This window comes from Parasteatoda tepidariorum, chromosome 5, assembly GCF_043381705.1.
Source record: "Parasteatoda tepidariorum isolate YZ-2023 chromosome 5, CAS_Ptep_4.0, whole genome shotgun sequence".
Lineage (NCBI taxonomy): Eukaryota > Metazoa > Arthropoda > Arachnida > Araneae > Theridiidae > Parasteatoda > Parasteatoda tepidariorum.
In genome coordinates this window covers 5,433,034-5,549,599 of record NC_092208.1, presented here as the reverse complement: position 1 = coordinate 5,549,599, position 116,566 = coordinate 5,433,034, and the positions used below count along the sequence as shown (strand labels likewise).

The window sequence follows — 116,566 nt, the reverse complement described above, 5'->3', positions numbered from 1 at the left end:
ACTGCTGAACGCAGAATATTAATTTCGGACGAATAATGGAAGAATCGTCTGCCGAAGACAAAACTTAATTCGTTTACATCCATCTTTCTTGTTTTCTGCCCTGGAAAGGGTTTATTCGATTAACAAAATAATAATGAAGATAAAAAAATTTGTGAAGGGTCCGATTAAAAGAAAATTCATTTTGTGAAGGGTCCGTTTTTAAGTTAAAATATTTTGTGAAGGGTCCGTTTTTATGAAAAGATATTTTGTGAAGGATCCGTTAACGGACCCAAGTTTCTTCTAAACAGACCCCTGATCTTCATTGAGTAATTATAAAATTTTTCTTTCTTCCTTTTTCAATTCCTTCTATTAGTTAACACTCTCCCTATATCTTGTTCAAATCCTCAATCGTTAATAAAATAATCTTTATTCATTAGTTTATTTATTATTAGTATTAGTTATTATTAGTTTATTCATTATTTTATTTTATTTTTATTCATATCTATTTAATAAAAAGTAACTAAAACAAATTTTTTCTTTATTAACCTAAGCAGAAACTGACTTAATATTTTTTCATGTTACTCGCTTAGTTGTTTTCAAAGCCAATATTGATATACAAAACAATAAGGCATAATTAGAACTTTTTACATTGATGGACAGATATGATTTTACAAGCATATAAGGTTTTAACAATAGATGGGTAAATAAAAAAAATCACCTATGGGTCTATAGCAGGAATTTCGAAGTTGGCGAATTCTGGCTTCAAATCCTCTTCGATGACTCACAGAATCAGATCTGAATACCATTCTTAGAATTTCACCTTCGAACGTCAGGACTGTTAAAAAGAACTTTTATTGAAGGATTTTTTTCGTTAATACGAACGAATATTGATAAATAACGAATTATTGGTAAAAGTATAGTACATTGGGGAGTGTTTATAATACCTGTAGGTGGAGGTGGTCTCACTCCGCAATACCTGTTCCCGTTCTTCTCCAATTGAATGAAATCTGCAGAACAGTCAGAATCTGGTTCTAGATCAAAGTCCAAAAACTCCACTTGAGCTTGACACACTCCACTGTCTAACTTCTTGACCGTATAGACACACAAGGCGTCTCCTGGATAATCGTCTGGATAGCCCGGACTGTGGATAATGGATCTTTCTTCCGTTACGGTCACATCGCAGGAAGCTGAAAACATAATTGTTGAAAATATTAAGAGTTTCTCTCTCTTCTGTTTGTGCTGAAATTCAGGCAGTGATAGCCAATTTTATACCTTTGAAATCTTCCGAAATTGTAATAAGTTCGTTCGAGAGAGATAATCGAAAATGAATTTTTATCACACGATTAGTAGTGAGCCGCGATGGCTCAGGGAATAGAGTGCTCGCCTTCCAATGAGGTGAACCGGGATCGAATCCCAGAGATGGCTGGGATACGAATTCAGCATCCGGCTTGCACCGACCACAGTGTTTACTTAAAATATCCTCATTGGTAGATGTATCATGGGTTAGAGTCCTCCTGTAATCAGGCTAACCATAGGAGGTTTTTGTGGTTTTCTTCAACCGTGTAAATCAAATGCGGTTTAGTTCTATCAAAAAGTCCTCCACGAAGGCGAATTTCTCCCAATACTTGATCCAGGAGTTCCCTTGTTTTCTGAATTAGGTTCAAAATTACAAAGAAACGGAGTAGAACATTAGTAGTCGTAAACCCAACGTTGGATTGGCTGTTCAACGACTGTTATTAAATTAAAATAAAAAAAAACAATCATTAGTAAGCTTTGTTGCAAGCTTAGAGCTCCATTTGATCAGAAACGAGTTTAACTTGAAGTATATTATGCGTTATTATTATTTAAAACTAAAACTAAACTCATCTGCTCTACAGCCGATGGAGGGCCATGGCCTACTAATCAGAAGTGGCCTACTAATCAGCCGAACGCGGATCATCGAGTGTTCCACGTTCACACACACAAATATGAATTGTTGTGTTTCTCAGCTAAGTTCTCACCTTGTTTCGAAAGTTGCCTTATGAAGCATCCCTACTAATTTGTTATCGTTCCTTTCAAACATTCTGTAATTTATGAATGTTACACTAGATCATACGCCGATTTCTGGCCTTGTGGTTACTGTACTAGACTACGGGGCCATTTGCTGAAGGTTGGAAACCACTGTCGGAATTGATGTAACTTTCTCTCTCTGTGTGTGTTCTATGTCCTTTCTTCTGTGTGAATGGGACCCACTTTATAAACGGGTTTGTGGTGGTATGACATGGGCGACGATACTCCACCGCCGTGGTTTAGCCACAGGTGCCCCACTGTGTACCGATATGAGAGTATAGTTCGTTCAGCAGGAGTTGGCACTTGGCTCCGCCTTCATCACGTGGTATCCGACGATNTAGTCGTAAACCCAACGTTGGATCGGCTGTTCGACGGTTATAAAATTAAAATATAAAAACAATCAGTAGTAAGCTTTGTTACAAGCTTAGAGCTCCATTTGATCAAAAACGAGTTTAACTTGAAGTATATTATGCGTTATTATTATTTAAAACTGAAACTAAACTCAGCTGCTCGATAGCCGATGGAGGGCCATGGCCTACTGTGCCAATCCTAGTTTTCTTGGCCTTGGAGGGTGCAGGAGCAGATATTCTGGTTGTATCGTCAGCCGAACGCGGATCACCGAGTGTTCCACGTTCACACACACAAATATGAATTGTTGTGTTTCTCAGCTAATAGTTCTCACCTTGTTTCGAAAGTTGCCTTATGAAGCATCCCTACTAAGTTGTTATCGTTCCTTTCAAACATTCTGTAATTTATGAATGTTACACTAGATCATACGCCGATTTCTGGCCTTGTGGTTACTGTACTAGACTACGGGGCCATTTGTTGAAGGTTGGAAACCACTGTCGGAATTGATGTAACTTTCTCTCTCTGTGTGTGTTCTATGTCCTTTCTTCTGTGTGAATGGGACCCACGTTATAAACGGGTTTGTGGTGGTATGACATGGGCGACGATACTCCACCGCCGTGGTTTAGCCACAGGTGCCCCACTGGGTACCGATAAGAGAGTATAGTTCGTTCAGCAGGAGTTGGCACTTGGCTCCGCCTTCATCACGTGGTATCCGACGATACTATTTCGCTATTTTAGGGAGAAGGATGGGAACAATCCTCAACAAGGGTCTATTTGTCGATCGTATGACAAAAATATTTATTTCACAATATTTATGTGTATTTTTTAACATTAAATATTACATAAATTTGATGTTATTTCTCTCTTTTGGGTTAATAGTTTGTCCTTTTTGAGACATTTACTGGGAAAACAGCAGTTTTTAAATTTAAAATATATTTAATTAGCTAGAGTAACGAAAGGTATAATAGTAGATGATAAAGCGAAGTAAGTGTTCGAAAAAGAATTCACTGTTTGCGTTTGGAGCACATTAAGGGTTGTCGCGATTTTAAGCGCGGAGATGTTTCTCGTCTTACTCCCGAGGGGAATTGAACTCGTTGACAGAGGAGGTGGAGCCAAGTATCAACTCCTGGTGAACGGACTGTAGCAAATCTGGCATTTCTCTGAGGCCGATGGGAAATAAATCAAAGTCCCGGCCATTAAAAAAAAAAACACTAGATCATACTTACGTGGTGGCGGTAATATGCTACAGGAATTCGGAATCTGTCTCACAACAATGTCAAAGCCTCGTCCGGCACCAATGGAATCCGTCACAAAGGTGAATGTCATGACGTCACTACCGATGGCCGAATAATCTAAAGCTTCTGGAAAGAAAAAAAAAATATTTAGATTTATCGTACCGCTAAAAAAAGGAATGTCGTTAATGTGCACGCTAATCAGCAGAGTAACAGATTTGTACCGCTAAAGTGCGAAATCAAGAATGACCGCTTTTTTACTTAGATAAAGTGCACTTTCATGGTTTCTGAGTTTGTATGTCTCATTTTCTTGTAATAATATTTTCATATAACTATAATTAATGTATCTACCATAATTCTCATTTAACTGTAAACCGTTTGATTCCTTGCAATATAAATTATTTCATTGATTGATTCTATAAGCTGATTGTTTGTGTTAACTTGATTCTTTAGACATCGTCAATTAAATAAATAGTATTATGTTGATTTAAGCGTTTCAGCAAAGATGACACTTTAACGAATGACTAATAAACAGATTACATAGATAATGAAACTGCTTTTTGCACTTTAAACCGATGCACTTTAAACACATTATCTAGATTATTTGCAGACCATGTTTGTGGTACATCAGCGGTAACATATATAGCGGTAACTATATAGCGGTAACATATATAGCTGTAACTATATAGCGGTAACATACATAGCTGTAACCATATAGCTGTAACATACATAGCGGTAACTATATATCGGTAACATATATAGTGGTAACATATATATGGGTAACATGTATAGCGGTAACAAATATAGTGGTATCACAGAGCAGGGATGGTTCAGGGGTTAGAGCTTTCGCCTTAAAATGAGGCGAACTGGGTTCGAATCTGGCGATGGCCGGTCGATACGAATTCTGCATTCTCACCGACCACAGTGCTGACGTGAAATATTCTCAGTGGTAGACACATCATTGGTTAAAGTCCCCTTGCCATCAGGATAGCCGTGGGAGGTTCTCGTGGTCTTCCTCTCCATGTAATGCAAATGAAGGTTAGTTCCATTAAAAAGTCCGCCATGAAGGCAAATTTCTCTCAATATTTGATTCAGGAGTTTCCTTGTCTTCTGGATTGGGTTAAAAATTACAAATCTATGGAGTTTAACATTAGAAGTCGTAAACCCAAAAATTGGGTCAGTTCTTCAATGACGGTTATAAAATAAAATAAAAAATGGTGGTAACATACATAGCAGTAACATATATATCGGTAACATATATAGTGGTAACATATATATGGGTAACATATATAGCGGTAACATACATAGCGGTTAGCAACATGTACCTATTCAAGTAAACGATACCAATTGATACAAGTCTATGGACACAAAAGAAGGAAAATAAAAGTGTTTTCGAGCCATATTCAGATTTAATAAAAAGGTACTTACTTGGCGATGACTGGCTGCCACAGAGTCTTGTCCTGTCTGGCATCTCCAGATAATCTTCACTGCAACCGGGACTGACTGCCACATCGAAGACTCTGAAATCCAGTTCAACTGTGCAAGTACTCGGTTCCGACCTCCTGATCTTGTACTGGCATCTCAATCCCGAAGTGTAATATCTGGGATATCCTGGACTGGTGATGCGTCCGGCAGAACTCGTTATTTCTCCTCCACAATCTGCAAAAGACAACAACATTTTGAAAACAGGGTTAATTTTGAAAAATAGTTGAGATCGAAGTTGTGAAAAGTTACAATCACTGGTTACTCATGGGTTAAATGCTTTTTTCCTTTTCTGGATTGACTCCGATAAAAGCCATAACATTTCAAATCATGGGTTGCAAAAACTGTTTCCATTGATGTTTTTTCTCTTTCAAAACATGCCTATATACGTGTTTCAAGACCTCACAAAATACTCTTCCTTCATCAGTATTCATATTTATATTAAAATCACAGTCAAGGCAGTAATTATAAGTTAATAATAAAAAGAATATAAAAAATAATTTAAATTATGATTATGTCAATACATTAAAAATGTCTGCTAGTGAAAAAAAAATTCTAAGAAAATTATCAAACATAGCAACGTATGTGCACTGTTTACCACTACTCTTGATCACAGTTGAAAAGTGTGATGGCGTCCAAATAAGGTGGGCAAGCCATCAAACCCGAAACAACACTCATTTTGCCAATGGGTCATAGCTCATATTTTTCGTGAAAATTATGGTGAGTTTTCCGATTCCGAGCTTGTTCTAGGACTTGAGTCATGTTCATTGTTATTTTTAATTTCTGTATTCAATAATTATGAGTCATCAGAATTGTGAAATTCCAGGCTCCATTCGAGAAAAGGTAATAGGAAAAATGCATCGGGTTATTGGAAAACAGTTAAAATTCAGCTGAACCAAAGAGTTTTAGAGGAATCCATGCCACGAAGATTAGAAGCAGTCATTAAAAATCAAATCACCATTAATGCAAAATATTATTATTTGTTTCTCAAGGTATCCTAATACTTTTTTGGTAAAAAAATATTTTTCTATCTGAAATACTGTTAAAGCAAGGGGACTTTTTATTTCCTTTTACTTTACTTTTTACTATGATTAAGGGAAATAAAATCATATTTCAGATTAGATTGGTTGATTTGTTCTGTAAGAATTTCAAATAAGCGTAGTGTGCTAATACTTTCTTTTGTCAACTATATATATGTTTTGATTCATAGTTTGAGATCACACTACTAAAAGGAATAATACCTAGAAATTATGAGTTTATCTCTACAAATTGAGCAAAAATAACCCTTGCATCTTTTTACTAAATGAATGAACATCATTCAAACTAATATTTAATATTTTTTAACCCAAAATATTAAAAAAAATCTGTATATTAAAAATTACTATCAATATTTAACAGATGTGAACGTGACGTGAAACTTCAGCACGAAAAATTTTGATTAGTTCGCTGAAACTTGAAAACGTTCATACGATAGAAAGAAATTTACACACAAAATTAATTTATTCGAATTAATTCGCGTTAAAAAATTTTTGATCATTAAAATTTTATATAATTAATGAATGTTTAATTTAATAAAGAATGGTAAAACGTACGAAAAACAAATTTTTATAATGTTAAAATATGTGATTCTGTAATGACAAAATTCAAAATTTGAGCGAAATTTGCTGAATTGAGATGGAAAAATTCGAACAACCATGTTTTGAAACTTATATTTCTCCAAAATTATTTGCAAGATTTTGTTCAAATTGGAAATTTCGTCATTTTAAATTAAGTAAAATATCATTCATATTCAATTGTAGCTCAAAATAAAATAATAACTTGTACACCTTACAATTGAGAATTTCAACGACCTTTATTAAATAATTGTAAAAATTTATTTATCTAAATATGCTCATAGAAACAACAAATGAATAAAAAATGAGAATATGATGTCTCAATTTTGAGACTAAGCCTACTCTCATTTAAGCAACAAATGATTATACAAAATGAGTATACATATTGTGTCATTTTTGAGACCATGCCTACTCTCATTTAAACAACAAATTACTCAAAATGAGTAGGGGAGAGTGGGGTCAATTGTAACGTTTTTTACTTAACTATTTTTAACTAACAAAAAATCCCATATATTATTATTATTAATTGACAGACGAGTAAAGTAGACTATCCTCCACTAGAAAAAAAATAAATACCTTATTTTAAATGTTATTATATTAGTTATTAACAATTTTTGACAGTCGTGCACTTGTTACAATTGTCCCCACTTACGGGGTCAATTGTAACAGTTCATAAATTCAACTAAAACATAGTTAATTATACATATTATCATAGTTGTGATATATTTTTTTATTGATCAAAATAGTAGTGATATTTTAGGAGTAAAAATAATAATGAGCAGAGACCTAAAGGGTTAAACTTTTAACTTTAAGGGGTTAAAAATTTTAATTTATGCTGTGAAAGGTGACAAATAAAATAATGCACATGCAACATAATATAAATGATATAGGAAACTATTGGTGGTTCTTAAAGAGTTAAGTAATGGTTTGTAAACATAAGATTATTTATTTTCAGCTGTTACAATCGTCCCTTTACTTATTGTTACAATTGTCCCCAAGACGCCATTTCAGCTTCATTTGTTAAAAACAATGCTAGTTAATTAGCAAAACTAATCTTTTTTTTATTGAAATGTTAATTAAGGTGTCCACTTACATATTCGGTTACTAATTTTTATTTGTTTAAACAAAATTACTTTGTTACAATATAATATTCTAATACCAAAAAAAGTACTTACGTAGCGTGAAAATATCTTTTGTGATGTAACTCTTTCAAAAGTACATAAAAATGGTTGCCAGCAGGGGTGTACATGTAGATTTATTAAATACACCTTGTGCGCCACCTAGGAACCAAATCTAGAACCCGATACTCGAAATTTTTGCTCTGTTACAATCGTGCCCTGTTACAATTGACCCTACTCTCCCCTATACATGATGGGTCATTTTGAAACAATGCATTTTATTCAAAAATGTATGATTACTGTTTCAAAATAAGTTCTTCGCCTATACCCAGTAATAAGTACATGGCGTTTTCAAATTCAGTTATATTTGTTTGGGAAGTACGGTGATATCTTTATTTAACGAAGTCGCTAAATCTCAATAATAAGGTCGTTAAATGGAAAATTTGCTAAATAGAAAATCACCGTTTGAAATACTTGAACAACGCAAAACAGGTTTTAAATACATAAACACTAGACATAATTAAAATAGCAATTGATACACCTTCATCTCGTAAACTAGTATCTACTATTTATTTTATAAATTTTAACCATCAAAGTAATCTGCATGGAAAGCAAGAATATAGAGCAAAACATTATCAAGTGTTACACTATCATGCTACATACATTCTCAACTAAAAAAAAAAAGGTAAATTTATGTATACAATTATTGCTGCATTTATTATAAATGTAATTTTAAACATACATTACCGCATGCGTTCTTAAGTTTAATTACTACTGATAATATCCGTTTTGCCTGAGATATTTGTTTGAAATGCAAACAAAAAGGGAAAGGAATTGGTGGCTGCAAAAATCAATTCAAGGCCAAATCAAATCAAAAATCAATTTCCTCCATAAAATGCGTTAAAATTTGAAATGTTCTGAAATATTTTGGGAAATAGAGATCTAAAAGAAAAGTTCATTAAATAGAAAATTCACTTCGCTATTTGGAAATTATTTTACGAAGAAATTTCCAAATGTTCTTGGTTCTTCGAAAAAAAAAATCGCAAAATAGAGAAATTCGTAAAATGGAAGTTCGTTAAATAGAAGTCCGACTGTATTTTAACTATGTCACATGATCTAAAATAAAAAATATTTGCTCAATTTTGAGAATTTTTTTGACATTGTGACATAATTCAGACAATTTGGAGTAAGAATTTGCTACAATTACAGATAGCCTTGTCTCCAGCTAGTTACCTATTAGCGCTTGAGCTTTTAAAATTTTTAAACTTAGGAACGGTCGTAGTAGAAGCTATATTCTTTGTAAAGTTCTACAATGAAATTGTTATGCATAAGTATTTCAAAGTAGTAAAATTCTTAAAGTGCTTGGTTGGACGTGAGATCGCAAGTGACTATGGGACATCGAAGTAAACAAAAAAGAATATCAGCATTTGTAAGCGAATAGTATACTGGCTCTAAAATAAACATCCAACGAGTTGAAAAATTCGGTCACTTTGGCTATATTATTCCTAAATGTACAGGCTTGTGTGTCTTTTTCGAATGAAAACAAAACAATTTACATATCATAGAAAGAACCCACTTTAAGTGCTTGGTCCCACAGACACGGTTCTTAGTAGAACACCGAAGTCAAGCATCACTGGCTGCCGTGCGTAAACGGGTGGGTGACCACTTGGATCAACCTGCGTAGGGACCGAAGGTATGCGGTATTGGTCCTCGTTAAACTGTTCTGCCGTCAAGTGCTCGACTTCACTCGCAGGTCGTCGGGCTGCCAAAGCGGATGAGTCATTCTCTCTGCAGAGGATCAAAATTGCGATGGCATGTCTTCGGATCATCCTCAGGGGTGTTTCCCAGACCGTCGCCAATAGCCCATCGTGTTTCCCAAACCTTCCACAATAGAGGTGTAGCTCTAGTGTGATGAAATCAAAGTACCTATCTGCCTCAATAAACAATAAATAATATCTGTTTTTTCTAGATGACAAAGGCTTACAAGCCGTACTTATGTAATTTATCACACAAGCGAATATGCTAGTATCGGGTTCGAATCCTGCCGTCACTTTGGATGTTTTTTCGTGCTGTGTTTCTCTGTAATGTGCTATCTGTCTTAATTGAGCACACAAGAAAATATATGCTTACCTATAAAATAAATAAACAAACGTTTCTACACTCTTCATAATTATGGTCCTAAGTAAGAGCCGTGGATGCTCAGAAGATAGAGCGTTCGCCTTCCTATTAGGTGACCCAGGTTCGAATCTCAGCGATGGCTGTTCGCTACCAATTCCACACCCGGCTTGCACCAACCACAGTACTGGCGTAAAAAATATCCTCATTGGTAGATGGATCATGAGTTAGAGTCCCTTTGTAATCAGGCTAACCATGGGAGCTTTTCGTGGTTTTTCACTCCATGTACTTTCTGAACATGATGATCCTTTATAGAAAGTGCCATCTGATCCATGTACTTTAAATGCGGTATAATTCTATCAAAAATTCCTCCTTGAAGGCAAATTTCTCCCAATACTTGATCGAGGAGCTCCGTTGTTTTCTGGATTAAGTTTAAAATTGCAAAGCTACGGAGTTGAACAATAGCAGTTGTGAGCCCAAAAATGGGTCGGCTGTTCAATGACAGTTATTAAATTATAAAATATGGTCCTAGATAAGACCAGATTTAGTATTATTATTAAACGCTTTTTAGCTTCTCTCTTATAAGTTTTTGTTGTTGTTGTTCATTTACGTCGCACTAGAGCTTCACAATGGGCTATTGGCGACGGTCTGGGAAACATCCCTGAGGATGATCCGAAGACATGCCATTACAATTTTGATCCTCTGCGGAGGGGATGGCACCCCCGCTTCGGTAGCCCGACGACCTGCACGCGAAGTCGAGCACTTTACGGTAGAACAGTTNGATATTAAAGTGTTATTTTAACTTACGAGTCCCAGATGTTTATAACAACTGCGTAAGAAGACTTTCACTGATAACATACTAATTATTAAACTTTAATTATTCGATTTTGAAATTGGGTATACTTTTGCGGATAACAGAGGATATTAAAGTGTTATTTTAACTTACGAGTCCCAGATGTTTATAACAACTGCGTAAGAAGACTTTCACTGATAACATACTAATTATTAAACTTTAATTATTCGATTTTGAAATTGGGTATACTTTTGCGGATAACAGAGGATATTAAAGTGTTATTTTAACTTACGAGTCCCAGATGTTTATAACAACTGCGTAAGAAGACTTTCACTGATAACATACTAATTATTAAACTTTAATTATTCGATTTTGAAATTGGGTATACTTTTGCGGATAACAGAGGATATTAAAGTGTTATTTTAACTTACGAGTCCCAGATGTTTATAACAACTGCGTAAGAAGACTTTCACTGATAACATACTAATTATTAAACTTTAATTATTCGATTTTGAAATTGGGTATACTTTTGCGGATAACAGAGGATATTAAAGTGTTATTTTAACTTACGAGTCCCAGATGTTTATAACAACTGCGTAAGAAGACTTTCACTGATAACATACTAATTATTAAACTTTAATTATTCGATTTTGAAATTGGGTATACTTTTGCGGATAACAGAGGATATTAAAGTGTTATTTTAACTTACGAGTCCCAGATGTTTATAACAACTGCGTAAGAAGACTTTCACTGATAACATACTAATTATTAAACTTTAATTATTCGATTTTGAAATTGGGTATACTTTTGCGGATAACAGAGGATATTAAAGTGTTATTTTAACTTACGAGTCCCAGATGTTTATAACAACTGCGTAAGAAGACTTTCACTGATAACATACGGATTATTTGACTTCAACTATTCAATTTTGAAATTGGGTTTACTTTTGCGGGCGATGCTGTAACATCGGACGGTATTAAAGTGTTATTTTAACTTACGAGTCCCAGATGCTTATAACAACTGCGTAAGAAGACTTTCACTGATAACATTCTAATTATTTAACTTTAATTATTCGATTTTGAAATTGGGTATACTTATGCGGATAACATCGGATGATATTGAAGTGTTATTTTAACTTACGAGTCCCATATGTTTATTATAACAACTGCGTAAGAAGACTTTCACTGATAACATACGGATTATTTGACTTCAATTATTCAATTTTGAAATTGGGTATACTTTTACGAATAACAGAGGATATTAAAGTGTTATTTTAACTTACGAGTCCCAGATGTTGTGCCGCATAAGCGTGTGCGATCGGGCATCATGAGGAAATCCTTGGAGCACTGATTACTAGAGAACTCTACATCGAATGTCTGGAAAGTGAGCTCTACCGAACAAACAGTTGGATCTGCTCTGTGGATGTTGAAAGAACATCTCTGGTTATTTGGATAGGGGGAAGGATATCCGGGGGATGTGAATCTTCCTGTGTACGTCCCCACCTCTTGATCGCACGGACCTGTGTCAGAAAAAGAGTCAAACATCATCATAAAATTGGTAATACGTATACATCCCAAGTCAAAATTTTTGATGGTTTTCTATTGATGGACCAACATAATCTTGATGGTAACCAACAATAGCTCCATCATGAATCATTTTATTCTTGATGGTAACCAACATAAGAAACCATCACTCCAATGTACGAATTCAGACTGATGCATGATGGTCCAACATAAGAATAGCAACTTGTTTTGTTAGTTTTTTCATGTTAAACCATCAGAAATTCTCATCATAGTTTCTTAGAAATCAAATGTTGGAGCGATCATGTACAACCATCGTTCCAATATAGGAATTCAGACTGATTTATGATGGTCCAACGTATAGAAACCAAATTGTTTTGACGCGGTATATTCCTGAGAACTAACAAGAACTCCACTCAAACCATCATAGAAATGTGTAGTTGGAGTCATCATGGACCATCACTGATGGTTGGTCCATGAAAATAAAACTTCTCTTGATGGTTAACCATCATAGTATTAAAGTAATATTTTTCGTCACGGAATGATGGAAGTTTGTTCGCACATCAAAAACCGTGAAAGTATAAGGAAAAGTACTGGATGATGGTGACCATCAAATATGGTCCATCATAAATCGCACTGTAACTAACATAAACCATCAAAATGTTTTGATGGAACCATCAAGACTTTAGACTTGGGCAGGGTTTCGCAGAGACCAGTTAAATAAGAAAGTAGAACAAAAAGTATACACATTTGGGGTTGCAAATTAATGTTTACGAAATCTAACAAGTGAGAGCCGCAATGTCTAAGGAGATAGGGCGTTCGTCTTCAAATGAGGTGAACCGGGTTCCAATCTCAGCGATGGCTCGTCGATACGAATTCCACATCCGTCTTGCACTGACCACAGTGCTGACGTGAAGATATCCTCAGTGGTAGACGGATCATGGGTAGAGTCCCCTTGTTGCCAGGCTAACCGTGGCAGGTTCTTGAAGTTTTTCTCTCCATGCGACGCAAATGCGGGCTAGTTCCATCAAAAAGTCCTCCACGAAGGGAAATTTCTCCCAATACTAGATCCAAAAGTTCCCTTGTCTTCTAGGTTGGATTAAAATTACAAGGCTAGAGAGTAGTCGTAACTCGCGGCACCTAGACTCGTGCATCCATCTTGTTGGGTCCCAGAGGCCAAATTACTGTGTGTTGGTCACCTTTGCCCTGTGACATTGCTGTGTTGTCATCTTTTCGTCGCCAAACCACACCTCCTTTGTGTTAATATTTAAGCGTGCGCTTCGGTATGTCCCTGGTTGACCCCCTGGAGGGTTGAGTCGGAATTAATCTAGTTATTCGTAATCGTAAACCCAAAAATTGGGTCGGCTGTTCAACAAAGGTTATGTAAAAAAAATATAATAAATGATGATACGGGAAAAAGCGAGGAAAAAAGCCGAAGGGTAAATTTGAATGAAATAGAAAACGGAGGTAAACTTAAAGACGATTTAACTAATTAAGTCACCAATTTAATCTGTTTTGATGTTTATAATGTCTGCCGTCATCGATAGTTTTCATCAGTTTCTAAAATTATTACAATAAAGCCTGCATCAGATTACAATAGCTTTTTTTCCTGGGATAAATATTAGTTTGCGATCTCTATTGTTTTCCTTTTTGATAAGGATGAACAATGAAATATTAACACGTTGAATGCCATGGGGGTCACCGGTGACCGGCGAGGCCAAGATTATTAGAAACACATAATTCGAGTAAATTTTTAATTTTTTTATCATTATTATTTTACTAAACTGGTTTGAAGAAATTAATGCAATATAGAACGCACAAAAATAGTTTTATTTATATACACAGAGATGCCAACTTGCTCCGGGCAGCGAATAAATATTTTCCAGAGGTAGTTTATTAATTGTGATTCTTAGTTTTTGTAGATTTTTGTCCACCATTATTTCTAAACAATTCGTAGGCTTATATAATTCACCATTTTTTTTTTCAGATGTGTCACGCCTTTCAAAAAACTAGCAAAATCTGTCTAATACTTGCAAATTTAGTTTGTAATTATTTACCGTTGTATGCCAGACGGGCAATCCATGCACATACCTGCCTACTCCTCCGGTTTTTCCGGAAGATTTTAATTTTGTATTTAAAGTGGTACCGAAACTCATGTCATGTCATTAAAAGTTTTGAATTATAATAATAATTATAAATGAATTTGACCACCCCTACGTTTAAATAATTGCAACAAATATATAAAAGCATACTAATCTGAACGATAGCGAATTTTAATCTAGTCAAAATATAAACATGTTTTTGAGTAAGGTTGTTTTTCGGCAATTGTTTTATTACCACTTGAAAAATTCATTCTCAGAAAGAGTGAAAGTTGGCAGGTATGCATGTAAAATTAGCGCGGCATTCAACGTGTTAAGCTTGAATTTTGCGTAACAACCTCTATAGGATATAATAAAAAAAAATTACCTTGAAATCCGGGTCCTTCACATGTATTAAATAGCTGCGTCACGTGGATGTCAAATCCCAATCCTTGCCCGTAACTGTCACTTACAAAATACAGATTGACGTAATCACTATCCTTCGGCATTTCCATCAATTCTAAAAGAAATAATAATAGGGTATTTCTAGAAACCTTTAATGAAATAAGAAACTTTTAAATGAATGGACTCACGTTTTCCAGTGATGCTTCCACACAATCGATTCAGACTGGGAAGTGTGAGGTAGTCTTTACTGCACCGAGGACCGCTGTATTCCAGTTCGAACCTCCTGAAGTCGAGTTCAACGCTGCACACAGAGGGATCCACTTTCCTAAGGGTGTACCTGCACCTCTCACTGGAACCGTAAGAATTCGGGAACCTCGGGGATGTGAAGTGACCAGTGACTGATGTCACCTCCTGGTCGCACTGCTCACCAGGACCTAAGAGATAAATGCACTGCATCTAAATAAAAACTCGGGGCAGATTCACCAAAAGCGCCAAATAAATTGGAAGCAGGTAGCTGTTTTCATGTATTATATCAGTTGTTGTCAATAACAACATCAATTACAATTATTAGATCATATTAGATATGGATTTGATCTCACTTTTACATGCTTAGATTTCATCGGAATATGAAATAGATAGAATTTAAATTTGGTCAGCACGAATCCGAAATTTGATGCCATATAATAATAATTACGAAAATGTCAAATTATAGTAATTTACGACGACCCAAAGTAAAATTTGCGACGAGAAAAAGTGCAGTTACAGGTAATATTCCTAATTATCAGAATTTTTATTGATGTAATATTTTTAATTGCCTACAGATGAAAGTTCTTAAACTTTTTTTTTATTCTTAACTGAATCTGGAAGGTTTTTTTTTTTGTTTTCTTTGTTTAGTTTGATAATGTTCTGAAATTTTATAAAAGCCTATTTTTATGAGCCAAAAACATAGAGGACTTCACTTAATGAGCCAAACAACCACATAGAGGGGTCAGCTGAAAAGCCCTTGTCAGACACAATCTCGTGTTCGAGCTAAGCCCATCTTATCTCTAATATATATAAACACTGGTGTAAAAAATGAAGAGACTGGGTCGATTATCTCTTGAACTACTGGACCGATTTCAATGAAATTTGATATGTACGTACATTGAGACAATACAAAACAAATAACCATTCATCAATTCTAATACAATATACGCAGATCGTGCTTAACACTTGTTGGAGATGCAAGGTATGAAACAGAGGTTGCAGAATAGACAAAGGGTTAATAGGGGGTATGGTCCCCTATACAGGCCTTGCAGCTTGGTTTCATACTTGCAATAAGGCAGTTTATCATTTCTTGTGGCGATTTCATACCTTCCGACTGCAACGAGTGTTAAGTATGATCATGCGCGTGTATTACAGTTGCTGAACGATTAATTGGTCTACTATATTAATGTGTGTACACATCGAATTTCATTGAAATCGGTCCAGTAGTTCTAGAGATAATCGACCCAGTCTGCAAATTATCCTAATTTTTTACACCAGTGTGATTTCTTATTAAAGTATCCGACTAGTTTCGCAACTTTTTTTTTATAAAATATTCATATAAATAAAATATTCATATATATAAAATATTCATTCGCCGTAATTAAAAGTCTCTGAACTACCATTCCAAAATTATCCTAATTCAACCACACCAAATTATCAAAATAAATTTGAACTGTCTTATTGTTAAACAGGCGTTTGTGAATAGTTTTTGTCCCAATTCGTGGACTCTAATAAAGCAACATAAAGGGAGGTTCCAAGAGAACACCGCGCATAATACCTGTTACGGGAGGTCTTTGAGGGGGTGGAGTAGAAGAACATGAGTCTGGAACCTGTAGAATTTCTATGTCGAAACCTTTTCCCGATCCATAACCGTCACTGATGAAGTTGAATGTCAAAAGATCACTCCCTCTCAGGAAATCCACAATTTCTGCAACAAAATACATAAAAAGTCAATAATTCCTGCTAATAAGGTTTCTTTATTCATCTACCAATACTTAAGTTAATTACTACGCATGGAAAACTTAGAAATGGAAGTTTTGTTTTTGATATACTTAAGGTGTTTGATAGAAGAACATATTTTGTTTATTTATTATTAGTAGTATTTTTTTTGCATTAACTTGCAAATGCATGTAAATACCAGAAAACTGCTTAATTAAAGGGAATACATCTTTTTAAATGAAAACACTCATCTCGGTAAAATTCTTGAAAAATAAACTAAATACTTCTAATGATTAATTGGGATATTCATCCATTTTTTCCACCTAGGCGAATTTCCTTCTCCTCCCCCCCCCTTCCTTACCTGCCGAATATTGAAGGCCCTGTTATTAGTTTTTGAGTGATCATCTTGAACGAATCTTGAATGCTCTGAGTGCGTACTAGGCATAATTATTTATTGCCTTCTAATTATAACTGCCTTGTAATTCTTTATTGTCAGATCATCGCCAAACAAGACCTCAGCCAAAAATGTAGCAGAAGAGTGTTCCTATTTCTGTTTGGATGCTGGTGTCTGTTTCTGTTGGATCGTAAAACCAGTTCATTAAAGTGATTTTTCGCTTAGCTGACATAGTTATTTTCGATTACCTGACAAGACATTTAAAAAAAAATTATCAGCAAGTAAGACTCTTTACTTCAACCTCACACTTAATTGCTGTCTTGTCACCTCTTCGTAAGCCGAAACGAAGGGGTGTTGCACCAGCCCTCCTTAACTCCCCTTATCATTATCTCACCCATCAAAGATTCAGTCACTTAGAGAGGTGGGGGCTGAAATCCAGGTTCATCTAAAAGTGGATGAATCTCCCAAAATGTCCTCTATAGAATTACAAAAAAAAGGGGGGGAAAACAGAACAAGCTAAACAATCTTTTGATTCAGTGATTGAACCTTCACGTAAGAGGACTTTTTAATGATTTCAAAGGGTGGCCTCAAATATACAAACTTATCGGTGCAGGGTGACGATATTTTAAGATATAAAATCAGACACATAAGCGTAATTTATTTGAATTTGGATACATGAAACATACATTTTTTTTTCGATGGATTTCAGTTCCTGGTCCCAACATGGGAAATATAGTCCCAACAGTTTGGTCAAAAGAGCTGACGAACTTTTCTGGAACTTTTAAGAAATTATTCGGAAAAATCACTGAGTGAATTTTTACTTACTCCTGGACGGATATCCCACGCATATCCTTGACAAATCAGGAAATTCCAAATAGTCTCCTCTGCAAGGTCCCCCAGTGTGTCGACCAAAGTCTAACAATCGAATTTCCAAGAGTATTTTGCAGATTCTGGAATCGGCTCTCCTGATGGTGAAGGCACATCGGAGGTTGGAAGGATATCCTCGAGGATATCCCGGAGAAGTGAGGCTGCTGGTGAATGTGTCGATGTACTGATTGCAAGCATTTGGATTTCCTGAAAAAAAATAATTGGAGATTTGATAATTTTGTACTGATTGCAAGCACTTTTGGATATCTTACAAGAATAACTGGAGACTTTATAATTTTGCATTGAGTGAAAGCAATTTTGGATGTCTTACAAAAATAATTGGAGATTTTATAATTTTGTACTGATTGCATGCATTTGGATTTCCTGAAAAATTGGAGATTTTATAATTTCCTACTGATTACACGCATTTAGATTTCCTCAAGAAATTGCTGAAAATATTTTATAATTCCAAGATTATGTACTCGTTGGATAGATCTTATAATTTTGCATTGATTATAAGCTGTGGGATTTCGTTAAAAAGGACATATTTTATAATTACAAGATGATATATTTGTAGGGTATATTTCAAATTTTGAACTGATTTCAAGCATTTCCTGAAACATTTAATATAATTCAAAGATTGGATAAAATTGCTGGATACATTTTATAATTTTGTTCTGATAGAATACTAAAATTTGTTCGGTATGCTGTAGTACATCAATGTTCTTTCAAGGTCAAGTGCCGCAGCCCAGTATGCATTTAACCGGTACTTCTAACACTGACGTTTCTCATAATCTATCTTTAGCAGATATTACAACATCGAATTAATATAATATCAATGAATAAATTAATATCAAATCGAAAATAACAAATAATTCGGACATTCATCAAAGCGACTATGTGATTGTTACCATTCACCGGTGAAAGGTATATATAAGGTATTATCCTTGACAAATCAGGAAANATAAATATATACACGCAGAAATTAATTCTTACTTGGGATTGTAGAAGCGCCGCACGAACTTGGAATCTGCTTTAACTGTATCATGAATCCTTTACGAGTTGTTTCCTTGTCTGTTTTAAACCTTAAAGTCATCGTGTATTGTCCTGACCGAAATTGAAGTTGCTCTGCAAAAACACAATTATTACAATTAGGCAATTCTTGTTGTAATGAAGAAGGAATAAATTTATTAACTTTTAAATAAAATGTTTGACAATGTTAGAACTTTTAAATAAAATGTTGAAGTGTTGACCTAAGCTTCTTATTAAAGTAAAGCTTCTTATTAAAAATTAGATATTGTAAAAGTATGCAATTAAATTATTTAATATAATGTGTATTAAAAATAATGAGTTATAATGTTTTTTTTAAACATTTTCTTGTTATTAAAGATTATAATTATTATTATATTAATATTAAAGATTATCATTCAAAGAATTTTTAAAAATTAAAATTATTATTTTTATATTCATTATACAAAATTTTGTTAAAACTAATAATTTATTTTATTATAATTATTTATCAAAAAAAATTCTAAATTATATTTAATTTCATTTAAATTTTATAATTGATATGCATACTATCATGTTTTTAATGATCCGTGATGTAATAATGTTGCATAATATTGCTAATGCGAGGTTTTGCTTGTATGGATCGTTTTAGGTTTTATTCACAAGAGTGAAGTTTGGTGCATTTGCATCGTTGTATGTGCAATAATTTATGTCTCCGACAGTGCACTGTTTCTAGTCTTTTTTTTTTTCCTTTTTACTATTTGGAAAAAAATGTTTTATGTTAAGAGCTAATAGTGTCTAGTATTGTTAATATTATAAAAAGTATTCTTACAATTAAGCAGTCCTTTAAAAATGGCATAACTTTTAACTTACTTTTTGTTCCGGATGCCAGAGTACCACAAAGTACTCCTTGCTGTCCGTCCCTCAGGTCCAAATAGTCAGACAGGCAGTGGTCACTCTCCTCCAGATCGAAGTCATTGAGGGTCATTTCCACTTTACATGTGTCCGGTGTCAGTCTCTGTACCACATAGTCGCACGTCCTGTGATTGTCATAATCTGAAGGATAATTTGGAGTAAATATCCATCCCTCTTGACCACGGACAAGAGCATCACACTCGGACATGCCGACCTCATGATGATGATCTGAAATAACAACAAAACAGAACGTTTTTAAATATAAAAGAAATCCAAATATCTGTTTTAAAAGTTTTTTTATATACTTGAATAGAGCAGTGATGGTTCAGGGGATAGAGCGTTCGCCTTCAAATGAAGTGAACCGGGTTCGAATCACAGTGATGGCTGGTCGATACGAACTTCACATCTGGCTTGTACAAACCACAATGCTAACGTGAAATATCCTCAGTGGTAGAAGGATCATTGGTATGAGTCCCTTTGCCGTTAGGCTAACAGAGGGAAGTTATCGTGGTCTTCTTCTAAATGTAACGCAAATGCGGGTTATCTCCATCAAAAAGTCCTCCACGTATCTAAATTTCTCCCAGTACTTGATCCTGGAGTTCACTTGTCTTCAGGATTAGGTTCAAAAGCCTACGGAGTTGAACATTGGTAGTCGTAAACCCAAGAATTGGGTCGACTGTTCAACGACGATTATAATATGAAACATAGAAAAGTTTAAAAAACTTCCATACTAACTTCATTTAATATGGATGTTAACTTTTAAAAAAATCTTGGTTATTTGTAATTAAAATTTTTCTTAAATTCAGTTGTTTCTTCTCTGTTTTAGTAGTTTTTTAGATTATTCGTATTCTACACATTTTTTAAATAAATTGTCACATAATTTTTGGAAATATTTTCGAATAATTGAATCGAATAATTTTCGAATAATCTATGAATACAATTAAAAAAGTTTGCAGGAATTGATTTACCTCCTGAATGTGGTCTTCCACTGCCCTGAAAAGAAAAATAAATATTGTTAATAACTCGATTCATTTGTGAATTCATTCACTCATTTTACAATTTATTTTTCATCCATACTAGAATGTGTCTTCGATAAAAATAGGAAATTTTAACATTTACATTAAACTATTTACTTTTTAAGAAGATTATTAACAATAAAAAAAACTAAATTTACCAAAAAAACTACATTAAGCAGGAAAAAAACTGCATTAACTAAAAAAATCTAAATTAACTAAAAGAAACTAAATTAGATAATTGTTTATGAGAAGGGTACAAATATTGACATCTTAGAGAAATCTGATATTGGGCGTTCATTGTTATAAAATTAATAAAATTAATATTTATCCTTATTGCTAAAGCTAAAAAGTTTAGTGTATTTAAATTGAATTGTAAATAAAAAAAAACTCTCTCTCTCAATATATATATATTTATNACCGATGGATGTTGAAAATCACATAGTCGCTTTAGTAAATGTACGAAATATATACTAGGCCTAATTAAGTACCACTGCCAAGTATTCATTTATTCGGTATTCCGAACTTTGATGCTTCTCCTAATCAACCCTCAGCAGATATTAAAATATCGAATAAATGTAATAATATCAACGATTAAATTAATATTAAATCGGTATAATAAGTATTTGGACATTGATTAAAGCGACTATGTGATTGTTGACATTCACCAGTGAAAGTCGACATTCCTATGATTTCGGTCATTCAAGGTAACAAGCTATATATATATATATTCCCGCAATCCAACTGACTATAGTTAAATAACTTATTTTTCAATACTGCGTGTGTAGGATATGTGACATCTAATTCTGCTAATTCTGTTAAATAATTTTTTTTCATGAAATTGCAAAATGTTATAGATTTAAGAGCGTCAGTAAAAAAGATTTAATAATAATGATAAAATGTAAGCAATATATTATATCATTCAATATCGAAAATACACAAAAAATTCTTCTATTGTAAAGTGAAACTACATATCTTATAAAAATTTCAAAATCAAGCTACACAAAAACTTTTGTGTATATCTAAAAAAAAAATTGTTTTAAAGAGATTTTTATAAATCATTTCAAATATAAATTTAAAGAATTTATAAATATATATTTCATAAATTTCACATTTAATTTATGAATAGAAATTCTCTTAAATTTTTTGTTTAGTGCTTGTTAGTTCTAATCAATGAAATAGATGCTATATGCAGAACTATGTTTATGGTGTAGTTAGGTACTACACCACAACCATATTTATTTCTAGATTTTTCCGCACTGATATAAAAATCAGAAAATAGTGCATTCGAAAAATAGTTAACTGGAATTAAACTATTTCTTAAACACCGAATCAATATAACATGTATTTCATGCTGTGTACTTATAATTTTTAATTTCATTGCACATTTCTCCCAATGCTAATCAGTATTTAATATTTTAGTATTAAAAATATGAAAAAGCTCCCAATAACAAAAGTAAAGTACATAAAATAGTGCGAAATTTTAAAATTAATAGTTAAAGCATACTACTATTTGTTTCCTTTATTTATTTGCTCATATTATTATATTTGTTTAGCTAAACAATGTTTATTTCAGACAATCACGTTTGTTGCTTTCCATTAATTTCCCAATGCTTGAGAAATTTTCATGTCAAAACTCTTACAACATAATTCATAAATAAGTCAAATATAATTATTTTCAAACAAACGTCTTTCTTTGAACTTTATATTTCATTATCATTGTGATTAGATTTTTCAAGTCATGTATAATTTAATAATGCGTAAAGAATGAAGAACAGCAAATGGGAATTATGATGGTGTAAGCCAATAATTACATAATCAGCTGTATTATTTACGAAGTTATGAAGTTTATAAACATGATATTTTTTTAACCACGTTTTGACACAATCAATTATCTTTATTAATGAAAAACGCTTTTAATGATTTAAATAAAATAGATTAATTTAGAATGATTTACGACAAAAAATTTAAAACTGATGGTAACACAAAATCTGCAACAATAGGTCTCACTTATATCAAAATGAACTTCTAATTATTTCAATGTACACTTCCAGACGATAATTGTATTAGATAAACATAACATTTTTTCCAATCAAGCTCAATGAATAAAATCTTAATGCATACTTATTTAACACAATTGGTTAAAAAAAATTCCTTAATTGTTTTTATTAGCCAGGGCTCCATCTTAAAGAAGGTGGTATTGTTTGACCAACCACAGACCAGGAAACCTATGCGTTAAACGAGCAACCACTCATCGTTGCGTGAAATAAGCATTCATCTAAGGTCATGAAATATGCATTCATTCTAATTAAACTTTCACCCGGTCAGCTTGTAGCTCACAACATCCGCCAAGAAGAATCCTTCAGTAAGAGAAAGCCTTTTTATTCAAGGAGGAGCTTCTATACTTGCATCGATCCGTGCAATGGTGATGAAAAGAGCCAAGGATGAAACAGACAATGAAATGTGGTGAAGGAAAATGAAACAGAATGGAAGGCACCCATGGATGAAAGTGACAAGGTTCTAAAATTGTTAGGTGCAGCGGTCGGAATGTCGTCGAATACTCAAGCGGTTACAAAGTCGTTGAAGGTAACACAAAACCGCTATCTTGCGTAAATGAGTTAACCAGTGTTTCATTTACATAAATGCTATTTTCATTTTAACTTTTTTTATTTCTTTGAGTATGATGTAAGAAGCGAAAATTGCTTGTAGACATGTTACCGGCAAAGTGTGAAATGCCGCCATTCTATAGAATATCTAGGCATTTTATTTTATTTTATAACCGTCGTTGAACAGACGACCCAATTTTGGGTTTACGACTACTAATGTTCAACTCCGTAGCCTTGTAAGTTTGAACCAATCCAGAAGACAAGGGAACGGTACCCCCCAGGATCAGTACCTCCAGAGGTATGATATGTTATGGGGAACATGGAGGACTTTGTGGCACGACGGATTTAATGAGCATCAGTCATTATTTACTTCGGCCGACGGGGATCAAACCCACGAACTCTTGGACATGGGCCCAGTGCCCTACCTACCAGGCTATCCCGGCCCACATTCCTGGGCATTGTATAAAATGCCGGATGTTTTTTAGGCAAGGTATGAAATATGAAAAGTATTACATACTTTCCCTAGGCATTGTATATGATACCTAGGCATTCTATAGAATGCCAAATGCTATTTAGGCAAGAGTATCAAAAAAAAAACATCCTGATGAGGTTATTATGTAAATGATGTGCATTCCTCAAAAATAAAAATTTTATTCTGAAAAAATAATGAGAATCCCATTAAAATAAATTTATTCTAAATGCGTAAAGAAAAATGAAATTTGTACGAAACAAAATTTATGCCTTTCTTATTAAGAGAAATCGTGATATACGAAACGAATATGAGATGTATTTTATACTTTGCCGATTTCTCATCTGGCATTCTATAGAATGCCTAGGAAATGTGTGAAATATAAATCGTTCCATACATTACCGGCAAGTTTTAAGCATTATATACAATGCCTAGGCATTCTATAGAGTGTTCGATTTCAAACTTTGCCGGTAAGTTCTTTATTTGTTTTTTTTTTCCTGCCCATCTCTTCAAAGTTACAATTAGGATATTTACGCTAACTAAACTGTACTAAAAAAATGTTAAAAAGCTTGAGTTCCGAAAAGTGTCCAAGTTGGGACAGTCAAATTGTAGCATAATCATACACCATAGTTATAGCCCATAAATATAATTATACCACAAATAAAATAAATAATAATTGAAATATTATTAAAAAATAAATCGTACCAATACATTCTAAATCATATTACTACGTTAAATTTGTTTTATAGTTAGACACTAATATTTGAACGATTCAAACTTGGAATAGAATTGTATCATTATTAACCATTATTACATATACATTATTAACCATTTCTCAAAAATACGAGAAGTCTCTCGTAGCATCTGCATAGTTTGTCTAAAGTAAGAACTCCCCTAGCTATTCGCCTGGTTCTGTGACGGTGACTATGGTAACGAGGCATAACTATTTCAAGTAGGGGTGTAGAGTCACTGATGTTTAGGACAGGTTTTGGCTCAGGTTGGCGAGAGAAAGGAATATTTTTCTTCGATCTGCTGTGTTAACCCTAGAGTGAAGAGGAGCTACCCTCTCGGAAATGCGCTATTCTTGTTTCCATAGCAGAAGACGATCTCAGACTTTGCAACAGGGGGAGTTCTTACCGTAGACAAGCTATAAACATTCGATTTTTCAACATCTTTTAATACAGAGTATTCCAATACGTAATACCCGCCTTCAATAAATATTTAGAACCTTTGTCAAAAATGGAATAAAAATATATACACGTTACAGGCCGTAAAAATATTTAATCGAGGAAAAAATTACGTCAAGAATCAATAATGAAGATGAAGGAAACATCAAAACCTGTTTGATTGTAAAAATCCAATGAAGCAAAAAATATTGAAGTTTTATAGAGTAGTTATACTGGTTTCGGAGTTCCTAATTTTATCTTCCTCGATAGTAATGTGTTTGATTTTGATAACTTTTTTTTATTAAGTATGAATTTATGATCTCTAATGTGATCTCTAATACTCTTAACCATTTAAATGAATAGATCAAAAGTCGATGACAATCGAAGATGCAGTTGTTGCTTCTTTAACACATAAAACATTATAAACTTTAACACATCATATAAAAAAATTTTTTTTGAACAATGAATTATTTCAACTAGCCACCAATGTTGCCAAATTGGGTTACAAGTAGACGATTGAGCTACTTTTAAAAGTCCCAACTATTCAAAATCGAATTTGGGCTACCCGCGACTTTTTGGAATAATTTTTCCCCTTCCTATTATAAAATGATTCTAAAAAGTCTGTTACTTTATCTTTTAAAAACAAAGAATTTTTTTTATCGAAAACGCATTCGTTTTAGTTATGGATCATTGAATTGTTTAGCTGCTCAGAGTCTAGAATCTTTCCATATCTATGTTTCAAATAGTAGACTCGTGAAATCGCTAAGATATATAAATGGAAAAATGCAAATGCACAGCGGGTATGATCTAAGAAAAATCTGAAACTCCAACCATTATTAATCGTTTATCTTCTGGAAAAATAAATCACGTGACCTTTTATCTGAGTTAAAACGAAATATTGAATTTGACAAAACTTTTAACGTAATGCATTGAAGTTTAACTTCTTTTTTACCAGCGTTTTCTTCTCGAACGCTCATAAATGTGAAGTTAATGAAAAAGATGTCTAAAATTAGGTATACCTTTTATTTCAAACTTTAACGGTTCTTTGAGTTGAATTCGTTAAACGAGTTCTTTCAGTCATCTGCTCACGTACTACACGGATGGGCAGAACAATCAAGCACAAAACAAAAGAGTCTGGATTAGAATTTCTATAAAAGCATATTGCGTGGAAGGGAGCAAACGAGAAAATAAAAGAGCAAAACAAAAACAATATTGTGCGGAAATGAATTGAATAAAAAAAGGAACAATCTTTACGTAATCGCTCTTTTAAGAATCTCTCTTGTTAATTCTTCGAGTAACAATGGCGTTGTTGTAGTCAAAAAATAACTCTCTGACATACTTTTTTTTTAATAATAAATTTATTGTATAAACAAGTTTTTTAGAATTTATAAAAATCAGAGTTTAAAAAAAATAGTTAAAAGTGAATTACAATTTAATTTAATTTCAGGTGGAAAAGAAGTACTTGCTTAGTCTTCCTGCTTGAGGCGATGCTTTCATATTTATAAAGACTAGCAAGTTTGTCTCTTAAATAAATTTCAAAATAATATTTCTACGTCAAGTATAGTACAAAATGATATTTCTAATAAAAACATTTCTTTATTTTTTGTAGCTCGGATAATAAACAAATTCCAGTTTCTTATAACAATTACCAGTTTATGGAATAAGGGTTATTAGTAACGTGGTTTCATAAATTAATACACTGCTGTATTATAAAGATTAAGAACCATTGCCCGGTTGACACCTGACCGGTATTCACTACACTGATTTTTTTTCAGATTAATAGCCATTACCCAGCATACACTTGTCGAGTATCTCCTATATTGAGGTTTTTTCCAAATAAACCATTATTATAATTATAGCATCGTTTTTTAAGAATAACTAAATAAGTATCCCAAATTTTCCTTCACATAAAAGTGATTTATTGAATAAATTGTAAATATTATTTAGTGACATTTCTTTTTTGAGGAGAACAGTTGTAGAAGTCTCAAGACCTAAATGGTTCAACGTTTTCACGAAATGGAACCGGGAACCCAAACGGTCCTGAACAGTTTGTTGTTGTTTTCGTAAGTCATTAAGGCAAGGGATTTGATTGTTCTTGTTTTCTAGTTGCGCCTAGAATTCGACTTCTGCTGCACCCATACGTCACACCCGTTTATAGGGCGGACCCATTCATGCATCCATTCATTCATCCATCCACAGATCGTAATTTTGACCCTGAACCAGAGAATGATCAATCTCCAATTCAGTACTTCAGTACCCCAGAGGTATAATTTAATGTGGGAACGTGGAGGACTATGCGACCTGACAGATTTAACGTGCTCCAGTCACCATTTACTACACAGGGAGTCTTCGGCTAGCAGGATTCAAACTCCCGTTCTCAGGAATGTGAGTCCAGAGCCCTGCCAACCAGGCTATCCCGGCCCCCTTAAACAATTTAAATTCCATAAGCTTCAAAATCTTGCTTGCATAAAATAAATTAATCAATATTGCGTTCAAGTTAAATGAAGTTTTTGATCCATATTTGCGTTAATAAATCATATTTATCTGGTACCAGAGTTAACTTGCATGTAACTTTATGTTTAGGTGACGTATTATTCAAAAAAAGTTGTAATTGATCCCTTAAATTGGATCAAATATTGTTTTTTTTTTTTTTTTACGAAAGAGAAGAGACCTCTTAATGATGTAATTTATGATGCAAATTTAACACAACTTACGCGTTTTTAAGATGCATTTATTTTAAAATTTCTTGTACTCAGAACTTCTTTATCAATCAATCAAATTAAACAAATGACAAAAATAAATTAATTAATTAAAATAAATAACGAATAAATAAAATTAATAAAAAATAAATAAAATAAAAAGAATAAATGAAAAAAATAAAAAAATAAATAAAATAAAAATATAATAAACACATTCTGGAGCATGTATTTTTGACTTTAATTTCAATAACTCAAACTAATTTGCACGTAAACTGAAATAACTTCAAATTTGTTTTAATTCTCAACCCTAAATATTTGACTGAATAAACGGAGTTATTTATGATTGAAACGAAATTACAATGAAGTTGCGAAGCTATTGTGTCTTTGCATTCACATAATTAATCAGTCATTCATTTTATATGTTAGTCTCAAAAGTAAGAGTTTTGACCTATCTACACTTATTGCATTGAAAAAAATTTAAAGTAAGAACTAATATTTTTTTTTCATTTATTACTTTTGACGGGACGAAGAAAACCTCGATGCGTATAATTAGCCAACAAAATCAAAGAACTTTAATTTAAATCTAACTAACGAACAGTGAGAAAAGAAAGTTCCTCAAAAAAATCTTATATCATTTAGTTTCTATCAATGGAACTTCTCTAAAAAATAAATAATATTAGTTCACTAGTTTTGATAAAATTTAGTAGCTTTTAAAAACTAAGTACTACAAGCAATATTTCTTTTCTTATTATTCAATTCCTTCATTTATTCAATTATTATTCAATTTCTTATTAATCACATATTTTAAAGATAACATCAGTGACGATTTCTAACTTATAGCTCTATTTGAGCAAAAAAATAGTTTATTGCTCACATTTAAATTTTTAATTATTTTATATTGGCTGTGTCACATAAATTTAATAAAGAACATTAAATTTTTTTAAACTTCAAGTGAATGACACTTGATGTTAATACAGTTTTTTCAAATTTTAATTCGTTGATTAAATTTAATTAATTAATTTTAATTTTATATGGGTGAAAAAAAATTTAATTATTTAATAAAAAGTAACTAAAATAAAATTTTTCTTTGTTGACCTAAGAAGGAATTGACTATAATTTTTTTTTTTACTTGTTTTATCTTTAAATTGGTTTTTCTTTTCTTTTTCACACCTCAGGTATAAATATAGTTAATTTAATAAGATAAAATTGGCTATTCTGGTTAAGTATTGCTCATTTAAAATATTGCTTCTTAAAATTGGTGAATACTTAATTTTCTTTTTAAATTGAAACATTTTGTCATTAAGAAATCATCAAAAATTGCTATTTTAAAGATTTTTAAAAATTTTTTTATTTATTTCAATCTAATTTGAAGCGTTCCTTAAATTATTTAATTTATGTCTAAATTATTTAGCCGATTATAGTAAGTAGTTTCAGTTTAACGTGTGCCTTTACTGATGGAAAACTTTAACGACGAAAACAATGAAAATTATGAAAATATAACCATGATAACCGAAGCTGACGTCATTAGGGGGTACCAGCTCCGGATGTGATAAAAACACAAAACCTTTTCTATGGAGAGAGCACGACAAATGTTTAAAAATTGCTCACTCTCTGTACCCTAAAGGTTTTGCAAAAAATTCTGGAAGAAAGAAAAGAAATGCAAAAATAAAACACAAAATTAAATTACATAAACTAATTACAAAAGGAAAACATTGTTGAATAAACCTACTTAAATATTCCTATTTCAAACCAAAGCACACAACTTTTAATAGGCAATTGGTGTGTTAAAGGTGAACTAAATTTCTTCGCATAAGTTAGAATGTTAATTAACGTGAAGTAAATTAAATACAGCGTCGTATAGCACATCAGATTTGTTGAAATATAATTCTTTCTCGTCAAAGTATCTTACTTGAATTACATTTATTATTTGTCTATGCATTTTATTGTAACCGCGATATATTTTTGTTTTGTGTACCTGGCAACTTCTATGAATAATTAGTTTATGTTCCACATGGCTTCAGACCTGTCTTTGCTGTTAAGTCTCTATGTAAATATATGGTGAAAGAATCAACNCAATAGAATAAAAGAATAAAAAGTTAAAATTAATCCTAGGTACATGCGGGGAAAGGAGCAATCGACAATGTCAACCTTCATATATGAAAAGGTACCCCATCATAGAATCGAGTTAACATGTCTTATATATTAGTGAATTTGAATTATAATTCTGTAGTGGTAGATACACTACAGTACTATACTTTTTCTTATATGCAAGACGTAAATTTAAATCCTTAATTTGCTTTTAAGGCTCTTAAATTAGAGATTATTTTCTTATTTTTCTTGGCCAGAATTTAATTCCTCAAAAACTGCAGGATTTACTGCAAATACAATGATTGATACAGTTATGTTTTTGAAAACTGAGCCAGTCAATGTTTACTTTTACTATTACTTTTCTTACACAACGAGAATTAATCTTAATGAACGAACTTAAAAGAGTTAGATCCAATTTCAAGTGAAAATGTTAATTATCTAGAATAATTTATCTAGACGTTCTTTATCATACGAGCTTAATTTTTTGGTAATTAACTTAAACATTTCACACCCTTTGAATTAAAACGAAAAACTAAATAATATTAATGTAATTTAAGATTATAATAATTAACTCTTACATGTTAACTCTTTAAGGTGTTAGGACGTTAACTCTTTAATCATAGACTTTTTGTTCGTGATTCCATCAGTTTGGACTATAAAACATAATGGATTAGTAGTGTTTTAATAGCGGTTTAATAATTTAGGGAATAATCGAAAAGTTGTGCTCTTCTGGTTAAAATTAATTAATTTCAATTCGTACTATTAATTCACACTCCCCCTATTATCTTGTTCACATTTTCAATCGTTAATAAAATAGTTTTTATTCCTCAACTCAAGTACAAATAGATTTTTTATAAACTTATAGCACTAGATGTTAATACAGTTTTTTCAAATATTAATTCATTTATTGAATTTAATTAATTAATTTTTGTTTTATATGGGAGGGAAATTTTTTAATTATTTAATAAAAAGTAACTAAAATGAAAAAAAATTTCTTTGTTGATCTAAGTAGGAATTGACTTTTAATTTTTTGTTTTGTTTTGATATTACTTGTTTTTACATTGTAAATAAGAGGAGGCTCATGAACAATCTTTAGGATGCGTGCGCACGCTAAAGGTATTAAGCGTTAAATCCCAAATGGTAAGCTTACTAATATGTTTGATAAAACTGATTAATAAAACTTTTCAAAAATATTGGCATGGCTCAGCGGAGGCAGATTAAGTTTGCTTAATTTAATCGCTTAATTTAATTTATTAATTGGTTCATTAATTAAAAAATTAAGACAGATTAAGATTAATTGAATGAAACACAGCGATCGATAGTTAAAATTTATTTTGCTCCCCGTTAGCAGAGATTTCCGCGCTGATGCAAATTCTACTTTCGTAGAAATATATCAGAGCTCCTTTGGCATTGGGTTAACCATGAGAGGTTTTCGTGGTTTTTATCTCCATTTTGTTCAAATACTGATTTGTTTCACTTAAAAGAATTCTTCTTGAAGGTGAATGTGGCTTTTTTCTTTGAAAAGGTGTTCTCTTGTCCTTTAGATTCAAGTTTTTTTTTAAAAAAAATAAAAGATGTATATTTATTGAGTAAATTGGTGTTCAACGGCGAAAATTCATGAAATGGTAACATAAATTATGAAAAATGATAATCGCGTAGTTAATCATGAACGCGTAATTTACCACGAGGAAAAAAACCAAAATTGTATTATAAACATTTTTATAAATTAAATCGTGTTATTGTTTCATTATTTTTAAAGAAAAATTGAGAATTATTTGCATTTCTAAAACTACACCGAGATATTTTTTTAATGAAAACTAATAAAAATACTTGCATTTAATTTCGGAAATACCTTTAGATGCGACGAAGTTACATAACATTTAGACCACAATATTTAAAAAAAAAAATCATTTTTTAAAATAAAAAATTACCGAATTCTCGCCAATTTTAAAGAGATACATAGCTTTAAAACATCTACTCAGTTAAAGTTGATGTATTTTCAGAATAACAAAGCTGGAATAGAAATTGATACCAATTTTATTTCAATTTAAGGTCACTGAAACTTTATTCTAAACTTAATTACATTTATTTATTTTATCTTTTTAAACAAAATTATGTTCAATAAAAAACATTAAAAATCATCCGTGAAAGCAAGCAAATGCTACTCACAAAAATCATTTAAATCTTCCCTTTTAAAAGAGTTAGAATCAAATAAATAAACAATCAAGAATCAATCAAATATATGTATATATATATAGTGGAGAATATTGAGATGAAAGTTTTTGATAATATTATGATCTATATTTTCAGTATTCTGAACTAAAAGAAAAAATTAATTCGATCAAAAAGTCATCCTCGAAAGCAAATTTGTCCCAATACTTGATCCTGGAGTTCCCTTGTCTTCTGGATTGGGTTCAAAATTTCAAGGCTACGGATACGGAGTTGAACATTAGTAGTCGTAAGCCCGAAAAAAAAACATTGTCGTAGGAGCCGAGGTGGCTAAAATGATAGAGCACTAGCCTCCCAATGAGGTCCCCTGGGTTCGAATCCCAGCGATGAATGGTCGATATGAATCCCTCACTCAGCGCTTGCATCAACCACAGTGCTGACATAAAATATAGTCAGTGGTAATAGTATCATGCGTTGGAATTCTCTCGCCATCAGGCTAACCGTGGATGGGTTTCGTGGCTCCACTCTTCATGCAACGCAAATGTTGATTTTGTTCCATCAAAAAGGCTTCCGAGAATGCTAGTGCTTCCCAATGCGTGATCTTGAAGTTCCCTCATATTCTGGGTGAGGTTTAAAATTACAAGGCTATTGAGTTGAACATAGTAAAATCGACTGTTCAATACGAGTTAAATATGATAAATTATTATTGTGGTGTAATTGCCGCCACCTTTGATGTTAAGATACAATGAACTCTAACAGTGGGAAGGAAATTGAATTTTGTGGATTAGAATAGAGGGAGCTGTGCTAACTTAAAAATTTGTACATTTTTTTGTCACATTTTTCAAATTTTTTAAAATTGTGTGACTAATTTAAATAATTTTGGTTACTTACTACATTTTCCTAATAATATGTTTTTCCTAAAAATTATTGCTTTTAAAAAAAAAGAGCTCAGTTAGACACCATAAATCTACTATGTGCAATTACAACAGTCCCTGGCCATATTATTAGACTCACTATGAAATTCTATGTAAAATCTTAATTATCAGGTGATACTCTATACAGCTTTACTGTTCTGACGCGATGAAACCGGTTTGCACTTGTTTACGTTCGTGTATCAATTGGTTAACATTGTAATGCAATACGTTAAAAATAAATACAAATGGGAAATATATAAAAAAATCTCCTAAATAAAAACCCATTACATGTATGTTTGAATATAAAAGTATTGCATGAAACTCGTGCAAAACATGTCATTATTAAAACACTACTGCGCGTTTAAAAAATTAATCAAATTTTTTAATAAATATACTAATATAATATTTGATATAATAAATAGTCTATATTTGTATAATATATCGTATAATCTATCCTATCGTCGAATTTATATTATATATTATGTCTAATTTAACCAATGGATACACGAATGTAAACAAGTGCAAACCGGTTTCATTCACATAAAAACAATAAAGCTGTATAGTATCATCTGATAATTAAGATTTTACAAAGAATCTTATAGTGCGTCTAATAATNTTTAATTTCGGAAATACCTTTAGATGCGACGAAGTTACATAACATTTAGACCACAATATTTAAAAAAAAAAATCATTTTTTAAAATAAAAAATTACCGAATTCTCGCCAATTTTAAAGAGATACATAGCGGTAAAACATCTACTCAGTTAAAGTTGATGGATTTTCAGAATAACAAAGCTGAAATAGAAATTGATATCGATTTTTTTCCAATTTAAGGTCACCTAAATTTTATTCTATAAATATAAACTAAATTACAATTATTTATTTTATCTTTTTAAACAAAATTATGTTCAATGAAAAACATTAAAAATCGTCCGTGAAAGCAAGCAAATGCTACTTAAAAAGCGGTGCTAACTTAAAAATTTGCAAATTTTTTTGTGTATTTTTCAAAATTTTTTAAAATTGTGTGACTATATAATTTTGGTCACTTACTACATTTTTCTAATCATATGTTTTTCCTAAAAATTATTGTTTTTAAAAAAAGAGCTCAGTTAGACACCATAAATCAATGCGCAATTACAACAGTCCCTGGCCATATTATTAGACTCACTCTAAGATTCTATGTAAAATCTTAATTATCAGGTGATTACTATACAGCTTTATTGTTTTTACGCGATTGAAACCGGTTTGCACTTGTTTACGTTAGTGTATCAATTGGTTAACATTGTAACGCTATACGTTAAAAAATAAATACAAATAAAAAGTAAATAAAAAATCTCCTGAATAAAAACCCATTACATGTATGTTTGAATATAAAAGTGTGCCTATAAACTCGTGCAAATCATGTGATTATTAAAAAACTACTGTGCGTTTAATAAATTAATCAAATTGTTATATTATACTAATATAATATTTGATATAATAAATACTCTATATTTGTATAATATATCGTATAATCTATCCTATCGTCGAATTTATATTATACATTATGTCTAATGTAACCAATTGATACACGAACGTAAACAAGTGCAAACCGGTTTCATTCACATAAAAACAGTAAAGCTGTATAGTATTATCTGATAATTAAGATTTTACATAGAATCTTATAGTGCTTCTAATAATATGGTCAGGTACTGTATAAATCTATGTTCCTTCTGCCTTGTTTATTTTGAACTGAAACTTTTCGGAAACAAACAGGTCTAGTTTTAAAAATAAAATTTATGAAATTTTTTAAAAACTCTTAGAAATTATAAATTTAGAAAAATCGTTCCAAATAGTGAAGTAAAGATGAATAGACCTATAGAATAATTTCTTCTACGTGAGTCAAAAGTTTTTTAGAGTCAGGTTTTTAAGTTTAATTCTATTATTAGAAGGAAAAAAAATTAGAGTGATATATTTATTTACCGGGAACTATACATAATAATTGCTACATATAATTTGAAATTCGAACAATTCGTCGATATCTTTAATTGCGTTGACCGAAGAACAAAAGCGTAATTATCTCGATTACTCTATAGAGCAGTGAGAAAACAACCCTGAACCTGAAAAACTACTTTTTTTTAGTAAAATTAAGACTGCCGACCCAACACCAAAACTTATTGTGAATTTAAATTGCTTTGCTTTTTGGTTTCTCATTTAAATTAATTTTTAAATTAGATCTTTCAACTTCTATTGTTAAATCCTTTGTTTTATAATATAATCTGTTCTGCGTGAAATGTATGGATTATTTTGAAGAAAAGTCTCTTTTATTTTAAAAAATTTTGTATTTTAAATTGATAAAAGTATTATTTTTTGTCATTTCTATTGTAATTATATCCATGATATACATTTTCATTTTTTTATTTATTAAAGCTGTATTTTAAAACTATAATCATTCTTGATAAAAAATAATAGAAAGACATTGCTAAAAAGAATTTTAAGTACTTTTTTATTTGAATAAATAACTATTATTCTCTTTTAGGCACTTAGAATGATTGCCCCTCCCCCAAGACAAAAAAAAAAGTGAAAAACTTTCTTGAAAAATCTTTAAAAATTTGTTGAATGTAATTGTGCCAAAAAAGAGAAGCAGAGGTATATGGATATCTGAGTCAAATTCCTTGTTTAGATAATCTTGTAGAAAAGTTACAATCGCTAGTATATAACTGGTAAAATATATGTAAGTAAAAATCCAAATGCATATTTTACTCTTTTTTTGAAGAAATAACTGTTCTTTTAAAAGAACGCTAAGTACGAACTGGCTAATGATTGTTGAAATTTATAATTATACTTATATCCAATTAATAATCTATCATCTATTTATTATTTCGCTTATTAGCAAAATGCAATTGAAAAAAGAAATAACAAAATAGTAACAATAACAGAGATAGTTTCTAAGAACGATGCATTGAGAAAAAAAATATTTTAAGAATAATAAGTTGCATTGGATTATTCGTTTAACTTTTCAATTTAAAATGAAATAAATAATTCAACAATATTTCCTTGATAATCTACGCTGGTGTAATAAATTAAGAGAATTTTCAGACTGGGTCGATTATCTCTAGAACTAGAAGACCGATTTTTAACGTAACTTGATCTGTACATACATTGATACAATACAAAACAAATTATGATTCAACAATTGTAATACACACGCATGATCGTGAGTAACACTCGTTGGAGTCGGAAGGTACGAAACAGCGGTTGCACAATAGGAGTATGGTCCCCTCTTACTGAGATACAAGTCTTGCAGCCGGATGTCATACTTGAAATAAGGCAGTTTATCATTTCCTGTGGCAATTTCATACCTTCAGACTCCAACGAGTGTTACGCACGATCATGCATGTGTATTACAATTGTTGAATCATAATTTGTTTTGTATTGTATCAATGTATGTACATATCAAGTTACGTTAAAAATCGGTCTAATATTTCTTGAGATAATCGACCACGTCTGCAAATTCTCTTAATTTATTACACCTGTATAGTTTCAACGCTCATGACAGTTTTTTTTCTTCCATATTTTTATTATTTTTTGTTTAAGTTTTTGTTTTAACAAAGACCCTAATTCAACTTATTTTATCCATTTTCGGTTCGCACATAAACCAAATCTAAAGCTAGACTAGAAACCTCTGCATACCTCCGAATTCAACTGTTTAACACAAAACCAAATTTTAAAACTACTGTTGATGAAAAGTTTCAATCTTAGGTTTAATAAACTCTCAAATGCGAATAAATGTAATGTTTGAAGTTCCGTCAAAAAAAAAGAAGCTTCATCATTTAGGTTATCATAGCCAAAGAGATTTGAGAATCCCGCCAGCTTAAATCATTTACTTACCGGATATTGCTGCCTCCTTGTTTCACTGCGTTCGATTTCGGCACCACCTAAAATTATTAATCCCGAAGTAGCATTCCTTTGAGATCCTTCAAAATTAATCACTCCTAGTGCACTGTCACATAAAGCACAAAGCACAGACCACGCCAAAATTGGCAGCATTATTTTCAGTTACGAAATTCTGCACTTCTTATAGTCGTCTGCTACAATCCACTATTTCTTTCAGTTCCAAAACAAACGCAAACGATCTTTAAAAATGGAATTTCGTACAGCCTCAATTTAACAAACCTTTTTAGTTCTTCAAACGATCTTTATCTTAGAGTCAACAATCCGCTTTTGCAGTAGGCCATCAATTGCTTTAATTACAAGAGCGCCAAGTAGTTTTCCGATAAGTTTTGTTCCATGGAGAGCACGATACGGATTCGAAATAAGTTTCAGAGAAGAAGAACCAGGAGGAGAGTCATTTGCGTGCCGCACTCGAACTTAAGAAAAAGTAATCAAACTGATAAGGAAAGCATTTAACAGAGGTTATAAAAGGTGCAGGAGTGCGTGACGATAAGAAAAAAAGAAGATGTGGGGCGATTTGAAAAGAGAAACGAGAATCAAGGTGAGCGTCTTGAAGAATTCTCTTTTTCGGTTTGGCAACACGTCATTTCCGGCCATCAGTGATGCGCGATGTTGGGAATTCTTTTACACACCATCCCAGAAAGTAAATTTGGAGACCGGCCCCGCCCTTTACTCATAGGCCACCTTCTCCAAACAACGATTTTTTTCTTCTAAATTCTGTAGAAACAAATACTTTTGCAAATGCACCCACTTTTGCTATAAAGCAAAGAACGATACTTAAAATAATTCACTTTTCTTGCTCCAACATGCTTTTTAAACAAACTTCAAGTAAACACTTTATTGTGAAATGTCTAACAACCTTGGATGATTTTTAATATTTTTCTATCTTTCATTGAAAAATGAAATATTACGCAGCCGGGATGGAGAGTGGTCGCCTTAAAAGAGGGGACTCAAGTTCGAATCCCAGAGATGACTGATAGATATTTATACTACCCCCTAATCTTAGATCAAATCAAAGTGCTGATATTAAATATTCCTAATAAACGGATTATTGGTAAAAGTCCTTTTACCTTTTATCTAACCATCGTAAGTTTTTTCGTGGTTTTCCTCCCCGTGTAACACAAATGCAGGATTTTGTGATAATGTTATGCGTGATTGAGCTAGAATTCATATAAAAGGTAAAAAAGAAATTATTTTACAGTTGCCGGATGGTCTTAAAATACTATTTAAATAAATGTAATTATTTAATCTAATTGTTTTAATTTATAAATCATAACATCCTTTAAGTAAGTACCAAATCCCTAAAGACAAGATTGTCACAATGCTTGATACAAGATTTCTAAATTTTTCTGGGTTGGTTTCAAAATTACAAGTCTACGAAGTTGAATATTAAAATTGTGCAAATCCCTAATGAATCCCTAATGAATAACCAAAAAAAAATTGAAATTATTTTTATCAAAGGCTCTGAGAACAGTTTCTAAGATTGCTAGTCATTTATAAATAGGTTTCACATTTAATAGCTATTTTAGAACAAATACTTCAAACGGACAGTTTACAGACTTGCATCTGACCCATTCTAGTTCGAATCTTAGCTATTTCAGCTGGGTTTGTATTTTTACACTGCTGTCAAACGTTAATAAAATATAGAGGTTGAATTTTAAGATTCAAGCGAGAAAAAACTCTATTGAAATCTGTTTGAAACACTGTTGAGGAAAGCGGATTGAAAAACATCAAAACCAGTTTGATTTCTAGTTGGAACGTAGAAATATTTCAAATAAATATCTTTCAATTACTTTTTTTTTCCTTTAGAAATAAAACAGATGTTTTTAGCTTCGCTTTCCTCACTAGTGAAGTAATTCATTACATTCCGATAATTTTTTTTTTCGAATTAAAAATTAAAAAGCTCTTTTGTGTACGTTTTTTTTATTTAGTTTTTAGCAAATATTTTAAATATGCACTCGAAGAATGGTCACTACAAAGCACTCTTAATATTTAACTCGATTTGATTAAGTAATTAACGGATCATGAGTTGCAGTTACATTCCGCCGGACTAACTGTGCGATTAATAGTGACCAACCTACCCCCGGAGAAGTTTTCGGATTGAACCGTTGTCACGTGAGAACCAATCACTACAAAATTACAGTAGCGTAAAATTAAAACTAAGATTGATACACATTGGAAAAATATCACAATATCGATGACGTGTAAATTTAAAACAATAAATCAGGTATTTTAAACCATGTGGGAAAGTAAAAAATACGTGGTGGATAAATAAACGCAAAATGTGCCCGTGCTAGAACATATAGTTCAGCATCTCCAGCGAGTTTTATAAAATTTAAAATCAATCATAATAATTCCAAAAGAGATTTATAGTTAAAGCCAATATAAAATTTCGGAGCCAGGCATCAAAGTGTATGGCTATCACAAAAGCGGTCACCAATGACCGAAAGTTCTCCGTGGAAGGGAAAGACACCGGAACAGCAACCAGTCCGAGTGTCCGGCTTAAGAAAAAAAGATCAAAGGGATCTTGATGAGAACCAGAATTCTTAAAAACAAGTCAAAAGCACTTAAAACATCTGGAAGAGTAAAATTAACCAAAAATAAAAGTGTCAAAAATACAGTAAAAAAAGGTATAAAAAGTAACATCAGGTAAAACACCATCGTCTTACAGTCGGACTAACTGTAAAACGATTTCGTTGAATAACGTAATCTCAGTGATCCGAAGTAACGCAATACCAGTAGTGAAACTACTGTAGTCACTACGTTTTTTCGTAGTGTGTAGTGTAGCGTGCTACTTTTTTAAAAAAGTAGTGCTGTACAAAAAAGCAGTAGTTTGTAGCGATTCCTGGCAACTACTTTTAACGCTAGTTTAGTAAGAAAACACTGCTCCAAAGCAACTTCGAATTTGATGTGTACAAATCTTAGCAGGTTCGTCAGTGGATGCAATAAAAATGATACTTTGGCTGCAGTTGTACTAATATTTAAACGAGTCATAATCGATACATATCGATATTATTATAGTAGATACTAGTATAAAGTCTAAAAACGTAAAAAAATAATTGGCTAGCAAAAGCATGAATAAAATAAACTAAACACATTAAGACATAATAATAAAAAGAAGCAGACGATAAAATTAGAACAACAGAAAGTTGTTGATATTTTGGAGAGTAGTTTTGGATCCCGTTACGGATCTTTCTATGTTTTTTTTGTAAGTTTATTATTAACTCGATACGAATAATTTAATGTCGTTACTATATTTGTTGTGGTGTTAAATAAATGTGTTTTTAATAAAACAAAGAACTGTTTTAATATAGCTTGATACGTTACACTAGTCATAATCGATGCAAAAATCAATATTTAATCACTTCAGTCAGACTTTCACATGCTAATGCACACTCTTGAAACATTGATGTTACTTAAAGGGAAGGGAACGTGTTTCCAATGTGCTTAATTTCTTAGAGAAATTAAAAGAGCAATAAGCAATTAAACAATAAAAAAATTGCAAATGTTTGACGATTTCGCAATTCTTAAATTAAATATTCGCTGTCAAAACAGGCATAAAATGTTGAATGTTAAAAGAACAAATTTCTTTATTTTATAACCGTTGTTAAACAGCCGACTAAATTTTGGCTTACGACTACTAATGTTCAACTAAGTAGCCTTTTAATTTTAAACACAATCCAGAAGACAACGGAACTTCTGGATGAAGTATTGGGAGAAATTTTGTCTTCGTGGAGGACTTTTTGATGGAACTAATCCGCATTTGCGTTACATGGAGAGGAAGACCACGAGGACGTTCCACGGTTAGAAAAGGGAACTCTAACCCATGATTCGTCTACCACTAAGGATATTTCACGTCAGCATTGTGGTCGGTGCAAGCCGGATGCGGAGCTCGTATCGACTAGCATCGATTTGATTCCTTTGATTGGAAAGCACCCTCAACCATCGCTGGTCAAAATGGACAAATTTAAAAAAAAAAAAATTTTTGGGATAACAAACAGCCTCATGTAAACATGAATAAATATTTATAAATAACAAAGTTCCATCAAAGTTTGGTTCTTTTAAGTAATGAAGTAGTCACTACATTTCGAAAGTAGTTTGTAGTCATTACATTAAAAAAAATAATGTAGTTACAGTTAACTACACTTGTAGCAAAGTAGTTTTAGTAAACTACAAAAAAAATTAGTTTTTCCGACCACTGTAAGTTTCATTCTATATTTTACAACAGCTTAATATATACTGATACTAGATTCTTAATTCCGTTGTTTTTTGAGTTGAGTTCGGAATCACAATATTATTAAATTTTCCATTAAAAGCCATACATAGGGTAAATATAACTTCTGAGAAGCGTTAGCGATAAAATTTAAAGTAAATGACATTTATAAAATATAAAGTAAATGTATGTTGTAGTATGTATGTAAATGTATGTTTTAGTATGTTGTAGTTCATTTACGTCGCACTAGAGCTGCACAATTGGTTATTTGCGCCGTGGTCTGGGAAACATCCCTGAGGATGATTCGAAGACATGCCATCACAATTTTGATCCCCCGCTTCAATAACTCGACGACCTGCACGCGAAGTTGAGCACTTAACGGTAGCACAGTTTATCGAGGACTAATACCGCACAACCTCGGTCCCTAAGAAGACTGATTCAAACGGTCACCCATCCGCACACTGACCGCAGCCAGTGATCCTTGACTTCGGTGATCTGCTGAGAACCGTGTCTTAACGATTAGTCCACTGCGGGACAAATGACAATTATAAAATATAAAGTAAATGAAAATTATAAAATATTAAGTAAATGACAATTATTAAATATAAAGTAAATGAAAATATGAAATATTAAGTAAATGACAATTATTAAATATAAAGTAAATGACAATTATAAACTTTAAATAAAGATTAATAATTTGGCACAGCCCAATGCATTGCATTTTTTAAACTGATATATGTCACTGCATATTTAAAAAAAAATTTTTTTTTTCAAGTGTGAGTTTGTTTCAAAGTTTTAATTTAAAACAATTTAGAAACATTTGATTTTAAGATTATATTCAAATGATTCATACAAATTTCGTTTCATAAAAGCTTCGATTTCACTCTATTGTTAAAAAAAAAATAGCAAGGAAGGAAAATAAAAGAATATTAGAGCATTAAAAAAAAGGCATTTCAAATTATTTTGTTTCGAGAAGTGCAATGCTCTGTATGGTATCCTAAAAATGAACACATTCTATTCAGAAAAAAATATGCCACATCGAAGTTGAATTCTCAAATGTAATTCTTTTTGCTCATTTATTCAAGAATTATTTTAAACTTACTGAAAAAAAAAATTTCTTGAAAGAAAAAACCGCATTTTAATTTGAAATATTGTTCTGATATTTTAATAAATGTAATTAGATAAGGTTATTTTATTTTATACTATATTTTATTTTATAACCGTTCAATATATGCTTGTTATGTTAGTTCGAGAATCTCAAGTTCATTAGTGGGAATAAAATAAAATAAAAAATATTTTCGAAAAATTTATTGAATTAAAATACAAATCCTAAGAATATTGAAATTCTTATCAATTATTATTCTCTGCAGTTCAATTAGCAATAAACAGTAAATCTTAAATTTAAACAATGTCTGCGAATGAAAATAAAGAACTTAAGTCTTAAGACATTAACAAAATAATTATGATAGTATATTAGCTTTGCCACTAAAAGTTTTGAGTTTTTAACTAATATTAATAATGTGACAGTTTTGTTCATTGTATTTACTCAACTGTGCATGCAACATGAGTTTTTTTTCCCTCCAAATGGAACAATAATAACTGATATTTCGGAGGAAACGCCATTTCCATTTTAATAAGGAAAGAATCCTTCAAATAAAAAAAAAAAACAAAAACCATTAAGATGTTTTGCAAGAAAGTATAAGAAGTGATTTAATCTTAAATGATATCCAATTTTCGTTCGATTTACATGATTAATATCTTTTGATGGAATAATAGTTAAAAGTTAATGACATTTAAATTAAATTTGGAACAATTTTGATTTCCTTTACCGGTTTATAAATGTTTAATTATTTTAAATGCGCGTTAGAAAGCTGCAAAAAAATTAAAAAGCTTTCAAAATTTTAAAATTTTTTATTTTTATGTCATTAACTAGAAGACGCGAGAAAAATCAATTCATAATCATGTGATTCACTTATTATTTTTTTTATTTTATTTAGAAACCTCTTTTTTAATCTGGCACCTTGCCTAGTTTTGTCTTTTAAAAAAATTAAAAAAATTTTGAAAAATGTGCTTTTCTGTGGGACTAGGAATTTTTACACGTTCTTTAGGTAATGACGTATAAATGTTACCATTAATAACCGAATTCAAGAGAATGTAGACTTTCACCGGTGAATGTCAACAATCAGATAGTCGCTTTGGTGAATGTCCGAAATATTTGTTATTTCCGATTTGATGTTAATTTATTCGTTCATATTATTATATTTATTCGATATTTGTATGTTTAAATCTGTTGAGGATAGATTTGGAGAAACATTAATGTTCGGAGTACCGGTTAAATGCATACTAGGCAGTGGCACTTGACCTTAAAAAAACGATGATGCAAGGCATACCGGACAAATATATACCGGGCAGTGGAACTAAACCCTTCAGAAAACATTGATGTAGGGTTTACCGGCGAATGCATATCGGGCAGTGGCACTTAACTAGACCTAGTATAAATTTCGAACATTTACCAAAGCGATCGATTATCAACATTCACAGATGGAAGTCAACAAAGACCTATTTCAAAATTTATTCAAAGTAACATAAATATTTGTTTGTTTTTCATGCGGTGATTTATACTGTGCTCTCATCAAAATAAAAGTATTAAATTTTTATTACACTCTTTACTATTCAAAAGCCTATTATATCATATGCAAAATTAACCAGTACTAACCATTAATTTATAAAATTAAACATACAAATATATTTTTAGACCGAACAAATCATTTAGTAAACGGAACCTCTCTGACGTGATGTGTGTCGTTTGAAAAAGTGTTTCAAAATATCTAACTCATCTATTTTTATCGTTTTGATCTCACGTGTATTTCTCGAGATATCTCCCTTTTTGCGATTACTGAGCTATCTCTGAAATAAAAGGTAAAAACCTGCATCAAATTCGAATACTAGGCCGGGATAGGCTGGTCAGTAGGGTGCTGGACCCATGTCCGAGAGTGTTTGTGGGTTCGAATCCCGCAGGCAGAAGACTGCCCGTGTAGCAAATGGTGACTGATTCACGTTAAATCTGTCGAGTCGCAAAGTCCTCCATGTTCCCATTACAAATCAATACTATACTTCTGGGGGTACTGGATTGGAGATTGATTTTTCTCTGATTCAGGTAAAAATTACGATCTGAGGATGAATGAATCGGTTCACCATATAAACAGGTTTGACGTATGGGTGTGGCAGAAGTCGAATTCTTGTCCATAGATGGCGCCACTGGAAAACAAGAACAATTACACCCCTCTGTTGGTCAATGGTCGATGAATGCATTTTTTGAAAATATATCACACTATTTTTAGGCAAGTAGATACTTTATTTACGTCGCCCTAGATCTGCACAATTAGCTATTGGCGGCGGTCTGGGGAACATCCCTGAGAATGATCCGACGACGATTTGGAACCTCTGCAGAGGGGATGGCTCCCCTCCTGTGGTAGCTGACGACCTGCGCACAAAATCGAGCACTTTACGGTAGAACAGTTAAACGTGGACTGATACCACGTTCCCCTTGCCCCTTGGCAGGCTGAACACTATTTTTAGATTTTTAATCCAATGCCTACTTTTCGAGAAGTTTCCATGCCTTTTAGACATTTTGTATACTATCAAGTTTAGTTTTTAGTGATTTTCGAGAAAAAAAAGAATTTGAAAAAAGACTAGATTTGTAATTTTTCTTAGATTATTCCAATAAAAGTCTGACTCATATAGCTGATTTTGAGTTTCCCAGTGTTTCTAAATACAATTGTAAGATAAGAATTCAAGATGATAATCTCACTTCAATTAAAAGATTAAAGGTAAACTACTCTTTTGTTTGAATACGTCAGGAAATGAAAGTAAGATTAAAGACTTACTGTTAACTTGTTCAACACAGAAAATAATCCTGTACAAAATAAACAATATCTATCGGATTTTCAGAATTTTATGCCGTAAGACATATTTATTGTTGACTATTTATTGAGTATTGCATTTTAGACTTATCTTCCGGCTTAATATGCGTTTATAATTATTATTGTTTTGTTTATCTTGCTTTAGAGTTCAGAAAGGAAATGTTTTAAATTGTATCTGTTTGTGTTCTACGAATATGAAATATAACTTGCGCTACAACGTGAATTTGAATTACAAAGTGTGTTTCATTGAGAATTCGAAATAATATAAATGAAAATACAACGTTACAACGTGAATTTGAATTACAAACTGTATTTCATTGGGAATTCGAAATAATATAAATGAAAATACGACGTTACAACGGGAATTTGAATTACAAACTGTGTTTCATTGAGAATTCGAAATAATATAAATGAAAATACAACGTGAATTTGAATTGCAAAGTGTGTTTCATTGAGAGTTCGAATTAATATAAATGAAAATACAACGTGAATGTGAAATATTTGACATGGATTATAACGTAAGTAATAAATACAACATATTTTACATGGTGTATACGAAATACAACCGACGTTAGAACGTAAATACACAATGAGCTTTAGCATGTGGAGGCGTTGTAGTGAATAATTAATATTTTGTATGTGTTTACTAGCAAAAAAGGTTGTGGATTTAATTGCAAAATATCTGAAATTATTCGGTCGGAAAACTTTCAGCTTTATTTGAGAAAAATGAAAAAAGTCATAAAGGTTTGAAACATTAAGTTAATGATCAAGAACTATAAAAATCTAAAACTATGGAGTTTTTAGGAAGGAAAAAAAAAGATTTTTACACACTTGTATTTAGGTAGTTCGTTCACCAGAAGTTGGCACTTCGCTCCACCTTCTTGGACGAAGAGTTTATTTCGGCGCGGGAGTAAAGGCGGGTTGACACGATCAAAGTACTTTGATCAAAGTAGGCGCGCGCAATCAAAGNACCCACCTTAATTAGAAAAACGTTTCCGAGCTTTAAATCGTGCCAAATTTATGAAATATTTAATGTAAAAAAAATGCACATTAAAGATTGCGAAATAAATATTTTTGCCAAATAGCAACCTTGTTCAGGATTGTTCACATCCTTCTCCCAAAAATAGCGAAATAGTATCGTCGGATACCACATGATGAAGGCGGAGCCAAGTGCCAACTCCTGGCAAACGAGCAAAACTGAAATATTTTTTAAATGTAAAATATTAATTCCAAATATAACTATTTAAGAAATTTTTCACTTTTAATAAATCATTGCAAATAAAGACTACTCTTAAGACATTGATAAATTTTAAAGAAAAAAAAAGCCACTTATGAGCTTCCTTTTTTAAAAAATCATTTACGTATTCCACGACCCCGTATGGCTGTAGTGACTCTCCTCTACTTTATTGTTTTTCCTTAGCTCTTTGCATCAAACATCGCTTCGATTATGCTTACTTGAATATGTATTATCATCACGAATTCAAGTATGCATAAAATTCTAAGTAAGCATTAAATTCAAGTAAGTATTTCATTCTACTTTGTAAAGAATCTTAAAACATTTGTTCTTTATAATGCTTTTCCTCTTCACTTTCAACATGTTTCCTCAAATGATTCTTTTATTCAAACAAACAACCCATTTTTGCAATAATTATTATGACCAAATTTATTTACAGATAGTTAAAATATAAAGTACGCACAATTTTACCTCATTTTTTTATATATATCTATATATAACTGTCGTTGAACAGCCGATCAAATTTTGGGTTTACTACTACTAATGTTCAACTCCGCAACCTTGTAATTTTGAACCAATCCAGATGACAAGGAAACTCCTGGATCAGTACCCCCAGAGGCAATGATTTGTCATTGGAACATGGAGGACTTTTTGACCCGACAGGTTTAACATGCATCAGTCACCATTAAATACACGGGGAGTCTTCGGCCGGCGGGAATCAAACCAACGACCTCTTAGACATGGTCCCAGTGCCCAACCAGCCAATTAAAACTGAAATCAAGTTAGTGGAATATTTCCTAATAGCTACTCAGAAAGCCTCGGTAGCGCAGTAGGCAGCGCGTCAGTCTCATAATAGCTACTCAGAGCCGCGATGGCTCAGGGGATAGAGCGTTCGCCTTCCAATGAGGCGAGCCGGGTTCGAATCCCAGTCGATACGAATTCCACATCCAGCTTGCACCGACCACAGTGCTGACGTGAAATATCCTCAGTGGTAGACGGATAATGGGTTAGAGTCCCTTTGCCGTCAATCTAACCGTGGGAGGATCTCGTGGTTTTCCTCTCCATGTAACGCAAATGCTGGTTTGTTCCATCAAAAAGTCCTTCACGAAGGCAAATTTCTCCCAATACTCGATCCAGGAGTTCCCTTGTCTTCTGAATCGGGTTTTAAATGACAAGACTGTGGAGTTGAGCATTAGTAGTCGTAAACCCGAAAATTGGGTCGTCTGTTCAACGACGGATATAAAACAATAGCTACTCAATCGGTGTGGTGGGTTTAAATTTTACTCGCCACGACTTGGATCAGAGTTCGATTCCCCGTCTAAAAGGCAGGTTGTCTGCCTGAATTTTATTTGATTGTATTCATGTGATTCCGAATCCTTTTACTGGTGTATTCCTAGATTCCTAGATGATTCCTAGAGTTTCAAAGCTAGAGAAACACCACCTACGGTTAGGTGGTTGGGGAAGGTAGTGCGGAGACTCGGTGATCATTACCACCTACTGTTCTTCAATCTAAACTGCTATAGTGCATTTTGCACATACGCCAGTGTTCTTTCTCTTACTCTACATCAGTGTTTCCCAAATGGTGTTCTCCGGAACCCTAGGGTTCCGTTAAGAGGAACAGGGGTTCCGCGAGTTAGTACTTTTTTATAGCCAGTGATGAGTTTCAAAACCTCAGATTGTATTTAGATACAATCAATAATTTATTTAATATTTCGGTTTCCTTTATGGAATTAATTCTAAAAAAAAGCCAATAAAATAGAAATGGCATTTCTTAAACAACATATAATATTTCCAATAACACTATAATTAATAAATTATGAAAAGGAAAGACATTCACAAAATATTGCATTAGTATTTCTCATCACGCTTTTCCGATCAATATATTTATCCTCTTTTTAATAAAGAAATGCCGACCGGCCTGTGTAGGGGCAGTGAACTGTCCTTGCACCAGAAAGGTTCTGGGTTCGAATCCCGGGCAAGGTATGGATGTTTCTTTCTCTCTATCTTTTTTCTATGTCCTTTCTCCTTTGTGTGTGAATGTAACCAGCCCTATAAACGGGTTGTGGTAGTGCGACGTGGGCGATGCTGCTCCACCGCCGTGGCTTCGCCACAGGTGCCCACTGGGTAACGAAAAGAGAGTTAGCAGTTCTGGCACTTTCTGTGGCCAATGAACAATATTGCCTAGTGCCGGCCATTAAAAAAATAAATAAAAAAAAGAGAGAGAAATATGCTTCCTTAATAACCATTTTCAACGTTTGTTGCAGTTTTTCTAAGATTTCGTTTCGAAGTAAACCATAATTCGGCTTATTTTAACTTATTTATATTATTTATTCCAACTTATTTATTTTCAACTTATACACGATCAATGAAATTCTTAATTAGACTAAATATAGCGCAAGAACTGAGAATTTAACAATACCTTAAAAAACGTTAGTTATAAAATCAGGGGTTCCGTAGAAAAAAGGTTAATAATTTAGGGTTCCGCAGCCGACAAATAGTGGGAACAACTGCTCTAGACCAAGCTGTTGTCATTTACCTTATGATAATGGTGTAGTGAAGTTTGAAGTTCGGGAAAAAATCCTAAAATTTTCACGCCATAAAATTAAAATGGCGATAACGCTTCACGTAAGGCATATTAGGAATAATTTTTATGATAAAAATTCGTGATTTACTGTCGGAGAAATTTAAGCTTTTTGAAAGTTTCGTGCATTATCTTAAAGGTGAAGAGAAAGGAAAAGATTTAATTCTAAATTGAACATTTCCTTCACACGCTACCTTATGACACGAAAGTTGACACAAAAGAAACTGCATTTTCATTGACTTAAAAAAAAATTATTTTCAAACAATGGACTAAAATTTCTATTTTAAGACAGGAAAGACGACGAAAAATAGTTTTGTGCAAATGTTTAGTAACCTCTTCATATTCAATTCCTACTATTAGTTAACACTTTTCCTCTATCTTGTTCAAATTTTCAATCCTTCATAAAATACTTTTTTATTCATCCACTCAACTTCAAATAACATTTTTTTTAAAATTTGTAGTGGATGACACTTGATGTTAATACAGTTTGTTTCAAATATTAATTCATTCATTAAATAGGGATGAGCGAAAAACGAAATACAATTTTCTGATTAGTTAAGCGTTGGTCATTCTTTTAAGTTTTACTACAAGAGATTTTGTTTTTCACATATTTTAAAATAAGCATCAGTGATCATTTCTAACTTATAGCTCTATTGGAACAAGAAAAATAGTTTATTGCGCGCATTTAAATATATAATTATTATATATTCGCTGTATCAGATAAATTCATTAAAGAACATTACGTGGTAGCACGTAAGGTCCACTTCACCAAATTTGTACTTTTGTAGTTATCTGATACCACGTGCCTTTTTTTAAAAAATTCCTATAGCTAGGAGGCTTCGCCCCCTGCTCGCTAGCGCTCGCCAACCCCCGGAACTGCTTTCGCAGTTCATTTCGGAATGCTTCGCAATCCGATGCTCGCTTTGCTCGCTCATTGTATGCGTTCTTAACGTCTAGCTTTTGTATACTTTTTTGAACACTGAAGTTCCGAAAACTTTTCACTGTAGAAAAGTCTAAACCTGTGCATTTCAATATTAATTGCAAACAGTTCACATATTTTTCTTAATCACACTATTCTAAATTTCAGTTGTTGAGAAAAGTAACTGTTGTAAGTTTTGTTTTAAAGTCTTTCCCACCAGAGGGCTAAAACCATGTGTTGTAAAACAATATGAAATANCATACGTACGTATTAGCATTTTATATAATATAGATTAGTTCACACTCTCCCTATATCTTGTTCAAATTTTCAATTGTTACTAAATTACTTTTTATTCATTCATTCAAATTCAAATAAATTTTTTTTAATTTGTAGAGGATGATACTTAAAGTTAAAACAGTTTTTTCAGGTATTAATTCATTAATTAAATTTAATTCATTAATTTTAGCTTTATATGGGAGAAATGAATTGTAATTATTTAATAAAAAACAACTAAAATAAAAAATTTCTTTGTTGACCTAAGTAGGAATTGACTTTATTTTTTTTTTTTTAATGTTACTTGCTTTTACATTTTATATTCCAGTGAATCTAATTAATTAGACATGCATGGAGTCTATTTAGTCTATTTTATAGAACAAGTATTACAGCTGCACATGTAATTTTTTTTTATTAAAACAAGATGGGGGAGATGAAACATTTCCGAAAGTTGGATAAATTTTGTGCTTTGAGTTTTGAAAAAAAAATGAGGGTGGCATTTAACTAATCTTGTTCCTACCAACCAACGCATCAACAAACAAACTAAATAAATTAAATTAAAAAAATAGGCTGTCCAAAATTTCCATATAATCGGCTAATCAAAGCGACTCTCAATAGCCTTGAAATTAGACACATTTTTTAATATGAGAAGAAAGATCTCTTAAAACTTATTGAGGCCAGATTTAAAAAAAAGACGAAAACTTATAATTCTTTTTAAAGAAATCATTTTGGTGAAATAAGTTTTCCTTTTTATAATTTATTCCTCATTTTTGTCTGCTGCTAACATAATTTTAGCATCCAGATTATCTACCAGATGATGCATGACTAGAAAATCGATGCGGTGTTTTAATTTCCTTTTATGATTCAAGCTCGAATCCTTCATGAAAAATATACTACATATATATGCTCTCAACATAACTTTTATTTAATTTACGTAATCTTCTTTTTCTTCTTCTTGGAGTTCATGTAACCAATTAAGGATAATATCCCAGAGAGCAAAATAAGGTTTATTTCAACTCTGAAAAAACCTTTTTATGTAAACCTAAAAAGGTTTGTTATGTGGTTTACGTGTAAACCTTCTAACCTTAAAACGAGATCTGTGACCATCTGCTCTATTCTATATGACCTTCTGCTTTATTATAATTCAAAACCTTAGAAAACAACCTTCTATATAAAAACCTTAAATCGAGGTTGACTTTGAGTTTTCTAGCTTCAAAAAATCATTTCATAAAGCTAATCTCAAGGTAAAAATAATCTTAAATATAGGAAATTATATGGGGTTATTTTTTTGCAAAGTCTTGTATGATCAGATAATATCCACCTTGTCACGAAATTTTAAGGGACAATGCAATTTGATCCTATCGTTAGTGTGACGTCAGTTAAAACGTCATTATGGACCTAAGTGACAATAATTTTTTTAAAAAAAAACTTTAAAAATAATTTTTAATCCTTTTAGGAGAAAAGGTTTGAAACTGCAATATTTTTGCTTTATTGAAAAAAAGGTTTTTAGAACAAACATTTTCGTGACAATGAAAAGAAAATTCCGACACAAGGTTGATGTAAGGTTACAAATGCTTTCTGAGTATTAATTCTGCACAACTTAAGCTTTGCTTGAAGAACCTGAAGAAAATTAAAGGCCAGGAGCACTCCTTCAAGTAACGATCAAACGAGATTTCGAAAATTTTAAAAACGAATTCCAGCAAAAGAGCTAAAGCAGGGAATATGAGTTTGAAGCTCTGTCAAAAAGATGGCCTAGAATGATAGATTTTTTATGCAAATGAAGCAATCACTCAACCCAATTTAGTTGAGCTCTTCAAAGCAGTGAAGAGTTCGAAAAAGTCAGCCTCGAAATGATTTTTTCCATTCGTTCTCTCATGGTGGTACTTACTAGGTCTTGACCATAGAGCCTAAATTATACAAAAACATGATACAATTCAAACTGAACCTTGGATGGAAGCGTCTCAACGTAAAGTCCCTTCGAGTACCTACGTGGAGTACCTTCGAACACTTAGTTGCTAGATGTGTAACCGAATTGGTTATCAGGCTAAAGATTTCAGTCAAGAATATATGTGTTAGCTGAGGCCGATCAGGCCACCAGAAAGAGCAAGTGAAAGCAAAAAAGTTCTTGGCGTGAGCTATCTCGAAGCAAACGCCAAATTTGGCAAGAAGATTAACGTGTGTCAGAAAATGCCAACTATGAAACGCATCCAACAAAGAACTGTCTTCATAGAGTTGCCGAAGTTATCCATCAGCTTCATGATTTTGTAAGCTACTCCTATATCTATTTCTCTTGTAATTTTTAATGTTTGTTTGTAATTTTAAATAAAATTTGAAGGTTCGTGAGACCTTCCAGGTGGAAATCTGCTGAAATGACGATGTTCGGCGGCTGTCTTCTTGCTGTTGGCCCAGTCTTCAAAGGTAATCTACCAGCGAGAACCGTCCTGTGGGTTTCGGCTTAGAATTTCTGTTCACTCCGATCCACCTCTTCTCGATTTTCGATGCTCATCTTGTTCGTAATACAGGGCCTGTTTTCTGTTGCTCGATGTGTCTAGGAAACTGGCGAATGGTCTCCTTGACCTCGAGGTGCTGTAACGAAATTCTTCTATTCTGTAACTGAAATTTAACTTGAAATATTTAATCTGGAACACCGAAAATTGCCTCCTCCATAGAGCATCTGGCATAGGAAACAATATTTCATATTTTTAAATGCCGCCAAAAATTTTTAGTTTGTTTCTCTGCTTTTTCCTGCATCGCTTCAAATAGTCTATCCCTGCTTATATCATTGTCTAACTTAAAATCAACAAAAGGGTGCTATATATTTATGCCATACTCTGTAAGTTTTCTCTTATGTTGTGGATCTGATCTGTAGTTGATCTTTTTTAGAAACCACATTGATATTTTCCTATATTTAAGCGATTTATACCTTTTACTTGTAAAAGGTGTGAATCGTTTTGCCAAATATCTGAAATTATTTTATTAAAATATGAAAAAGTGACGGATTTCGGATGGCTCCCTCTATTTAATTAAGGTTTCAAAAAAGATTAGTAATTTCAGAAAAGATTAGTAATTAAGATTAGTAAAGAAATTTAGTAAATTTGATTTGTTCATAAAAATTCGCGATCGCAACACTCTAATACGCCATCTGGGGAGAGACCGGTTTCATGCTATTAGCCCTTCTCCCTTCCCTCTCCTCCTCTTTTCAGTTGTATAGGAATGTACTACGATATTTTCCCTTTTCTTAATATTTTTCCTTTTTATTTAATNAAGATATACTTTGGAGTAAGGAGGAGAAAAATGTAAGGTAGCAGAATTCTCTAATATAATTTTATTTAGTATTTCTGTATTGCTAAGTAAATAATGCATGGAATGACATAAAACTACTGTTCTATGTTTTACTGCTTCACAACAATACAGAAAATTAAGTAAAATTGTATCGTCGAATTATTCTACTACCATCCATATTTTCCTCTTGCTTACTCCAAAAAAATAAAAAGCAGAATAATATCAGAAAATACAAAATCTAATATTATATAGCATCAAAACTAACGCAAAAGAATATTATGGCGAACGCTAGATAATATTAGTTTGCATTGAATCTAATATTATAAAAGGCTGAGCAAACAGCGACCTTTTATATCTTTCTAATATTACAAGTTGTGTAATATAACGTTAGATTTTGCCGCTTTTCTGATATTATCTAATGTTATGTGCTACTTGGGAAAGGTGTGAATCGTTTTGCCAAATATCTGAAATTATTTTATTTAAATGTGAAAAAGTGACGGATTTCGGATGGCTCCCGCTATTTAATCAAGGTTTCAAAAAAGAAATTGGTTGCAAGAGAAGCCTTAACTTAATCAAACGTCATTTAAGCAAGTACATTTAGTAAGTTTGATTTGTTCGGAAAAATATCCAAACGGCAGTAGAAGATGTATTCGTGTGCTATGTTAAGTAAGTTAGGTCCAAGCGAAACATTATTCTTTAACGAATGCAGTTAGGTTATAATTTTCGTTGCAAGAAAAGAAGTGAAGACATTTTCGCGGTTTTTTGTTTATGATTTACCGCGTGATCCAACGAATACGGCGTAATCATAACTAATAACATTGAAATTATTTTTCAATTACGTTGCCGATTCTGTTGTTAAATTTAACCAAGATATGCTCTAAGGAATCAGTTTTTACCACAGGTTAATCGAAGAACTCAATCTATTTGATTTGGGAAACATCTTTTATTTCATTGAGACATTGCTGTTTGGAGTAAACAATCTTTGTATCCTTATATAATTTTTATAACATTATGGCTAATTCAGGAACTCATTTCGTACTAGATCAAAATACTGTTGTTCTATTGCCTGCAGAAATTAGCTCACTGTTGGCAGGCATACCTCAATATAAAGCAGAAAGCAATAATATCTCTATAAGTAATTTATCTTCTGATTCAGCTACGATTGCAACGTCTGAACCTATTGGACGAACCGAGACAACTTATTGCGTTGAACAACCTGCTAACCTGGTATATTCGAATCAGATTCTTACTCCTATCAGTCCTAATATATTGACGCCAGAGAATAGCCCTGTTGTTTCAACAACCTGCAATTCTACACCAAAAGGAGCTAGAAGCAAGTTTCTGACGCAGTTTGACGAATCTCCCCTCACTCCTGTTTCAAGTCGCCAAGCTTCAAAAATTGTCAACACTGATGCAAAACCCAATTTTCCAGCTACAAATCTTTGCAATCAGTCGCCAGTTGTAAGCAACGATGTTAAACCTTTTGGAACTTTAGTATTTTTCGATCTTGAAACTACAGGCTTGGGTCACATGATTGGAAAATCGAATGTCCAGATAACTGAGATCTCTATGGTTGCAGTGGATCGAAAAGAGTTTTGGGTCAGCAAGAACAGTGAGTTGAAGGAAATTAGAATAATGCATAAGCTGTCCATGTGCGTGAGACCTAGAAGCGCTGTTTCTCCGGGCGCTGCTAAAATTACTGGTAAGAATGCAGCAATGCTATATTAATGATAAAATTGAAATATTAGCTTTAGCACATATGTAAAAAAATTATTGCATGCTAACTCCTGCATTACCAATCTTTTCTTATTGTTTATGAATGGTTGATCGTGTACAGCTAGGCGCAGATGGCACTAGGGATTAAAATTCGTTGTAAAACTTCGGAGTTACTAGTTCCAACTGATTTTTACGCCTAAGCCCTGTGGCTGTATTTTTTCGAGCTATCTGTGACAAAAATCTCCATCACTAATTTTTTTTTGAAAAATACTTTTAATAGTAATAAACCTTTATGTTAGTAATTCGAAATAACAATAAAGCTGTGTTTACAAGAAAGGAACTAAATAATTTTTTAATAATTGAACGTGTAATAATTTTTTATTCTAATATTATGGGAGATATTCTCGCATTTTGTTGGGGGAGGGGACGCACAAATTATTTCCTTCTTTGCATTTTGTAAATTATTAGAATAAAAAAATAATCACAAATCTGTTGTAGTATTTGACCAAAAAAAATATATAGACGAAGAAGTAACATGAATCTGGCTCCTCAAATGCTTGATTCGTTTTGAGATTCGGTTGTAAAAAAATAATATGGTATTAAAAAAAAATTGGATTTAAAAACTATGGAGAAATCAATTGCTATAACTTGCTAAAATTCGCTAGAGTTATTGCCTTAAAAAGTGTATACTCAAATGCACAATTTGAATTTTCCACATTGTTTAAGATATATGGGGATATTTAAAAACCATGTGAAAATCAATGTCAATAACTGCAGAGAATACAATCAAAACATATTGATTTGCAATGCCATCCGCCAAAATTGAGCTCACTAAAAAGTGATTATCTAAATACACAATTCAAATATTACGTGTAAATTTCTGTTGAAAAGGAGAGTAATTATTTTTCTTTTCAAACAAAAAATCTTTCTGCAAGAACTCGGTGATGTTATGCGACAATGTTGCAACGATTCTGTTACGAGGAGCCTAAGCTTGAAAAAGGGTTCCATCAAATATTATACCCTGTAGTGCAATATAACGCTTTCTTTCAATTAAAATTTTAACGAGACAAACAACATATGAATTTGGAAGACTGCAAGCATACTATGCCCTGCAAGATGTAACCCAAACTGTAACTAACTGTGATATTTTACTCAAGTATAGCCAAATAAAGAATAGCACTCAAAACATGGCAAACTTTACCCTTTATTTATGTTGTGTTATTAATTTTCTTAAATTTGTTTTAGGTTCTCAACTAGTTAGAATTTGTAAATTACAGGAAACTCTTATGAATTGTAAAATTACCCGTAAATTTAAACATGAATCACATTGACACGATTTCCTAGAATATTAAGCCTGTTCACATATTGCTTGGTAAGCATGACAAGATGCCCCAGAAGTTTTCTAAATTTCTTCCGGTTTTAGGAAACTTATTGTTTAAATTCACTCAACCTTCTATAAGAAAATTTTTTCTTCTTACTACATAAAGTTAAAATCGAAATTTATTTTTATATCAAGTCTTAACTTATTTTTATCCTTCAGCTATTAATGTCAGATATTTCTCTAATTAAATTTAATTTGTCTTGCATAAAACTGCAACACACTATTATTTTGGGAGGAGACTCATCTTATAGATGTCAGGGGTGATTGTATTCCGGGTGTACCCTGGATGAATTTCGGGTTTTCCATATCATTCTTCTAGGTCTGAAAATTAGAAGCAGAACATGTGATATTTCTTAAAAAATCGTGAGTGTCACATCATATCTCAAGACCATTGATCAAAAACTTACAATCAGATTTTGAAATATCCTGTTAATGAGATGTTTACATACATGCGATTCTTCTGCTGATTTGGTTTAATGGATTTTTGCCATTTTAAATAATTGGAACTGCGTCAGAATCTGTAATTATCACGATTATTATTCACGCCAGTTTAATATTAAACATTAATTTATATTTACCTAATTAAAAATTTAGGCATTGCAATTTGTGTTCTCTCAATTGTATCTCATGATTCCTATTTATGTGATTTATAAATCCAATGTTTTTAAAATCTAATATTACAATCCATATTTACACGTTTTTAAAATCCTATATTGCGATTTGTATTCACGCGGTTGTAATATCAAACATCAATTTTTGCATTGATACTTGATTTAGAAACTACGTACTGTGATTCGTATATACGTGATTTAAAAATTTGATATTGCAATTCGTATTTTCGGGTTTTTTATATCCAATATCTCGATTCATAATCACATGAATTTAAAATCCAATACCATAATTTTTGTAAGAAGTAAGTATTTTCTAGAATTAGGCATGAATATAAAGTGTTGGTGAGGCTATAAAGGTGTGATACTCTTCATTAGTCATTTATTTAATTATAAATGTTAGTTCTAAAGATTATGTTAATAATGAAACATGTATGGTATATAAATTGCTATCTTGTTATCGATTTTTTGCAGAGAATATTTTCAGGGTGTTTCACTTTGTGTCACTATCTCCCCTAAGATGTGTCGTAATATAAATTTTTCGTCCCCTATAATTTTTTATATATATATTTATTTCTTTTGCTTTTTAAATATAGATAGTAGGGTTTCAGCTGAATCAAGAATTCTTTAGCAATAAAGCCATACGCCTCAATGCTCATAAATTACTCAAATCAACACAAAAATACCAATCTTCATCTCAACTAGATTCTTTTTTCTTATAAAAAAAAAGTGTCTAGTTTTATTTTAGCACTTTTTGATAGTTCTTTTTTTAGCATTTAGATAAATATGCTACCATACCCGATACCCTGAAAAATACAGGTGACTAAAATTCACTGTTAGCAACTATTTTCGACCTGCAGCGACTATGGCAACTTTTTTTTTGCCTGGAAAGGTTTAAAAAAGCATTTATTTTTAGGAAAAGGAGACTTTTCTGTGCTCCTAGCGATGTTTTTTTTTAAGCATAAATTGGGTTGACAACCTGCGGCCCGTAGTAGATTCTGAACACAATGAATTTCCTTTCTTAAAAAATAAAAATTTTGAATTCCAAATTTGAGTTATCACATTTTATGCGCTCAATTTGCACAGATTCCATTGTAAATCTATTTTGTTTCTCGATCGCCTTTTCAACGGTTATTGCTACGAAATTCTGCATGATTTTAAGAAGCCCAATTTTTTATATGATATTATGATGCATGAATTTCAAATTTGAATAATCACTTTTCATCTCTCTCTCTATATATATTTGCCAAATCAATTAGGTAAACTGAAATTTTTTTAGATAAAGTATGTTCTTTTTAATGAAAAAATAATTTTTTGAATGATTTCTAGTAATTAAAGTATTTAATTTTCAGCAAATGTAAAAATTTTTTTTATGCATAAATTTAGTGCTAGAACACTAACGTTTATATAAAAATTGTCATATTTGCCACCAACTTGACTAAATGGATCATGTTATATAAAAAGTCATTTAATAAAATTTTAGCCATATTTTTGTTCTTATTTAATTAAGGCAACTATTTGCATGGTTTAGGGAGGCTACTAAAACCAACTATATTGTTCTGTTTTTTTTTTTCTCAGGCAACTTTGAAAATAGAATAAAAGTATTTTTTGGATTAATCTTTTGGAACTTTTTTTGCAGGGCTGGACAATTTCAATCTGATCGACCAGTATCCATTTGATAGAAATGCTGCCACAACCATAATTTCCTTCCTCTCGCATCTCCCCAAGCCAGTTGGCCTCTTGGCTCACAATGGTAATACCTTTGATTTCCCCCTTCTCAAATCTGAATTTAAACGACTCTCGATGGAATTGCCGTCTGATCTGCTCGTTGCCGACACCCTGGTCGCATTTCGCACCATCGGAATCGTGGAGTGCCCTCCCGATAGGAAAGTCTGCAAATCTGTTAAGTACGGAAGGAATGGTAGACTCTCCCATTCTCTGGAAAATCTGCATCTCTTTTTCTTCAACAAGAAACCAGCGAATGGACACAGTTCGGAAGGAGATTGTCTTGCATTGGCAAAGGTGTGCCATAAACTGAAAGAAAATGCTTTACCTTGGCTAGAGGCTAATGCTAAAACATTGGACACCATAATCCCTATGTGGTAAACTTGCAAATGTTTTGTATATGTGTTTCATTTAATTTTTATCTCTGATTTTATTGAGAGCGGAAACTATATCGACTAAAAATCTGTGTTACTGAGTGATGCTTTCAAGGATTTGTTTTGTGTTTGTCTGCTTAATGCGATGGTTTTTATATTCCTCCCTGCAATCTACTGTGTAGCTTTAAGAAGAACTCCTCCAGATTAAAAGTCTGTGGCTGTTTGCTGCTATAGTAACAAGCAAGAGCACATTTCTAATGGTAGGTAGGGAGGTACTTTATTTACGTCGCACAATTGGCAACGATCTGGGAAACATCCCCGAGAATGTTCCCAGACCATGCCATCACAATTTTGATCCTCTACAGAGGGGATGACTCTCCTGCTTTGGCAAACCAACAGCCTTACAATTTTTCATATCCTTGTAAACCTTAAAACCTCATTATTTTGCTTTGCGTTCTTCCTCCAAAAATAGCTATTAACTCTAACTTGTGTGTTTTCTGATCATCTTGTTTTATAACATATTATGTATGCATTTTGTGGTACGTAAAACAATATGAAATCTGTTCGTTGTTAAATAACTTGATTATCAAGTTATTTTGTCCATTGTCAATGATATTATTTTGTCCATTGTATAAATATTGTTTTGACATTTTTAATGTTTTTTCGACTTGATACTTTGATTTTTAAGTTTGACTTTGATTAATTACTTTTCAAATTTTGTACATGTAGTGACATCAAAATTTCTTTTAAATCTTAGTAATTAATTGCTTTTTTCATTGATTATGAATTAATTATACATTGTTTTGCAGCAGAAAGATTTTAGAAATTTTGCATCTCGCATTTATAATTAATAAATTGTGTTGTATTTTTTTTTTTTTAACAATTGTGTTTCCTTTATTTTGGCAGATATTTTAATTCATATCTGAAAAGTGATATAAAACTTTCGAGAATTAATTTCTAATATTTGAGAGGTTAAATTTCTCGAAATGTGTATTTTAAAAATTACTTGAAATAAAACAAATAACTATTAGGTTCTGTTAGATTTCTTAAAAGCATAAATCTTGCCTTTTTTTTTTCAAATAAGAAAAATTTTGTCTTTAATAGTTTTTCCTCTACTTCACAACAAAATTTCTGTTTTATTTTTTATGTATTTAGCTCAGAATATGAAATTAAACATACAATTTTCTAAGAAATTCAGATTTTTTTATAGTATTTCCTTTAAGCTATTGGCTCAAAAGCAATTGGGGGGAGGGACAAGATTTTTTTTTTTCTTCGGAGACTTTTTCATTTTTTATTCTAGAGTCCTTATTGAGACTGCATGATTTGCTCCTAATAAGAAAATTAAATATTAGTCACTTGTTTTGTTGCAATGCAACGATTTTTTGGGAATGTTTTAGATTGCTAGGTTATAATTTTTATTTCATAACGACAAAAAGATTGTCAACATAAAAATTTATTCAATTAAAAGATTCCCAAGTTTTTTAGTGCATTAACACAAATTTATTTTCTGAGTTTTTTGCATTAAAAAGTCAAATTTTTGCTCTGTAACCATTGCAACTTAATCTATAATATTGTTTTTTAAATTCCTATTCAACTTTTGGTTATTTATAAAATTTAAATATTTTTTGCTAAACAGATAGTTAAAGTATTGTTGTGTAAAGTTAATTTTTAATAATAGTTTTGTATTCATTATTTTAACTGCAAATTTTGACTGAAAACTATTTTATATGAAACTTAGTATGAAAGCAAATATTATTTACTGTTTAATAATTGCAAAATGATTAAGTTGCATACCATTGTGGTTTAATTTAGTAATCAAGTTAAGTTAAAATGTTACGTAATAATTGATGTTACATATTGTAATATTCGAACATAATGTCTAATTTTTTTGGAAAAATCTCGATGTAAGTGTTTGAATTGTGATGCTCGACAGTAATCAATAGATCAATTCTTTTCTATTTAATGCATACTTATTTTTGTCTTACTTTTAAAAATAAAATTGTTGTATTCACTTTTATAGTCAACTATTTTATTTACTTTTTAGAATTTACTTTTATTTATTATTTTATTTACTTTTTTCTACCTTTTAGAACATATTCAGTTCTGAATTTGTTATCCCGAAAACTTGCTATCTTGAAATTTTTTTAGCGTTCTCTTAACTTTGAGATATTGAGAGTATGCTGTATTATGAAAGTCATAAATAAAATAAGTTATTAAGACAATAAAAACAGTAAACGAACTGTTTCAGTAATAATTGGCTGGAGTTTTTTTTTAAAATTTTAATTCGAGTTTCTCAATGTGCTTTTTTTTTTAGTTCATTTTGAATGTTTCAAAAAATCAACTTCAAATATAGTTTTAAATTAATCCCCCAAGGTAGGTATGTAAAGGAACATTTTTTAAAAACAAATTATTTTTGTGACACTGTTTTTCAAACTGTAACAATTAGATAGATAGGTACTCGATTCAAGTCGCATTAGAGTTGTATAATGATCTCTAAAGATGATTCAAAGATTTGCAATTTTGATCTTTTGCAGAGGGGGTGGCTCTCCTGCTTTAGTAGCTCGATGACCTACTTGCTTAGTTGTGCACTTAATGGTAGAACAGTTTAACAAGGACTGATACCGTGCACCCTCCGTCCCTATTCAGGCTGATTAAAGTGGTCACCTACCCTCTTACTGACCGCAGCCAGTGATGCTTGACTTAGGTCTTCTTCGCGATCAGGCCACGGAGTTGAACATTAGTAATCGTAAAAAATTTTATTTTATATTTATATATGCAAATAAATGCTATATTTTTACAATGAAAAAAGTATGATTTCTTATTCAATTAAAAAAATATATATAAACAAAACAATTGAAAAGGAAATATAAAANTTAAAGTGGTCACCTACCCTCTTACTGACCGCAGCCAGTGATGCTTGACTTAGGTCTTCTTCGCGATCAGGCCACGGAGTTGAACATTAGTAATCGTAACAAATTTAAATATGCAAATAAATGCTATATTTTTGCAATGAAAAAAGTATGATTTCTTATTCAATTAAAAAAATATATATAAACAAAACAATTGAAATGGAAATATAAAATATTAAACAATAAAAAATATATATTTCTTTGTCTTCTACAATTTTTCATTATTAAATTTTTAACACTATTTACATGTAAATTTTCTATTACAACATGATTCATGCCTTTTAGTGTTACAGTTTACAATTGGTGTTTTTAGTATAAAACTGCCACTAGTCAGGGCATTAGAATGTATATGAGAACTGCAGTTTTGAGATTGTTTCAAAAAAGTCTACCCAGATACAAAAATTTAATTGAAGTAACCAGTTCAATATGTAATCTGTAAATGCATTCAATATTATCTAATCTCAGGTGACTAGATGTATCACAGAAGCTTCAAATTTTGTGTCACTTTGTTTACAACTTCCTCTGGGCCTGCATAAAAGAAAAAAATAAATAAGTAAATTGATAATATTTCAAATTAGAAAAATCAAATAGGTTAGAAATTCAAGGGAGTGATATTTAGTTTTAAAACACAGGATGTCTCAAACCAGCCCACATTAGAGAAATGTAATAACGAAGTTTTTACTATTGAAGTTTTTTGAGCTTTGAGTAAAGTTTTGATACATCACGCATAATAATGCAATTCAAAAGTGAAAATAATAAAAGCACTTATATTTAACAAAGTAAAAAATATGTATATAAATCTAAATCAAAAGCTTTCATTAAATCATTATTTATAATTATTTATAATTACTTAAACTATAAACACTCAACATACTGCAGTACTGGCAATAATAAAAGCACTTATAGGGCTAAAGAGAATAGAAGGGCTGGTTCACTCCTTTGAAGAAACTCGCCACGCCAATCCTCCGATTTTCTCTAGTGACGTCACTTTGGCGCAAAGCTCGCACTTTTCTATAATGACTTTCCCCAGTTTTTGCCATGAATTTACAAAATTTTAAAACTATTAACGAAATGCCAGTTTGCTTAATTGCAACTTGCAAAAATTCTGATAGAAAAACAAAAGGAAAAAATATAATTTTCCGCGTGTTCCCTAAAGTAAATGATCAACTATGTAAAGAATGGATTCCAAAATGACACAGTTAATATAAAACAGCAATACGTTTTTTCTATCGTTAGGAACTTTTATAAAAATTTGTTATCTAAATAAAAACCGCCTCGTTACTTCAAAAAGAAAGGCATGTGAAAAAAATTTTAAAAAATGGATTAAGTCAAAGAAAATTAAAACATAAGTAAAAAGTATAAATAAAATATAAAGTGTACAGTTGAAATTCTTCTAATTTCATAACTTATTTTTTTAATGTAGTTATTCTGAATATTTATGATTCTTTTAAAAATTACATTCTCTTGATTTTAAATATCTATAAATTATAGCATCTTAAATTTAAATATCTATAAACAATTGTAAAATTTCTAATGTCATTATGAACCTAAATTATTATTTTGTTTCAGTAATTAGCGTTTAAGGTTGATGTTTCGCAATGATTAAGTATGAACAAATTGCTATTAACGGCATATTTTAAAATCGGGGATTCGAAATTTAACTCAGCTTATTGTTATAAAAGAATATGTAGATAAAAAAGTGTCGATATATGCTTTCATTTTTCTAAATAATTAAAGTTAAAACTGAACTTTTTAAAATAAAGTAGTTATAGTGTCATTTTCGCCGACTAGTAAAATATTTTTATAAGTTTAAAATGCTATTTTTTTAATATAATGGCCAAGAAAGTTTTTTTAAACTATGTTTATGAATGGAAAATGGAAATAATGTGTTAATTACGTAAAGTTTGAAAGCTAATCACCAGAAAAAGTCTAACTTATTTTTACAAAGAGAAAGATGCAAAGTTATCATAATATCTTTGCCTGCAATCTTCGAGATCTGTGGACACAGTGACGTCATGAGGAGGGAAATCGTAGCTTCAGCTCTAAGAGCGGAGTGAACTAGCCCTTCTATTCTCTTTAGCCCTGGGCAATAGCACCAACTGTTGTTTAATAAGATAAGTATTTTTGCCAATATTTTATCACCAATATTTTTTTAATAAATTTCTTCAATGAATACGTAGGAATTTGAGAAGATAAGGATAAACAGGAGACTTGGTAGGTATGGTGTCTGATAAATCTGATACTTTCAAAGCCTTGACCCCCAAAGGTCATTTTTTTTGTTGTTGCAAATATTACATAAAAAATAATAGATATGTAAAAAAAAGATCTAAATTACTTCTTTCATAAAGATTTATACAGTCGAACCCCGCTATAGTGAACCGTCTACGGACTCAGTAATGTGTCCACTATAATCGATGGTTCACTATATCCAAATTTTTTGAAGAATATTTTTTGCATAAGATAGTTGAATGATTGAAAATTGGGTTTGCAAATTTTACATAAGTCACTTAAAAATTATGAACTAATTAACAGATAATAAAGCAAAAATTGATGAAAAAAGTACTTACGGTTTTTTAACATTTTTAAAGCACCTTGGTTTTTGAGATTTACCTATCACAGTTAGTTTTCGCTTTTCCGAGCCATTTATGTTAGCACAAACAAGAACTGTAATTCTCACTTTGGAGAGTTTCCCATTAGTGCATTTTTCTACTTTGAATTTAACGTCTGATGGGGAATCAATTTGTAAAATAGTCCAGCTTCGTCAGCATTAAAAATGTCTTTCTCTTCATAATTCTGTATGATACTCGGCCACACTTCAGTTTTCCACATCCGTTGCATCAACACTCGCTTCTTCTCCAATAATCTTACCTGAAGAAATATTTTTCCGTTTTTTGAATCTATCCAGCCATCCACTGGAGCACACAAAATCCCTTTCCTCTAATTTTTCAGCAAACTCATTCGCTTTAATTTGAAGCATATGTCCGGTCACAGGAAGATTTTGATCCCGCTGAGTGGTGAACCATTTTAACAAAGCTTCTGCTACGTTTTCTCTTTTTTTTGATGAAACCATATTTTTGTCGTATGCGGCAAGAATTGCACTTCGATTTTTCCAAATGTTTGAAACTGTAGATTTTGCCAAGGAAAATTCCTTACACAATGCCGATTGATTGATTCCATCTTCAATACGCTTTACAATTTTAACTTTGTTCTCTTTCGAAAACGCTTTTCTCTTTAGAGAATTTACCATTTTCACTGCTTTTGAAATAAAAATCTTGTCTCAAATAGATAATGTAAGAATATGAAAAGAGCAGCTGTAGAATGAGTTAAATTGTTCCCCTTCTCAAGGGGTGACTTGAAAATAATATGTTTTGAACAGATAAGAAAATTCCAAAATTTCAGCAGGTGGCCAAGTTAACTAGTTGTAGAGCAAGCTTGGGGAAAAGAGACAAAGCGAGGCTTGTCAGGGAGGGGGGAGTATAAGATTCTGTTTGACATTTATTACAGTATAGTTAAAAGTGATAAGCATAAAGGAGTGAAATATGATGCATTTTATAGGAATGCATTCCTTTTCAGTCCCAACACCTACAAGTCTAAAGATGGAGGACTGAAAAAGATATTTAAAGAAATGAAATTTGAGTCCACTATAACCGAGTTTCCAAGTTCTAAGCTGTTCACTGTAAGCGTTAAGAATAACATTATTTAAATAGGAGTACGGACGGGACCGCTAAAAAAGTTCACTACATCCGAGTGTTCACTATATCCCAGGTTTACTATAGCGGGGTTCGACTGTACTAAAAAAAAAAACATTGTTTTCTTCAAAATCAATATACATGTTCATTTTTAACTTTTAAGACATTTATAAAAATAAAAAGAAGAAAATATTTCAAAAACTAACATATTTGCAATTTTGAATAATTCAATAAAATAATACATTACAAAACTGTATTATTTACAATTGACCACTGAAATTGATACACTCAAAAGACTTTGTATCAATATTATTTGAAATATAAGCTCAAAGAAATGTTTGCAGACATAATAGAATTCCACACCAGAGGAAAGAAAATATAACTTTGTAAAATAAGTTTTAAAAAAAAGTTTTTGACATTCAAAAACTATTCTAAATAATGATATTTGTGATTGTTATATAGCTTGAAGTGAATGAGCATTTATGTATACAGAGTTCTCTTAATGAGAATAAACAATATAAAGAAATAAAATTAAATTCCTACTTGGGTAAACAAAGAAAATTTTTACTTTAGTTACTTTTTATTAAATAATTACAATTTTTTCCCCTCATATAAAACATTAATTAGTCAAATTTAATGAATGAATTAATATTTGAAAATACTATTAACATCAAGTGTCATCCAATACAAGTGTAAAAAAATGCATTTGAACTTAAATGGAATAAAAAGTATTTTATTAACAATCGAAAATTTGAACAAGATATATAAATATATATATGGAGAGTGTGTAACTAATAGTAAGAATTGAAAAAATAAGGCACGTGGTATCAGACAACTATAAAAGTATACATTTGGTGACGTGGTCCACACGTGTCACCCTATTTTTTTAGTTCAAATAGAGCTATAAGTTAAAAATGATCACTAATGTTATCTTTAAAATGTGTGAAAAACTGAAGTCAAATGGAAAACAATGACCAACGCTTAACCCATCAGAAAATTCCATTTCGTTTTTCGTTCATCCAGGGTGCGTAGCCAAATCTTTGAATCAAAAATAAGCACTTTTTAAAAACTTTTCAAGCACTTTACAAAAATTTTCAAGCACTCAAAAAATTCATATTCAATCAATGATATTATTGAAAAACAAAAACTTTTTATAAACAGTTTTAGCGTTAAAAAAAACCCAGAAAGAAACGGGCATAAATCGAAACAATCAGTACTTTCCCACATCACCGAATGAATTCAACTTGACCCTGAACTTAGAACAAAGGTACCCATACCCCCTACGTCAAACAAAGTGTTAGAAGTAAAATAAAATAAACAAGAACAAAATTAAAAAGAAAAACATTTCATAAGGATCTGATATTCTCTATCCGAATTGGAGCACTCGGGTTTCGGTTTCAAGTGTGCGCGCATGCGCAAGTCATAACGTGGGTACGACATGAAGTCCGCAAGAATGATTACGTACCAAACTCCCCATTTTTCGTGAAATGCATGGGATCCACCAGATATCACTGAAGGGAGAAAAAAAAATATTCGAAAAAAAGCACTTTTTAAAAACGCCAGCTGAAAAAAGCACCTTTAAAAGCTTTTAAAAACGAAATCCCCAAAAAAGCACCTTTAAGTACTTTTTACAAACGCTACGCACCCTGGTTCATCCCTATTTAATGAAAGAATTAATATTTAAAAAAACTGTATTAACATCAAGTGTTATCCACTAAAAGTTTTAAAAAAAAGTGTATTTGAACTTGAGTGGAAGAATAAAAAGTATTTTATTAATGATTGAAAATTTGAACAAGATATAGGGAGAGTGTGAACTAATAATAGGAATTGAAAAAAGGAATAGGTGCTTCCTCGTAGAAAAGGGCAATCACCACTATTAAAATTCATCCAAATGTGTAATGTTACGTTATATAATTTATCCTCAATCATTTTTAACCCTCTAAGCACTGAGCCCTTGGGTAGAACTGAACAGAGATTTCTCAGCTATGCACTACTCTGCCTTTGAAGAACAGGGAAACTGGTTTTTCGATACATGAAAGCTTGCAGCTAAAAGTTTGAATAACGTCTAAACTAAAGTTAAATTACCCTTTCATACTATTTTATGGTTATATTTCAAAAAGTAATTCTCGTTCATTATTCAAAATAACAGAAAAATTTGAAGCTTTTGAAAAATAATTAAAAGCAAACTAAAAAAAAACTATCTCTGCGTACCTGCCAAAATTGGAGAAATAAAATAACAGAGATTTTACTAGCAACATTTTTTACGCTACGAGTAAAGTTTTAATACATCATGCATAATCATGTAAGTCATAAAGAGAAATTCAAAATTTAAAATAATATAGGGACTTACATTTAGCGAAATAAAATATGTATAGAAATCTTAACCTAAAGAAGATTTTTTTAAACCGTTATTTATATTTACTTAAACTATTAACACTCAACATACTGCAGTACTGGCAATAGCACCATCTGTTGAAAAATAAGATAAGTATTTTTGCCATCAGCAGATATTTTATCCCATTTTTTTTTAAAATTTCTTCAACAAATACGGAGAAATTTGAAAATATACAGGTAAACAGGAGATAAGTTGTAAAATACAGGAGTCTTTGTTAAAAAACAGGAGATTTCGCAGGTATGTCTCTGTATATAAATTTTTCCAAAAAAAGGTAACAAAAAAGGATTAATTTATAAACAATATGAGAGTTTTTTTTCTCATATATTTTAAATTGAAAATTTATGAGAAAATGAACATTTAAAGATGCATTTCTAAATAAAAGGTATTCATTAAAAAAAATAATCACAATATTTAGTCACAAAAAATTCATTATTATCTATCCATACTCCACTCCCTAAAAAAAGAAACTAATAAAAATTTAACCAGTTAGAATAATCCTTAACGGTTATTTATACAAAAAGAGCAAAGAGGAAGCATTTATAGGGATCAAAATCTCAGGCACGGCGTCACATCATTCTAACTTCGCATTAGAACTCGTACCATAAACTAAGAAATCTTTTCTTTTTTTTCAATAACTGTCAGTGATTTAAAAATTGATTGTGGTACAATCAATTACAAGCTAGCTAAAATTTATTTTGCAGGATGCTGCATTGCATCATAAATCCTTATAGACTAAAATATCTCAAGATTTTCCGAGAATGATTTTATTGATGCTTTAGAATTTATGATGTGTTTTAACAATAATAGTGAAATTGTTAATGAAGAACATGCAAAATTAATAATATTTGGAAGTTAAATAAAAAATTATATATTACCTCCTTACTGATAGTATAAATATTAACCATGTAGTTCTTAAAAGTCAAATAATTTTGTTTTATTATTCAAGTAATTAGATATTTAGAATAGATCTTATGTAGAGCTTTTTTTAGATTTAAATGAACATCAGTAAATAACACTGATTGAAAAAAGAAAGAATCGAAACTATTCTCATCAATAGGCATAGCTGCCAACACGAATAGGAAAAGATCCAGTAGATTTTACGAAATAATATTAATTTTATGATAATCGTTGCAAAATATACTAAATATTTTACACAAAGGGAATTTTAGGGATTCTTATAATCATCAAAATAAAAACTGCAATATTTTCCAGTTATGATTCCAAATTAAATGATATTGAAATGTTATGTATTAATAGGTGTTAAAATCATCAAAGATAGTTAACTGAATTTTACAAATGAGGCTCACTTTAATATGTATTAGTGACATTTATTTAAATATTCAAGCCAGCAACAAAAATTCTACTTCAATAGCGATTTTTTAAGGAAACTTACACAATTTTAGGGAATTTTCTAAAATGTACAAAAAGCGGGAGAATTTTTATTAAACCAGTACACCAGGAGAAACTGGCAAAATCCAGTAGAGTTGGCAGCTATGAATATGTATGCAGTAAAAAATAAAATTTATCTCACAAAAGTATTAATTAAAATATACCTGAATAGCAATAATATGGAACCCATTTCACAAAGAGTGTGAAATGTGAACAAGTTTCACACAGAGTAATAAAAAAAAAGCAATTATCATTAGCGTGTCATATTGTTTAATAAATTTGTAAAACAGACTAACTAAAAATGAAATAAGTCTTATCATGTGACAACATAATACAAAATAGATTTCGTAATGTCATGAATGGAACACATATGAATATGAATCATTTTTAATTTATTAATAGGTATAAGTAAGCAATTTTTTTAAAAATCTTATCTTATAAAAACATAAATGTCTTAATAACAGAATTTTTAATTATTCTGATTTAAGACTTACCTGGCCCTATTGCAAGTACAGTTTTTGTAAAAGGATCAACTTGAGTTAAACCCCCGTCAACAATAATACTGGTTAGTAATCCTAACTTTTTTGCTTCATCAGATAGTTTTAACCTAGGAAAATAATTATAATGATTTTACACAATAGCATTCTTAAATACATTGTTGTCACAGCTAGGAAAAATTTATATGTAACAATATAAAAAAAACAATTGTTTTTACTTGTAATAGTATCAATATTAAAATAAAATTAAGATCTTTAAAATTTCCATCAGCCTCATGAAACATTTATCACCACATTACCATAAACTTATCGTAAACATTTATTTTTTAATAGCTTGTTATTTCAAAATGGTTCCGACTGAAATAATGAGCTACTAAAAAAAAATCTAATACTGCCTTCAGGAAAGAAATGTTCTTCGGGTCATTCATATCAGCAAAGAAATAAGATCCTTCTTTTTTTTTGAAGAAACAAAAAAAGCACTGACTCCATTTAATTTTACCTATATTCCCTAATGCTTTATAACTGTCGACCCAATTTTTGGGTTAATGACAACTGTTCAACTTTGTAGCCTTGTAATTTTGAACACAATCCAGAGGACAAGGGATCAAGTATTTTGAGGCATTTGCCTTCATGAAGGACTTTTTGATGGAACTAACCCACATTTGCCTTACATGGAGTGGAAGACCACAAGAACCTCCCACGGTTAGCCTGGCGGCAAAGGGGCTCTAACCCATGATCCATCTACCACTGAGGATATTTCACTGTAGAACTGGTGCAAGCCGCATGCGGATTCATATCGACCAGCAATCGCCGGGATTCGAACGCGGTTCACCTCATCGAAAGGTGAACGCTCTATCCCCTGAGCCATCACGGCTCGACTTTAACCCACTGACGGTTCTGCACGTAAAAAGTCGCATTTTAACCTGCAGTCTTCTCTGCATAGCAAAACCGGTTTTCCCATGTTAATTGATAGGGGAACTGTGTGTAGGGGAGAAACATTCTCCCAATTTTGCCCATTTCCTTAACTGCCAGTGGGTTAAAGTATTAACACTCAAAATACTGCAGTACTGGCAATAGCACTATCTGTTGAGGAATAAGAGAAGTATTTTTGCCATCAGCGGATATTTTATCACCAAAGTTGTCTTAAATAAAATTCCTTCAACGGACAAATTTGAGAATATACGGGTAAAGAGGTAGTGTTCATTAAATAACAGGAGACTTGACAGATATGATGGTGCTTACTAAAAAGAAGAATTGTATAGAGTAAAACTGCATAATTTTTTTATTGTAAACGTAATATTTTTTATTTTATAATATTATGCGTAATATACTAGCATTTTGTAGGAGGGAAATGCACTAAATATTTCCTAATTATTCACATTTTGTGGTTCATATGATCCTGATTCACATTCACCAAAAGTAATAACTAAAAATCTGCAGCAGTAACAACCACAAAGAAATCGACAATGAAACCATGCAAATCGGACTCTTTCAAAAAAAAAGGTTACTCAAATGCCTGGTTTGTTTTGAGATTCTGTAGTTGTAATAAATAATCAACAGCAATAACAGATAAAAATATATTAGAATCATAATGTATAAAAATAAATACTCAATTAGCATTTCCCATATGGTCTGAAACATATCAAGATGTTAAAAACCACATGAAAATCGATGTGAATAACTACCAAAAATACACACGAAACACAACATGGATTTAAGATATCAATGCCACAAATTCAGCAAGTCAAAAAGTTATTATTTAAATGCCCAAATCAATCAAATTTCAAGTGGCAAAATAATATAAACTGAGAAAAAAAATAATGAAATAGTCACATTAAAAGTAAATAATCAAACAAATTAAATAAATCATTAAAAGTAAAGAAATTTTTTAAAAAAAACCTGGAAATTTGTAGCAATAGCTGTTGAAAAAACTATTAAAACACTGCATGGATTAACAATGATATCTGCATAAATCGAACTTATTAAAGGGTTATCTTTTGAATGTGCAATTCGAACTTTGCATGCCAGATTAATATCAGTATTTTCTAAAAACTCACAAGAATATCAATAGTAATAACTAAGCAATAAAAGCCATTGAGATTTTAAGAAACCAAGAGGAAACTGCCAAAAATAATAATAAATTATTAAAACAGTGCAGGGGAAAAAATATGTATTTCGAGAAATTCTGCAGAAAGAAAATCAAAATTGTTCACTGGCCAAATAAAAAATCTTTCCATAACCTTCTTGCGACAATGTTGCTGCAATTCTGCCATGGGGAAAGTTATCAATGAATTCATAGAATGTTTACAGTCACTTACATTTCTTTTTCACTTTTCACCTTCAAAGCGATCTTTTTTTGTCGACATGCTTCCCATAAAGGTACGACATCTGGATCATGAAGCAGAGCAAGCTTATAGGCAGATAAAGTGGCATGACCACACTGAAACAGAGAGAAAGAAAATAGTAAGAACACAGCAATAAAAAATATTTGATATTGTATGCATTAGACTTAATACCGTCTTTACTCATGGGCAAAACCGGGAGACTCCCAAGCACTCAGGGGGCCCTTGAGAATCTTACTTTTTATAAATTGTATTTAAAAAAACTAATTATAAAAACATCACATTATACATATTTTTTAAAATAAATATATTCTCATGTAAAAAGTGTGCATTTTTTTCTACAAATAGTGATTGATTATCATGCAAACATAAATAATTTGAATAGTTTATCACCAGGAAAACTTAAAAAGTCCACTAAAATTTATTTTTCTATTTTAAAATAAAATTTTTAGGTACTCAACTAAGTCATAATATCTCCAAATACACCCCTAACTCTGTTTAGTATTTATAATTAGTTAAATAAAGTAATAATTGAAAGAGTTAAGAGTTACACAGCACTATGCTGTGGCAACTTTTAAACTGATTATGTCTGATGTGCATTGAAAGATGTTTTAATAACTGACTTTAATAGAGTGACGAAATAATTCACACCTTTTCAATTTTTCATTTGTTATACCCTCCTTTTTTTTAAAAAAAATTTAACAGAAATAAAAATATATAAAATTTAATGGTGACATTTTCGGAAGAACAGCGGGTGAAAACAGCTGCTACTTTTGACTACTGTTTACTCATAATACTGCGTAAATTAAGTAAACGAAAACTACTTAATTCCCTAACCGTCAATGGGTTAAATAAAATATATAAAAAAATTTATTTATAAATGTGATCCATGATTTCTTGAAACTTCTGCTCGGTTAGCTAACAATCCAGATTTTTTTTGGAGCACAATCATCTCTGTATATTAAACTAAAAAAATTCACATACAAGTAAAGCATATTTAAAATATGCAATATTTTTAACAAATTTAAACACATTTCTTCTAGGCCATCTATCCATCTCAAATTCGGCCTGCCTCTTTTTCGTGTACCAACTGGTCTGGCATTGAAAACTCTTTTTGTGATACAGTCTTCGTTCATTCTGATAATGTGACATGCCATAACCACATCAGCCATAACCAGTGTAAAAGTTGCTGTACCATACTGCTTCAAAATTCTAAACTCTTTTAATTATTACTTTATTTAACTAATTTGAAATAGCAAACACAGCTGGTGGTGGTCAAGCATTTTAGTGACATTATGACTTAACATAAAACTTGCTCACATTAATTCATTTCACGGGTGAGCATAAACCTTGCGGTTACAAATTAATTAGTAGGCGAGAGTTGATTAGTACCTAAAAACTTCATTGGAACAAAGAAAAATAGATGTCAGTTGTCTTTTTAGTTCTGCTGGTGCTAAACAATTCAAGTTATTGGAGTTTGCATGTTAATCAATCGCAATTTGTAGAAGAAAGACAATTGAATATATTTATTTTAAGAAATATATAAGACAATACTGCTTATTCTTAGTTTTTTTTAAATATAATTTATAAAAAGCAAAATTCTCCAAGCCCCCTCTGGGTTTTTATGGCACACAATAGTACCTGCTATACAGAACTGTCAATAGTACCATCCATAATCAGAGGGTTAAATTTTTAAAATAACTTTATCTTCATAAATACAAAGAAGAGCGGTAATGGCTCAAGGGATAGAGCGTTCGCCTTCCAATGAGGTGAACCGGGTTCGAATCCCAGTCGATATGACTTCCGCATCAGGCTTGCACCGACCACAGTGGTGACGTGAAATATCCTCAGTGGTAGACGGAGAAAAATTAAAAAAGTGCTTTTTTGTCATTAGGTGTTGCACCAACATAAAAGTTCCAGCAATGAATAAAAAGTGAGCAGTTTGTTAAAAGAAAGCAGATAATATTAAGAGTTCAAAAAAGATAAATTGTGTTTATAGTTTGTCTAAAGTAAGAACTCCCCTAGCCATTTGTCTGGACCCGTGGCTGTGACTATGGTAACAAGGTATAACTATTTAAAGTAGGGGTGTGGGATCACTGTTTACGACAGGTTTTGGCTTGGGTCGGAGAGCAGGGGTGATTGCGAGCACAAGTCAAAATTCCGGAAAATTTCCCCGAGTTCAAAAAAAAAAGAAAAGTTAAATTGAAAAAAATTTAAACTAGGTTTTTCTAGGAGAAGTAATTAAAATTTACAAATATGTCTTTCTTTCTTGAGTTTATGATTATAACTATTTACTGATAAAAAATGTATCTGGCTGTCCCTTACAAACAAAATAAACTGTGTTTTTAAGTTCCACCTTTGAAAATTTGATTTCTGGAAATTTCTGTGCTCAATGATTTTTTGAAACGTCTGGACCTTCGATCTCCGGAAACTTCCGGATCACTGTTAGCGAAAAATCCGGAAATCCGGATTTTTTCCGGAGCACAATCAGCCCTGGGAGAGAGAATGGGAATCTTTTTCTTCGGTCTATTGTGTTAGCCCTAGAATGAAGAAAAGCTACCCTCTCTGAAATGCCTTATTTTAGTTTTCATAGCTGCAGACGGCCTCAAACTTTGTGGTGGGGGGAGTTCTTATCGTAGACAAACTATAGTAATACCTGGGATGCTATTTTTCCACAGCCCATTTTCAAGTCTTCTCTAACAACCAAAGCCATTTTAAATTTCGTTCCATAGTTGTTGCCTTTCTAAATAAATAATAAAAATTACACATTAATTTTGAACTTAATAAAAATAAACAATTTAGAAATAAATATATTAAAAGGTTTATCCAATGTTGTTAATAAAATATAAAGTATGTTTGCATTATATATGCTATTTGTCGAGCAATATAATCTACAAAAGAGCTTTTGCTACTTCTGTATTTTTTTATATTTTTTAATCCTGTTTCTTTTAGACTGTTGTCGATTTATTAAGTTAATTCAAGCAAATTAAAAAAAAATTATTTTAAATTTAATTATGGAATTATGCTTGAATGAAGTACTACTTTAAATGCTGTGTTGTAGTAATAATTTTACTCTCAGTTTTCCAAATACGCTGATTCATTCCTTACATACACATTCAGATTCGTTAAATGATTTAGTATCTAAAGTTTAACGCATTAAAATTTCTGTATTTTAAAGTTTTACTTTAATACAGCAATAAATGTTCAATAACCTTGACAGCTGCGAAAATTTTATTAGCTATAACTAAACCAGGTTGTGTATTTCTCAGGTAAAAACCTGCACATAAACCAGACATAAACGTAACGACACCCATTAAACCTGCTTTCAGTTACAGTATAGGTAGCATTCTAACAAAACAGCCAAGTTTGTGGGTTTTTTTTATATTTTACTGAACACTAATCATAATTAAAAGAAGATAGCTTATTTATGTTACAATTAACCCGCACACTTGGGTTTGTTTGTTTACAATCTTAATTTTCGTGCATTCACTTCATAAGTAAAAACTCAAACCTTGGTCATCGTCTCAAAATCAATAGCTGTATTTTCTGTGACGTCATCAAAAACTCTGCCATCAGGGGCTCTAGCCATCCCTTTCCTATTTTAGAGACCATTCTCACTGTATCTGATTAACGCTTCTCCTATCGCACTTCGATTTAATTCACCTATCCCAATCCCTCCAGAAAAAATGCGGAATGTATTTATTTTTCGCTATCAAAATGATTATATTATCTTTCCTTATATGTGAGCCAGGAAAATAGCATGTAACATAAAATCNGGGGGGGCGCTAAAAAGGTATTGTGCCCCGGGCGCGAGTTAAGCTCGCTACGGCACTGCCCAATCCCTCCAGAAAAAATGCGGAATGTATTTATTTTTCGCTATCAAAATGATTATATTATCTTTCCTTATATGTGAGCCAGGAAAATAGCATGTAACATAAAATCGAATCAAATAATCTAATTAAAATCATTGATGAAATTGGCAGTTACACAAATAGATAGATTTGCAGTATTAGAATTTCATATAATGTGAATGAAATGTCAAAGTAACACTTACGAATAAAGCAAAAGAGCAAAGAGGAGCATTCTAAAACCATACTTAATAAAGTTAAAAACTGAGACATCCAGTTTACACGGACGGCGGTCAAGGGCTCCCATCAGGGGGGGAAGGTGGGCTCACGATGCGCCCACTTAAAGCTTGGGGGAGAATTTTTACACTAAAAATACACTAAATAATTTGGGGGGGGGGGATTTAGACGAGAGAATTTTTTTTAAGTACATAAATAAAAGAGAGCTTGGGGGGATGGGGACCACTGACGGCCGTACTAATTGGTGCTGCCTCTCCTATTGTGCTATCTGTCCTCTTCTACTTGACGAAGGTTTATAAGCCTATTTTGAGCACACAAAAGCCTGAAAATTTATGTAATTGCAATAACCAATAAAGTTAAAATAGCTAAAGTGTAAAAAATTTACATTATAGTTTTAAAAAAGACAGTATAAGTCAAAATTAACGACAAAGTAAAATTAAATAAGAAGTGTAGGTTAAAATAAAGCGTTGAAATAATCAAAAACAAAAAGGCGAAATTAAAAATACTTTTCATTAAAATCGAAGCAACTTGGATATAATTTAAATGGAAAGTTCGTTAAAAGTTTATAGATAAAAGCAAATCAAAATAAGAGAGGCAAGACAACCCAGAAAAATGTTGAGAAATGACTGATACAAAAAATCAATTAAAACAGATTTAAAAAAGGTCAAGTTATAATAACCTCAAAAGAAAAGATGAACCTGATTGGTGAGTTTTTCGCCGATAAAGATATTTCACCAATCATGTTCCCATCCTTCTGGGCGGATATCCGCATGCGAATGGAAACTTAAGGGTGAGTGTTTCTCAGGACTTTCGACCGTTCTCTTAAAATCTAAACCGATCGAAAAAGGTTTATTTAGAGAACATATTTTTTTGTATCGAATAACTTAATATAGCATATACACTAATTAATTCGCATGTTTGATCTTATTGACCATCAAGTTTCTGCCCGAGAAATCCAATCATTAGATCAAAAGTTATTTAGGGAGTTCTGGTTCTTTTTTTTTCTTTCGCACTGTACATACATTTTATTCATTATATACTGACAAACAAAAGTAATATTCCTTCAATAAATATTCGAAGAATACATTTAATATGATTTAAAAGCCTCCTTTTTTTAATATCCAATAAATAGCATTCTATTATTTGAATTCCTTTCAGGTAGTGATGCAAAAGACCTACTGTTTATGAAAGAAGGGCAAAAAATCTCGGAATAAACCTGGAATTTTGGAGAACATTGGGAACTTTGAAGATAAACAAATCCGGCCATTTTCTAATTTGAGTTAAGGGATTAATAATAAAATAACCTCAATGTAAATAAACANTTACTATATTGAGCTTTTACTGTAAATGTGTTCCTAAAAGCGACTCAATTTTGTAAATGTTTGCTTTTTTAATTCGCTGATAATCCTGCATGTGGAAACTTGAATTGCAAAGAGATTTTTTTTCAGCATGGCTAATTATTTTTTCTCATGCTATTGTATCGAAGAAACGGTGTTTATGGGAAAAAAATATTCTCAATTTTGTCCATTGGCAAAAGCATCAGAGAATTAATAAATCGCCTAATTTGCTTTGAATTCAGTTGCAGGCAAATCAATGGTTAATTTTAAGTAGGTTTGCCAAACTTATTTGTTTCCAAACTTGTTTGTTCAAACGTTTCTACTTTATATGCAATATAAACATTAGTTTTAGCTGAAATGTCTGAAAAATTGCTTGTATTTTTTATCTAGTGTTCAGTTTCTTGTGGGGAAGGTACTCAGCAACGTTCTTCTGAATGTCGCAATGAAGAAAATTCGAAACAACCTGATAGTCACTGTGATCCAACAACAAGAGTTGTTTCTAAAAGTTGTAATATGGGTGATTGTCCAAGCTGGAAAGTTGGAAACTGGACAGAGGTAAAAACATTATTCATCATGAAATATTATCTAGCCTAATTTTATCTCTTTACCTAGCCTACTTTTCTACGTTTACGGTTGTTTCATTTTCTTTAACAAATAAGAGATTTAAATTTTTTAAGAATTTAATTCCACTAATGTTTAATTTTGAAAGTTGACTAGGTACTCTTTATTCTGGAATAAAATAATGTTTAAAACAGTAATGTGCATAATTACTTTTATATTTGTATTTGTATAGTTTTCTATATACAAAATGAGTTAGTTTATTATTCTTCAATTTTATACTTTTGTACTGTTTTCTTCGATAAAAATTAGAAAATAGCCTCAGGAATTTGTAAGATTTATAGATTTATATTACACAAAAGATTATGTTCTCTTTCCAAAATCACTTCCAATTTTTCGGAAGTAATATAATTAGTTCAGTTGGCAAAAAAAGAAAAAAATTATTAAGTGTTTATTATTGAATTGCCTTGAAGGAAGTTGCAATTTTAATATTTTGAGATGCACTAATGAACTTAGAGCAAACAATAGTTATTAAATTTTCAAAATTTGGCCCAAAAACTTACTTTTTTTTTTACAAAATTTACGAACAAAATTTACTAAATGTTTTAGTAGTTTAGTCAAGTGAATGATTTAAAGTTTGAGCCACATGTTGTTACAAAATATTTAGATTAAGGAAACACATCAGAGTCAAGAGTTCAAAAAATCAACTATAGTCTCATCTATGGTATTCATCTAATGTTTTGTTAATTTTTTCTATGCTATTGATTTTTCTTACTGTATAAAGCATAGTGTATACATACAAACTTTTTTTAGCATAAATAAACAGAGTCCTGTGTTGTATTTAAAATGTAACCAAATAGTTAATTTGGTTACCAACATTGTTTCAAATATAAATACTAAAATTTATATCATTTTCTACAATTATTTAGACATTTTTTGCAAAACTACTTTGTGAGTTTCTTTAGCACATTCAAGCTAACATGCCCCAGGTATCAAATATTACACACCATGTAAAAACAGGTTAAAAATTAATTTCTGATTGCTAAAAATCTTGTAGCATTTAGGAACATTGAAAGTTATAAGAATTGATACTAATTTATGCTTTATACATTTTTACAAGTTTATAGTAGGACTTAGAGCAATGCTTCTTTAGTAAACTTCATTATATATATATATATATATACACAAATACCTAAATACTAGACGTGTAACAAATTTAATTAAAGTTGGAAATGGGAAGAGGATGATGAGTTTACAAATTATATTCGGAGTAACACATAAATACACCAAACAAATACGTGTGAACAGTTTATGAATATTATAATAACACTGATATCAATTAATTTTATTGATAAATGCAGAAAACAGTTGAAATAGAATTTCTGCAAATACCCATGGCAGTATATATGTAGGAAGACACGAAAATCAAACGTAACGTAACTTTTCTTAACGATACCAAACAACGATTACAACTGTGCGGGTGGCAATTATTCGTTAACTTTTTCATAAAATTTCACAACTTCAACAGTTTCTGAAACACTCCTCAAAATATTTTCATAAACTCTGTTTACGCATCAATGTAACCAACATTTGTATACAGAAGTATTAAAATTGTTATTATTTGCTTTTCATCGTTTGATTAGATAAGTCGCCGTTAATACTATTATCTATTGGAAATAATTGTGTGATATGATTTCTTCCTTTCCCCCCTCCCACTAACTCAACAATGCATTTTTCTAATTTGTTCCCCATTAACTATCTAATCTGATTTTTTCTGTTATCCACAATAATGTCTGATATGCTATTCCCTGTAGTCCGACAATAACAAAAAGCAAACAATAGAGAGATAAAATGTAACACATAATATTCGCGATCGCAACACTGGAATACGCCATCTGGCGAGAAGAACGGTTCCATGTCTTAAGCTCCCCCCCTTTCCTCTCCTCAGTTGTATAGGAATATTTTCTCCTTTCTTAATAATTTTCGCATTCAATTGTCAAAAATATTTCTTTTAAATTTTCACAATGTTTTCTTTTATAACTATGTTCAATGTAGTTTTCAGTTCCATATCATTTTCCAACTTAAAAGTTTTTAATCTATCTGAAAATCAAGATAGAAACTAACGTATTTCCTTCTCCTTTGACTCTCCACACTGTAATGGTGAAAACATGCGAAGTGTTGCCATAGGTAGAGAGAGTTCTGCTCTACGCCATCTAGCTCTAGCCCATTTCGATAGCCATTTTTCAGTCCCCAAAACATTTTTCGGATAATTATCGGCTTCAAAATAATTATCGGATTCAAATAACTAAATTTCAAAATAATTATCGGCTATGCTTTTTCCTTTATCCCCCTCTAACAGTCCAAATAATTTTCTTTTTTTGTCTCCTAATAATGTTCGATAGGATTTTATTTGTTGTTCAAGAATAATAAAAAAGCGTCCAACTGAGAGAGAAATCGCAGTAAATAATGTTCTTGGTCCCAAAATTAATTGTCCGATATGCTTTTCTCGTTTGTTTTACACTCAATTTCTCATGTACTTTTTTTTTCTTCCTTTCGTTCTTTTTCATGCTTTGTTCTGCTTATTTTCTCCGTTGTTTTACTCAAAACTATCTAGTAGGAATAGTTAAATTGTAGTGTAGTTAAAAAGGGAATGGACTTACACACGAAAATATTAGTTTGCTGCAGTGGACAATTATTTTGGAAGAGTTATAACGTATAGGCGAAGATACATTGTAGGCAAAGAGGCAATTTACTAGAGGTCACTTCTACCGGAGTCTAAAGTTAATTTGCATCTTTTCATTCATGTGTACGCTCTTAAAAATTCTTTCCGTGTTGTTTAAAATGCCTTAAACTTTGACACGGATTAAAAGAAACAGGAGCTTTGTTAGAGAATAATATGCAAATAATAATGCTATCAAAATGAACATGGTTATTAGTTTGATTTAACATGTGACATAATGTGGGTTAGGGGCATAATTATTCTTAATGGAAACATATTAATGCTAAGACAAATGTTAAATGTGAATTGCAATTTTCTACAAAGGAATTGACTATTGGCATAATGATACAAGAGCCAGGAACGGCGACACTGAGCTAGACTGAAAATTAAAAAAAACAGGAACGGAGAGCTTTTACAATGGTATACAATGGTTCTTACAATGATAAACGTAACGAAGCCAAATGGTTCTAGAAGCTATGTTATGTGCACAAAAATATATAGAACGTGGAAACTCTTCATTCTTACACACACGATTCATACTGACTTCTGACTGGAACTCGTTTAGGGAATCTCAAGGTCACTCAGCATGTATTTATCGAAAAAATATAACCCCCTGGCGGTGGTAATTAAAAATTTTTTTAAACTTAAATAACAGGTATATTAAAAAAAAATAAAACAAGTAATATTAAAAAAAAGTTTTAAAGTCAATTCCTACTTAGGTCAACAAATAAAATTTTTATTTCAGTTACTTATTATTAAATAATTATAATTTTTCCTCCCATATAAAACTAAAATTAATTAATAAAATTTAATTAATGCATTGATATTTGAAAAAACTGTATTAACATTAAGTGATATCCACTTCAAGTTAAAAAAAAAGTATTTGAACTTGAGTGAATGAATAAAAAGTATTTTATTAACGATTGAAAATTAAAACAAGATATATAGGGAGAGTGTGAACTAATAGTAGGGATTGAAGAAGAGGTAAAAATAGCACATATTTAATAAATAATAAGACCAGGACAGCTTTTAAAACTAAGCATCTGAATTTAACACGTTGCCGCTTGCATTTATTTGATGATCATGCTCAGTAACACATTTTTGTTTCGAATGTTTATGACTTTCATATGTAATTGAGCGTCAGTCGCGTGTTTAGAAGTGAAAATTATCACATTTTGTTCATGAAAACTTTCGACTACTGTAAACGTCTTTTACTTGTCACGACATTTTCTTTTTCCAAAGAAAATGGCGGAATCATTTTTTTTCGATGTTTCAATGAATGATTAACAAATAAATGCAATTGTACACTTCGCACTATTGATGTTCCTTTTTTTTATTAATTAAAAACTGTGAAGAACTGCTATAGTCATCATTTGCCAACACATCATCAAAAATAGGACGAATATATCCGTCATTTGCAGCAATGTGTTAAATTTGTTTGAATGTGTTTCAAACTAATGAACGTAGAGAAGTTTTAAATTTTTTGGTCTACTTTTTTTAGGCGCAATTGATAGTTATTTATTACTAGAGAGAATCAAAAATAAACTTTAAGTGCAGATTTTGAGTAAATAAATTGAAGAACTAAATACAAAATCTGACTAAAATAGAAATTAAAGCTACGGGGAACCAAAAATTTATATCAAAATTAAGAAATAGAAATTTAGAGTTACAAATAATCCAACTGAAACTTATTTCTCTGACCATATTAAGAAAATAGGGAGAAAAGAACATAAGAATCAGAACAAAATTTAGAACAGACTTTGAGCATAATCGAAATAAATCGTAAAATTAAATGCAGAATCTGACTAAAATAGAAACAAGAGCTACAGGAAACTAGAAAATTATATCAAAATGAAGAAATTGAAATTTAGAGTTACAAATAATCCAACTTAAATTGTATTTCTTTGACCATATAAAAATAGAAAAAACGCAAGAATCAGAACAAATTTTAGAACATATTTTGAGTGCAATCAAAATAAAACGAAATATTAAATACTAAATCTGGCTAAAATAAAAACAAAAGCTTCAGGGAACGAGTACATCAAATGAAAGAATAGAAATTAAGAAACTACAAATAATCCAAGTAAAACTTATTTGGTCCACCAATAATAATAATAAAGAAAAAAAAAACTTTAGAACAAATTTTAGAACAGACTGAGTAAATAAATCGAAATATTAAATATAGAATCGGACGAAAATAAAAATAAAAGCCACTGTAACTAGAATATGAAAACGAAAAATTATAAATTAAGATCTATAAAGGATCCAACGGAAAGCTATTAGTTCGACCACGTGTTCCTTATACGCTATTTAATTTTTGTAAAAGGATAAACGAAACAATTCGTCTTCTCATATTGCAATCACACCATTTGCACCAACTCCTGGCATTCCATTCAAATAGTTGTTTTGACATTCGCTCTGTGATTTTTCTCCATTGTCGAATGGCAACAATCATCACGTAAGGAGTTTTTTTTTTGTTTGTTTGAGGGGAGGGGGATAATTGTTTTTGTTTCATTGAATTAAGACTCCAGTGCTATAATGGAAGACTAGAGATGGTCTCGCATTGAGAGAGACTTCATGGGTCTCTCAGGTCTTCAAAGTTCAGGGGTCTGATCTTCATTTCACTTGACTTCAAGGAGTAGTCACCCTTCCATCTCTCCCAAATGATGCCCAGGAAATAACCATTTTCTGTCGGATCTGTGTGATAGGGTCCATTCAAATTGGCTTCAAAGCATCTGAAAAGAAAAGGAAACAAACATGTTCAGAGAGAATAAGGATGTAATTTTGGTTTTATTTTATGACTGTCGTTGAACAGCTGACCGAATTTTCAGTTTACGGCTACTATTCAACTCCGTAGCCTTGTAATTTTGAACCCAATCCAGAAGACAAGGGAACTTCTAGATCAAATATTGGCAGAAATTTGCCTTCGTGGAGTACTTTTTGATGGGACTAACCCGCATTTGCGTAACATGGAGAGGAAAACCACGAAAACCTACCATGATTAGCCTGACGACAAGGGGACTCTAACCCATGATCCGACTACCAATGAAGATATTTTACGTAGGTACTGTGGTCGGTGCGAGCCGGATACGGAATTCGAATAAACCAGCTTTCGCCGGGATTCGAACCATCTCATTGGGAGGCTAGCGCTCTATCCCCTGAGCCATCACTGCTCAAAGGTTGTAGTTTAAAACGAAAATCAATTTTCAAAAATTTAAAAAAAAACTATTACTTTAGGTCGGTAGGTACTTCATTTACGCCTCACTAGAGCTGCCCAATGAGCAATTGGCGACGGTCAAGGAAGCATCCCTGAAGAGGATCAAAAGACATGCCATCGTGATTTTGATCCTCTGCAGAGGGGATGGCTCTCCTGCTTTGGTAGCCCGACGACCTGTGCATGAAGTCGAGCACTTGACAATACTTTTTAAAAAAAGCTTTAAAAAATAATTTTTTATCCTTTTAGAATAAAAGGTTTGAAACTGCAACGTTTTATTTTTTAATTGAAAAAAAGGTTTCTAGTACAAATATTTTTGTGACACTAAAAAGAAAATTCTGACAAAAGGTTGCCGCAAGGTTATATGCTTTCTGGGCAGTAGTTTCACTAACTGTAGCGCGCTACTTCCAACTACTAGTTTTGATAAATTAAATGATAAATTCCCTCAAAACTCTCAAGGCATTATAAGACTGTGTAATATACGAGTAAGCTTTGACCTATTATGTTTTACTCTAGTTATAGAGCCTATCTATACTCCGTTTTTGTGTTACATATATTCTACTAGTTGATACTGAAACGATGATTCCGTTCATATATTTGCCGTATTTGAATTATCAGTTCATTTAAAACGGTTGATTCAAATTAAATCTACCTTTAATCTATCTGACAATTTCGAACTTCGAATGGAATTAAATTAAATCATTTATTCAAATCAGTTAATTACAATTCATTAAAAATAATTCCAAACCTGTTGATTTGAATGAGTGGATTTGAGTAGTGATCCAAATCATATTATATATATATGCATACACATTATATATATACATACATTATACACATATACATAATATATATACATACGTTATATACATAATATATATATATACATAATACACATATACATAATATATATATTTGATTTTATAATTTAACTGTAACTTTGACGTAACCGCAGTTTCTAAGTAAGCAGAAGTTGAATGATCGCCTACGAGTTAAGAGGATGAAATGAGCTGTTCCTTTTTCAAAATATTAATGTGTCGTTTAATCTTGTTTGTAACGTTTTTGTTTGAATATTAAATGTTTTCAAAAAAATGGACAGGAGTTAATTCCTTCAATGGCAGACCTTGTTTATTTTTAATAATGACTTCTTTTATTCAAGAGTAGCCAACTTTTGAAAAGTAGTCCATCTTCCCTCGGCTTAACTTGAAGAATCAACACAGAAAAATACAGGTAAGGTAAGTTTACCTTTACCTCTAACTAAGAAGTGAAATAAGTACAGTAAAACCCCGTTATAGTGAACGTGATTTATAGCGAACTCCCGGATATAGTGAACGAAATGTTCGCTCCCGTGCCTCGCTATACATATATAATATTATTTTTGGTGGATATAGCGAACCAAAAGAAGAGAGGATATTATGAACTTTTTTCTATCTCCAACTGATTTTTTTTCTACATTTTTTGGTAATTTTGAAATTTCTACATAAAATACATACGAGTATATCGATTTTTAAAACCATCTATTGACTGGAATGTAGCCTTCATTTTTTCTTGTTTGCTTTTTCTATCTCAGTTCCACATCCCTAAATAAAAACCAACCCTAATTTTCTTTTTGTACGTAAAACGTAGAGTAATTAAAAATAAAAGTTAACACATTTTTTTTGTGGCTAAGCATTGTTTCTTTTAATTATTTTTGTATTTCCTTTTATGGGTCATTTATTTAAATAATGCGTAATAAAAGGGAGCAGTTCGGAAAAATTAGTTAAAATTATTTGCAGTACGGATAGTTAACTCCCGGCTACAGTGAACCGAAATTTCGGTTCCTTGAAGGTTCACTATAGCGCGGTTTGATTGTATTTTTAAATTTATTGAGTTTTTCAATTTTACATGTTTTGTGACTGATCTTCACTCAATTGACCCGAACCCGCTGATTTTAGTTGATCAGAATCTCTTCAATATGATTTTAGGTTTAAGTCATTAAAATGAACTGACTAGATTAGCTATGTGAATGACTATAGTTTATCTAAAGAAAGAACTCCCCATGGCATTCGTCTGGACCCATGGCTGTGACTATGGTAATGAGGTATAACTTATTCAAGTAGGGGTGTGGGGTCATTTTTTAGGACAGGTTTTTTCTCATGTCGGCGAGAGAAAGGGAATCTTTTTCTTCCGTCTACTGTGTTAGCCCTACAATGAAAAGAAGCTACCCTCTCTGAAATGCGCTGTTCTTGTTTCCATAGTAGCTGACAACCCCAGACTTCGTAGAGAGAGGAGTTCTTACCGTAGACAAACTGTATGTTGATTTGTTTTGACAATTTGTAAAAGGTATTTTGACAATATAATTTACCGGTAATACCACCATCCTCCCTTGAAAGTGTCGGCGCAGTTACAGCAGGATGCCACTTCATCGTTATCCCTGTCATATGTGGAAAACATTTTGTTGTCATGAAGACTTAAGGAATCTGTTGCGTTGCCTTGGTAACCGCTGACGTAGAGGCGATACTGTTTGTTTTCCTCTTCTACTCTGAATCTAGAAAAGAAATAGAATAGAAATAAGTCTAAAAAGGGCAAGAAAAGACATGTTACTAAGAAGCACAAAACATGCATTGCGAAATAAACGAAAAATCGCAATATCGGATACATTTTTTTTGTTACAGCGAGGTTGTTGTTATCAGCGCGTGTGCACATTTAATGTTTAAAATAACAATAGACGTGCAATAGATATTGACATCATTGATAACACTGAATATTGATTTCAATAGCAAGCTTTCAAGATGGAAAATATATGGTCGATAAATGGGGTGAATAAAAGACACATGATTTCAATAGATGCATGATTTCAATGGATATGATTTCAAGATGGAAAATATATAGTATATAATTTGGCTGAATAAAAGACACATGATTTCAATTATAAGCTTTCAAAACGGAAAATATATGGTAGATACATGTGGTGAATAAAAGACGCATGATTTCAATAGATATGATTTCAATAATAAGCTTTCAAGATAGAAAATATATGGTAAATACATGGAATAAATAAAAGACACATGATTTCAATAGATGTGATTTAAATAGATATGATTTCAATAATAAGCTTTCAAGATGGAAAACATATGATAAATACATGTGGTGAATAAAAGACATATGATTTCAATAGATATGATTTCAAGATGGAAAATATTTGGTAGACATATGTGGTGAATAAAAGACACGTGATTTAGATAGACATATGATATCAATAATAAGTTTTCAAGATGGAAAATATGTGATAGATATAAGTGGCGAATAAAAGACACGTGATTTCAATAGACATGATTTCAGAATGGAAAATATATGGTGGATACTTGTGGTAAATAAAAGACACATGGTTTCAATAATAAGCTTTCAAGATGGAAAATATATGGTAGATACATGTGGTGAGTATATGGTTAGTATGAGAATATATGGTAGATTCATGATATGAAAGACACATGATTGCTTTGCTAAAAAGGACAGAATAATTTTTGTTTTGTAACGTGGAAGATTATTTTACCGGTGGTCACCATGACTTGGAGAGGAAATAAAGCGTGCTTTTAACCTCCCTGTATTCATACTAGAAACAAATAAGAATGTCTCACATTTTGTTCACGACCTTAAACAGCAGAATCTGCAGTATCTGCAATGATACAGTATCTGTTGCAGGTATCTTCAAATATGAAATATTCTGCAATAGATACTGTATCATTAGAATGAATGTGCAAAAAAAAAAAAAAAAAAAAAAAAAAAAAAAAAAAAAAAAAAAAAAAAAAAAAAAAAAAAAAAAAAAAAAAAAAAAANTAGACATACATGCAGGCTTGTGTTCTCAATTATATAACTACGACTTATAAGCCTTTATCAAACAGGTAGGTAGGTATTTTATTTACTTCGCACTATAGCTGCACAATGGGCTATTGGCGACAGTCTGGGAAACATCCCTGAGGATAATCCGAAGACGTGCCATCGCAATTTCGATCCTCTGAAGAGGGGATCCTTTGTTAAATATAAAGACGGATAGTACAATTCAGATAGGGACAGCACGAAGATGCATCTAGGGTTACGGCGGGATTTGAACCCGCTCCTGAAAGCGTGATGGATGATGTTGAAGAACATATAGCCCAACTTAGAGCAGGACAGCACGAAGAAGCATCCAGTGTTACGAAGGAATTCGAACCCTCTACCACCATGCTACAGAGCGTTTGATGGAACAACTGTTTGCTATTTCTACGACGTTTGTAAATTAAATAGTGGCAACTTTACCTTGAAACTCACGGAAGGGCGGGCATGTGCTAATAGGATATGGGAGCGGTGAGGTGGCGCTGTTGTCGATGTGTAGAGTGCAAAAAACAGTCGATCTGCATAGAAGGGTAGTTGTTGTGTGGCGTCAAAGTGAGGAGTTTCGTTTCCATCGCTCCAAAGCATGTTTTCAAAAGGCTTAATGACGAAAAAAGACTAGATGCTTGAACCCATCGTGCTACTGTCCTATACGGTAACGCATTTACGGCACAGGCTTCCACTAATCCTCGATAGCATTCTGCTGCATTTTTGACACGGGGAACCTCGATTTCAAGCCACAACCGCTAATCACCTTTTTAAAAACATGCTTTAGAGCGATGGAAGCGAAACTCCTCACTTTGACGCCACACAACAACTACCCTTCTATGCAGATCAACTGTTTTTTGCACTCTACACAACGCCAACAGCGCCACCTCACCACTCCCATATCCTATTAGCGCATGCCCGCCCTTCCGTGAGTTTCAAGGTAAAGTTGCCACTATTCAATTTACAACCCTCGTATTAAACTCATAACCTACATTTTTAGTGTTATGTATATAGTCATAAGTATTATGTCAAAATATTGCGTGAAGGCCGGGATAGCCTGGTTGGTAGGACACTGGGCCCATGTCCAAGAGTTCGTGGGTTCGATCCCAGCCGACCGAAGACTCCCCGTGTAGTAAATGGTGACTGGTGCACGTTAAATCTGTCAAGTTGCAAAGTTCTCCATGTTCCCATAACAAATCAATACCTCTGCGGGTACTCATCCAGGAGTTTCCTTGTCTTCCGGATTGGTTCAAAAATACAAGGCTACGGAGTTGAACATTAGCAGTCGTAAACCCAAAATTGGGTCGTCTGTTCAACGACGGATATAAAATAAAATTTAAAAAAAAACGATCAACTGGGAGCCGCGATGGCTCAGGGGATAGAGCATTCGCCTTCTAATGAGGCGAACCGGGTTCGCAATCGAATACGAATTCCGCATCCGGCTTGCACCGACCGTAGTGCTGATGTGACTTATTCTCAGTGGTAGACGGATCATGGGCTAGAGTACCTTTGTCGTCAGGCTAACCGTAGGAGGCTCTCGTTTTCTTCATCTCCTAGTAACGGAAATGCGGGTTAGCTTCATCAAAATGTACTCGACGAAGGCAAATTTCTCCCAATACTCGATCCAAGAGTTCCCTTGTCTTCTGGATTGGGTTCAAAATTACAAGACTACGTAGTTAAACTTTAGAAGATCGAAAATACGAAATGTGAATCATTTTTTGGAATAGGGTGATACTGACTTTGGTTTTGAAGGTTAAAATTTGTTTTGGATGTACTTTATATGTGCCGTAAATATTCTTTTATGGTTTACGAATGCACTAAAGAACAATTTTAACTAAATCAGTTATATTATGCTAGTTTGGATCCAGACCACTTCGCTGACAGCAGCGCCAAGCCCTTGCGATGGTTGAGTTCGGTACTTTTAACAGAATGAATCTTGCCCGAATCCTATCGAGAAACCAAAGAATATACATGGGAGAAGAAGTGTCTATAGTTTGTCTATAGTAAGAACTCCCCTCGTCATTCGACTGGACCCGTGGTGGTGACTATTGTAACGAGGTATAACTATTTCAAATAGGGGGATAGGGTCACTGTTTATTGCAGGTTTTAACTCGGGTCGGACAGAGGAAGGGAATCTTTTACATTGGTCCATTGTGTTAGCCTTAGAGTGAGGAGAAGCTACCCTCTCTGGAAACCGCTATTCTTGTTTCCATAGCGGCAGATGGCCTCAAACTTTGTGGCGGGGGGAGTTCATACTCTAGACAAACTGTATCTTTCATTGACATAGTGTAAACCAGTCCCTCAAGGTTAAACCCGGTTCCTGTCTATAAAGGAAAAAGCAACATTTAGGGGCACAACAACAGAGGTTCTTGAAACAGGTTTGCACCCTCCTCTCCTCTTAACCAATACTGAGATTGGGAAAGCGTTGGGGTGATGAAGAAAAGTTTTCCTTTTCTTTATTGGCGATCGAAACGGGCTACAGGTGGCTTAGAGCAGAATTTTCTACTTATGGCAACACTTCGCATGCTTTCACAATTAGCGTGCGGAGAGTCATAGCAGAAGGAAGTACGTTAGTTTCTGCCTTGATTTTCAAATAGATTAAAGTCTTTTAAGTTAGGAAACTATATGGAACGGAAAACTGCATCGTAGTTCTAAAAAAAAGCTTCATAGAAATTTCAAAAAAATATTTTTAACAATTAAATACGAAAAATGTTAAGAAAAGGAAAAATATCGCAGTACATTCCTATACAACTGTAAAGAGGAGGAGAGGATGACATGGATTCTGTCTTCTCGCCAGGTGGCGTATTCGAGCGGTGCGATCGCCTATCGTTGGTTTGTTCCGTATTTTTACAATATTGATAAACAGTACTGTACTTTTAAAGATATTTCTTTGAGAACACATTTATATCATCTAATGCAGTTTGACATAAGAAAAAAAATGGCGCTTGGTGAGAAGTAGCGTACAGAGTAGTCTAACAACCGGTTCACGGATGACGTACCTCATGACTATCACTTTGCTTCTTATGCGCATGCGCAGGATCTTAGTTCAAATAACGCTCTTCTAAATCTGAATTTTCTTCTCACCCTGTAAGTTTTTTTTCTTTTATAGCGTAACGAACCGAGCAGTTCCCCGCAATAGTATCGTATTCGAAGAGCTGTACTTATTCTCCTTCTATATTCTTTGCGAGAAACTCTGGGTTGGTTTGAGGAGTACGTCGCTTTGTTTACGTCACTCTAGAGCAGCAGAATGGACTACCCAAGTCAAAATCTTTGATGGTTCCATCAAACCATTTTGATGGTTTATGTTGTTTTCAGTGCGATTCATGAGGGTCCAACATCATTTGATTGTCACCATCATCCAACATTTTCCTTTATGCGTTCCTGGTTTTTTTCGATATACCAGTAAACTTCCATCATTCCATGATGGAAAATGCTGCTTTAATACTATGATGGTTAACCATCAAGAGAAGTTTGATTCTCATTGACCAACAATCCATGGCGATCCGTGATGGTCCATGATGATGTATAATGGGAATTCTTGTTGGTTCGCAGGAATATACGACCAAAACAATTTTTTTTAAGTCGGGCCATCAAAAATCAGTCCGACTTTTTTTTTACATTGGGATGATGGTGGTTCATGATCGCTCCAACATTTGATTTCTAAGAAACTATGATGGAAATTTCAGATGATTTAACATGAACAAACCATCAAAATAAGTTGCTATTCTTATGTTAGACCAATATAAATCAGTCCGAATTCCTACATTGGGATGAGGGTTGCTTATGTTAGTTACCATCAAAAATATAATGGTTGATGATGGAATTCTTGATGGTTACCATCAAGATTATGTTGGTCCATCAATTTGACTTAGGTATAGCATTTTGATATCGAACACTTTCTGGGAAGTATCCCTGAAGATAAGACCTGCTTTCACAACTTTGATCTCCTGCTTTGATAGCTCGACTACCAGTGAGCTAAGTTATTTACAGTAGAACAAGTATTATAAAGAGGTCCGCGCATCCCTGCTGCTTTCGCATTCTGATCAAGGTGATCCGTTTATTGACCATTGCCAGTGATGCTTGATTTTGGTGATATGCAGTTCTACGATTCGGAACCTGGGTCGATTTGAAGGGCTGCAACAATCCTCCAAAATTGGAAGAGGGACTTGTGTGTCTTTTCCAAATTGAGTGGAAGAAAATATCATTAAGCTACATAACAAGGACTTGTGGAAAACTAAATCCGGTTAATTGGGTCCTTGCACTTCATGAAGAAGAAAACCTCCCATGCATAAACATGTGACCTATGGCGTCAGCGCCAACTAATCTTTATCAGCAAAATGGCGTATTCTATAATGGCGTAATGCTTTCAACGATTACCTACGTTTTGAATTAACACTCAATTTTTTTTTAAAGTTAAATCTCACAATAACACGAAACGATTTTTAAACTGAAATGAATAGATTAGACATATAATTCCATAACAAACTATACAATCTGTTATTAGTTACTTATTTATTTTGGTTACTTATGTTGGTTAAGATCAAAAATATTAAATATTCACGATGGAATTATTGATGGTTACGATCAAGATTATGTTGGTCCATCAATGGTAAACCATCAAAAATTTTGACTTGTAGGCCCATTTTAGTTTTGATACACGAATCCTTTGCTTATGATGAATCATATAGTATTATCTAAAGGTCAGAAAAATGTTGCACAGTTTACTCTTTTCACCCTCTTTTTAACACTATACATACCATAACCGGTCAAATGACCGTTTAAGAACTTTTGCATAGAAAATGCGCCTATCTTACCGTTTTTGCATATCTGACTTTATGACTTTTTCAAACAATTATATACAGTTAATATTCTATTATTATTTTTTTCTGTATATTGTTTGCTTCGAATAATACTTGTCGTATACCTATTCCTACCACAACCGGTCATTTGACCGGGAGAACAATTTTGCGTGTTCTATGTATTGCATTCGATGAGTTGCACTTTTCTGCAAAGACGGTTGCGTAGTTAGTTCCATTAGAATAACTGTGAATTCAAATTTCAAGAAAGCACTTAAAATTTTAGATTGGCATTTTTGTGTCAGAAAAAGTGGCAAAAACTAAATGCTTTGGTAAGTAACTTATATTTTATTTGGATAGCTTTACTTCATTTCTAACTTAACTGTTAGTTTTTATCCTGAAAAATGTCGAAACAATCAAGACAGCACAAGTTCTTAGAAGAAATGATATTTAATAAGAATAATTATAATTCTTATAGTTATAAGAATTATAGAAATAATAATAATTCGAGGAAATATATTTGCGGAAAATGTACAGTGGAAACTGTACATTTACATATACTGTACAATGTACAGTATATGTAAAAAATGAGTTGAGCAATGAATTAAAAATTCTTATTCCTTGTGTTTGTGATACATAAAAATTGGCAATATACAATTTTGTATAATTATGTATAATAAAGTTTTTTTTAAGTTTATTTCCTTCCTAACATGCATATTACACACATTCAATCAAGAAACGTAAAGTCCTGTCATTTGACCCGCTATAGTAGAAATAGCTATATATTAAGGGTTAGTATGTTAAGTGATAAATTGTTTTTTTTTCTTGCTATAGCATTTAGATTTTCCACTTACCGTCCATCCGCCTCCATCTGTTTCAAGGTCACAATAAGCAATGAACTGATCAGTGGCTCCTTTTGGTTTCAGCGTGTATATTCCATTTCTCGTGATCCCCTGCATTTGAATATCCGCACAGTTAGTACCCACGTAACCATCAGCTCCAGGACCTTCAATATAAGCCTCCGTGACACCCGGCACAAAGACGGTATTGCTTCCTTTGATGTTACTCCTCACGCGTTCCATTTCGGACAATATCTTGTTCGTAGTACTCTGCACCGAAATCTGCCTCGTCTCTATCTGCTCCAGCTTCTCCGCGAACTTTTTGGTCTCGTTCTGAACACCCAGAATCTGTTTCGAACACGCCTCACCCCCATCTTTCGTTTTACCAGTCCATTCCTTCAGTTTGGACAGAGTGGAGTTGTGATGTCGCTCGTTCGACACTTCGATCGTCTGACTGAGAGATTCGATTTTTTCGCCAACCTTGTTGATGGGCTCTATCATCTTGCGCCAAAGTTTGCGAAAAATTCTCCCGGGGCTCTCCTCGCTTTTGCCCACCGTTCTCTGTTCCTGGTGGGTGTCGCTGGAGTAAGCGATGTCGTGGGCTGTCAGTTTCTGATTCTTGCAACTGCACTCTTCGATCGCACCGTGGAGCTGGACGTTGAAGCTTTGCAACTTCGTCTGGACCGAAGACTGCAGAGTGTCCGACATTCCTTTCAATTTCGAGTCGATCATCCTTCCGAGATTTCTCTCGACGTCACCGGATGCGCATTTCTTGACGATATTATCCATGGGTTGGCGCAGGAAGGATTGTAGAACATCCTTTAACGAATCGCGATCGCATTCGAGGCATTCGGAGAGCATGGCCATCGATGCAGTCAAGGAATCGATCTTTTTCGTGATGAAGAATTTTAAATCACTCGTGGGGCAAACGTTCGATATTCTCTCGACTCTAGTCTGTAGGTCGTCTATTTTTCTGTTCATGCCGCCGAATATTTGAAAGAGAGCCTGAACATTCTCAGACAGTTTGTCCAGTCTGTCTATTTCGACTTCGTTTTTCTTTTCTAAGAAAGTCAGTTGCTTTCTGTTGATGTCCTCTAAACTACGAGACATCCTCTGGAGGACTTCTTTCCTGGCGTCATTGTCCTGGTGGATTTCACTTAAGAGTTGGCTCTTTCGGTTGATGTCGGTCACTTTGTGTACTAGGGTATTGATTGACGTCTCGAAACTATTTAACTTTTTTCCGATATCTGGCAGTGATAAGGAGTTCAATTTTCCTAAATAGGGAAAAAGAATACACTCATTATATGAGAAGTTGGACTACAGTACCTGACCATATTATTAGACGCACTATAGGATTCTAAGTAAAACTATAATTATGAGGTGATGCGATAGAGCTGCATTGTTTTTACTCAGATGAAACCGGTTTGCATTTGCTTACGCTCCTGTATCAGTTGGTCAACATTGTAATGCAATACGTTAAAAATAAATACAAATAGAAAGTATATAAAAAAAATCTCCTGAATAAAAACCCATTACGTGTATGTTTAAATACAAAAGTACTGCCTATAAAGTCGTTCAAAACATGCAATTATTAAAAAACTGCAGTGCGTCTAATATTTTGATCTAATTATTATAATAGACTAATATAGTATCTAGTTTAATAAATAGTCTATATTTAAATAATATATCGTCTAATTAATCCAATCGTCAAATTTAAATTATATATAATTTAACTAAATCCATTGATAGACGAACGTAAACAAGTGCAAACCGGTTTCAGTCACGTAGAAATAATAAAGCTGTATAGTATCACCAGATAATTAAGATTTTATATAGTGCGTCTGATAATTTGGCCAGCGACTGTATAAATTACTTACTAATTAATGAGAAATTGGACATTTAAATTTAGTTTAACTGTAATGCAGTTGAACCTCACAAAAGCGAAACCGCTTAACGTGAAATATCACTTTACATGAAACACATGTTTGGAGTCAGCAATTGTTGTATTTTACATGTTTAACATGAAGTTTTCAAGCTGATTAGCGCTTAAAAGGAAAATAAACTGGATAGAGCATAGATAATACATAATTAGGTACGGTATGTAATAATATTTATAATAGCTCGCCTTGTTATTGTATTATTGTAATAAATATCGAATAAAATCTCAATCATTCATTTTAAGGAATGATATTTCCATTTTCGTCCTTTTTAGAAGTAACAGAAGGATAAATATATAAAATAATTAACTTTAAAGCCTATTTCAATTTGATTGGTTCATAATAGAATTGTTTGCATACATTAATGTAGTACATAACGTGCGTTAATATCACGTAATAAATTGTTTTAATGAAGCATCGGATGAAACGAAATTCGGTTAACATGAAATAATTATGATAGTCCCGCCGATTTCGCTATAACGAGGTTCGACAGTACAAGGTGTAAATCTCTCCTATAACAATAAGTTTGAACGATCTGAGGATTAATGAGGTATCATAATTTCCAGGATTAAGTGCTACAATATGGTTAAAATCATTCAACGAATTCTTTTACTTCTAAAAACCATTGATCTGAAACTGGTTGGCTCTAAGGCGTCATTAGAAATAGAACCCTACGCCGATCCTTTGCGATGATAGTTCAGTGCATAACCACTGAGCCATCGCGGCTCATTTTAAGTATAATAACTTTTCTTTAAGCCATTTGGCAGAGTGGTCTGTGAAGCCAATGGTTGTGGGTTCGAATCCCGATCAAGGCATGGATATTTCTGTCTGTGTGTTGTTCTTTATTGCGGGTGCGGAATTCGATACGAATTCCGCATACGGCATATATCCTCAGTGGTGGACGGACCATGGGTTAGAATCCTTATGCCATCAGGCTAACCGTGAGAGGTTCTCGTGGTCTTCCCCTCCATGTAACGCAATTGCGGGTTAGTTCCATCAAAAAGTCTTTCACGAAGGCAAACTTCTCCCAATTCTTGATCCAGGAGTTCCCTTGTCTTCTGTATTGGGTTCACAGTTACAATGCCACGGAGTTGAACATTAGTAGTCGTAAAACAAAAAAATCGGGTCGGCAGTACAATGACGGTTATAAAATATAAAATATTGTGTGATGTGTGAATGTGGCCCACCCTATAAACAACTATATGAGGCAATGTGCCGTGGGTAATGTTGTTCACCTCCATGATTTAGGTTCACAGGTGCCGACTTTGTAAGCGTTAAATGCGCAACACTTCCGGCATCTTCCAAGGTGAAGAACGAAAGTTCAGTACTTGCCACACAAAAAATAAAAAAAAGTTTTTTTTAAAAATAAGATATTTACTCGATATCCCCGAAATGACCATCAGTATGGAAAAATCAATTAAAGGAAAAAACAATATTAAATTAAAATGCACTGTTTGCTGCGTTTTTCTGGGAAAACTCGAGATTTTCTTCTGATCAAGTCTTAAAAATATTTATAAAAGATCATCAAAAGATATTGTCTGAGCATTTAAACCACTTGCAACAACAACGTGAAACAATATAAAGAAAACGTTAGGAGACACTAGTGCAAAAAATTCTGTTGGAGTGGTGTAACTTGCCGCAGAAATCTTTTCTGTCAGCGGTGCCATCTGGTGATAATCATTATAATTGGTGAGAAGAAAAGTTCTAGTTTCGAAGTAGAATGCAGCAAACCGTTGCATTCCTATTTAATTTCCTTCTTTTAAAAAATTGATTTTGTAAAATCGTAGATTATTAAGATATCCGTTAAATTTTATGTTGAGATTTGATTGTAGTCGTAGCTGAAGCAAGTATATTCGAAATTTTACGAGTCAATTAAGTGAAAAATTAAGTCAATTGGTGTACTAGCGAGTCAAAAATTTGCAGCTTTCGGTTTGCTAATTTTTTAGCTTCTAATGAAATCAGATGAGAGGTTTGGCTTTAGAAGATATTTTTGTGCGCCAGTATTGCAATCTTTTCAGAACTATTAATTTATTTAGCGAAAAATTGCTTTATTCTGAATGAAATGTAAAATTTTCATGGTCTAGGCATCGATCTTCAAATCTTTTGGTTTGTTTATACGTTTTGTTACTCGTTTTATAATACACATTTTAACATTAATTTTAAGTTTTTTTTATTTATATACGTCTTAAATCCACTCCCCCCCCCCATGTTAATAATAGAGGGCTAAGCCCCCTGTTCCCTGACGCTCACCAACTCCCTTGATTGCTTCTCAATAATTGCTGTTTCTTGATATAAAACTATTGAAATTATTTAACCAAAAACAAATGTACTAAAAAGAACATTTTGCTTCCACTTTCCCTGTCCAAATATTTCCCTTCTAATACTATTAAGATCTATAAGTAAACATAAATCATTTTTCTAAGCAATCATTTGTTTAAAAAAACATTTAAAATTATTTTAAACATTGTTCAATATCTCAGAAATATAGCGCCAACTTGGCATCTTTGTCTCAGCATCCTCGCCACCGTTTGTTGTAACCCTAATCAGTTGAAAATTAGTTGTTGATCTTATAGCATGAGCGTGCTCGTAGCACCAATCATAATAAAAATCTTTAATACAGTCCATTTCATTTGTTATCAAACGAACCAGCGTAGAAATCAATTATTTGNGGAAAAAGTAGTAGCCAGCGATAGACAATACTTTGATTAATCTGTTCATTCATTTTGTTCTGAAATAAATGCATTTTTGACCACAAAAAAATGGACCGAACTAATTTGTACTCCCAATAGTACATATTTTTTTTATTTCACACTCAAAATTATTATCACAAACTATTTAACACAGTGTATTATGGGTAAGTAAACAACTTTTAAACTAATTTTTTTCATTTTCTGCCGTCAAATTTCGAAATCGTTTAAAGTGTGCCTCCCCCAAAAAATGGTTGAGAATCACTGTTTTAGCACATTTATTTTTAGTTGAATAACTTCAACTGTTTTATGCCAAGAAACAGTAATTATTGCGAAGCAATCATTTGGGTTGGTCAGTGTCAGCAAACAGGGGGCTTAGCCCTCTAGTAACACTAAATTATTAAAAAAAAGCACTTAAAAAGTAAAACAAAAGCTAAAAATTAAGAAAAAATTTAAATGTGCTTTATAAAACAAGTAAACAAACCAAAATATTTGAGACTCGATGTTTTTATCTTGAAAAAATGTTACATTTCATTCAGAATAAAGCAATTTTTAGCTAAACAAATTTATAATTCTGAAAAGATTGCAATACTGGCGCACAAAAATATCTCCTAAGGCCGAAACTTCTCATCAGATTTCATTAAAAGCTAAAAAATTAATAAGCCGAAGAAAAGCTGCAAATGTTTGACTTGTTACAATACAAAAGCACGTTTATTAAGGGATTAATTATTTCTTTCGACTAATTTTTTATTAGTTAGTAACAATTATTTTTTTTGCTAGTTATTAATTGGTAGCTTGTTTTCTATAGCTATTAATTGTTATTTTTCTGTGATTTCTTGTTAACTAGTTCTCTTGCTGATTATTAATTGTTAGCTTATTTTTTGTTAGTTATCCTTTGTCAATTTGTCTTTGTAACTATTAATTGCAAAACTTACTTTAATGATTAACTTTTATTTCCGTTTGAAAGTTACTATTTAGCTTGCTTAAAGCGTGGGAAAATTACAAAATGTTTATATATATATACAATATTTTATATATATACACTTTTCTTTATTCTATAACTTTATGGAATAAAGATATAACACTATCTATAACTTTATTCGTAATAAAAAAAAACATTATGATTTTTATTGTATCATTTCTAATATTTGGCGGCACATTTTAAGAATTTAGCGGCACACAAAAGTGCCGCGGCACAGTGGTTGAGAATCACTGTGCTAAAGAGAACACTTGTGCCTCCACTTCCCATTTTCCCTTATGATACTATTAAGATGTATAAATAAACATAAATCGTTTTTCTAAGTAATCATTTAAAAAAAACATTTAAAATTATTTCAAATATTTAAAGTATATTGTTATAACAAATTTGGTGATTTTTCAACTGTAATTTAATATTTTTGCATACCAAACGGACGAATGCATTTTAAATAAAATTTTTGCATTCATCACTTTGTGCATGAAGCTGAAAGTTAAGTTCTGAATCATTTAACGAATCTGGTGAACTAAACACACACGATATAGTAAGCAATTTTACCAATTTTTAATTTGAAAATTGTCCAAATTTGAAAAAATAAAATTTTCATGAAAAACTTGCATGTAACTGTACTGTATAAAAAACTGTAACTTTAACTGTATCGCTAATTGTATCAACAAAGAAAATTTCAAACACCATTGCAGAGCTAAGAAAGAGACCTTTCATTTGATACCATATATGACCTTCAAAAGCTAGGCCAAAATTTCAAAGTGACCTGATTTGACCTTTGATCTGAAATATCTCAAAATATGTGGTCTCAAAAAATTACGAAAAAGAAATTTTTTTTTTTTTACTGCAACATTCTTCTACACATTTACAAATTTGTAGCCTGGAGTTTCAACAAGAAGGATATAAAGAATTAATAAAAACGGTACACTGTGCAACTTTTTTTTTTCTCCATCTAAGACAATTAACATAATATCCATTGAAAATTGAGTAAAAAACGCAAAACGTTTAATTCGCTGAACAACCTAGTTTTTTTTCTTCTCATTTATGACTTTTTTATGATTTACTCATTTATGGTTTTTCATTTATGACTGAGAAATCAGGCAATTTTGAGAGAGATATTCTGAAAGAAGAACATATTTTTTGTTGCAAAGATAAATTTGGGAATGTTTCGATCATCCAAGATAGTACTTTTCTCAAATTCTTTTTGACATAGGTGTGGTCATTTTTAACCAGAGGATTAACACAAAAAATTTGACCTTTAAAATCAATTTTGTGAAATGAAGTACATCGATTAAATTATACAGTAATTGACACGTTACAATAACACATGAAATAACATTACGGTAATTTATTAAATTATCTTAAACAGGAAAATTAACCTTAAGTACACAAAATCGTAAATCTAAATGACAGAAATCTAAAAGAGTCCTTTGAAAAGCCTCATTGGTTATAAAAAAAATAAATAAATAATAAAATTAACTTGCAAAGAGAAAGAAAAGGAAACACACAGAACTAATGCGTTAGGATGCTTGCATTTTAAATTAAAACATCTGCTTCAGCGCTCACAGCAAATGATAATTTTTGTATAATCAAAGCAAAATTAAAATTAACCTTTTTAAGATTCGTATTTTGTTTTTTGTTTTTTCTTTCAACAAAATATAATTTTATTTCATTCAGTGTATTTGTCTTTTATTTTTTTCTCATTCAGAATTGCTTACAATACTTGTTTTATTTAATAAACTTCACTGTTATTTTTAAAACATCTGAAAATTTGTTATTAAGCTAGCAAATATTAATGACTCACATTAACTTATTGACTACAATATCTTATTTTTTGATTAAACTAACAAGAAAAAGAAGAACACAGAACTTTATTTTTATTTATTTATTTTTTAATTTTAAAAATTCAAAAAAGTGAGTGCTTCGAGAAATTTATAACACATATAAATGAGAAGCTTGAAAATGATGTTCTCATTATTGATTATTTAAAAGAATTTGCATATTGATTAGAAATAGCTGTGATCATGTTAAATCAGTGTTTAGTAGTTCCAAATGCTGTCAAATCTGCTGATTTGTAGCAAAATGCGTGTATTATATAATTAAATATTAAATTCAAGTCATTTCTGTCCGGAAAAGAAAGAAATATTAATTGTGTGCATTGTACAACATAAAGTTTTTAATTATTCAATATTTCACTTTTGTTAATTCTTTTTACCCTTCCTGTTGAAACTCCAGGCTACAAATTTGCTAACGTGTGGTATTTAAGGTCAAATCAGGTCAATTTGGAAGTTTGACCTAGCATCAGAAAGTCATATAAGGTATCAAATAATAGGTATAATTCTTAGGTTTGCAATGGTGTTTGAAATTTTGTTCTGTTACATATAGAAAAAAAAGCTACAGTCATTTATATCTATGCAAGATTGTTGTTTTTTATGAAAATTTTTTTTTTTTTCAAATGTCAATAATTTGGACGATTTTCAAATTAAAATCTAAAAATTGATAAAATTGCTTACTTTATCATGTGCGTTTATTCCACCAAATTTCATTAAAATCGGAGGGGGTGGGGGTCGGTCCAAAAGTGATTGATCTGACGTGGAATGACTCATATATAAAAATCTAATAGTTTAGTCACAGTTTTCCATTGTTATCAATACATTTTTATTGGCTGAAAAATCACATGGTAGGATCCAGTTTTACCACATTAATTTTCTTTTTCGATTGGTTGTCATCAGCATAAAATTAATATTATAAGTCTTACAGGTATTTTTTTTTCCTATAAATATTTTTATTTCCCTAATTTAAAGGTAAAATTACCTCTACTGTTATATATTACGTTTTTTATTTTGTTTGATTTCTAAATTAAGAGTTTCGGAGGATTGCTTTTATTATTATTAGATTAATATAATTCTACGTTGCATTTTAAAATAAAGTCATTTAAATTAATGCCTGATCTTATTATTAACAGTTTTATGATTATTTTTTTTTGGTGCAAATTACATTAATACACTTTTATGAATTGTTATAACCTGGAATTACTCATGCAGTAAGATACAAATTTTTTATTTATTTAATTGCTTATCAGTTAACAGAAAATTTTCAAAAATAGGATACTATGAGAAATCTTACTTTCTACGGTTATCACAAGCTCTTTGACAGCTGCTAATTCTTTGCGCAAGTCTTGATGTCCCGTTCTTGCGCAGGGAACTAGGCTGAGGAAGAGGATAGTGCTAACATAAATTATTGACATACTTTATTGCTGTTTACTCCCGGGTAAAGTGACTCATGACTAACTACTTATGCTTGTGACCTGTAAAAAGAACAACAACAACAGACATTGTAAATTTGATTACAACCACAAATAAAATAAGCTAATTTTTTTATTAAAGTAAAGGACCCGTAAGATTTTTTTTTTGTATTATAAGTAAACGAAGTACTATTCCCTTAGAAAATAGAGTTTTCGTCTTAAGGTTACGTGATTTCTCTACTCTCCACACTTTTCCCCTCTCCATGGTTCCAGCAGATCTTCCTTTCACCATGGTAGTATATGTTTTAATTGAAAGTTGGATTATACTGGTGTCGAAAAAAACAAGATATCTCGAAATAATGAAAATCGAGAGAGGAAAAGAGTAGAGAAAAATAGAGCATATTCTAGTTACAACGAGTAGAAGACGAGTGATATATAGTTTGTCTAAAGTAAGAACTCCCCCAGCCATTCACCTGGACCGGTGGCTGTGACTATCGTAACGAGGTATAACTATCTCAATTAGAGGTGTGGGGTCAGCCAATGGCCTCAGACTTTGTCACGGGGGGAGTTCTTACCGCAGACAAACTATATTTCAAGATGAAGCTCAATTGCGTTTTTCATTTTACATTAAAAAAAAGCCGTGGTTGCTCAAGGAAAAGAGCGTTCGTCTTCCAATGAGGTGAACCGGATTCGAATCCCAGCTGTGATTTGTCGATACGAACTCCGCGTACGGCTTGCACCGACCACATGCTTACGTAAAAATATCCTCAGTGGTAGACGGATCATGGGTTAAAGCGCCTTACCATCAGGCAAATCATGGGAGGTTTTAGTGGTTTCCCCCTTCATGTAACTCAAATGCGGGTTAGTTCCATCAAAAAGTCTTCCACGAAGGGGTTAATTTCTCCCAATTTTTGATCTAGGAGTTTCTTTGCTTTCTGGATCGGTCTAAAAATTGCGAAGCTAAGGAGTTGAACATAAGTAGTCGTAAACCCAAAATTGAGTCGGCTGTACAACCACGGTAATAAATTATAAATTATTAACCGAAAATTCGATGTGGATCAGGTGCTCAACGTTGGCCATGAAATTAGCTATGCGATGCTACACAAATAGTGTTGCGAATTCTAGAAAAAGAACACTATCAAGTCTTATTTGGGTGGGAATTCCATGCATATTTTTATCTCTCTCACCCTCTTGTTGTTTTAAATACAGTACGTCCTATTGTAATATTAAGCCCAACCCAGCAGACAAGGGAACAATTTGATCAAATTTCGTGAAAAATATAATTTGTAAAAGAATAGAACAAATCCGCATTTACATTACATGGAGAAGAAAACCACAAGACGTTCTAATGGATAGCTCTACTCTAACTCATGATTCGTCTAAATTAGGTAATAAGAAATTATGTTCCTTATTTATTACTTTAAAAAATAATAAACTAAATAAGCATTAAAACACTCGCCATTTTTTAAAAAATGGAATAAATATTATTTGCGGGCATATTCTCAGCCTCAAGGTTATAAGAATTGTTTCAACTGCAAACAAAGTATATATAGCTCAAAAACTGAAAGTTTGCACTGCAGTAAATTATTTTATAAAAATAATAAACTAAATAAGCATTAAAACACTCGCCATTTTCTAAAAAAATATGAATAAATATTATTTGAGGGCATATTCTCAGTTTCAATATTCGAAGAATTGTTTCGACTGCCTACAAATTATAAAGTACACAGTTAAAAAATGATCCCCATTTTGTGAAAAATATGAATAAATATTATATGCGGGCATATTCTCAGCTTCAAGGTTAGAAGAATTGTTTCAATTTCAAATAAATAATAAAGTACACTGCTAAAAAATGAATAAATATTATTTTCTGGCATATTCTTAGTTTAGAGGTTTGAAGAATTGTTTCTACTGCATACAAATTATAAAGCACATATCTAAAAAAAACTAAAAGTTTGCGAGATAATTAAGCGAATTTTTTTCCTCCTGGTAAAAAAAAATACGCAACACTTAATTTCCCATTTACAGATTTTGAATGTAGCTGATTGGGCTATAAGATGTTATCCTCATAGCGTTGCCACTTTCTGAAAGAGAACATTACCATTTCTCATTTGGGCGGGAATTCAATTTATGATGTTCTCTTCCGCTATCTCATTTCCGATCCCAACTTGTTAGCAGTTTATGGGAGCCGATCGATGAGAAATGGGACATGAATTTGTCAGCCCCTTTCCAATGCTTTTTGGGACAAACTGCGAATCGAAGTTCTTTCACATAATACACACCATTTTGTTTTCTTCTTCTTTTTTTTGTTCTATGGAATTCAAAGTTAAAAACATTTTTTTTTTGTCTTGTTTATCGTCTGTTTTGTTTATCGTCTGTTTTTTTTTTACACTATTGAAAAGTTGTAATCTAACTAACATTAACGTACTAACTACGAGCCTTATCTTTTTATAAATTATTACTAAATATTTAGTTTTTAAAGTCTCTGTGTTTGTGTTAAAATTCAGAAATGTTAACAAAAGTTGGATTATGTTGGTCAAAAAAATTTTTCAAGCATTATTATAATTCATAAATGCAATGTTTAATTAAAGGTTTAAATAATACGAGTTTGATTAAAAAGTGAGTAAGTTTATCAAAGAGACGTTTAATATTTATTTTTCTGTTTCATCTACATTTTAAAGACTTTTAAAACGCCCAAATAAGGGTGAAACTACGAAAAATACAATTATTTAACTGAATGAATGCATTAAGTCTTTGAGAGTAAAAATGAAATTCTATCTTTTTTAAGGAACAGTTTGTTAAGTTGACTATTTCCTTCGAAAGTAATAAATAATGGAAAAAAAATTACTCTCAAATTAAAAAAAGTTTTTGAAATTAAAAAGTTGGTTGAAGAAAAGCTTTTTTTTTCAATTTTAATTTAGATACTTTAAAAAAAAAAAAAAAATACGAACTGTTAAAAGTGGATACGAAAAAATGATCTGCAAAATCAAGTTTTTTTTTTTTTTAAGTACACAATTTTTTCCCTTTACCTCATATACTAAAGGAAAATTTTGAGTTTTAAACTCATTTTTAGCTTCCGAATTTGTATAAAAGTCCCATTTTAGTCTATTTTTACAATTTTCGTTAATAAATTTTAAACATAAAAATTTTTTTTAAAAATTTCTTATCTGTATTATGTTTTATGATGAGAATAGAAAATTCGAGATACTTTTTTTTTGTATTAATCATTTTTTTAAAGAAAAAATATTACACAATAATTCAGTCGCCTTAAACTGTGACTTTGTTTTACATTTAAAAAAAAAATCGTAATCAAAATTCATAACGTTTTGCTTTGTTTCAGTACAACAGACTACTTCAATAAAGAAAGGCGGAAAAAAAAACTCCCCTTGAAAATATATTTAATAATATTATCACCATCTGTTTTCAAGCTTTTTTCTTTTTTCTTTTCTTTTTAAAGTCTGCGTCTCAAGTTTTCCTTTCGATGAAAAGTTCTTGACGTTTTTCCCTCGAGCCAGGGATAAAGATAAAAGTTCGCTGGAGGGCGATTTTTCCCACTATGCGCGTCGGGGAATTTTATGATCAATTTTTGAACCTGCCTGCAACGACGCGATTAGAAGCAACCTTCAGTGTTGAAGGGGCAATTATCTTCACCCCTTGTTGATTCTTGCGGACATTTTGCCCCAAATTTTTATTTACAATCCAGTGACAATGTTTTTGCTACACCTGGCGAAAAATAATTAATTCAACGACTTTTTTTTTTCTTAGTGAAAGAACGATTAATGAAGTATATATCTATGTTATTGATGCTTTTTTTTTTCTTCTGTTGTACATTAATTATGAAGATCTTTGCTGGGGTCGTTAAATTTATTGCTGTTTGCGCAGCGTAATTTGCTGTGTAAACGAGTTGACATAGTGTTAGTGTGGTAAGCCATGTAAAGGTATATACAGTCCCTGTCCAAATTATTAGACGCATTATAAGATTCTATTCAAAATCTTAACAGCTAATCTACACAGTTTTATTGTTTTTACGCAGCTGAAATCGGTTTGCATTCGTGTATCAATGGATTAACATTGTAATGCAATACATTAAAAATAAATACAAATAGGAAGCATATAAAAAATCTCCTGAATTAAAAACCCATTACATTTATGTTTAAATATAAAAGTATTGCCTATAAACTCGTGCAAAACATGTCATTATTAAAACACTACAGTGCGTCTAATAATTTGATCTAATTATTATAATATCTTATTATATAAAACGCTAATACGTACGTATGTATGTATCAATAAAACCGATGATATTTCTTTTCTCGCGCTGGCAACAGTTTTCATTTTTAATTGATTGGATTCGGCGCGCAAGAGCACGTAGTGAGCAACCAGATAACAATAACCAGAGTGAGCATTATCAGGTTGTTCAATTCAGATTCATGCACTAAAAACATGACAATATTTAATTTAAACTCAATTAGGAATTAATTAATTAATTGAAGTGAGAATGCTTTAAAAGGCCGCTGTTGAATTGATATTTTTCTACTGGGAGCTACCTAAACGTCTAAAAAACGTTTAAGTGTTTGTATTGAATGCATTGAATTTTTTTATATTTCGCGTTTATTTATGCATTGAATTTTCACGCTTTAAAATGCAGAATATTAGTGAAGCAATATTTGATAATTTATTTTGCTAATATGTTTCTTATTTAGCTAATGTTTTGATTTTTTCACCATGTACAATCTAAATAGCTAATATACTTTTTTAAAAGCCAATAAGAACATTGGTAGAATTCTTCTACATAAGTACAATACTATGTCTTTGATGATAAAATACTATGTCTTTGATGATAATATATTATGTCTTTGTGCTAGAACATTGTGTTCATTGGCGAGCGAGCGCAGCGAGCCATGGTTCACGGCGTGAACCACATAGGATTGCGTAGCAATTCTCGGGGGTTGGCGAGCGTCAGCGAGCAGGGGGCGGAGCCTCCTAGTGCTAATATAATAACTGATATAATAAATATTCTATATTTATATAATGTATCGTCCAATTTATCCAATCGTCGGATTTATATTATATATCGTATAATTTAACCAATTGATACACGAACGTAAAAAAGTGAAAACCGGTTTTAGCTGCGAAAAATAATAAAGTTGTATAGTATCACCTGATAATTAAGATTTTACATAGAATCTTATAATGCGTCTAATAACTTGGCCAGGGACTGCATGCAAATAACCCTTTTAACTTTTCTCAAAATCGGGTAACACTTGTTTTAATGGTTTTAGGTTTCCATATGCAAAATAATAAAAATGTTAGTCGTTGTTCTGGTAAAATAAGTATAATTAATCATTCAAGAAGTACAATTAATCATTAATTCCGCACAGCCCTTCCATTATTTCGTTATAAGGATGCACTTGAAAGAAATGCGGATTTTCTGATTCATAACCATTGTGGTTATGATTACCAACGCAGAAACTGTTTCTACTGATTTGAACTATCCGAAAACATAATTTCTTTTTCTTCTAAGTCATTGTTTAGTTATTGATAATTTTGTAACAACATTAATTATTTTGAAAGAAAAAAATACCGATAATTTTTTTTACCAATGTTTAGCAATTTTTCTGTTAAAAACACTATATATTTTCCTTTTAACCAATTACTTCTACTAATGTATTTATTAAGAGTTAAATAAAATATTATTTATCTATTTATTGATTTGAAACTAAAAGCGTTTGAACGATTTCGAAATTCTCTCGAATACTTGAATTTTAATTTTTTAAAATTCTTAAAATAATATTGAATTTTAACTAATTAATTAATAAAATAATAGATTAATAAAATATTTAATTAATAAAATAATTAATTAATAAATAATAAATTATTAATTTATAAATTTAATTTAATCTTTTTTAGTAATATTGAACTTCTCTTAACATTATCTTCTTTTCTTTTTAAATAATATAGTTCAGAAATTTCGTGAAAAGTCACTTATTTTTAATGATAGTTTAAAGTTTCTTTAAGTGATCCAAGCTAATAATTCACAAATTATTGATAATGTCGCAGTTTAAAAGTAATGACTCCCGGCAGGGCAGAGTAGTAGCGCTTCGCTCTAACGTGCCACAGGTTCTGGGTTCGATACTCGGGCCGGGCAAGGTTTTGCATGCTTGGGAACTAAACACTGGGGGTTCCGCGTCCGGCTGACCAGCTAACCGGAACATCTGCTTTTGCACCCCAGAGCTCAAGGTCAAGAAAACTGAGATGGGCACAGTAGGCCTTGACCCTCTATGGGCTGTCGTGCCACTGAGTTTAGTCTAGTTTTATTTTAATTGTAATGCAAGACTTCTTCAAACAATATTTTATAAATTTTTTAAGATTCATTTAAGCCTAGTCTCTCATAATTTTAAAATTTTTACTAATAATAATAGATCCATGACTTACATATAAAATTAAACATTAAAACTTAATAATAGTTTTGGTAATACTTTGAAAAGACCAACTTATAATGATTTTGTATGGGGTTGAATTAATTTTTATTTTAACGAAAATGCCATGATGTCAATTTGAAATGCCTAAAATAAATTTTCTCTCTTTCTTTCTTCTTTTTTCCTTTTCTCTTCTTTGAAATTTTTTTCTGGTTGTCATTATATTTGCACAATTTTTTTCTAAGTCATTGCGTTACTATTTAAATTTAGTTTATAAAAAATATCAAATAAACTTATTAAATGTTTTGAAAATAAAAATTATTTATACATTCTAGAACTAAAGCTGTCTCTAACTATATGAGCTCTAGTAAGTGAAATAAAAATTAAAACATAACTTATTATTATTTATTTATTAATTAAATGAGAAATCGGTTTAACACGTGATTTAATTTCATAGAAGCATAAATTATTTTTCCCAATCAAAATTTGTTTTTATTTTTTATCATGGAGTAAGGTATTCCAAGTTTAAATATATTTTATCTTAAAATTGACAAAATATAAAATTAAATTACAGTTAATGAAAAAAAGGACTTCTTTTTGTATTTTATTTACTTTGTTATATTTTTTGTAATTTTAATTACAATTATTAGTAATTTTAAAGCTATCAATTCAATACCCAGCTTAAAATTATATTCATTACCTTTCTTAATTACTTAACACAGCAAATTAGCCGAGATTAGTCAGAATCGGGCTTTGATGTCTTTTTAAATTAATTTTCGAATTGATTGATGTCTTAGGAAATTAATTAATTCTAGTGATTCTTAATATTTTTCTTCTTCCATAGCTTAACTTTTGACGTATGTATGTAGTCTGTTGTATGATTAAAAAAATCTACATTTTTTTTTTTACCCTACATGAGAATAAGAATGACATGATTATTGTTAAAATTGTTCTGGTATTCTCTTTCTGATGTATTGTAAAAAAAACGTTACGTTTTTTTTTTGCTTATAAAATTGAGCATGTATTAGTGAATATTTCTTGCCAATATTTATTAAACATTTTGTGTAAAAGTTATTAAATTTGTTAAGTAAAAATAATATTTAAATTGTTTAAAAGCAAACAAATAAAAACTTTATGTTTTTCCTTTTCTCTTACAGAATCAAAAATGTATTGTCAGAAAAGCAATTGCAACTTGCTACGAGTCTTTAATACGTTGTTGAAATTGTATCAAAATCTCCGAATCAAAATTTTTGAACGTTAAAGTTGAGAAACTGTATAAAATTAGAAAAGAATATTCTACACAAACGATTACACAAGCAATTACAAATTATAATTAAAAAATCTTTAAATTATTCTTAATTAATGACCAAAACAATCAAATAATATTCTAAAAAAAACTTTTTCCACAGTGAAAAATTGTACCAAAATTATTATAATTACAAATTTAAAATAATTTACGAATGCTTTTACTAATTTGATCCTTCAGTACTCGATCAGAAAAATTAATTTCCCCAAAATTGGTCAAATGGATTTTGCAATCTACACAAACGATTACGACGGTTACAAATTATAATTTAAAAAAATCTTTAAATTATAATTTATCTTAAATAATGATCAAAACAATCAAATAATAATCTGAAAAAAAAAAAACTTTTTCCGCAATGAAAAATTGTACCAAAATTATTATAATTACAACTTTAAAATGATTTACGAATGCTTTTACTAATTTGAGTCTTTAGTACTCGATGATATAAATTAATTTTTCAAAATTTGCCAAATAGATTTTATAATTCGAACAACAATTAAAAAAACGAGAAATGGATTAATAATAATTACTCACATAATTAACAGCAAATTCAGAGTAGCATAGGATCACTTCGCTCCGGGACGAAATTCCCAATCCGAAAGAGTTGGAATAAAATTTTGAAAATTCAATGCGCCTGTGTCCGGAAAGAACTGATCATGCGCAGTAAACTCCCTTCTTCATGTTTGGTTCTCTTTTTTCTTTCTTCTTGTTGGCCAACAGATGATGGATGAAGTTTTTCCTTCCACCACAACACGCGCCTCTCATCAAGTACTTCCGAAAACTGATTTTGCTCTCCATCCCCTACCACCCTCCTTCACGAAAAATCATCACATATGATCAACAATCCACGAAGTACCCATTATCTTCAACTAGGTCAGTCCTGTAGTCCGGCTCTGATTCTGACCACATGGATAGCATAAAAGAAAAACAGCACATAAATATATTTCTTTATGATCGTCTGCAGAAAAACGTAGATCTTTTTACGCTTGTTAAAAATTTATGTAGAAAGATTTAAATTATCGTTTGCAATTGAAAGCCGATAGTAAATAATCTCGAATAAACGCGGTATTTTAAGGTTTTTCATTACCATCAAAGAAAAGCCCGTGTCAAATTTAGACACCGGAAATACTTCTGAAAAGTATATATTTCAAAACTCTAGCAGTTCTAGGGTAAAGATAGTCATGTTTAAAAAAACAAAAGTGAAAACTGAACTTTTTAATGACTTAATCCATTGCAATAATGCAAAGAATACTTCTTAGAATTTCCGTAAGTTATAAGATAAAAGTATTATATGACAATTTTGAAAAGCATAAAATAAAATTCTATTTTTGATTTATGATCGTCTGCAAAAAAAAAAAAANAAAAAAAAAAAAAAAAAAAAAAAAAAAAAAAAAAAAGTATTTGGAAGTATATTTTTTATTTTTATTAAGATTTCGAACAAAAATATGTAGAAATTGCTTGGAAATTTTACAAACCTGGTAAATATAAATTTAAAAAGCATTCACTAATTTTTTTTTTAATTTAACAAAAAAACAATCTGAAAATTTTAAATGTCTTAATACATTGTAATAATATTAGATTTTGTAAAACATGTATTTAGCAGTTCATCCCATCAAAATAAACATTAACTGTATTCAGAATCATCGGCATAAGGCTGTTGATCATGATATTTAAAACTTACTACAATCAAATGTTACTTTCTTCTGTACATATATCTTCGAGGTGTCATGAAGAGCCTCGGTATCTATCATAAAAATGTACAGTATTAGTGCAGCTGTAATCGGTATCAAATTTGCTCATTAAATGCTTCATACCTTCATAAGTGCATATTTGGTACCTATTGAAACTGCACCAATTGGGTACTTGCACTTCAATAAGAAGAAGATCACTGATACCCACACATGTGACCAATGACGTCAGCTAATCTTTATCAGCAACATGGCACATTAGAGTTACATAGAGTTTCTCTACATAAGTTAGAATATTAATTAAAGATAAGTTAATTAAATACAACCGTATCGCACATCGAATTTGTTGAAATAGAATTCTTTCTCATCTACTTCTTTTACTCAACCTAAATTTATTATTTGTTAATGTATTTTACTGCAACCGTGATGTATTTTTGTTTTGTGTATCTGGCAACTTCCATGCTTAATTACTTTGTTTATGTTCCACAAGGCTTAGTATCTGTTTTTGTGCTAAGTAAGAAATATATAGTGAAAGAATTGAAATCTCTGTGAACTAGCATAGAGTGTCGTGTCATTTAAAGGAATTGATATTTGACGGGCTTAGCTTACTCGAAATAGAATGGAAAGAACAGTTGCTAACGTAAACAAATGCCGCGTATCAACAACCAATCAGGATCGAGATACTCACTCTACGTCACTTCACTCTTCGTTTCTCTTAAACGAATTAGCACCATTTTCCTATTAATTTTGCTTTTCACTACGAAACTATTTTTTTTTTATATTTCAGTTATCGTTTATTTAAAATTATTTAGTTTTGTAGAAACGCTTTTTAAAAGCAGAATTTCAAACAAAATAAACACACGGCTTCAGGTAACTTTAAAAAAATGTAGTCCCGCAGTGGACTGATCGTTAAGACACGGTTCCCAGCAGATCATCGAAGTCAAGCATCACTGGCTGCGGTCAGTGTGCGGGTGGGTGACCACTTGGATCAGTCTGCGTAGGGACCGAGGGTGTGCGGTATTGGTCCTCGTTAAACTGTTCTACCGTAAAGTGCTCGACTTCGCGTGCAGGTCGTCGGGCTACCGAAGCGGGGGTGCCATCCCCTCTGCTGAGGATCAAAATTGTGATGGCATGTCTTCGGATCATCCTCAGGGATGTTTCCCAGACCGTCGCCAATAGCCCATTGTGCAGCTCTAGTGCTACGTAAAATGAACAAATCAAATCAAATTAGAAAAATTTAATAATTTGGTAATGCAGTTCAGGTATGCTACTACGTTGATCATTCAGTTCGTTAGAGTTATAAGCTAACAAACGTCACTGATGTTCTAATTAAAATGTTTGAAAAAACAGAAATCATCTTCAGTTTAATTTAATACAATTGTTTCAGCTAAACCATTGCGAAAATTTCCTTTCTTAAATGTCTCTGTGCTCTATTGTTGAATCAGGGCCCCCCTCTGATTTCTGACTCCCAAAATATAGATGGAAACCGCAATCTGGAAAATATGGTCTCAATAGTTTGATCAGGAGAGCAATCTAAAATTTGGAACCCTTTACGAATTTTTAAGAAAAAGTATTTTTAAAATTCGATTTCTTTAGAACTAATCGGCCGATTTCGCTCAAAATTTGTATTCTGCTATTTTCGATGCCTTGCCTAAAATGGATTAAACTGCTTTTAGATAGAACTATTTACTGTCAAAAACGTATTTTACTGTGCAAACTGGTCTTAAAATGTAAAAAAGTGTGCTGCAATACTTCAAATTCTACGAAATGATAAAAACACTTATAACTCCAAATGTAATAACTTATATTCAGTTTCTCAGCACTAACATTCAATTACAAAGAAATGTATAGTTTATAAGAAAGCATGTGTAATTTATAAACTCACTAATGTGATAAAAAATTAAAAACAAAATTCAATCAATAAAGCTTAATTTTCTAATTATTTTTAATCATTGCTTTAAAAGTGATAAAATTTATCATTTTATTGCTTTTAAACTTTAATTTCAAGCTTAGTTACTATTTTAATTGAATTTCTCTTACTGTCTTCTGAATTTTTCATTGTTATTAAACATTCCAATTAACAATGAACAATTAAAATTTATTACTTTATTGCTGTAAAACTTATTACTTTAATGATTTAAAACTAATAAAATTTATAACTTTTTTGGTTTAAAAGTGATAAATTTTAAGCGATAAATTTTAATTTCTTGCTTATTTTATACATTGTAGGAAATTTTTATGATGTACGAGTATTTTACCACATTTTGGTCATCAAACAAAATCCACGCGACTCAAATAATTAGATATTTATAAACCTCGGATATTAAAATGTAGCACTTTATTGCTTTAAAAGTAAAAAATTCCGATCAAAAGTGGAAAATTCGGGTTAATTTTTTTTTTTTTACTATTAGTAGTTACATTTTTTAAAGAAAAAAACTGCTTCAAATGGTTTTTAGAAGAGTTTTGATTTGTAAAGTAAATTTGAAAACGATAATTTCAAATTTAGAAAAAAATAAAGAAATAAATAATGAAAATCCACTCGACTCAAATAATTAAATATTTATAAACCTTTCAACTATCTTAAAGTCTATTTGAATTGAATTTCTCACCGACTTCTAAATTTTTCATTGCAATTAGATAGATTAGAAAGTAAATTTGAAAACGATAATTTCAAATTTAAAAAAAAATAAATAATGAAAACTCCTCTTAGCATTGCACGAAAAATCAATAGTCATATTTGTGGGATATGTTTTTTTTTATTAATCTTTGCTTTTACATCGATTTAAAAATGAAAGAAAGAGAAGTTTTATTTGAGCATTGTATGGAAGTTATTTGACAAGCCAATAAACTAATAATCCGGTAAAAAATTAATACACTATTCTTTTCTTATCACTTCTCAACACATGTTTCAAAATGTATTTCTAAAGCTCCAACTATCAAGAAAAAAAAATTCAACTGTCTACTTTTATTTTTGTGAACACATCACTAAGTTTCAATTAATTTCGAGAAGGATTTCTCATTGGTTTCTCTGTACTGCTCATCCACATTGCGAACGCTTTTTTTTGCAAACTTTAAAAATGATGCTATCTTTAGCTAAATGAAGAGGTCCTTAAATTTTTTTAGATAAAAATATATATTCTGAATTTATTTTTCAGAAGAAAAAAAAAATTGCGTATTTTTTTGAAACCAATTTAATGAACGTACAATCAATGGCCAATCTACTTTATGATTAAATTAAATCATATAGTTAATTTTTATTAAAATTTATAAAAAGCGAACATAAAATTTTTTATTATTTTTTATTGATCAATGTAACTGCTCACTTTTTATTTCAAAAAACTCATTAGATCATATAATGTCGACTCATTAATTCATTGTCGCTCCTAATCGAAAGCCGACCGGCCAATGTAGGGGGCAGGGAATTGTCCTTGCATCAGAATTGTCCTGGGTTCGAATCCCGGGCAAGGCATGGATGCTTCTTTCTCTCTCTCTCTGATCTATATTCTTTCTCCTTTGTGTGTGAACGTGACCCGCCCTATAAGCTGGTTGTGGTTGTGTGAATGGCGTGGCAGAAGTCGAATTCCTTGCCATAGATGACGCCACTGAAAAACAGGAACAATCGCACCCACAGGCATTCGACAAAAAAACAAAAAACAAAAACAAACAAACAAAAAACTAATCGAAAACAAAAATCTATTTTTATCTGTTTATTCTTAATTTCTTACCACAAATATGTTTCAGTTACATGGTTATAATAATTCTCACTGTCTTGTTGGCGATTCTCGATCGCCAACTTTTTTACAGCTTAATATTAATTAGGGGGGGTTGGCTTTATTTTTTGGAGCTATGTTATTCTTCGATAAATCACTAATCTTAGATCTCCTCCCATGCTCTTAACTGTCTGTTGGGAATAATTCAATCACTTTTTAATTTGGCTTTTGATTAGGCAGGTTATGGGGTATTATCTCCCACGGCCTGTGCTTATTAATATTATTATATAAAAATTTATTATTTAACTTGGAAAGACTCATGGATAAAATTATAATTTGTAATTCGAGCTCTACAAATACGACTAAATAAAAGTTTTATTGTAATTATGATCCAATTTTTATCGTCGTTTTTCATTATCCTGTTTTCATCACAATCTTCAATTAGTCAATTATACCATACGACTTCCAACCACACTTAATTTTCATCAGTATAATTCTGAATTTATTTTTTGGAAGAAAAAGATAAATTAACTCATTTTCCCCCAACCATTTTAATGAACGTACAGTCCGCAAAAAAAAAAAAGATATCACCCTGAATAATTTTCATTCTAATGATCGGATTTTCACGAACTAAGGGTCAATATTAATGGTTCCTGGGGGTGACCTCAAATATGCTGAATTATTAGTGCTAACTATTAATTAAGTTACGAAATCAGACACAAAAACGTACTTTCTCTGAATAAACATATATTTTTTTTTACATATTTGGAATCTAGACACTTGAATTAGGGGGGGTAGACAAAATTTTAAAACAATTGGGT

General features: G+C 31.7%; 4 protein-coding genes across 5 annotated transcripts in view; 1 reads left to right on the top strand and 3 right to left on the bottom strand.

Annotated features, from left to right (window-relative positions):
• Positions 1 to 37,474, bottom strand: part of LOC107450165 (cubilin) — a gene marked incomplete in the record, with an annotated part of 42,282 nt that extends 4,808 nt beyond the window's left edge. The window contains 13 exon segments of the mRNA XM_043052187.2: positions 698 to 814; positions 924 to 1,166; positions 3,603 to 3,737; positions 5,037 to 5,267; positions 12,006 to 12,248; positions 14,716 to 14,847; positions 14,921 to 15,166; positions 16,537 to 16,686; positions 17,917 to 18,165; positions 18,955 to 19,086; positions 19,840 to 20,109; positions 20,850 to 20,874; positions 36,875 to 37,474. Coding sequence (XP_042908121.1) covers positions 698 to 814; positions 924 to 1,166; positions 3,603 to 3,737; positions 5,037 to 5,267; positions 12,006 to 12,248; positions 14,716 to 14,847; positions 14,921 to 15,166; positions 16,537 to 16,686; positions 17,917 to 18,165; positions 18,955 to 19,086; positions 19,840 to 20,109; positions 20,850 to 20,874; positions 36,875 to 37,033 — 2,332 coding nt within the window.
• A 16,604-nt stretch (positions 37,475 to 54,078) lies between these two features.
• LOC107437315 (three prime repair exonuclease 2) lies at positions 54,079 to 61,181 on the top strand. The gene is made up of 2 exons (XM_016049254.4): positions 54,079 to 55,064; positions 58,707 to 61,181. Exons 1-2 carry the CDS (start codon positions 54,374 to 54,376, stop codon positions 59,171 to 59,173), a joined length of 1,158 nt encoding a protein of 385 aa, XP_015904740.1. The 5' UTR covers positions 54,079 to 54,373; the 3' UTR covers positions 59,174 to 61,181.
• Positions 61,182 to 62,250: 1,069 nt separating this feature from the next.
• On the bottom strand, positions 62,251 to 75,991 carry LOC107437314 (peptidyl-tRNA hydrolase 2, mitochondrial). 2 transcript variants are annotated; one of them, XM_043052193.1, is made up of 5 exons: positions 75,899 to 75,991; positions 75,044 to 75,130; positions 72,364 to 72,485; positions 70,043 to 70,155; positions 62,251 to 62,603 (listed from the first exon to the last, which is right to left on the bottom strand). In XM_043052193.1, exons 1-5 carry the CDS (start codon positions 75,974 to 75,976, stop codon positions 62,554 to 62,556), a joined length of 450 nt encoding a protein of 149 aa, XP_042908127.1. In that variant the 5' UTR covers positions 75,977 to 75,991; the 3' UTR covers positions 62,251 to 62,553. The 2 variants fall into 2 exon arrangements, with proteins under 2 accessions (XP_042908127.1, XP_015904738.2); XM_016049252.3 differs by having other exon boundaries at positions 75,600 to 75,901.
• Positions 75,992 to 79,695: 3,704 nt separating this feature from the next.
• Positions 79,696 to 111,148, bottom strand: LOC107437313 (fibrinogen C domain-containing protein 1). Its single transcript, XM_043052188.2, has 7 exons — positions 110,882 to 111,148; positions 102,505 to 102,685; positions 93,788 to 95,046; positions 90,333 to 90,461; positions 87,918 to 88,003; positions 86,645 to 86,827; positions 79,696 to 83,821 (listed from the first exon to the last, which is right to left on the bottom strand). The coding sequence occupies exons 2-7, from the start codon at positions 102,623 to 102,625 to the stop codon at positions 83,662 to 83,664; spliced, it is 1,938 nt and encodes a 645-aa protein (XP_042908122.1). The 5' UTR covers positions 102,626 to 102,685; positions 110,882 to 111,148; the 3' UTR covers positions 79,696 to 83,661.
• Positions 111,149 to 116,566: the final 5,418 nt, after the last annotated feature.

Excerpts from the sequence above, each read along its gene's own strand:
- LOC107437313 (XM_043052188.2), bottom strand. The coding sequence starts at position 102,625 with ATGTCAATAATTTATGTTAGCACTATCCTCTTCCTCAGCCTAGTTCCC. Across the intron at positions 88,004-90,332 it reads CTATGGAAACAAGAATAGCG|AATATTTCATATTTGAAGAT; the intron begins GTTTCCAGAGAG and ends TATCTATTGCAG. Across the intron at positions 83,822-86,644 it reads GGAGGATGGTGGTATTACCG|ATGCTTTGAAGCCAATTTGA; the intron begins GTAAATTATATT and ends TTTTCTTTTCAG.
- LOC107437315 (XM_016049254.4), top strand. The coding sequence starts at position 54,374 with ATGGCTAATTCAGGAACTCATTTCGTACTAGATCAAAATACTGTTGTT. Across the intron at positions 55,065-58,706 it reads GGGCGCTGCTAAAATTACTG|GGCTGGACAATTTCAATCTG; the intron begins GTAAGAATGCAG and ends CTTTTTTTGCAG.
- LOC107437314 (XM_016049252.3), bottom strand. The coding sequence starts at position 75,701 with ATGGGTGTCGTTACGTTTATGTCTGGTTTATGTGCAGGTTTTTACCTG. Across the intron at positions 75,131-75,599 it reads AAATTTTCGCAGCTGTCAAG|AAAGGCAACAACTATGGAAC; the intron begins GTTATTGAACAT and ends TTATTTATTTAG. Across the intron at positions 70,156-72,363 it reads GTGAAAAGTGAAAAAGAAAT|GTTAAAACTATCTGATGAAG; the intron begins GTAAGTGACTGT and ends TTATTTTCCTAG.